The sequence below is a fragment of the Symphalangus syndactylus genome, chromosome 7, assembly GCF_028878055.3.
Source record: "Symphalangus syndactylus isolate Jambi chromosome 7, NHGRI_mSymSyn1-v2.1_pri, whole genome shotgun sequence".
NCBI classification, from domain to species: domain Eukaryota; kingdom Metazoa; phylum Chordata; class Mammalia; order Primates; family Hylobatidae; genus Symphalangus; species Symphalangus syndactylus.
Window position 1 is genome coordinate 1693186 of NC_072429.2, and position 144179 is coordinate 1837364.

A 144179-nucleotide genomic window follows, 5' to 3' on the forward strand; every position below is an offset into this window, starting at 1 on the left:
TGAATTTACAGATCAGAAATAAGTTTCACAGAATGCATCTGTGTAGTTTTTATTTGAAGATATTCTTTTTCCCAGTGTAGGCCTCTTAGCGCTTAGCATGTCCAATTGCAGTTTCTACAGAAAGAGTGTTTCAGAACGGCTCAATCAAAAGTAAGGTTCAACTCTGTTAGTTGAATGCACACAACAGAAAGAATTTTCACAGAATGCTACTGTGTAGTTTATATTTGAATATATTCCTTTTTCCACTATTACCTTCTTAGCGCTCCGAATGTCCACTTGCATTTTCTACAGAAAGAGTGTTCAGAACTGCGCAATCAAAAGTATGGTTTAACTCTGTTAGCTTAATGAACATATCAGAAATAAGTTTCACACAATGCTTCTGTGTAGTTTTTATTTGAAGATATTATTTTTCCCAATAGAGGCCTCTTAGCGCTCAGAATGTCCAATTGCAGTTTCTACAGAAAGACAGTTTCAGAAAGGCTCAATCAAAAGTAAGGTTCAACTCTGTTAGTTGAATGCACAGAACAGAAAGAAGTTTCATACAATGCTTCTGTGTAGTTTATATTTGAACATATTCTTTTTTCGACTATTACCCACTTAGCGCTACGAATGTCCAGTTGCATTTCCTACAGACAGAGTGTTTCAAAACTGCTCAATCAAAAGTATGGTTTAACTCTGTTAGCTGAATGCTCAGATCAGAAAGAAGTTTCACAGAATGATTCTGTGTAGTTTATATTTGGAGACATTCCTTTTTCCACTATTACCCTCTTAGCGCTCCCAATCTCCACTTGCATTTTCTACAGAATGAGTGTTTCAGAACGGCTCAATCAAAACTAAGGTTCAACTCTTTTAGTTGAACAAACAGAACAGAAAGAAGTTTCACACAATTCTTCTGTGTAGTTTTTATTTGTAGACATTCTTTTTCCCAATATAGGCCTCCTAGCGCTCAGAATGTCCAATTGCAGTTTCTACAGAAAGAGGGTTTCAGAACGGCTCAATCAAAAGTAAGGTTCAACTCTGTTAGTTGAATGCACAGAACAGAAAGAAGTTTCATACAATGCTTCTGTGTAGTTTATATTTGAACATATTCTTTTGTCCACTATTACCCACTTAGCGCTACGAATGTCCAGTTGCATTTTCTACAGACAGAGTGTTTCAAAACTGCTCAATCAAAAGTATGGTTTAACTCTGTTAGCTGAATGCTCAGATCAGAAAGAAGTTTCACAGAATGCTTCTGTGTAGTTTATATTTGAATATATTCCTTTTTCCACTACTACGCTCTTAGCGCTCCAAATGTCCAGTTGCATTTTCTACAGAAAGAGTGTTCAGATCTGCTCAATCAAAAGTATGGTTTAAATCTGTTAGCTGAATGCACAGATCAGAAAGAAGTTTCACCGAATGATTCTGTGTAGTTTATATTTGAAGACATTCCTTTTTCCACTATTACCCTCTTAGCGCTCCGAATCTCCACTTGCATTTTCTACAAAAAGAGTGTTTCATAACTGCTCAATCAAAAATATGTTTTATCTCTGTTAACTGAATTTACAGATCAGAAATAAGTTTCACAGAATGCATCTGTGTAGTTTTTATTTGAAGATATTCATTTTCCCAATGTTGGCCTCTTAGCGCTTAGCATGTCCAATTGCAGTTTCTACAGAAAGAGTGTTTCAGAACGGCTCAATCAAAAGTAAGGTTCAACTCTGTTAGTTGAATGCACAGAACAGAAAGAATTTTCACAGAATGCTACTGTGTAGTTTATATTTGAATATATTCCTTTTTCCACTATTACCCTCTTAGCGCTCCGAATGTCCACTTGCATTTTCTACAGAAAGAGTGTTCAGAACTGCGCAATCAAAATTATGGTTTAACTCTGTTAGCTTAATGAACATATCAGAAATAAGTTTCACACAATGCTTCTGTGTAGTTTTTATTTGAAGATATTATTTTTCCCAATAGAGGCCTCTTAGCGCTCAGAATGTCCAATTGCAGTTTCTACAGAAAGAGTGTTTCAGAAAGGCTCAATCAAAAGTAAGGTTCAACTCTGTGAGTTGAATGCACAGAACAGAAAGAAGTTTCATACAATGCTTCTGTGTAGTTTATATTTGAACATATTCTTTTTTCCACTATTACCCACTTAGCGCTACGAATGTCCAGTTGCATTTTCTACAGACAGAATGTTTCAAAACTGCTCAATGAAAAGTATGGTTTAACTCTGTTACCTGAATGCTCAGATCAGAAAGAAGTTTCACAGAATGCTTCTGTGTAGTTTATATTTGAATATATTCCTTTTTCCACTACTACGCTCTTAGCGCTCCAAATGTCCAGTTGCATTTTCTGCAGAAAGAGTGTTCAGATCTGCTCAATCAAAAGTATGGTTTAACTCTGTTAGCTGAATGCACAGATCAGAAAGAAGTTTCACAGAATGATTCTGTGTAGTTTATATTTGGAGACATTCCTTTTTCCACTATTACCCTCTTAGCGCTCCCAATCTCCACTTGCATTTTCTACAGAAAGAGTGTTTCAGAACGGCTCAATCAAATCTAAGGTTCAACTCTTTTAGTTGAACAAACAGAACAGAAAGAAGTTTCACACAATTCTTCTGTGTGGTTTTTATTTGTAGACATTCTTTTTCCCAATATAGGCCTCCTAGCGCTCAGAATGTCCAATTGCAGTTTCTACAGAAAGAGTGTTTCAGAACGGCTCAATCAAAAGTAAGGTTCAACTCTGTTAGTTGAATACACAGAACAGAAAGAAGTTTCATACAATGCTTCTGTGTAGTTTATATTTGAACATATTCTTTTGTCCACTATTACCTACTTAGCGCTACGTATGTCCAGTTGCATTTTCTACAGACAGAGTGTTTCAAAACTGCTCAATCAAAAGTATGGTTTAACTCTGTTAGCTGAATGCTCAGATCAGAAAGAAGTTTCACAGAATGCTTCTGTGTAGTTTATATTTGAATATATTCCTTTTTCCACTACTACGCTCTTAGCGCTCCAAATGTCCAGTTGCATTTTCTACAGAAAGAGTGTTCAGATCTGCTCAATCAAAAGTATGGTTTAACTCTGTTAGCTGAAAGCACAGATCAGAAAGAAGTTTCACCGAATGATTCTGTGTAGTTTATATTTGAAGATATTCCTTTTTCCACTATTACCCTCTTAGCGCTCCGAATCTCCACATGCAATTTCTACAAAAAGAGAGTTTCATAACTGCTCAATCAAAAATATGTTTTATCTCTGTTAACTGAATTTACAGATCAGAAATAAGTTTCACAGAATGCATCTGTGTAGTTTTTATTTGAAGATATTCTATTTCCCAATGTAGGCCTCTTAGCGCTTAGCATGTCCAATTGCAGTTTCTACAGAAAGAGTGTTTCAGAACGGCTCAATCAAAAGTAAGGTTCAACTCTGTTAGTTGAATGCACAGAACAGAAAGAATTTTCACAGAATGCTACTGTGTAGTTTATATTTGAATATATTCCTTTTTCCACTATTACCCTCTTAGCGCTCCGAATGTCCACTTGCATTTTCTACAGAAAGAGTGTTCAGAACTGCGCAATCAAAAGTATGGTTTAACTCTGTTAGCTTAATGAACATATCAGAAATAAGTTTCACACAATGCTTCTGTGTAGTTTTTATTTGAAGATATTATTTTTCCCAATTGAGGCCTCTTAGCGCTCAGAATGTCCAATTGCAGTTTCTACAGAAAGAGTGTTTCAGAAAGGCTCAATCAAAAGTAAGGTTCAACTCTGTTAGTTGAATGCACAGAACAGAAAGAAGTTTCATACAATGCTTCTGTGTAGTTTATATTTGAACATATTCTTTTTTCCACTATTACCCACTTAGCGCTACGAATGTCCAGTTGCATTTTCTACAGACAGAGTGTTTCAAAACTGCTCAATCAAAAGTATGGTTTAACTCTGTTAGCTGAATGCTCAGATGAGAAAGAAGTTTCACAGAATGATTCTGTGTAGTTTATATTTGAATATATTCCTTTTTCCACTACTACGCTCTTAGCGCTCCAAATGTCCAGTTGCATTTTCTACAGAAAGAGTGTTCAGATCTGCTCAATCAAAAGTATGGTTTAACTCTGTTAGCTGAATGCACAGATCAGAAAGAAGTTTCACAGAATGATTCTGTGTAGTTTATATTTGGAGACATTCCTTTTTCCACTATTACCCTCTTAGCGCTCCGAATCTCCACTTGCATTTTCTACAGAAAGAGTGTTTCAGAACGGCTCAATCAAAACTAAGGTTCAACTCATTTAGTTGAACAAACAGAACAGAAAGAAGTTTCACACAATTCTTCTGTGTAGTTTTTATTTGTAGACATTCTTTTTCCCAATATAGGCCTCCTAGCGCTCAGAATGTCCAATTGCAGTTTCTACAGAAAGAGTGTTTCAGAACGGCTCAATCAAAAGTAAGGTTCAACTCTGTTAGTTGAATGCACAGAACAGAAAGAAGTTTCATACAATGCTTCTGTGTAGTTTATATTTGAACATATTCTTTTGTCCACTATTACCCACTTAGCGCTACGAATGTCCAGTTGCATTTTCTACAGACAGAGTGTTTCAAAACTGCTCAATCAAAAGTATGGTTTAACTCTGTTAGCTGAATGCTCAGATCAGAAAGAAGTTTCACAGAATGCTTCTGTGTAGTTTATATTTGAATATATTCCTTTTTCCACTACTACGCTCTTAGCGCTCCAAATGTCCAGTTGCATTTTCTACAGAAAGAGTGTTCAGATCTGCACAATCAAAAGTATGGTTTAACTCTGTTAGCTGAATGCACAGATCAGAAAGAAGTTTCACCGAATGATTCTGTGTAGTTTATATTTGAAGACATTCCTTTTTCCACTATTACCCTCTTAGCGCTCCGAATCTCCACTTGCATTTTCTACAAAAAGAGTGTTTCATAACTGCTCAATCAAAAATATGTTTTATCTCTGTTAACTGAATTTACAGATCAGAAATAAGTTTCACAGAATGCATCTGTGTAGTTTTTATTTGAAGATATTCTTTTTCCCAATGTAGGCCTCTTAGCGCTTAGCATGTCCAATTGCAGTTTCTACAGAAAGAGTATTTCAGAACGGCTCAATCAAAAGTAAGGTTCAACTCTGTTAGTTGAATGCACAGAACAGAAAGAATTTTCACAGAATGCTACTGTGTAGTTTATATTTGAATATATTCCTTTTTCCACTATTACCTTCTTAGAGCTCCGAATGTCCACTTGCATTTTCTACAGAAAGAGTGTTTCAGAACGGCTCAATCAAATCTAAGGTTCAACTCTTTTAGTTGAACAAACAGAACAGAAAGAAGTTTCACACAATTCTTCTGTGTGGTTTTTATTTGTAGACATTCTTTTTCCCAATATAGGCCTCCTAGCGCTCAGAATGTCCAATTGCAGTTTCTACAGAAAGAGTGTTTCAGAACGGCTCAATCAAAAGTAAGGTTCAACTCTGTTAGTTGAATACACAGAACAGAAAGAAGTTTCATACAATGCTTCTGTGTAGTTTATATTTGAACATATTCTTTTGTCCACTATTACCTACTTAGCGCTACGTATGTCCAGTTGCATTTTCTACAGACAGAGTGTTTCAAAACTGCTCAATCAAAAGTATGGTTTAACTCTGTTAGCTGAATGCTCAGATCAGAAAGAAGTTTCACAGAATGCTTCTGTGTAGTTTATATTTGAATATATTCCTTTTTCCACTACTACGCTCTTAGCGCTCCAAATGTCCAGTTGCATTTTCTACAGAAAGAGTGTTCAGATCTGCTCAATCAAAAGTATGGTTTAACTCTGTTAGCTGAAAGCACAGATCAGAAAGAAGTTTCACCGAATGATTCTGTGTAGTTTATATTTGAAGATATTCCTTTTTCCACTATTACCCTCTTAGCGCTCCGAATCTCCACATGCAATTTCTACAAAAAGAGAGTTTCATAACTGCTCAATCAAAAATATGTTTTATCTCTGTTAACTGAATTTACAGATCAGAAATAAGTTTCACAGAATGCATCTGTGTAGTTTTTATTTGAAGATATTCTATTTCCCAATGTAGGCCTCTTAGCGCTTAGCATGTCCAATTGCAGTTTCTACAGAAAGAGTGTTTCAGAACGGCTCAATCAAAAGTAAGGTTCAACTCTGTTAGTTGAATGCACAGAACAGAAAGAATTTTCACAGAATGCTACTGTGTAGTTTATATTTGAATATATTCCTTTTTCCACTATTACCCTCTTAGCGCTCCGAATGTCCACTTGCATTTTCTACAGAAAGAGTGTTCAGAACTGCGCAATCAAAAGTATGGTTTAACTCTGTTAGCTTAATGAACATATCAGAAATAAGTTTCACACAATGCTTCTGTGTAGTTTTTATTTGAAGATATTATTTTTCCCAATTGAGGCCTCTTAGCGCTCAGAATGTCCAATTGCAGTTTCTACAGAAAGAGTGTTTCAGAAAGGCTCAATCAAAAGTAAGGTTCAACTCTGTTAGTTGAATGCACAGAACAGAAAGAAGTTTCATACAATGCTTCTGTGTAGTTTATATTTGAACATATTCTTTTTTCCACTATTACCCACTTAGCGCTACGAATGTCCAGTTGCATTTTCTACAGACAGAGTGTTTCAAAACTGCTCAATCAAAAGTATGGTTTAACTCTGTTAGCTGAATGCTCAGATGAGAAAGAAGTTTCACAGAATGATTCTGTGTAGTTTATATTTGAATATATTCCTTTTTCCACTACTACGCTCTTAGCGCTCCAAATGTCCAGTTGCATTTTCTACAGAAAGAGTGTTCAGATCTGCTCAATCAAAAGTATGGTTTAACTCTGTTAGCTGAATGCACAGATCAGAAAGAAGTTTCACAGAATGATTCTGTGTAGTTTATATTTGGAGACATTCCTTTTTCCACTATTACCCTCTTAGCGCTCCGAATCTCCACTTGCATTTTCTACAGAAAGAGTGTTTCAGAACGGCTCAATCAAAACTAAGGTTCAACTCATTTAGTTGAACAAACAGAACAGAAAGAAGTTTCACACAATTCTTCTGTGTAGTTTTTATTTGTAGACATTCTTTTTCCCAATATAGGCCTCCTAGCGCTCAGAATGTCCAATTGCAGTTTCTACAGAAAGAGTGTTTCAGAACGGCTCAATCAAAAGTAAGGTTCAACTCTGTTAGTTGAATGCACAGAACAGAAAGAAGTTTCATACAATGCTTCTGTGTAGTTTATATTTGAACATATTCTTTTGTCCACTATTACCCACTTAGCGCTACGAATGTCCAGTTGCATTTTCTACAGACAGAGTGTTTCAAAACTGCTCAATCAAAAGTATGGTTTAACTCTGTTAGCTGAATGCTCAGATCAGAAAGAAGTTTCACAGAATGCTTCTGTGTAGTTTATATTTGAATATATTCCTTTTTCCACTACTACGCTCTTAGCGCTCCAAATGTCCAGTTGCATTTTCTACAGAAAGAGTGTTCAGATCTGCACAATCAAAAGTATGGTTTAACTCTGTTAGCTGAATGCACAGATCAGAAAGAAGTTTCACCGAATGATTCTGTGTAGTTTATATTTGAAGACATTCCTTTTTCCACTATTACCCTCTTAGCGCTCCGAATCTCCACTTGCATTTTCTACAAAAAGAGTGTTTCATAACTGCTCAATCAAAAATATGTTTTATCTCTGTTAACTGAATTTACAGATCAGAAATAAGTTTCACAGAATGCATCTGTGTAGTTTTTATTTGAAGATATTCTTTTTCCCAATGTAGGCCTCTTAGCGCTTAGCATGTCCAATTGCAGTTTCTACAGAAAGAGTATTTCAGAACGGCTCAATCAAAAGTAAGGTTCAACTCTGTTAGTTGAATGCACAGAACAGAAAGAATTTTCACAGAATGCTACTGTGTAGTTTATATTTGAATATATTCCTTTTTCCACTATTACCTTCTTAGAGCTCCGAATGTCCACTTGCATTTTCTACAGAAAGAGTGTTCAGAACTGCGCAATCAAAAGTATGGTTTAACTCTGTTAGCTTAATGAACATATCAGAAATAAGTTTCACACAATGCTTCTGTGTAGTTTTTATTTGAAGATATTATTTTTCCCAATAGAGGCCTCTTAGTGCTCAGAATGTCCAATTGCAGTTTCTACAGAAAGAGAGTTTCAGAAAGGCTCAATCAAAAGTAAGGTTCAACTCTGTTAGTTGAATGCACAGAACAGAAAGAAGTTTCATACAATGCTTCTGTGTAGTTTATATTTGAACATATTCTTTTTTCCACTATTACCCACTTAGCGCTACGAATGTCCAGTTGCATTTTCTACAGACAGAGTGTTTCAAAACTGCTCAATCAAAAGTATGGTTTAATTCTGTTAGCTGAAAGCTCAGATCTGAAAGAAGTTTCACAGAATGCTTCTGTGTAGTTTATATTTGAATATATTCCTTTTTCCACTACTGCGCTCTTAGCGCACCAATTGTCCAGTTGCATTTCCGACAAAAAGAGTGTTCAGATCTGCTCAATCAAAAGTATGGTTTAACTCTGTTAGCTGAATGCACAGATCAGAAAGAAGTTTCACCGAATGATTCTGTGTAGTTTATATTTGAAGACATTCCTTTTTCCACTATTACCCTCTTAGCGCTCCGAATCTCTACTTGCATTTTCTACAAAAAGAGTGTTTCATAACTGCTCAACAAAAAATATGTTTTATCTCTGTTAACTGAATTTACAGATCAGAAATAAGTTTCACAGAATGCATCTGTGTAGTTTTTATTTGAAGATATTCTTTTTCCCAATGTAGGCCTCTTAGCGCTTAGCATGTCCAATTGCAGTTTCTACAGAAAGAGTGTTTCAGAACGGCTCAATCAAAAGTAAGGTTCAACTCTGTTAGTTGAATGCACAGAACAGAAAGTATTTTCACAGAATGCTACTGTGTAGTTTATATTTGAATATATTCCTTTTTCCACTATAACCCTCTTAGCGCTCCGAATGTCCACTTGCATTTTCTACAGAAAGAGTGTTCAGAACTGCGCAATCAAAATTATGGTTTAACTCTGTTAGCTTAATGAACATATCAGAAATAAGTTTCACACAATGCTTCTTTGTAGTTTTTATTTGAAGATATTATTTTTCCCAATAGAGGCCTCTTAGCGCTCAGAATGTCCAATTGCAGTTTCTACAGAAAGAGTGTTTCAGAAAGGCTCAATCAAAAGTAAGGTTCAACTCTGTGAGTTGAATGCACAGAACAGAAAGAAGTTTCATACAATGCTTCTGTGTAGTTTATATTTGAACATATTCTTTTTTCCACTATTAGCCACTTAGCGCTACGAATGTCCAGTTGCATTTTCTACAGACAGAGTGTTTCAAAACTGCTCAATCAAAAGTATGGTTTAACTCTGTTAGCTGAATGCTCAGATCAGAAAGAAGTTTCACAGAATGCTTCTGTGTAGTTTATATTTGAATATATTCCTTTTTCCACTACTACTCTCTTAGCGCTCCAAATGTCCAGTTGCATTTTCTACAGAAAGAGTGTTCAGATCTGCTCAATCAAAAGTATGGTTTAACTCTGTTAGCTGAATGCACAGATCAGAAAGAAGTTTCACCGAATGATTCTGTGTAGTTTATATTTGGAGACATTCCTTTTTCCACTATTACCCTCTTAGCGCTCCGAATCTCCGCTTGCATTTTCTACAGAAAGAGTGTTTCAGAACGGCTCAATCAAAACTAAGGTTCAACTCTTTTAGTTGAACAAACAGAACAGAAAGAAGTTCACACAATTCTTCTGTGTAGTTTTAATTTGTAGACATTCTTTTTCCCAATATAGGCCTCCTAGCGCTCAGAATGTCCAATTGCAGTTTCTACAGAAAGAGTGTTTCAGAACGGCTCAATCAAAAGTAAGGTTCAACTCTGTTAGCTGAATGCACAGAACAGAAAGAAGTTTCATACAATGCTTCTGTGTAGTTTATATTTGAACATATTCTTTTGTCCACTATTACCCACTTAGCGCTACGAATGTCCAGTTGCATTTTCTACAGACAGAGTGTTTCAAAACTGCTCAATCAAAAGTATGGTTTAAGTCTGTTAGCTGAATGCTCAGATCAGAAAGAAGTTTCACAGAATGCTTCTGTGTAGTTTATATTTGAATATATTCCTTTTTCCACTACTACGCTCTTAGCGCTCCAAATGTCCAGTTGCATTTTCTACAGAAAGAGTGTTCAGATCTGCTCAATCAAAAGTATGGTTTAACTCTGTTAGCTGAATGCACAGATCAGAAAGAAGTTTCACCGAATGATTCTGTGTAGTTTATATTTGAAGACATTCCTTTTTCCACTATTACCCTCTTAGCGCTCCGAATCTCCACTTGCATTTTCTACAAAAAGAGTGTTTCATAACTGCTCAATCAAAAATATGTTTTATCTCTGTTAACTGAATTTACAGATCAGAAATAAGTTTCACAGAATGCATCTGTGTAGTTTTTATTTGAAGATATTCTTTTTCCCAATGTAGGCCTCTTAGCGCTTAGCATGTCCAATTGCAGTTTCTACAGAAAGAGTATTTCAGAACGGCTCAATCAAAAGTAAGGTTCAACTCTGTTAGTTGAATGCACAGAACAGAAAGAATTTTCACAGAATGCTACTGTGTAGTTTATATTTGAATATATTCCTTTTTCCACTATTACCTTCTTAGCGCTCCGAATGTCCACTTGCATTTTCTACCGAAAGAGTGTTCAGAACTGCGCAATCAAAAGTATGGTTTAACTCTGTTAGCTTAATGAACATATCAGAAATAAGTTTCACACAATGCTTCTGTGTAGTTTTTATTTGAAGATATTATTTTTCCCAATAGAGGCCTCTTAGTGCTCAGAATGTCCAATTGCAGTTTCTACAGAAAGAGAGTTTCAGAAAGGCTCAATCAAAAGTAAGGTTCAACTCTGTTAGTTGAATGCACAGAACAGAAAGAAGTTTCATACAATGCTTCTGTGTAGTTTATATTTGAACATATTCTTTTTTCCACTCTTACCCACTTAGCGCTACGAATGTCCAGTTGCATTTTCTACAGACAGAGTGTTTCAAAACTGCTCAATCAAAAGTATGGTTTAACTCTGTTAGCTGAATGCTCAGATCTGAAAGAAGTTTCACAGAATGCTTCTGTGTAGTTTATATTTGAATATATTCCTTTTTCCACTACTGCGCTCTTAGCGCTCCAAATGTCCAGTTGCATTTCCTACAGAAAGAGTGTTCAGATCTGCTCAATCAAAAGTATGGTTTAACTCTGTTAGCTGAATGCACAGATCAGAAAGAAGTTTCACCGAATGATTCTGTGTAGTTTATATTTGAAGACATTCCTTTTTCCACTATTACCCTCTTAGCGCTCCGAATCTCCACTTGCATTTTCTACAAAAAGAGTGTTTCATAACTGCTCAATCAAAAATATGTTTTATCTCTGTTAACTGAATTTACAGATCAGAAATAAGTTTCACAGAATGCATCTGTGTATTTTTTATTTGAAGATATTCTTTTTCCCAATGTAGGCCTCTTAGCGCTTAGCATGTCCAATTGCAGTTTCTACAGAAAGAGTGTTTCAGAACGGCTCAATCAAAAGTAGGGTTCAACTCTGTTAGTTGAATGCACAGAACAGAAAGAATTTTCACAGAATGCTACTGTGTAGTTTATATTTGAATATATTCCTTTTTCCACTATAACCCTCTCAGCGCTCCGAATGTCCACTTGCATTTTCTACAGAAAGAGTGTTCAGAACTGCGCAATCAAAATTATGGTTTAACTCTGTTAGCTTAATGAACATATCAGAAATAAGTTTCACACAATGCTTCTGTGTATTTTTTATTTGTAGATATTATTTTTCCCAATACAGGCCTCTTAGCGCTCAGAATGTCCAATTGCAGTTTCTACAGAAAGAGTGTTTCAGAAAGGCTCAATCAAAAGTAAGGTTCAACTCTGTGAGTTGAATGCACAGAACAGAAAGAAGTTTCATACAATGCTTCTGTGTAGTTTATATTTGAACATATTCTTTTTTCCACTATTACCCACTTAGCGCTACGAATGTCCAGTTGCATTTTCTACAGACAGAATGTTTCAAAACTGCTCAATGAAAAGTATGGTTTAACTCTGTTAGCTGAATGCTCAGATCAGAAAGAAGTTTCACAGAATGCTTCTGTGTAGTTTATATTTGAATATATTCCTTTTTCCACTACTACGCTCTTAGCGCTCCAAATGTCCAGTTGCATTTTCTGCAGAAAGAGTGTTCAGATCTGCTCAATCAAAAGTATGTTTTAACTCTGTTAGCTGAATGCACAGATCAGAAAGAAGTTTCACAGAATGATTCTGTGTAGTTTATATATGGAGACATTCCTTTTTCCACTATTACCCTCTTAGCGCTCCCAATCTCCACTTGCATTTTCTACAGAAAGAGTGTTTCAGAACGGCTCAATCAAAACTAAGGTTCAACACTTTTAGTTGAACAAACAGAACAGAAAGAAGTTTCACACAATTCTTCTGTGTAGTTTTTATTTGTAGACATTCTTTTTCCCAATATAGGCCTCCTAGCGCTCAGAATGTCCAATTGCAGTTTCTACAGAAAGAGGGTTTCAGAACGGCTCAATCAAAAGTAAGGTTCAACTCTGTTAGTTGAATACACAGAACAGAAAGAAGTTTCATACAAAGCTTCTGTGTAGTTTATATTAGAACATATTCTTTTGTCCACTATTACCCACTTAGCGCTACGAATGTCCAGTTGCATTTTCTACAGACAGAGTGTTTCAAAACTGCTCAATCAAAAGTATGGTTTAACTCTGTTAGCTGAATGCTCAGATCAGAAAGAAGTTTCACAGAATGCTTCTGTGTAGTTTATATTTGAATATATTCCTTTTTCCACTACTACGCTCTTAGCGCTCCAAATGTCCAGTTGCATTTTCTACAGAAAGAGTGTTCAGATCTGCTCAATCAAAAGTATGGTTTAACTCTGTTAGCTGAAAGCACAGATCAGAAAGAAGTTTCACCGAATGATTCTGTGTAGTTTATATTTGAAGACATTCCTTTTTCCACTATTACCCTCTTAGCGCTCCGAATCTCCACTTGCAATTTCTACAAAAAGAGTGTTTCATAACTGCTCAATCAAAAATATGTTTTATCTCTGTTAACTGAATTTACAGATCAGAAATAAGTTTCACAGAATGCATCTGTGTAGTTTTTATTTGAAGATATTCTATTTCCCAATGTAGGCCTCTTAGCGCTTAGCATGTCCTATTGCAGTTTCTACAGAAAGAGTGTTTCAGAACGGCTCAATCAAAAGTAAGGTTCAACTCTGTTAGTTGAATGCACAGAACAGAAAGAATTTTCACAGAATGCTACTGTGTAGTTTATATTTGAATATATTCCTTTTTCCACTATTACCCTCTTAGCGCTCCGAATGTCCACTTGCATTTTCTACAGAAAGAGTGTTCAGAACTGCGCAATCAAAAGTATGGTTTAACTCTGTTAGCTTAATGAACATATCAGAAATAAGTTTCACACAATGCTTCTGTGTAGTTTTTATTTGAAGATATTATTTTTCCCAATTGAGGCCTCTTAGCGCTCAGAATGTCCAATTGCAGTTTCTACAGAAAGAGTGTTTCAGAAAGACTCAATCAAAAGTAAGGTTCAACTCTGTTAGTTGAATGCACAGAACAGAAAGAAGTTTCATACAATGCTTCTGTGTAGTTTATATTTGAACATATTCTTTTTTCCACTATTACCCACTTAGCGCTACGAATGTCCAGTTGCATTTTCTACAGACAGAGTGTTTCAAAACTGCTCAATCAAAAGTATGGTTTAACTCTGTTAGCTGAATGCTCAGATCAGAAAGAAGTTTCACAGAATGCTTCTGTGTAGTTTATATTTGAATATATTCCTTTTTCCACTACTACTCTCTTAGCGCTCCAAATGTCCAGTTGCATTTTCTACAGAAAGACTGTTCAGATCTGCTCAATCAAAAGTATGGTTTAACTCTGTTAGCTGAATGCACAGATCAGAAAGAAGTTTCACAGTATCATTCTGTGTAGTTTATATTTGGAGACATTCCTTTTTCCACTATTACCCTCTTAGCGCTCCCAATCTCCACTTGCATTTTCTACAGAAAGAGTGTTTCAGAACGGCTCAATCAAAACTAAGGTTCAACTCTTTTAGTTGAACAAACAGAACAGAAAGAAGTTTCACACAATTCTTCTGTGTAGTTTTTATTTGTAGACATTCTTTTTCCCAATATAGGCCTCCTAGCGCTCAGAATGTCCAATTGCAGTTTCTACAGAAAGAGGGTTTCAGAACGGCTCAATCAAAAGTAAGGTTCAACTCTGTTAGTTGAATACACAGAACAGAAAGAAGTTTCATACAATGCTTCTGTGTAGTTTATATTTGAACATATTCTTTTGTCCACTATTACCCACTTAGCGCTACGAATGTCCAGTTGCATTTTCTACAGACAGAGTGTTTCAAAACGGCTCAATCAAAAGTATGGTTTAACTCTGTTAGCTGAATGCTCAGATCAGAAAGAAGTTTCACAGAATGCTTCTGTGTAGTTTATATTTGAATATATTCCTTTTTCCACTACTACGCTCTTAGCGCTCCAAATGTCCAGTTGCATTTTCTACAGAAAGAGTGTTCAGATCTGCTCAATCAAAAGTATGGTTTAACTCTGTTAGCTGAAAGCACAGATCAGAAAGAAGTTTCACCGAATGATTCTGTGTAGTTTATATTTGAAGACAACCCTTTTTCCACTATTACCCTCTTAGCGCTCCGAATCTCCACTTGCAATTTCTACAAAAAGAGTGTTTCATAACTGCTCAATCAAAAATATGTTTTATCTCTGTTAACTGAATTTACAGATCAGAAATAAGTTTCACAGAATGCATCTGTGTAGTTTTTATTTGAAGATATTCTTTTTCCCAATGTAGGCCTCTTAGCGCTTAGCATGTCCAATTGCAGTTTCTACAGAAAGAGTGTTTCAGAACGGCTCAATCAAAAGTAAGGTTCAACTCTGTTAGTTGAATGCACAGAACAGAAAGAATTTTCACAGAATGCTACTGTGTAGTTTATATTTGAATATATTCATTTTTCCACTATTACCCTCTTAGCGCTCCGAATGTCCACTTGCATTTTCTACAGAAAGAGTGTTCAGAACTGCGCAATCAAAAGTATGGTTTAACTCTGTTAGCTTAATGAACATATCAGAAATAAGTTTCACACAATGCTTCTGTGTAGTTTTTATTTGAAGATATTATTTTTCCCAATTGAGGCCTCTTAGCGCTCAGAATGTCCAATTGCAGTTTCTACAGAAAGAGTGTTTCAGAAAGGCTCAATCAAAAGTAAGGTTCAACTCTGTTAGTTGAATGCACAGAACAGAAAGAAGTTTCATACAATGCTTCTGTGTAGTTTATATTTGAACTTATTCTTTCTTCCACTATTACCCACTTAGCGCTACGAATGTCCAGTTGCATTTTCTACAGACAGAGTGTTTCAAAACTGCTCAATCAAAAGTATGGTTTAACTCTGTTAGCTGAATGCTCAGATCAGAAAGAAGTTTCACAGAATTCTTCTGTGTAGTTTGTATTTGAATATATTCCTTTTTCCACTACTACTCTCTTAGCCCTCCAAATGTCCAGTTGCATTTTCTACAGAAAGAGTGTTCAGATCTGCTCAATCAAAAGTATGGTTTAACTCTGTTAGCTGAATGCACAGATCAGAAAGAAGTTTCACAGAATGATTCTGTGTAGTTTATATTTGGAGACATTCCTTTTTCCACTATGACCCTCTTAGCGCTCCGAGTCTCCACTTGCATTTTCTACAGAAAGAGTGTTTCAGAACGGCTCAATCAAAACTAAGGTTCAACTCTTTTAGTTGAACAAACAGAACAGAAAGATGTTTCACACAATTCTTCTGTGTAGTTTTTATTTGTAGACATTCTTTTTCCCAATATAGGCCTCTTAGCGCTCAGAATGTCCAATTGCAGTTTCTACAGAAAGAGTGTTTCAGAAAGGCTCAATCAAAAGTAAGGTTCAACTCTGTTAGTTGAATTCACAGAACAGAAAGGAGTTTCGTACAATGCTTCTGTGTAGTTTATATTTGAACATATTCTTTTTTCCACTATTACCCACTTAGCGCTACGAATGTCCAGTTGCATTTTCTACAGACAGAGTGTTTCAAAACTGCTCAATCAAAAGTATGGTTTAACTCTGTTAGCTGAATGCTCAGATAAGAAAGAAGTTTCACAGAATGCTTCTGTGTAGTTTATATTTGAATATATTCCTTTTTCCACTACTACGCTCTTAGCGCTCCAAATGTCCAGTTGCATTTTCTACAGAAAGAGTGTTCAGATCTGCTCAATCAAAAGTATGGTTTAACTCTGTTAGCTGAATGCACAGATCAGAAAGAAGTTTCACCGAATGATTCTGTGTAGTTTATATTTGAAGACATTCCTTTTTCCACTATTACCCTCTTAGCACTCCGAATCTCCACTTGCATTTTCTACAAAAAGAGTGTTTCATAACTGCTCAATCAAAAATATGTTTTATCTCTGTTAACTGAATTTACAGATCAGAAATAAGTTTCACAGAATGCATCTGTGTAGTTTTTATTTGAAGATATTCTTTTTCCCAATGTAGGCCTCTTAGCGCTTAGCATGTCCAATTGCAGTTTCTACAGAAAGAGTGTTTCAGAACGGCTCAATCAAAAGTAAGGTTCAACTCTGTTAGTTGAATGCACAGAACAGAAAGAATTTTCACAGAATGCTACTGTGTAGTTTATATTTGAATATATTCCTTTTTCCACTATTACCCTCTTAGCGCTCCGAATGTCCACTTGCATTTTCTACAGAAAGAGTGTTCAGAACTGCGCAATCAAAAGTATGGTTTAACTCTGTTAGCTTAATGAACATATCAGAAATATGTTTCACACAATGCTTCTGTGTATTTTTTATTTGAAGATATTATTTTTCCCAATAGAGGCCTCTTAGCGCTCAGAATGTCCAATTGCAGTTTCTACAGAAAGAGTGTTTCAGAAAGGCTCAATCAAAAGTAAGGTTCAACTCTGTTAGTTGAATGCACAGAACAGAAAGAAGTTTCATACAATGCTTCTGTGTAGTTTATATTTGAAAATATTCTTTTTTCCACTATTACCCACTTAGCGCTACGAATGTCCAGTTGCATTTTCTACAGACAGAGTGTTTCAAAACTGCTCAATCAAAAGTATGGTTTAACTCTGTTAGCTGAATGCTCAGATCAGAAAGAAGTTTCACAGAATGCTTCTGTGTAGTTTATATTTGAATATATTCCTTTTTCCACTACTACGCTCTTAGCGCTCCAAATGTCCAGTTGCATTTTCTGCAGAAAGAGTGTTCAGATCTGCTCAATCAAAAGTATGGTTTAACTCTGTTAGCTGAATGCACAGATCAGAAAGAAGTTTCACAGAATGATTCTGTGTAGTTTATATTTGGAGACATTCCTTTTTCCACTATTACCCTCTTAGCGCTCCCAATCTCCACTTGCATTTTCTACAGAAAGAGTGTTTCAGAACGGCTCAATCAAAACTAAGGTTCAACTCTTTTAGTTGAACAAACAGAACAGAAAGAAGTTTCACACAATTCTTCTGTGTAGTTTTTATTTGTAGACATTCTTTTTCCCAATATAGGCCTCCTAGCGCTCAGAATGTCCAATTGCAGTTTCTACAGAAAGAGTGTTTCAGAACGGCTCAATCAAAAGTAAGGTTCAACTCTGTTAGTTGAATACACAGAACAGAAAGAAGTTTCATACAATGCTTCTGTGTAGTTTATATTTGAACATATTCTTTTGTCCACTATTACCCACTTAGCGCTACGAATGTCCAGTTGCATTTTCTACATACAGAGAGTTTCAAAACTGCTCAATCAAAAGTATGGTTTAACTCTGTTAGCTGAATGCTCAGATCAGAAAGAAGTTTCACAGAATGCTTCTGTGTAGTTTATATTTGAATATATTCCTTTTTCCACTACTACGCTCTTAGCGCTCCAAATGTCCAGTTGCATTTTCTACAGAAAGAGTGTTCAGATCTGCTCAATCAAAAGTATGGTTTAACTCTGTTAGCTGAAAGCACAGATCAGAAAGAAGTTTCACCGAATGATTCTGTGTAGTTTATATTTGAAGACATCCCTTTTTCCACTATTACCCTCTTAGCGCTCCGAATCTCCACTTGTAATTTCTACAAACAGAGTGTTTCATAACTGCTCAATCAAAAATATGTTTTATCTCTGTTAACTGAATTTACAGATCAGAAATAAGTTTCACAGAATGCATCTGTGTAGTTTTTATTTGAAGATATTTTTTTCCCAATGTAGGCCTCTTAGCGCTTAGCATGTCCAATTGCAGTTTCTACAGAAAGAGTGTTTCAGAACGGCTCAATCAAAAGTAAGGTTCAACTCTGTTAGTTGAATGCACAGAACAGAAAGAATTTTCACAGAATGCTACTGTGTAGTTTATATTTGAATATATTCCTTTTTCCACTATTACCCTCTTAGCGCTCCGAATGTCCACTTGCATTTTCTACAGAAAGAGTGTTCAGAACTGCGCAATCAAAAGTATGGTTTAACTCTGTTAGCTTAATGAACATATCAGAAATAAGTTTCACACAATGCTTCTGTGTAGTTTTTATTTGAAGATATTATTTTTCCCAATTGAGGCCTCTTAGCGCTCAGAATGTCCAATTGCAGTTTCTACAGAAAGAGTGTTTCAGAAAGGCTCAATCAAAAGTAAGGTTCAACTCTGTTAGTCGAATGCACAGAACAGAAAGAAGTTTCATACAATGCTTCTGTGTAGTTTATATTTGAACATATTCTTTTTTCCACTATTACCCACTTAGCGCTACGAATGTCCAGTTGCATTTTCTACAGACAGAGTGTTTCAAAACTGCTCAATCAAAAGTATGGTTTAACTCTGTTAGCTGAATGCTCAGATCAGAAAGAAGTTTCACAGAATGCTTCTGTGTAGTTTATATTTGAATATATTCCTTTTTCCACTACTACTCTCTTAGCGCTCCAAATGTCCAGTTGCATTTTCTACAGAAAGAGTGCTCAGATCTGCTCAATCAAAAGTATGGTTTAACTCTGTTAGCTGAATGCACAGATCAGAAAGAAGTTTCACAGAATGATTCTGTGTAGTTTATATTTGGACACATTCCTTTTTCCACTATTACCCTCTTAGCGCTCCGAATCTCCACTTGCATTTTCTACAGAAAGAGTGTTTCAGAACGGCTCAATCAAAACTAAGGTTCAACTCTTTTAGTTGAACAAACAGAACAGAAAGATGTTTCACACAATTCTTCTGTGTAGTTTTTATTTGTAGACATTCTTTTTCCCTATATAGGCCTCTTAGCGCTCAGAATGTCCAATTGCAGTTTCTACAGAAAGAGTGTTTCAGAACGGCTCAATCAAAAGTAAGGTTCAACTCTGTTAGTTGAATGCACAGAACAGAAAGAAGTTTCATACAATGCTTCTGTGTAGTTTATATTTGAACATATTATTTTTTCCACTATTACCCACTTAGCGCTACGAATGTCCAGTTGCATTTTCTACAGACAGAGTGTTTCAAAACTGCTCAATCAAAATTATGGTTTAACTCTGTTAGCTGAATGCTCAGATAAGAAAGAAGTTTCACAGAATGCTTCTGTGTAGTTTATATTTGAATATATTCCTTTTTCCACTACTACGCTCTTAGCGCTCCAAATGTCCAGTTGCATTTTCTACAGAAAGAGTGTTCAGATCTGCTCAATCAAAAGTATGGTTTAACTCTGTTAGCTGAAAGCACAGATCAGAAAGAAGTTTCACCGAATGATTCTGTGTAGTTTATATTTGAAGACATTCCTTTTTCCACTATTACCCTCTTAGCGCTCCGAATCTCCACTTGCAATTTCTACAAAAAGAGTGTTTCATAACTGCTCAATCAAAAATATGTTTTATCTCTGTTAACTGAATTTACAGATCAGAAATAAGTTTCACAGAATGCATCTGTGTAGTTTTTATTTGAAGATATTCTATTTCCCAATGTAGGCCTCTTAGCGCTTAGCATGTCCTATTGCAGTTTCTACAGAAAGAGTGTTTCAGAACGGCTCAATCAAAAGTAAGGTTCAATTCTGTTAGTTGAATGCACAGAACAGAAAGAATTTTCACAGAATGCTACTGTGTAGTTTATATTTGAATATAGTCCTTTTTCCACTATTAACCTCTTAGCGCTCCGAATGTCCACTTGCATTTTCTACAGAAAGAGTGTTCAGAACTGCGCAATCAAAATATGGTTTAACTCTGTTAGCTTAATGAACATATCAGAAATAAGTTTCACACAATGCTTCTGTGTAGTTTTTATTTGAAGATATTATTTTTCCCAATTGAGGCCTCTTAGCGCTCAGAATGTCCAATTGCAGTTTCTACAGAAAGAGTGTTTCAGAAAGACTCAATCAAAAGTAAGGTTCAACTCTGTTAGTTGAATGCACAGAACAGAAAGAAGTTTCATACAATGCTTCTGTGTAGTTTATATTTGAACATATTCTTTTTTCCACTATTACCCACTTAGCGCTACGAATGTCCAGTTGCATTTTCTACAGACAGAGTGTTTCAAAACTGCTCAATCAAAAGTATGGTTTAACTCTGTTAGCTGAATGCTCAGATCAGAAAGAAGTTTCACAGAATGCTTCTGTGTAGTTTATATTTGAATATATTCCTTTTTCCACTACTACTCTCTTAGCGCTCCAAATGTCCAGTTGCATTTTCTACAGAAAGACTGTTCAGATCTGCTCAATCAAAAGTATGGTTTAACTCTGTTAGCTGAATGCACAGATCAGAAAGAAGTTTCACAGTATCATTCTGTGTAGTTTATATTTGGAGACATTCCTTTTTCCACTATTACCCTCTTAGCGCTCCCAATCTCCACTTGCATTTTCTACAGAAAGAGTGTTTCAGAACGGCTCAATCAAAACTAAGGTTCAACTCTTTTAGTTGAACAAACAGAACAGAAAGAAGTTTCACACAATTCTTCTGTGTAGTTTTTATTTGTAGACATTCTTTTTCCCAATATAGGCCTCCTAGCGCTCAGAATGTCCAATTGCAGTTTCTACAGAAAGAGGGTTTCAGAACGGCTCAATCAAAAGTAAGGTTCAACTCTGTTAGTTGAATACACAGAACAGAAAGAAGTTTCATACAATGCTTCTGTGTAGTTTATATTTGAACATATTCTTTTGTCCACTATTACCCACTTAGCGCTACGAATGTCCAGTTGCATTTTCTACAGACAGAGTGTTTCAAAACGGCTCAATCAAAAGTATGGTTTAACTCTGTTAGCTGAATGCTCAGATCAGAAAGAAGTTTCACAGAATGCTTCTGTGTAGTTTATATTTGAATATATTCCTTTTTCCACTACTACGCTCTTAGCGCTCCAAATGTCCAGTTGCATTTTCTACAGAAAGAGTGTTCAGATCTGCTCAATCAAAAGTATGGTTTAACTCTGTTAGCTGAAAGCACAGATCAGAAAGAAGTTTCACCGAATGATTCTGTGTAGTTTATATTTGAAGACAACACTTTTTCCACTATTACCCTCTTAGCGCTCCGAATCTCCACTTGCAATTTCTACAAAAAGAGTGTTTCATAACTGCTCAATCAAAAATATGTTTTATCTCTGTTAACTGAATTTACAGATCAGAAATAAGTTTCACAGAATGCATCTGTGTAGTTTTTATTTGAAGATATTCTTTTTCCCAATGTAGGCCTCTTAGCGCTTAGCATGTCCAATTGCAGTTTCTACAGAAAGATTGTTTCAGAACGGCTCAATCAAAAGTAAGGTTCAACTCTGTTAGTTGAATGCACAGAACAGAAAGAATTTTCACAGAATGCTACTGTGTAGTTTATATTTGAATATATTCCTTTTTCCACTATTACCCTCTTAGCGCTCCGAATGTCCACTTGCATTTTCTACAGAAAGAGTGTTCAGAACTGCGCAATCAAAAGTATGGTTTAACTCTGTTAGCTTAATGAACATATCAGAAATAAGTTTCACACAATGCTTCTGTGTAGTTTTTATTTGAAGATATTATTTTTCCCAATTGAGGCCTCTTAGCGCTCAGAATGTCCAATTGCAGTTTCTACAGAAAGAGTGTTTCAGAAAGGCTCAATCAAAAGTAAGGTTCAACTCTGTTAGTTGAATGCACAGAACAGAAAGAAGTTTCATACAATGCTTCTGTGTAGTTTATATTTGAACATATTCTTTTTTCCACTATTACCCACTTAGCGCTACGAATGTCCAGTTGCATTTTCTACAGACAGAGTGTTTCAAAACTGCTCAATCAAAAGTATGGTTTAACTCTGTTAGCTGAATGCTCAGATCAGAAAGAAGTTTCACAGAATGCTTCTGTGTAGTTTATATTTGAATATATTCCTTTTTCCACTACTACTCTCTTAGCGCTCCAAATGTCCAGTTGCATTTTCTACAGAAAGAGTGCTCAGATCTGCTCAATCAAAAGTATGGTTTAACTCTGTTAGCTGAATGCACAGATCAGAAAGAAGTTTCACAGAATGATTCTGTGTAGTTTATATTTGGACACATTCCTTTTTCCACTATTACCCTCTTAGCGCTCCGAATCTCCACTTGCATTTTCTACAGAAAGAGTGTTTCAGAACGGCTCAATCAAAACTAAGGTTCAACTCTTTTAGTTGAACAAACAGAACAGAAAGATGTTTCACACAATTCTTCTGTGTAGTTTTTATTTGTAGACATTCTTTTTCCCTATATAGGCCTCTTAGCGCTCAGAATGTCCAATTGCAGTTTCTACAGAAAGAGTGTTTCAGAACGGCTCAATCAAAAGTAAGGTTCAACTCTGTTAGTTGAATGCACAGAACAGAAAGAAGTTTCATACAATGCTTCTGTGTAGTTTATATTTGAACATATTATTTTTTCCACTATTACCCACTTAGCGCTACGAATGTCCAGTTGCATTTTCTACAGACAGAGTGTTTCAAAACTGCTCAATCAAAAGTATGGTTTAACTCTGTTAGCTGAATGCTCAGATAAGAAAGAAGTTTCACAGAATGCTTCTGTGTAGTTTATATTTGAATATATTCCTTTTTCCACTACTACGCTCTTAGCGCTCCAAATGTCCAGTTGCATTTTCTACAGAAAGAGTGTTCAGATCTGCTCAATCAAAAGTATGGTTTAACTCTGTTAGCTGAAAGCACAGATCAGAAAGAAGTTTCACCGAATGATTCTGTGTAGTTTATATTTGAAGACATTCCTTTTTCCACTATTACCCTCTTAGCGCTCCGAATCTCCACTTGCAATTTCTACAAAAAGAGTGTTTCATAACTGCTCAATCAAAAATATGTTTTATCTCTGTTAACTGAATTTACAGATCAGAAATAAGTTTCACAGAATGCATCTGTGTAGTTTTTATTTGAAGATATTCTATTTCCCAATGTAGGCCTCTTAGCGCTTAGCATGTCCTATTGCAGTTTCTACAGAAAGAGTGTTTCAGAACGGCTCAATCAAAAGTAAGGTTCAATTCTGTTAGTTGAATGCACAGAACAGAAAGAATTTTCACAGAATGCTACTGTGTAGTTTATATTTGAATATAGTCCTTTTTCCACTATTAACCTCTTAGCGCTCCGAATGTCCACTTGCATTTTTTACAGAAAGAGTGTTCAGAACTGCGCAATCAAAATATGGTTTAACTCTGTTAGCTTAATGAACATATCAGAAATAAGTTTCACACAATGCTTCTGTGTAGTTTTTATTTGAAGATATTATTTTTCCCAATTGAGGCCTCTTAGCGCTCAGAATGTCCAATTGCAGTTTCTACAGAAAGAGTGTTTCAGAAAGACTCAATCAAAAGTAAGGTTCAACTCTGTTAGTTGAATGCACAGAACAGAAAGAAGTTTCATACAATGCTTCTGTGTAGTTTATATTTGAACATATTCTTTTTTCCACTATTACCCACTTAGCGCTACGAATGTCCAGTTGCATTTTCTACAGACAGAGTGTTTCAAAACTGCTCAATCAAAAGTATGGTTTAACTCTGTTAGCTGAATGCTCAGATCAGAAAGAAGTTTCACAGAATGCTTCTGTGTAGTTTATATTTGAATATATTCCTTTTTCCACTACTACTCTCTTAGCGCTCCAAATGTCCAGTTGCATTTTCTACAGAAAGACTGTTCAGATCTGCTCAATCAAAAGTATGGTTTAACTCTGTTAGCTGAATGCACAGATCAGAAAGAAGTTTCACAGTATCATTCTGTGTAGTTTATATTTGGAGACATTCCTTTTTCCACTATTACCCTCTTAGCGCTCCCAATCTCCACTTGCATTTTCAACAGAAAGAGTGTTTCAGAACGGCTCAATCAAAACTAAGGTTCAACTCTTTTAGTTGAACAAACAGAACAGAAAGAAGTTTCACACAATTCTTCTGTGTAGTTTTTATTTGTAGACATTCTTTTTCCCAATATAGGCCTCCTAGCGCTCAGAATGTCCAATTGCAGTTTCTACAGAAAGAGGGTTTCAGAACGGCTCAATCAAAAGTAAGGTTCAACTCTGTTAGTTGAATACACAGAACAGAAAGAAGTTTCATACAATGCTTCTGTGTAGTTTATATTTGAACATATTCTTTTGTCCACTATTACCCACTTAGCGCTACGAATGTCCAGTTGCATTTTCTACAGACAGAGTGTTTCAAAACGGCTCAATCAAAAGTATGGTTTAACTCTGTTAGCTGAATGCTCAGATCAGAAAGAAGTTTCACAGAATGCTTCTGTGTAGTTTATATTTGAATATATTCCTTTTTCCACTACTACGCTCTTAGCGCTCCAAATGTCCAGTTGCATTTTCTACAGAAAGAGTGTTCAGATCTGCTCAATCAAAAGTATGGTTTAACTCTGTTAGCTGAAAGCACAGATCAGAAAGAAGTTTCACCGAATGATTCTGTGTAGTTTATATTTGAAGACAACCCTTTTTCCACTATTACCCTCTTAGCGCTCCGAATCTCCACTTGCAATTTCTACAAAAAGAGTGTTTCATAACTGCTCAATCAAAAATATGTTTTATCTCTGTTAACTGAATTTACAGATCAGAAATAAGTTTCACAGAATGCATCTGTGTAGTTTTTATTTGAAGATATTCTTTTTCCCAATGTAGGCCTCTTAGCGCTTAGCATGTCCAATTGCAGTTTCTACAGAAAGAGTGTTTCAGAACGGCTCAATCAAAAGTAAGGTTCAACTCTGTTAGTTGAATGCACAGAACAGAAAGAATTTTCACAGAATGCTACTGTGTAGTTTATATTTGAATATATTCCTTTTTCCACTATTACCCTCTTAGCGCTCCGAATGTCCACTTGCATTTTCTACAGAAAGAGTGTTCAGAACTGCGCAATCAAAAGTATGGTTTAACTCTGTTAGCTTAATGAACATATCAGAAATATGTTTCACACAATGCTTCTGTGTAGTTTTTATTTGAAGATATTATTTTTCCCAATAGAGGCCTCTTAGCGCTCAGAATGTCCAATTGCAGTTTCTACAGAAAGAGTGTTTCAGAAAGGCTCAATCAAAAGTAAGGTTCAACTCTGTTAGTTGAATGCACAGAACAGAAAGAAGTTTCATACAATGCTTCTGTGTAGTTTATATTTGAACATATTCTTTTTTCCACTATTACCCACTTAGCGCTACGAATGTCCAGTTGCATTTTCTACAGACAGAGTGTTTCAAAACTGCTCAATCAAAAGTATGGTTTAACTCTGTTAGCTGAATGCTCAGATCAGAAAGAAGTTTCACAGAATGCTTCTGTGTAGTTTATATTTGAATATATTCCTTTTTCCACTACTACGCTCTTAGCGCTCCAAATGTCCAGTTGCATTTTCTGCAGAAAGAGTGTTCAGATCTGCTCAATCAAAAGTATGGTTTAACTCTGTTAGCTGAATGCACAGATCAGAAAGAAGTTTCACAGAATGATTCTGTGTAGTTTATATTTGGAGACATTCCTTTTTCCACTATTACCCTCTTAGCGCTCCCAATCTCCACTTGCATTTTCTACAGAAAGAGTGTTTCAGAACGGCTCAATCAAAACTAAGGTTCAACTCTTTTAGTTGAACAAACAGAACAGAAAGACGTTTCACACAATTCTTCTGTGTAGTTTTTATTTGTAGACATTCTTTTTCCCAATATAGGCCTCCTAGCGCTCAGAATGTCCAATTGCAGTTTCTACAGAAAGAGTGTTTCAGAACGGCTCAATCAAAAGTAAGGTTCAACTCTGTTAGTTGAATACACAGAACAGAAAGAAGTTTCATACAATGCTTCTGTGTAGTTTATATTTGAACATATTCTTTTGTCCACTATTACCCACTTAGCGCTACGAATGTCCAGTTGCATTTTCTACATACAGAGAGTTTCAAAACTGCTCAATCAAAAGTATGGTTTAACTCTGTTAGCTGAATGCTCAGATCAGAAAGAAGTTTCACAGAATGCTTCTGTGTAGTTTATATTTGAATATATTCCTTTTTCCACTACTACGCTCTTAGCGCTCCAAATGTCCAGTTGCATTTTCTACAGAAAGAGTGTTCAGATCTGCTCAATCAAAAGTATGGTTTAACTCTGTTAGCTGAAAGCACAGATCAGAAAGAAGTTTCACCGAATGATTCTGTGTAGTTTATATTTGAAGACATCCCTTTTTCCACTATTACCCTCTTAGCGCTCCGAATCTCCACTTGCATTTTCTACAAAAAGAGTGTTTCATAACTGCTCAATCAAAAATATGTTTTATCTCTGTTAACTGAATTTACAGATCAGAAATAAGTTTCACAGAATGCATCTGTGTAGTTTTTATTTGAAGATATTTTTTTCCCAATGTAGGCCTCTTAGCGCTTAGCATGTCCAATTGCAGTTTCTACAGAAAGAGTGTTTCAGAACGGCTCAATCAAAAGTAAGGTTCAACTCTGTTAGTTGAATGCACAGAACAGAAAGAATTTTCACAGAATGCTACTGTGTAGTTTATATTTGAATATATTCCTTTTTCCACTATTACCCTCTTAGCGCTCCGAATGTCCACTTGCATTTTCTACAGAAAGAGTGTTCAGAACTGCGCAATCAAAAGTATGGTTTAACTCTGTTAGCTTAATGAACATATCAGAAATAAGTTTCACACAATGCTTCTGTGTAGTTTTTATTTGAAGATATTATTTTTCCCAATTGAGGCCTCTTAGCGCTCAGAATGTCCAATTGCAGTTTCTACAGAAAGAGTGTTTCAGAAAGGCTCAATCAAAAGTAAGGTTCAACTCTGTTAGTTGAATGCACAGAACAGAAAGAAGTTTCATACAATGCTTCTGTGTAGTTTATATTTGAACATATTCTTTTTTCCACTATTACCCACTTAGCGCTACGAATGTCCAGTTGCATTTTCTACAGACAGAGTGTTTCAAAACTGCTCAATCAAAAGTATGGTTTAACTCTGTTAGCTGAATGCTCAGATCAGAAAGAAGTTTCACAGAATGCTTCTGTGTAGTTTATATTTGAATATATTCCTTTTTCCACTACTACTCTCTTAGCGCTCCAAATGTCCAGTTGCATTTTCTACAGAAAGAGTGCTCAGATCTGCTCAATCAAAAGTATGGTTTAACTCTGTTAGCTGAATGCACAGATCAGAAAGAAGTTTCACAGAATGATTCTGTGTAGTTTATATTTGGACACATTCCTTTTTCCACTATTACCCTCTTAGCGCTCCGAATCTCCACTTGCATTTTCTACAGAAAGAGTGTTTCAGAACGGCTCAATCAAAACTAAGGTTCAACTCTTTTAGTTGAACAAACAGAACAGAAAGATGTTTCACACAATTCTTCTGTGTAGTTTTTATTTGTAGACATTCTTTTTCCCTATATAGGCCTCTTAGCGCTCAGAATGTCCAATTGCAGTTTCTACAGAAAGAGTGTTTCAGAACGGCTCAATCAAAAGTAAGGTTCAACTCTGTTAGTTGAATGCACAGAACAGAAAGAAGTTTCATACAATGCTTCTGTGTAGTTTATATTTGAACATATTATTTTTTCCACTATTACCCACTTAGCGCTACGAATGTCCAGTTGCATTTTCTACAGACAGAGTGTTTCAAAACTGCTCAATCAAAAGTATGGTTTAACTCTGTTAGCTGAATGCTCAGATAAGAAAGAAGTTTCACAGAATGCTTCTGTGTAGTTTATATTTGAATATATTCCTTTTTCCACTACTACGCTCTTAGCGCTCCAAATGTCCAGTTGCATTTTCTACAGAAAGAGTGTTCAGATCTGCTCAATCAAAAGTATGGTTTAACTCTGTTAGCTGAAAGCACAGATCAGAAAGAAGTTTCACCGAATGATTCTGTGTAGTTTATATTTGAAGACATTCCTTTTTCCACTATTACCCTCTTAGCGCTCCGAATCTCCACTTGCAATTTCTACAAAAAGAGTGTTTCATAACTGCTCAATCAAAAATATGTTTTATCTCTGTTAACTGAATTTACAGATCAGAAATAAGTTTCACAGAATGCATCTGTGTAGTTTTTATTTGAAGATATTCTATTTCCCAATGTAGGCCTCTTAGCGCTTAGCATGTCCTATTGCAGTTTCTACAGAAAGAGTGTTTCAGAACGGCTCAATCAAAAGTAAGGTTCAATTCTGTTAGTTGAATGCACAGAACAGAAAGAATTTTCACAGAATGCTACTGTGTAGTTTATATTTGAATATAGTCCTTTTTCCACTATTAACCTCTTAGCGCTCCGAATGTCCACTTGCATTTTCTACAGAAAGAGTGTTCAGAACTGCGCAATCAAAATATGGTTTAACTCTGTTAGCTTAATGAACATATCAGAAATAAGTTTCACACAATGCTTCTGTGTAGTTTTTATTTGAAGATATTATTTTTCCCAATTGAGGCCTCTTAGCGCTCAGAATGTCCAATTGCAGTTTCTACAGAAAGAGTGTTTCAGAAAGACTCAATCAAAAGTAAGGTTCAACTCTGTTAGTTGAATGCACAGAACAGAAAGAAGTTTCATACAATGCTTCTGTGTAGTTTATATTTGAACATATTCTTTTTTCCACTATTACCCACTTAGCGCTACGAATGTCCAGTTGCATTTTCTACAGACAGAGTGTTTCAAAACTGCTCAATCAAAAGTATGGTTTAACTCTGTTAGCTGAATGCTCAGATCAGAAAGAAGTTTCACAGAATGCTTCTGTGTAGTTTATATTTGAATATATTCCTTTTTCCACTACTACTCTCTTAGCGCTCCAAATGTCCAGTTGCATTTTCTACAGAAAGACTGTTCAGATCTGCTCAATCAAAAGTATGGTTTAACTCTGTTAGCTGAATGCACAGATCAGAAAGAAGTTTCACAGTATCATTCTGTGTAGTTTATATTTGGAGACATTCCTTTTTCCACTATTACCCTCTTAGCGCTCCCAATCTCCACTTGCATTTTCTACAGAAAGAGTGTTTCAGAACGGCTCAATCAAAACTAAGGTTCAACTCTTTTAGTTGAACAAACAGAACAGAAAGAAGTTTCACACAATTCTTCTGTGTAGTTTTTATTTGTAGACATTCTTTTTCCCAATATAGGCCTCCTAGCGCTCAGAATGTCCAATTGCAGTTTCTACAGAAAGAGGGTTTCAGAACGGCTCAATCAAAAGTAAGGTTCAACTCTGTTAGTTGAATACACAGAACAGAAAGAAGTTTCATACAATGCTTCTGTGTAGTTTATATTTGAACATATTCTTTTGTCCACTATTACCCACTTAGCGCTACGAATGTCCAGTTGCATTTTCTACAGACAGAGTGTTTCAAAACGGCTCAATCAAAAGTATGGTTTAACTCTGTTAGCTGAATGCTCAGATCAGAAAGAAGTTTCACAGAATGCTTCTGTGTAGTTTATATTTGAATATATTCCTTTTTCCACTACTACGCTCTTAGCGCTCCAAATGTCCAGTTGCATTTTCTACAGAAAGAGTGTTCAGATCTGCTCAATCAAAAGTATGGTTTAACTCTGTTAGCTGAAAGCACAGATCAGAAAGAAGTTTCACCGAATGATTCTGTGTAGTTTATATTTGAAGACAACCCTTTTTCCACTATTACCCTCTTAGCGCTCCGAATCTCCACTTGCAATTTCTACAAAAAGAGTGTTTCATAACTGCTCAATCAAAAATATGTTTTATCTCTGTTAACTGAATTTACAGATCAGAAATAAGTTTCACAGAATGCATCTGTGTAGTTTTTATTTGAAGATATTCTTTTTCCCAATGTAGGCCTCTTAGCGCTTAGCATGTCCAATTGCAGTTTCTACAGAAAGAGTGTTTCAGAACGGCTCAATCAAAAGTAAGGTTCAACTCTGTTAGTTGAATGCACAGAACAGAAAGAATTTTCACAGAATGCTACTGTGTAGTTTATATTTGAATATATTCCTTTTTCCACTATTACCCTCTTAGCGCTCCGAATGTCCACTTGCATTTTCTACAGAAAGAGTGTTCAGAACTGCGCAATCAAAAGTATGGTTTAACTCTGTTAGCTTAATGAACATATCAGAAATATGTTTCACACAATGCTTCTGTGTAGTTTTTATTTGAAGATATTATTTTTCCCAATAGAGGCCTCTTAGCGCTCAGAATGTCCAATTGCAGTTTCTACAGAAAGAGTGTTTCAGAAAGGCTCAATCAAAAGTAAGGTTCAACTCTGTTAGTTGAATGCACAGAACAGAAAGAAGTTTCATACAATGCTTCTGTGTAGTTTATATTTGAACATATTCTTTTTTCCACTATTACCCACTTAGCGCTACGAATGTCCAGTTGCATTTTCTACAGACAGAGTGTTTCAAAACTGCTCAATCAAAAGTATGGTTTAACTCTGTTAGCTGAATGCTCAGATCAGAAAGAAGTTTCACAGAATGCTTCTGTGTAGTTTATATTTGAATATATTCCTTTTTCCACTACTACGCTCTTAGCGCTCCAAATGTCCAGTTGCATTTTCTGCAGAAAGAGTGTTCAGATCTGCTCAATCAAAAGTATGGTTTAACTCTGTTAGCTGAATGCACAGATCAGAAAGAAGTTTCACAGAATGATTCTGTGTAGTTTATATTTGGAGACATTCCTTTTTCCACTATTACCCTCTTAGCGCTCCCAATCTCCACTTGCATTTTCTACAGAAAGAGTGTTTCAGAACGGCTCAATCAAAACTAAGGTTCAACTCTTTTAGTTGAACAAACAGAACAGAAAGACGTTTCACACAATTCTTCTGTGTAGTTTTTATTTGTAGACATTCTTTTTCCCAATATAGGCCTCCTAGCGCTCAGAATGTCCAATTGCAGTTTCTACAGAAAGAGTGTTTCAGAACGGCTCAATCAAAAGTAAGGTTCAACTCTGTTAGTTGAATACACAGAACAGAAAGAAGTTTCATACAATGCTTCTGTGTAGTTTATATTTGAACATATTCTTTTGTCCACTATTACCCACTTAGCGCTACGAATGTCCAGTTGCATTTTCTACATACAGAGAGTTTCAAAACTGCTCAATCAAAAGTATGGTTTAACTCTGTTAGCTGAATGCTCAGATCAGAAAGAAGTTTCACAGAATGCTTCTGTGTAGTTTATATTTGAATATATTCCTTTTTCCACTACTACGCTCTTAGCGCTCCAAATGTCCAGTTGCATTTTCTACAGAAAGAGTGTTCAGATCTGCTCAATCAAAAGTATGGTTTAACTCTGTTAGCTGAAAGCACAGATCAGAAAGAAGTTTCACCGAATGATTCTGTGTAGTTTATATTTGAAGACATCCCTTTTTCCACTATTACCCTCTTAGCGCTCCGAATCTCCACTTGCATTTTCTACAAAAAGAGTGTTTCATAACTGCTCAATCAAAAATATGTTTTATCTCTGTTAACTGAATTTACAGATCAGAAATAAGTTTCACAGAATGCATCTGTGTAGTTTTTATTTGAAGATATTTTTTTCCCAATGTAGGCCTCTTAGCGCTTAGCATGTCCAATTGCAGTTTCTACAGAAAGAGTGTTTCAGAACGGCTCAATCAAAAGTAAGGTTCAACTCTGTTAGTTGAATGCACAGAACAGAAAGAATTTTCACAGAATGCTACTGTGTAGTTTATATTTGAATATATTCCTTTTTCCACTATTACCCTCTTAGCGCTCCGAATGTCCACTTGCATTTTCTACAGAAAGAGTGTTCAGAACTGCGCAATCAAAAGTATGGTTTAACTCTGTTAGCTTAATGAACATATCAGAAATAAGTTTCACACAATGCTTCTGTGTAGTTTTTATTTGAAGATATTATTTTTCCCAATTGAGGCCTCTTAGCGCTCAGAATGTCCAATTGCAGTTTCTACAGAAAGAGTGTTTCAGAAAGGCTCAATCAAAAGTAAGGTTCAACTCTGTTAGTTGAATGCACAGAACAGAAAGAAGTTTCATACAATGCTTCTGTGTAGTTTATATTTGAACATATTCTTTTTTCCACTATTACCCACTTAGCGCTACGAATGTCCAGTTGCATTTTCTACAGACAGAGTGTTTCAAAACTGCTCAATCAAAAGTATGGTTTAACTCTGTTAGCTGAATGCTCAGATCAGAAAGAAGTTTCACAGAATGCTTCTGTGTAGTTTATATTTGAATATATTCCTTTTTCCACTACTACTCTCTTAGCGCTCCAAATGTCCAGTTGCATTTTCTACAGAAAGAGTGCTCAGATCTGCTCAATCAAAAGTATGGTTTAACTCTGTTAGCTGAATGCACAGATCAGAAAGAAGTTTCACAGAATGATTCTGTGTAGTTTATATTTGGACACATTCCTTTTTCCACTATTACCCTCTTAGCGCTCCGAATCTCCACTTGCATTTTCTACAGAAAGAGTGTTTCAGAACGGCTCAATCAAAACTAAGGTTCAACTCTTTTAGTTGAACAAACAGAACAGAAAGATGTTTCACACAATTCTTCTGTGTAGTTTTTATTTGTAGACATTCTTTTTCCCTATATAGGCCTCTTAGCGCTCAGAATGTCCAATTGCAGTTTCTACAGAAAGAGTGTTTCAGAACGGCTCAATCAAAAGTAAGGTTCAACTCTGTTAGTTGAATGCACAGAACAGAAAGAAGTTTCATACAATGCTTCTGTGTAGTTTATATTTGAACATATTATTTTTTCCACTATTACCCACTTAGCGCTACGAATGTCCAGTTGCATTTTCTACAGACAGAGTGTTTCAAAACTGCTCAATCAAAAGTATGGTTTAACTCTGTTAGCTGAATGCTCAGATAAGAAAGAAGTTTCACAGAATGCTTCTGTGTAGTTTATATTTGAATATATTCCTTTTTCCACTACTACGCTCTTAGCGCTCCAAATGTCCAGTTGCATTTTCTACAGAAAGAGTGTTCAGATCTGCTCAATCAAAAGTATGGTTTAATTCTGTTAGCTGAATGCACAGATCAGAAAGAAGTTTCACCGAATGATTCTGTGTAGTTTATATTTGAAGACATTCCTTTTTCCACTATTACCCTCTTAGCACTCCGAATATCCACTTGCATTTTCTACAAAAAGAGTGTTTCACAACTGCTCAATCAAAAATATGTTTTATCTCTGTTAACTGAATTTACAGATCAGAAATAAGTTTCACAGAATGCATCTGTGTAGTTTTTATTTGAAGATATTCTTTTTCCCAATGTAGGCCTCTTAGCGCTTAGCATGTCCAATTGCAGTTTCTACAGAAAGAGTGTTTCAGAACGGCTCAATCAAAAGTAAGGTTCAACTCTGTTAGTTGAATGCACAGAACAGAAAGAATTTTCACAGAATGCTACTGTGTAGTTTATATTTGAATATATTCCTTTTTCCACTATTACCCTCTTAGCGCTCCGAATGTCCACTTGCATTTTCTACAGAAAGAGTGTTCAGAACTGCGCAATCAAAAGTATGGTTTAACTCTGTTAGCTTAATGAACATATCAGAAATATGTTTCACACAATGCTTCTGTGTAGTTTTTATTTGAAGATATTATTTTTCCCAATAGAGGCCTCTTAGCGCTCAGAATGTCCAATTGCAGTTTCTACAGAAAGAGTGTTTCAGAAAGGCTCAATCAAAAGTAAGGTTCAACTCTGTTAGTTGAATGCACAGAACAGAAAGAAGTTTCATACAATGCTTCTGTGTAGTTTATATTTGAACATATTCTTTTTTCCACTATTACCCACTTAGCGCTACGAATGTCCAGTTGCATTTTCTACAGACAGAGTGTTTCAAAACTGCTCAATCAAAAGTATGGTTTAACTCTGTTAGCTGAATGCTCAGATCAGAAAGAAGTTTCACAGAATGCTTCTGTGTAGTTTATATTTGAATATATTCCTTTTTCCACTACTACGCTCTTAGCGCTCCAAATGTCCAGTTGCATTTTCTACAGAAAGAGTGTTCAGATCTGCTCAATCAAAAGTACGGTTTAACACTGTTAGCTGAATGCACAGATCAGAAAGAAGTTTCACCGAATGATTCTGTGTAGTTTATATTTGAAGACATTCCTTTTTCCACTATTACCCTCTTAGCACTCCGAATCTCCACTTGCATTTTCTACAAAAAGAATGTTTCATAACTGCTCAATCAAAAATATGTTTTATCTCTGTTAACTGAATTTACAGATCAGAAATAAGTTTCACAGAATGCATCTGTGTAGTTTTTATTTGAAGATATTCTTTTTCCCAATGTAGGCCTCTTAGCGCTTAGCATGTCCAATTGCAGTTTCTACAGAAAGAGTGTTTCAGAACGGCTCAATCAAAAGTAAGGTTCAACTCTGTTAGTTGAATGCACAGAACAGAAAGAATTTTCACAGAATGCTACTGTGTAGTTTATATTTGAATATATTCCTTTTTCCACTATTACCCTCTTAGCGCTCCGAATGTCCACTTGCATTTTCTACAGAAAGAGTGTTCAGAACTGCGCAATCAAAAGTATGGTTTAACTCTGTTAGCTTAATGAACATATCAGAAATAAGTTTCACACAATGCTTCTGTGTAGTTTTTATTTGAAGATATTATTTTTCCCAATAGAGGCCTCTTAGCGCTCAGAATGTCCAATTGCAGTTTCTACAGAAAGAGTGTTTCAGAAAGGCTCAATCAAAAGTAAGGTTCAACTCTGTTAGTTGAATGCACAGAACAGAAAGTAGTTTCATACAATGCTTCTGTGTAGTTTATATTTGAATATATTCTTTTTTCCACTATTACCCACTTAGGGCTACGAATGTCCAGTTGCATTTTCTACAGACAGAGTGTTTCAAAACTGCTCAATAAAAAGTATGGTTTAACTCTGTTAGCTGAATGCTCAGATCAGAAAGAAGTTTCACAGAATGCTTCTGTGTAGTTTATATTTGAATATATTCCTTTTTCCACTACTACTCTCTTAGCGCTCCAAATGTCCAGTTGCATTTTCTACAGAAAGAGTGTTCAGATCTGCTCAATCAAAAGTATGGTTTAACTCTGTTAGCTGAATGCACAGATCAGAAAGAAGTTTCACAGAATGATTCTGTGTAGTTTATATTTGGAGACATTCCTTTTTCCACTATTACCCTCTTACCGCTCCGAATCTCCACTTGCATTTTCTACAGAAAGAGTGTTTCATAACGGCTCAATCAAAACTAAGGTTCAACTCTTTTAGTTGAACAAACAGAACAGAAAGACGTTTCACACAATTCTTCTGTGTAGTTTTTATTTGTAGACATTCTTTTTCCCAATATAGGCCTCCTAGCGCTCAGAATGTCCAATTGCAGTTTCTACAGAAAGAGTGTTTCAGAACGGCTCAATCAAAAGTAAGGTTCAACTCTGTTAGTTGAATACACAGAACAGAAAGAAGTTTCATACAATGCTTCTGTGTAGTTTATATTTGAACATATTCTTTTGTCCACTATTACCCACTTAGCGCTACGAATGTCCAGTTGCATTTTCTACATACAGAGAGTTTCAAAACTGCTCAATCAAAAGTATGGTTTAACTCTGTTAGCTGAATGCTCAGATCAGAAAGAAGTTTCACAGAATGCTTCTGTGTAGTTTATATTTGAATATATTCCTTTTTCCACTACTACGCTCTTAGCGCTCCAAATGTCCAGTTGCATTTTCTACAGAAAGAGTGTTCAGATCTGCTCAATCAAAAGTATGGTTTAACTCTGTTAGCTGAAAGCACAGATCAGAAAGAAGTTTCAACGAATGATTCTGTGTAGTTTATATTTGAAGACATCCCTTTTTCCACTATTACCCTCTTAGCGCTCCGAATCTCCACTTGCATTTTCTACAAAAAGAGTGTTTCATAACTGCTCAATCAAAAATATGTTTTATCTCTGTTAACTGAATTTACAGATCAGAAATAAGTTTCACAGAATGCATCTGTGTAGTTTTTATTTGAAGATATTTTTTTCCCAATGTAGGCCTCTTAGCGCTTAGCATGTCCAATTGCAGTTTCTACAGAAAGAGTGTTTCAGAACGGCTCAATCAAAAGTAAGGTTCAACTCTGTTAGTTGAATGCACAGAACAGAAAGAATTTTCACAGAATGCTACTGTGTAGTTTATATTTGAATATATTCCTTTTTCCACTATTACCCTCTTAGCGCTCCGAATGTCCACTTGCATTTTCTACAGAAAGAGTGTTCAGAACTGCGCAATCAAAAGTATGGTTTAACTCTGTTAGCTTAATGAACATATCAGAAATAAGTTTCACACAATGCTTCTGTGTAGTTTTTATTTGAAGATATTATTTTTCCCAATTGAGGCCTCTTAGCGCTCAGAATGTCCAATTGCAGTTTCTACAGAAAGAGTGTTTCAGAAAGGCTCAATCAAAAGTAAGGTTCAACTCTGTTAGTTGAATGCACAGAACAGAAAGAAGTTTCATACAATGCTTCTGTGTAGTTTATATTTGAACATATTCTTTTTTCCACTATTACCCACTTAGCGCTACGAATGTCCAGTTGCATTTTCTACAGACAGAGTGTTTCAAAACTGCTCAATCAAAAGTATGGTTTAACTCTGTTAGCTGAATGCTCAGATCAGAAAGAAGTTTCACAGAATGCTTCTGTGTAGTTTATATTTGAATATATTCCTTTTTCCACTACTACTCTCTTAGCGCTCCAAATGTCCAGTTGCATTTTCTACAGAAAGAGTGCTCAGATCTGCTCAATCAAAAGTATGGTTTAACTCTGTTAGCTGAATGCACAGATCAGAAAGAAGTTTCACAGAATGATTCTGTGTAGTTTATATTTGGACACATTCCTTTTTCCACTATTACCCTCTTAGCGCTCCGAATCTCCACTTGCATTTTCTACAGAAAGAGTGTTTCAGAACGGCTCAATCAAAACTAAGGTTCAACTCTTTTAGTTGAAGAAACAGAACAGAAAGATGTTTCACACAATTCTTCTGTGTAGTTTTTATTTGTAGACATTCTTTTTCCCTATATAGGCCTCTTAGCGCTCAGAATGTCCAATTGCAGTTTCTACAGAAAGAGTGTTTCAGAACGGCTCAATCAAAAGTAAGGTTCAACTCTGTTAGTTGAATGCACAGAACAGAAAGAAGTTTCATACAATGCTTCTGTGTAGTTTATATTTGAACATATTATTTTTTCCACTATTACCCACTTAGCGCTACGAATGTCCAGTTGCATTTTCTACAGACAGAGTGTTTCAAAACTGCTCAATCAAAAGTATGGTTTAACTCTGTTAGCTGAATGCTCAGATAAGAAAGAAGTTTCACAGAATGCTTCTGTGTAGTTTATATTTGAATATATTCCTTTTTCCACTACTACGCTCTTAGCGCTCCAAATGTCCAGTTGCATTTTCTACAGAAAGAGTGTTCAGATCTGCTCAATCAAAAGTATGGTTTAATTCTGTTAGCTGAATGCACAGATCAGTAAGAAGTTTCACCGAATGATTCTGTGTAGTTTATATTTGAAGACATTCCTTTTTCCACTATTACCCTCTTAGCACTCCGAATATCCACTTGCATTTTCTACAAAAAGAGTGTTTCACAACTGCTCAATCAAAAATATGTTTTATCTCTGTTAACTGAATTTACAGATCAGAAATAAGTTTCACAGAATGCATCTGTGTAGTTTTTATTTTAAGATATTCTTTTTCCCAATGTAGGCCTCTTAGCGCTTAGCATGTCCAATTGCAGTTTCTACAGAAAGAGTGTTTCAGAACGGCTCAATCAAAAGTAAGGTTCAACTCTGTTAGTTGAATGCACAGAACAGAAAGAATTTTCACAGAATGCTACTGTGTAGTTTATATTTGAATATATTCCTTTTTCCACTATTACCCTCTTAGCGCTCCGAATGTCCACTTGCATTTTCTACAGAAAGAGTGTTCAGAACTGCGCAATCAAAAGTATGGTTTAACTCTGTTAGCTTAATGAACATATCAGAAATATGTTTCACACAATGCTTCTGTGTAGTTTTTATTTGAAGATATTATTTTTCCCAATAGAGGCCTCTTAGCGCTCAGAATGTCCAATTGCAGTTTCTACAGAAAGAGTGTTTCAGAAAGGCTCAATCAAAAGTAAGGTTCAACTCTGTTAGTTGAATGCACAGAACAGAAAGAAGTTTCATACAATGCTTCTGTGTAGTTTATATTTGAACATATTCTTTTTTCCACTATTACCCACTTAGCGCTACGAATGTCCAGTTGCATTTTCTACAGACAGAGTGTTTCAAAACTGCTCAATCAAAAGTATGGTTTAACTCTGTTAGCTGAATGCTCAGATCAGAAAGAAGTTTCACAGAATGCTTCTGTGTAGTTTATATTTGAATATATTCCTTTTTCCACTACTACGCTCTTAGCGCTCCAAATGTCCAGTTGCATTTTCTACAGAAAGAGTGTTCAGATCTGCTCAATCAAAAGTACGGTTTAACACTGTTAGCTGAATGCACAGATCAGAAAGAAGTTTCACAGAATGATTCTGTGTAGTTTATATTTGAAGACATTCCTTTTTCCACTATTACCCTCTTAGCACTCCGAATCTCCACTTGCATTTTCTACAAAAAGAGTGTTTCATAACTGCTCAATCAAAAATATGTTTTATCTCTGTTAACTGAATTTACAGATCAGAAATAAGTTTCACAGAATGCATCTGTGTAGTTTTTATTTGAAGATATTCTTTTTCCCAATGTAGGCCTCTTAGCGCTTAGCATGTCCAATTGCAGTTTCTACAGAAAGAGTGTTTCAGAACGGCTCAATCAAAAGTAAGGTTCAACTCTGTTAGTTGAATGCACAGAACAGAAAGAATTTTCACAGAATGCTACTGTGTAGTTTATATTTGAATATATTCCTTTTTCCACTATTACCCTCTTAGCGCTCCGAATGTCCACTTGCATTTTCTACAGAAAGAGTGTTCAGAACTGCGCAATCAAAAGTATGGTTTAACTCTGTTAGCTTAATGAACATATCAGAAATAAGTTTCACACAATGCTTCTGTGTAGTTTTTATTTGAAGATATTATTTTTCCCAATAGAGGCCTCTTAGCGCTCAGAATGTCCAATTGCAGTTTCTACAGAAAGAGTGTTTCAGAAAGGCTCAATCAAAAGTAAGGTTCAACTCTGTTAGTTGAATGCACAGAACAGAAAGTAGTTTCATACAATGCTTCTGTGTAGTTTATATTTGAATATATTCTTTTTTCCACTATTACCCACTTAGCGCTACGAATGTCCAGTTGCATTTTCTACAGACAGAGTGTTTCAAAACTGCTCAATAAAAAGTATGGTTTAACTCTGTTAGCTGAATGCTCAGATCAGAAAGAAGTTTCACAGAATGCTTCTGTGTAGTTTATATTTGAATATATTCCTTTTTCCACTACTACTCTCTTAGCGCTCCAAATGTCCAGTTGCATTTTCTACAGAAAGAGTGTTCAGATCTGCTCAATCAAAAGTATGGTTTAACTCTGTTAGCTGAATGCACAGATCAGAAAGAAGTTTCACAGAATGATTCTGTGTAGTTTATATTTGGAGACATTCCTTTTTCCACTATTACCCTCTTAGCGCTCCGAATCTCCACTTGCATTTTCTACAGAAAGAGTGTTTCAGAACGGCTCAATCAAAACTAAGGTTCAACTCTTTTAGTTGAACAAACAGAACAGAAAGAAGTTTCACACAATTCTTCTGTGTAGTTTTTATTTGTAGACATTCTTTTTCCCAATATAGGCCTCCTAGCGCTCAGAATGTCCAATTGCAGTTTCTACAGAAAGAGTGTTTCAGAACGGCTCAATCAAAAGTAAGGTTCAACTCTGTTAGTTGAATGCACAGAACAGAAAGAAGTTTCATACAATGCTTCTGTGTAGTTTATATTTGAACATATTCTTTTTTCCACTATTACCCACTTAGCGCTACGAATGTGCAGTTGCATTTTCTACAGACAGAGTGTTTCAAAACTGCTCAATCAAAAGTATGGTTTAACTCTGTTAGCTGAATGCTCAGATCAGATAGAAGTTTCACAGAATGCTTCTGTGTAGTTTATATTTGAATATATCCCTTTTTCCACTACTACGCTCTTAGCGCTCCAAATGTCCAGTTGCATTTTCTACAGAAAGAGTGTTCAGATCTGCTCAATCAAAAGTATGGTTTAACTCTGTTAGCTGAATGCACAGATCAGAAAGAAGTTTCACCGGATGATTCTGTGTAGGTTATATTTGAAGACATTCCTTTTTCCACTATTACCCTCTTAGCGCTCCGAATCTCCACTTGCATTTTCTACAAAAAGTGTGTTTCATAACTGCTCAATCAAAAATATGTTTTATCTCTGTTAACTGAATTTACAGATCAGAAATAAGTTTCACAGAATGCATCTGTGTAGTTTTTATTTGAAGATATTCTTTTTCCCAATGTAGGCCTCTTAGCGCTTAGCATGTCCAATTGCAGTTTCTACAGAAAGAGTGTTTCAGAACGGCTCAATCAAAAGTAAGGTTCAACTCTGTTAGTTGAATGCACAGAACAGAAAGAATTTTCACAGAATGCTACTGTGTAGTTTATATTTGAATATATTCCTTTTTCCACTATTACCCTCTTAGCGCTCCGAATGTCCACTTGCATTATCTACAGAAAGAGTGTTCAGAACTGCGCAATCAAAAGTATGGTTTAACTCTGTTAGCTTAATGAACTTATCAGAAATAAGTTTCACACAATGCTTCTGTGTAGTTTTTATTTGAGGATATTATTTTTCCCAATAGAGGCCTCTTAGCGCTCAGAATGTCCAATTGCAGTTTCTACAGAAAGAGTGTTTCAGAACGGCTCAATCAAAAGTAAGGTTCAACTCTGTTAGTTGAATGCACAGAACAGAAAGTAGTTTCATACAATGCTTCTGTGTAGTTTATATTTGAACATATTATTTTTTCCACTATTACCCACTTAGCGCTACGAATGTCCAGTTGCATTTTCTACAGACAGAGTTTTTCAAAACTGCTCAATCAAAAGTATGGTTTAACTCTGTTAGCTGAATGCTCAGATCAGAAAGAAGTTTCACAGAATGCTTCTGTGTAGTTTATATTTGAATATATTCCTTTTTCCACTACTACGCTCTTAGCTCTCCAAATGTCCAGTTGCATTTTCTACAGAAAGAGTGTTCAGATCTGCTCAATCAAAAGTATGGTTTAACTCTGTTAGCTGAATGCACAGATCAGAAAGAAGTTTCACCGAATGATTCTGTGTAGTTTATATTTGAAGACATTCCTTTTTCCACTATTACCCTCTTAGCGCTCCGAATCTCCACTTGCATTTTCTACAGAAAGAGTGTTTCATAACTGCTCAATCAAAAATATGTTTTATCTCTGTTAACTGAATTTACAGATCAGAAATAAGTTTCACAGAATGCATCTGTGTAGTTTTTATTTGAAGATATTCTTTTTCCCAATGTAGGCCTCTTAGCGCTTAGCATGTCCAATTGCAGTTTCTACAGAAAGAGTGTTTCAGAACGGCTCAATCAAAAGTAAGGTTCAACTCTGTTAGCTGAATGCACAGAACAGAAAGAATTTTCACAGAATGCTACTGTGTAGTTTATATTTGAATATATACCTTTTTCCACTATTACCCTCTTAGCGCTCCGAATGTCCACTTGCATTTTCTACAGAAAGAGTGTTCAGAACTGCGCAATCAAAAGTATGGTTTAACTCTGTTAGCTTAATGAACATATCAGAAATATGTTTCACACAATGCTTCTGTGTAGTTTTTATTTGAAGATATTATTTTTCCCAATAGAGGCCTCTTAGCGCTCAGAATGTCCAATTGCAATTTCTACAGAAAGAGTGTTTCAGAAAGGCTCAATCAAAAGTAAGGTTCAACTCTGTTAGTTGAATGCACAGAACAGAAAGAAGTTTCATACAATGCTTCTGTGTAGTTTATATTTGAATATATTCTTTTTTCCACTATTACCCACTTAGCGCTTCGAATGTCCAGTTGCATTTTCTACAGACAGAGTGTTTCAAAACTGCTCAATCAAAAGTATGGTTTAACTCTGTTAGCTGAATGCTCAGATCAGAAAGAAGTTTCACAGAATGCTTCTGTGTAGTTTATATTTGAATATATTCCTTTTTCCACTACTACGCTCTTAGCGCTCCAAATGTCCAGTTGCATTTTCTACAGAAAGAGTGTCCAGATCTGCTCAATCAAAAGTACGGTTTAACACTGTTAGCTGAATGCACAGATCAGAAAGAAGTTTCACCGAATGATTCTGTGTAGTTTATATTTGAAGACATTCCTTTTTCCACTATTACCCTCTTAGCGCTCCGAATCTCCACTTGCATTTTCTACAAAAAGAGTGTTTCATAACTGCTCAATCAAAAATATGTTTTATCTCTGTTAACTGAATTTACAGATCAGAAATAAGTTTCACAGAATGCATCTGTGTAGTTTTTATTTGAAGATATTCTTTTTCCCAATGTAGGCCTCTTAGCGCTTAGCATGTCCAATTGCAGTTTCTACAGAAAGAGTGTTTCAGAACGGCTCAATCAAAAGTAAGGTTCAACTCTGTTAGTTGAATGCACAGAACAGAAAGAATTTTCACAGAATGCTACTGTGTAGTTTATATTTGAATATATTCCTTTTTCCACTATTACCCTCTTAGCGCTCCGAATGTCCACTTGCATTTTCTACAGAAAGAGTGTTCAGAACTGCGCAATCAAAAGTATGGTTTAACTCTGTTAGCTTAATGAACATATCAGAAATAAGTTTCACACAATGCTTCTGTGTAGTTTTTATTTGAAGATATTATTTTTCCCAATAGAGGCCTCTTAGCGCTCAGAATGTCCAATTGCAGTTTCTACAGAAAGAGTGTTTCAGAAAGGCTCAATCAAAAGTAAGGTTCAACTCTGTTAGTTGAATGCACAGAACAGAAAGAAGTTTCATACAATGCTTCTGTGTAGTTTATATTTGAACATATTCTTTATTCCACTATTACCCACTTAGCGCTACGAATGTCCAGTTGCATTTTCTACAGACAGAGTTTTTCAAAACTGCTCAATCAAAAGTATGGTTTAACTCTGTTAGCTGAATGCTCAGATCAGAAAGAAGTTTCACAGAATGCTTCTGTGTAGTTTATATTTGAATATATTCCTTTTTCCACTACTACGCTCTTAGCGCTCCAAATGTCCAGTTGCATTTTCTACAGAAAGAGTGTTCAGATCTGCTCAATCAAAAGTATGGTTTAACTCTGTTAGCTGAATGCACAGATCAGAAAGAAGTTTCACCGAATGATTCTGTGTAGTTTATATTTGAAGACATTCCTTTTTCCACTATTACCCTCTTAGCGCTCCGAATCTCCACTTGCATTTTCTACAGAAAGAGTGTTTCATAACTGCTCAATCAAAAATATGTTTTATCTCTGTTAACTGAATTTACAGATCAGAAATAAGTTTCACAGAATGCATCTGTGTAGTTTTTATTTGAAGATATTCTTTTTCCCAATGTAGGCCTCTTAGCGCTTAGCATGTCCAATTGCAGTTTCTACAGAAAGAGTGTTTCAGAACGGCTCAATCAAAAGTAAGGTTCAACTCTGTTAGCTGAATGCACAGAACAGAAAGAATTTTCACAGAATGCTACTGTGTAGTTTATATTTGAATATATACCTTTTTCCACTATTACCCTCTTAGCGCTCCGAATGTCCACTTGCATTTTCTACAGAAAGAGTGTTCAGAACTGCGCAATCAAAAGTATGGTTTAACTCTGTTAGCTTAATGAACATATCAGAAATATGTTTCACACAATGCTTCTGTGTAGTTTTTATTTGAAGATATTATTTTTCCCAATAGAGGCCTCTTAGCGCTCAGAATGTCCAATTGCAATTTCTACAGAAAGAGTGTTTCAGAAAGGCTCAATCAAAAGTAAGGTTCAACTCTGTTAGTTGAATGCACAGAACAGAAAGAAGTTTCATACAATGCTTCTGTGTAGTTTATATTTGAATATATTCTTTTTTCCACTATTACCCACTTAGCGCTTCGAATGTCCAGTTGCATTTTCTACAGACAGAGTGTTTCAAAACTGCTCAATCAAAAGTATGGTTTAACTCTGTTAGCTGAATGCTCAGATCAGAAAGAAGTTTCACAGAATGCTTCTGTGTAGTTTATATTTGAATATATTCCTTTTTCCACTACTACGCTCTTAGCGCTCCAAATGTCCAGTTGCATTTTCTACAGAAAGAGTGTTCAGATCTGCTCAATCAAAAGTACGGTTTAACACTGTTAGCTGAATGCACAGATCAGAAAGAAGTTTCACCGAATGATTCTGTGTAGTTTATATTTGAAGACATTCCTTTTTCCACTATTACCCTCTTAGCACTCCGAATCTCCACTTGCATTTTCTACAAAAAGAGTGTTTCATAACTGCTCAATCAAAAATATGTTTTATCTCTGTTAACTGAATTTACAGATCAGAAATAAGTTTCACAGAATGCATCTGTGTAGTTTTTATTTGAAGATATTCTTTTTCCCAATGTAGGCCTCTTAGCGCTTAGCATGTCCAATTGCAGTTTCTACGGAAAGAGTTTTTCAGAACGGCTCAATCAAAAGTAAGGTTCAACTCTGTTAGTTGAATGCACAGAACAGTAAGAATTTTCACAGAATGCTACTGTGTAGTTTATATTTGAATATATTCCTTTTTCCACTATTACCCTCTTAGCGCTCCGAATGTCCACTTGCATTTTCTACAGAAAGAGTGTTCAGAACTGCGCAATCAAAAGTATGGTTTAACTCTGTTAGCTTAATGAACATATCAGAAATAAGTTTCACACAATGCTTCTGTGTAGTTTTTATTTGAAGATATTATTTTTCCCAATAGAGGCCTCTTAGCGCTCAGAATGTCCAATTGCAGTTTCTACAGAAAGAGTGTTTCAGAAAGGCTCAAACAAAAGTAAGGTTCAACTCTGTTAGTTGAATGCACAGAACAGAAAGAAGTTTCATACAATGCTTCTGTGTAGTTTATATTTGAACATATTCTTTATTCCACTATTACCCACTTAGCGCTACGAATGTCCAGTTGCATTTTCTACAGACAGAGTTTTTCAAAACTGCTCAATCAAAAGTATGGTTTAACTCTGTTAGCTGAATGCTCAGATCAGAAAGAAGTTTCACAGAATGCTTCTGTGTAGTTTATATTTGAATATATTCCTTTTTCCACTACTACGCTCTTAGCTCTCCAAATGTCCAGTTGCATTTTCTACAGAAAGAGTGTTCAGATCTGCTCAATCAAAAGTATGGTTTAACTCTGTTAGCTGAATGCACAGATCAGAAAGAAGTTTCACCGAATGATTCTGTGTAGTTTATATTTGAAGACATTCCTTTTTCCACTATTACCCTCTTAGCGCTCCGAATCTCCACTTGCATTTTCTACAGAAAGAGTGTTTCATAACTGCTCAATCAAAAATATGTTTTATCTCTGTTAACTGAATTTACAGATCAGAAATAAGTTTCACAGAATGCATCTGTGTAGTTTTTATTTGAAGATATTCTTTTTCCCAATGTAGGCCTCTTAGCGCTTAGCATGTCCAATTGCAGTTTCTACAGAAAGAGTGTTTCAGAACGGCTCAATCAAAAGTAAGGTTCAACTCTGTTAGCTGAATGCACAGAACAGAAAGAATTTTCACAGAATGCTACTGTGTAGTTTATATTTGAATATATACCTTTTTCCACTATTACCATCTTAGCGCTCCGAATGTCCACTTGCATTTTCTACAGAAAGAGTGTTCAGAACTGCGCAATCAAAAGTATGGTTTAACTCTGTTAGCTTAATGAACATATCAGAAATATGTTTCACACAATGCTTCTGTGTAGTTTTTATTTGAAGATATTATTTTTCCCAATAGAGGCCTCTTAGCGCTCAGAATGTCCAATTGCAGTTTCTACAGAAAGAGTGTTTCAGAAAGGCTCAATCAAAAGTAAGGTTCAACTCTGTTAGTTGAATGCACAGAACAGAAAGAAGTTTCATACAATGCTTCTGTGTAGTTTATATTTGAACATATTCTTTTTTCCACTATTACCCACTTAGCGCTACGAATGTCCAGTTGCATTTTCTACAGACAGAGTGTTTCAAAACTGCTCAATCAAAAGTATGGTTTAACTCTGTTAGCTGAATGCTCAGATCAGAAAGAAGTTTCACAGAATGCTTCTGTGTAGTTTATATTTGAATATATTCCTTTTTCCACTACTACGCTCTTAGCGCTCCAAATGTCCAGTTGCATTTTCTACAGAAAGAGTGTTCAGATCTGCTCAATCAAAAGTACGGTTTAACACTGTTAGCTGAATGCACAGATCAGAAAGAAGTTTCACAGAATGATTCTGTGTAGTTTATATTTGAAGACATTCCTTTTTCCACTATTACCCTCTTAGCACTCCGAATCTCCACTTGCATTTTCTACAAAAAGAGTGTTTCATAACTGCTCAATCAAAAATATGTTTTATCTCTGTTAACTGAATTTACAGATCAGAAATAAGTTTCACAGAATGCATCTGTGTAGTTTTTATTTGAAGATATTCTTTTTCCCAATGTAGGCCTCTTAGCGCTTAGCATGTCCAATTGCAGTTTCTACAGAAAGAGTGTTTCAGAACGGCTCAATCAAAAGTAAGGTTCAACTCTGTTAGTTGAATGCACAGAACAGAAAGAATTTTCACAGAATGCTACTGTGTAGTTTATATTTGAATATATTCCTTTTTCCACTATTACCCTCTTAGCGCTCCGAATGTCCACTTGCATTTTCTACAGAAAGAGTGTTCAGAACTGCGCAATCAAAAGTATGGTTTAACTCTGTTAGCTTAATGAACATATCAGAAATAAGTTTCACACAATGCTTCTGTGTAGTTTTTATTTGAAGATATTATTTTTCCCAATAGAGGCCTCTTAGCGCTCAGAATGTCCAATTGCAGTTTCTACAGAAAGAGTGTTTCAGAAAGGCTCAATCAAAAGTAAGGTTCAACTCTGTTAGTTGAATGCACAGAACAGAAAGTAGTTTCATACAATGCTTCTGTGTAGTTTATATTTGAATATATTCTTTTTTCCACTATTACCCACTTAGCGCTACGAATGTCCAGTTGCATTTTCTACAGACAGAGTGTTTCAAAACTGCTCAATAAAAAGTATGGTTTAACTCTGTTAGCTGAATGCTCAGATCAGAAAGAAGTTTCACAGAATGCTTCTGTGTAGTTTATATTTGAATATATTCCTTTTTCCACTACTACTCTCTTAGCGCTCCAAATGTCCAGTTGCATTTTCTACAGAAAGAGTGTTCAGATCTGCTCAATCAAAAGTATGGTTTAACTCTGTTAGCTGAATGCACAGATCAGAAAGAAGTTTCACAGAATGATTCTGTGTAGTTTATATTTGGAGACATTCCTTTTTCCACTATTACCCTCTTAGCGCTCCGAATCTCCACTTGCATTTTCTACAGAAAGAGTGTTTCAGAACGGCTCAATCAAAACTAAGGTTCAACTCTTTTAGTTGAACAAACAGAACAGAAAGAAGTTTCACACAATTCTTCTGTGTAGTTTTTATTTGTAGACATTCTTTTTCCCAATATAGGCCTCCTAGCGCTCAGAATGTCCAATTGCAGTTTCTACAGAAAGAGTGTTTCAGAACGGCTCAATCAAAAGTAAGGTTCAACTCTGTTAGTTGAATGCACAGAACAGAAAGAAGTTTCATACAATGCTTCTGTGTAGTTTATATTTGAACATATTCTTTTTTCCACTATTACCCACTTAGCGCTACGAATGTGCAGTTGCATTTTCTACAGACAGAGTGTTTCAAAACTGCTCAATCAAAAGTATGGTTTAACTCTGTTAGCTGAATGCTCAGATCAGATAGAAGTTTCACAGAATGCTTCTGTGTAGTTTATATTTGAATATATCCCTTTTTCCACTACTACGCTCTTAGCGCTCCAAATGTCCAGTTGCATTTTCTACAGAAAGAGTGTTCAGATCTGCTCAATCAAAAGTATGGTTTAACTCTGTTAGCTGAATGCACAGATCAGAAAGAAGTTTCACCGGATGATTCTGTGTAGGTTATATTTGAAGACATTCCTTTTTCCACTATTACCCTCTTAGCGCTCCGAATCTCCACTTGCATTTTCTACAAAAAGTGTGTTTCATAACTGCTCAATCAAAAATATGTTTTATCTCTGTTAACTGAATTTACAGATCAGAAATAAGTTTCACAGAATGCATCTGTGTAGTTTTTATTTGAAGATATTCTTTTTCCCAATGTAGGCCTCTTAGCGCTTAGCATGTCCAATTGCAGTTTCTACAGAAAGAGTGTTTCAGAACGGCTCAATCAAAAGTAAGGTTCAACTCTGTTAGTTGAATGCACAGAACAGAAAGAATTTTCACAGAATGCTACTGTGTAGTTTATATTTGAATATATTCCTTTTTCCACTATTACCCTCTTAGCGCTCCGAATGTCCACTTGCATTATCTACAGAAAGAGTGTTCAGAACTGCGCAATCAAAAGTATGGTTTAACTCTGTTAGCTTAATGAACTTATCAGAAATAAGTTTCACACAATGCTTCTGTGTAGTTTTTATTTGAGGATATTATTTTTCCCAATAGAGGCCTCTTAGCGCTCAGAATGTCCAATTGCAGTTTCTACAGAAAGAGTGTTTCAGAACGGCTCAATCAAAAGTAAGGTTCAACTCTGTTAGTTGAATGCACAGAACAGAAAGTAGTTTCATACAATGCTTCTGTGTAGTTTATATTTGAACATATTATTTTTTCCACTATTACCCACTTAGCGCTACGAATGTCCAGTTGCATTTTCTACAGACAGAGTGTTTCAAAACTGCTCAATCAAAAGTATGGTTTAACTCTGTTAGCTGAATGCTCAGATCAGAAAGAAGTTTCACAGAATGCTTCTGTGTAGTTTATATTTGAATATATTCCTTTTTCCACTACTACGCTCTTAGCGCTCCAAATGTCCAGTTGCATTTTCTACAGAAAGAGTGTTCAGATCTGCTCAATCAAATGTATGGTTTAACTCTGTTAGCTGAATGCACAGATCAGAAAGAAGTTTCACCGAATGATTCTGTGTAGTTTATATTTGAAGACATTCCTTTTTCCACTATTACCCTCTTAGCGCTCCGAATCTCCACTTGCATTTTCTACAGAAAGAGTGTTTCATAACTGCTCAATCAAAAATATGTTTTATCTCTGTTAACTGAATTTACAGATCAGAAATAAGTTTCACAGAATGCATCTGTGTAGTTTTTATTTGAAGATATTCTTTTTCCCAATGTAGGCCTCTTAGCGCTTAGCATGTCCAATTGCAGTTTCTACAGAAAGAGTGTTTCAGAACGGCTCAATCAAAAGTAAGGTTCAACTCTGTTAGCTGAATGCACAGAACAGAAAGAATTTTCACAGAATGCTACTGTGTAGTTTATATTTGAATATATACCTTTTTCCACTATTACCCTCTTAGCGCTCCGAATGTCCACTTGCATTTTCTACAGAAAGAGTGTTCAGAACTGCGCAATCAAAAGTATGGTTTAACTCTGTTAGCTTAATGAACATATCAGAAATATGTTTCACACAATGCTTCTGTGTAGTTTTTATTTGAAGATATTATTTTTCCCAATAGAGGCCTCTTAGCGCTCAGAATGTCCAATTGCAATTTCTACAGAAAGAGTGTTTCAGAAAGGCTCAATCAAAAGTAAGGTTCAACTCTGTTAGTTGAATGCACAGAACAGAAAGAAGTTTCATACAATGCTTCTGTGTAGTTTATATTTGAATATATTCTTTTTTCCACTATTACCCACTTAGCGCTTCGAATGTCCAGTTGCATTTTCTACAGACAGAGTGTTTCAAAACTGCTCAATCAAAAGTATGGTTTAACTCTGTTAGCTGAATGCTCAGATCAGAAAGAAGTTTCACAGAATGCTTCTGTGTAGTTTATATTTGAATATATTCCTTTTTCCACTACTACGCTCTTAGCGCTCCAAATGTCCAGTTGCATTTTCTACAGAAAGAGTGTTCAGATCTGCTCAATCAAAAGTACGGTTTAACACTGTTAGCTGAATGCACAGATCAGAAAGAAGTTTCACCGAATGATTCTGTGTAGTTTATATTTGAAGACATTCCTTTTTCCACTATTACCCTCTTAGCACTCCGAATCTCCACTTGCATTTTCTACAAAAAGAGTGTTTCATAACTGCTCAATCAAAAATATGTTTTATCTCTGTTAACTGAATTTACAGATCAGAAATAAGTTTCACAGAATGCATCTGTGTAGTTTTTATTTGAAGATATTCTTTTTCCCAATGTAGGCCTCTTAGCGCTTAGCATGTCCAATTGCAGTTTCTACGGAAAGAGTTTTTCAGAACGGCTCAATCAAAAGTAAGGTTCAACTCTGTTAGTTGAATGCACAGAACAGTAAGAATTTTCACAGAATGCTACTGTGTAGTTTATATTTGAATATATTCCTTTTTCCACTATTACCCTCTTAGCGCTCCGAATGTCCACTTGCATTTTCTACAGAAAGAGTGTTCAGAACTGCGCAATCAAAAGTATGGTTTAACTCTGTTAGCTTAATGAACATATCAGAAATAAGTTTCACACAATGCTTCTGTGTAGTTTTTATTTGAAGATATTATTTTTCCCAATAGAGGCCTCTTAGCGCTCAGAATGTCCAATTGCAGTTTCTACAGAAAGAGTGTTTCAGAAAGGCTCAAACAAAAGTAAGGTTCAACTCTGTTAGTTGAATGCACAGAACAGAAAGAAGTTTCATACAATGCTTCTGTGTAGTTTATATTTGAACATATTCTTTATTCCACTATTACCCACTTAGCGCTACGAATGTCCAGTTGCATTTTCTACAGACAGAGTTTTTCAAAACTGCTCAATCAAAAGTATGGTTTAACTCTGTTAGCTGAATGCTCAGATCAGAAAGAAGTTTCACAGAATGCTTCTGTGTAGTTTATATTTGAATATATTCCTTTTTCCACTACTACGCTCTTAGCTCTCCAAATGTCCAGTTGCATTTTCTACAGAAAGAGTGTTCAGATCTGCTCAATCAAAAGTATGGTTTAACTCTGTTAGCTGAATGCACAGATCAGAAAGAAGTTTCACCGAATGATTCTGTGTAGTTTATATTTGAAGACATTCCTTTTTCCACTATTACCCTCTTAGCGCTCCGAATCTCCACTTGCATTTTCTACAGAAAGAGTGTTTCATAACTGCTCAATCAAAAATATGTTTTATCTCTGTTAACTGAATTTACAGATCAGAAATAAGTTTCACAGAATGCATCTGTGTAGTTTTTATTTGAAGATATTCTTTTTCCCAATGTAGGCCTCTTAGCGCTTAGCATGTCCAATTGCAGTTTCTACAGAAAGAGTGTTTCAGAACGGCTCAATCAAAAGTAAGGTTCAACTCTGTTAGCTGAATGCACAGAACAGAAAGAATTTTCACAGAATGCTACTGTGTAGTTTATATTTGAATATATACCTTTTTCCACTATTACCCTCTTAGCGCTCCGAATGTCCACTTGCATTTTCTACAGAAAGAGTGTTCAGAACTGCGCAATCAAAAGTATGGTTTAACTCTGTTAGCTTAATGAACATATCAGAAATATGTTTCACACAATGCTTCTGTGTAGTTTTTATTTGAAGATATTATTTTTCCCAATAGAGGCCTCTTAGCGCTCAGAATGTCCAATTGCAATTTCTACAGAAAGAGTGTTTCAGAAAGGCTCAATCAAAAGTAAGGTTCAACTCTGTTAGTTGAATGCACAGAACAGAAAGAAGTTTCATACAATGCTTCTGTGTAGTTTATATTTGAATATATTCTTTTTTCCACTATTACCCACTTAGCGCTTCGAATGTCCAGTTGCATTTTCTACAGACAGAGTGTTTCAAAACTGCTCAATCAAAAGTATGGTTTAACTCTGTTAGCTGAATGCTCAGATCAGAAAGAAGTTTCACAGAATGCTTCTGTGTAGTTTATATTTGAATATATTCCTTTTTCCACTACTACGCTCTTAGCGCTCCAAATGTCCAGTTGCATTTTCTACAGAAAGAGTGTCCAGATCTGCTCAATCAAAAGTACGGTTTAACACTGTTAGCTGAATGCACAGATCAGAAAGAAGTTTCACCGAATGATTCTGTGTAGTTTATATTTGAAGACATTCCTTTTTCCACTATTACCCTCTTAGCACTCCGAATCTCCACTTGCATTTTCTACAAAAAGAGTGTTTCATAACTGCTCAATCAAAAATATGTTTTATCTCTGTTAACTGAATTTACAGATCAGAAATAAGTTTCACAGAATGCATCTGTGTAGTTTTTATTTGAAGATATTCTTTTTCCCAATGTAGGCCTCTTAGCGCTTAGCATGTCCAATTGCAGTTTCTACAGAAAGAGTGTTTCAGAACGGCTCAATCAAAAGTAAGGTTCAACTCTGTTAGTTGAATGCACAGAACAGAAAGAATTTTCACAGAATGCTACTGTGTAGTTTATATTTGAATATATTCCTTTTTCCACTATTACCCTCTTAGCGCTCCGAATGTCCACTTGCATTTTCTACAGAAAGAGTGTTCAGAACTGCGCAATCAAAAGTATGGTTTAACTCTGTTAGCTTAATGAACATATCAGAAATAAGTTTCACACAATGCTTCTGTGTAGTTTTTATTTGAAGATATTATTTTTCCCAATAGAGGCCTCTTAGCGCTCAGAATGTCCAATTGCAGTTTCTACAGAAAGAGTGTTTCAGAAAGGCTCAATCAAAAGTAAGGTTCAACTCTGTTAGTTGAATGCACAGAACAGAAAGTAGTTTCATACAATGCTTCTGTGTAGTTTATATTTGAACATATTCTTTTTTCCACTATTACCCACATAGCGCTACGAATGTCCAGTTGCATTTTCTACAGACAGAGTGTTTCAAAACTGCTCAATCAAAAGTATGGTTTAACTCTGTTAGCTGAATGCTCAGATCAGAAAGAAGTTTCACAGAATGCTTCTGTGTAGTTTATATTTGAATATATTACTTTTTCCACTACTACTCTCTTAGCGCTCCAAATGTCCAGTTGCATTTTCTACAGAAAGAGTGTTCAGATCTGCTCAATCAAAAGTATGGTTTAACTCTGTTAGCTGAATGCACAGATCAGAAAGAAGTTTCACAGAATGATTCTGTGTAGTTTATATTTGGAGACATTCCTTTTTCCACTATTACCCTCTTAGCGCTCCGAATCTCCACTTGCATTTTCTACAGAAAGAGTGTTTCAGAACGGCTCAATCAAAACTAAGGTTCAACTCTTTTAGTTGAACAAACGGAACAGAAAGAAGTTTCACACAATTCTTCTGTGTAGTTTTTATTTGTAGACATTCTTTTTCCCAATATAGGCCTCCTAGCGCTCAGAATGTCCAATTGCAGTTTCTACAGAAAGAGTGTTTCAGAACGGCTCAATCAAAAGTAAGGTTCAACTCTGTTAGTTGAATGCACAGAACAGAAAGAAGTTTCATACAATGCTTCTGTGTAGTTTATATTTGAACATATTCTTTTGTCCACTATTACCCACTTAGCGCTACGAATGTCCAGTTGCATTTTCTACAGACAGAGTGTTTCAAAACTGCTCAATCAAAAGTATGGTTTAACTCTGTTAGCTGAATGCTCAGATCAGAAAGAAGTTTCACAGAATGCTTCTGTGTAGTTTATATTTGAATATATTCCTTTTTCCACTACTACGCTCTTAGCGCTCCAAACGTCCAGTTGCATTTTCTACAGAAAGAGTGTTCAGATCTGCTCAATCAAAAGTATGGTTTAACTCTGTTAGCTGAATGCACAGATCAGAAAGAAGTTTCACCGAATGATTCTGTGTAGTTTATATTTGAAGACATTCCTTTTTCCACTATTACCCTCTTAGCGCTCCGAATCTCCACTTGCATTTTCTACAAAAAGAGTGTTTCATAACTGCTCAATCAAAAATATGTTTTATCTCTGTTAACTGAATTTACAGATCAGAAATAAGTTTCACAGAATGCATCTGTGTAGTTTTTATTTGAAGATATTCTTTTTCCCAATGTAGGCCTCTTAGCGCTTAGCATGTCCAATTGCAGTTTCTACAGAAAGAGTGTTTCAGAACGGCTCAATCAAAAGTAAGGTTCAACTCTGTTAGTTGAATGCACAGAACAGAAAGAATTTTCACAGAATGCTACTGTGTAGTTTATATTTGAATATATTCCTTTTTCCACTATTACCCTCTTAGCGCTCCGAATGTCCACTTGCATTTTCTACAGAAAGAGTGTTCAGAACTGCGCAATCAAAAGTATGGTTTAACTCTGTTAGCTTAATGAACATATCAGAAATAAGTTTCACACAATGCTTCTGTGTAGTTTTTATTTGAAGATATTATTTTTCCCAATAGAGGCCTCTTAGCGCTCAGAATGTCCAATTGCAGTTTCTACAGAAAGAGTGTTTCAGAAAGGCTCAATCAAAAGTAAGGTTCAACTCTGTTAGTTGAATGCACAGAACAGTAAGAAGTTTCATACAATGCTTCTGTGTAGTTTATATTTGAACATATTCTTTTTTCCACTATTACCCACTTAGCGCTACGAATGTCCAGTTGCATTTTCTACAGACAGAGTGTTTCAAAACTGCTCAATCAAAAGTATGGTTTAACTCTGTTAGCTGAATGCTCAGATCAGAAAGAAGTTTCACAGAATGCTTCTGTGTAGTTTATATTTGAATATATTCCTTTTTCCACTACTACTCTCTTAGCGCTCCAAATGTCCAGTTGCATTTTCTACAGAAAGAGTGTTCAGATCTGCTCAATCAAAAGTATGGTTTAACTCTGTTAGCTGAATGCACAGATCAGAAAGAAGTTTCACAGAATGATTCTGTGTAGTTTATATTTGGAGACATTCCTTTTTCCACTATTACCCTCTTAGCGCTCCGAATCTCCACTTGCATTTTCTACAGAAAGAGTGTTTCAGAACGGCTCAATCAAAACTAAGGTTCAACTCTTTTAGTTGAACAAACAGAACAGAAAGAAGTTTCACACAATTCTTCTGTGTAGTTTTTATTTGTAGACATTCTTTTTCCCAATATAGGCCTCCTAGCGCTCAGAATGTCCAATTGCAGTTTCTACAGAAAGAGTGTTTCAGAACGGCTCAATCAAAAGTAAGGTTCAACTCTGTTAGTTGAATGCACAGAACAGAAAGAAGTTTCATACAATGCTTCTGTGTAGTTTATATTTGAACATATTCTTTTGTCCACTATTACCCACTTAGCGCTACGAATGTCCAGTTGCATTTTCTACAGACAGAGTGTTTCAAAACTGCTCAATCAAAAGTATGGTTTAACTCTGTTAGCTGAATGCTCAGATCAGAAAGAAGTTTCACAGAATGCTTCTGTGTAGTTTATATTTGAATATATTCCTTTTTCCACTACTACGCTCTTAGCGCTCCAAACGTCCAGTTGCATTTTCTACAGAAAGAGTGTTCAGATCTGCTCAATCAAAAGTATGGTTTAACTCTGTTAGCTGAATGCACAGATCAGAAAGAAGTTTCACCGAATGATTCTGTGTAGTTTATATTTGAAGACATTCCTTTTTCCACTATTACCCTCTTAGCGCTCCGAATCTCCACTTGCATTTTCTACAAAAAGAGTGTTTCATAACTGCTCAATCAAAAATATGTTTTATCTCTGTTAACTGAATTTACAGATCAGAAATAAGTTTCACAGAATGCATCTGTGTAGTTTTTATTTGAAGATATTCTTTTTCCCAATGTAGGCCTCTTAGCGCTTAGCATGTCCAATTGCAGTTTCTACAGAAAGAGTGTTTCAGAACGGCTCAATCAAAAGTAAGGTTGAACTCTGTTAGTTGAATGCACAGAACAGAAAGAATTTTCACAGAATGCTACTGTGTAGTTTATATTTGAATATATTCCTTTTTCCACTATTACCCTCTTAGCGCTCCGAATGTCCACTTGCATTTTCTACAGAAAGAGTGTTCAGAACTGCGCAATCAAAAGTATGGTTTAACTCTGTTAGCTTAATGAACATATCAGAAATAAGTTTCACACAATGCTTCTGTGTAGTTTTTATTTGAAGATATTATTTTTCCCAATAGAGGCCTCTTAGCGCTCAGAATGTCCAATTGCAGTTTCTACAGAAAGAGTGTTTCAGAAAGGCTCAATCAAAAGTAAGGTTCAACTCTGTTAGTTGAATGCACAGAACAGAAAGAAGTTTCATACAATGCTTCTGTGTAGTTTATATTTGAACATATTCTTTATTCCACTATTACCCACTTAGCGCTACGAATGTCCAGTTGCATTTTCTACAGACAGAGTTTTTCAAAACTGCTCAATCAAAAGTATGGTTTAACTCTGTTAGCTGAATGCTCAGATCAGAAAGAAGTTTCACAGAATGCTTCTGTGTAGTTTATATTTGAATATATTCCTTTTTCCACTACTACGCTCTTAGCGCTCCAAATGTCCAGTTGCATTTTCTACAGAAAGAGTGTTCAGATCTGCTCAATCAAAAGTATGGTTTAACTCTGTTAGCTGAATGCACAGATCAGAAAGAAGTTTCACCGAATGATTCTGTGTAGTTTATATTTGAAGACATTCCTTTTTCAACTATTACCCTCTTAGCGCTCCGAATCTCCACTTGCATTTTCTACAAAAAGAGTGTTTCATAACTGCTCAATCAAAAATATGTTTTATCTCTGTTAACTGAATTTACAGATCAGAAATAAGTTTCACAGAATGCATCTGTGTAGTTTTTATTTGAAGATATTCTTTTTCCCAATGTAGGCCTCTTAGCGCTTAGCATGTCCAATTGCAGTTTCTACAGAAAGAGTGTTTCAGAATGGCTCAATCAAAAGTAAGGTTCAACTCTGTTAGCTGAATGCACAGAACAGAAAGAATTTTCACAGAATGCTACTGTGTAGTTTATATTTGAATATATACCTTTTTCCACTATTACCCTCTTAGCGCTCCGAATGTCCACTTGCATTTTCTACAGAAAGAGTGTTCAGAACTGCGCAATCAAAAGTATGGTTTAACTCTGTTAGCTTAATGAACATATCAGAAATATGTTTCACACAATGCTTCTGTGTAGTTTTTATTTGAAGATATTATTTTTCCCAATAGAGGCCTCTTAGCGCTCAGAATGTCCAATTGCAGTTTCTACAGAAAGAGTGTTTCAGAAAGGCTCAATCAAAAGTAAGGTTCAACTCTGTTAGTTGAATGCAAAAAACAGAAAGAAGTTTCATACAATGCTTCTGTGTAGTTTATATTTGAATATATTATTTTTTCCACTATTACCCACTTAGCGCTACGAATGTCCAGTTGCATTTTCTACAGACAGAGTGTTTCAAAACTGCTCAATCAAAAGTATGGTTTAACTCTTTTAGCTGAATGCTCAGATCAGAAAGAAGTTTCACAGAATGCTTCTGTGTAGTTTATATTTGAATATATTCCTTTTTCCACTACTACGCTCTTAGCGGTCCAAATGTCCAGTTGAATTTTCTACAGAAAGAGTGTTCAGATCTGCTCAATCAAAAGTACGGTTTAACACTGTTAGCTGAATGCACAGATCAGAAAGAAGTTTCACCGAATGATTCTGTGTAGTTTATATTTGAAGACATTCCTTTTTCCACTATTACCCTCTTAGCACTCCGAATCTCCACTTGCATTTTCTACAAAAAGAGTGTTTCATAACTGCTCAATCAAAAATATGTTTTATCTCTGTTAACTGAATTTACAGATCAGAAATAAGTTTCACAGAATGCATCTGTGTAGTTTTTATTTGAAGATATTCTTTTTCCCAATGTAGGCCTCTTAGCGCTTAGCATGTCCAATTGCAGTTTCTACAGAAAGAGTGTTTCTGAAAGGCTCAATCAAAAGTAAGGTTCAACTCTGTTAGTTGAATGCACAGAACAGAAAGAATTTTCACAGAATGCTACTGTGTAGTTTATATTTGAATATATTCCTTTTTCCACTATTACCCTCTTAGCGCTCCGAATGTCCACTTGCATTTTCTACAGAAAGAGTGTTCAGAACTGCGCAATCAAAAGTATGGTTTAACTCTGTTAGCTTAATGAACATATCAGAAATAAGTTTCACACAATGCTTCTGTGTAGTTTTTATTTGAAGATATTATTTTTCCCAATAGAGGCCTCTTAGCGCTCAGAATGTCGAATTGCAGTTTCTACAGAAAGAGTGTTTCAGAAAGGCTCAATCAAAAGTAAGGTTCAACTCTGTTAGTTGAATGCACAGAACAGATAGAAGTTTCATACAATGCTTCTGTGTAGTTTATATTTGAACATATTCTTTTTTCCACTATTACCCACTTAGCGCTACGAATGTCCAGTTGCATTTTCTACAGACAGAGTGTTTCAAAACTGCTCAATCAAAAGTATGGTTTAACTCTGTTAGCTGAATGCTCAGATCAGAAAGAAGTTTCACAGAATGCTTCTGTGTAGTTTATATTTGAATATATTCCTTTTTCCACTACTACTCTCTTAGCGCTCCAAATGTCCAGTTGCATTTTCTACAGAAAGAGTGTTCAGATCTGCTCAACCAAAAGTATGGTTTAACTCTGTTAGCTGAATGCACAGATCAGAAAGAAGTTTCACAGAATGATTCTGTGTAGTTTATATTTGGAGACATTCCTTTTTCCACTATTACCCTCTTAGCGCTCCGAATCTCCACTTGCATTTTCTACAGAAAGAGTGTTTCAGAACGGCTCAATCAAAACTAAGGTTCAACTCTTTTAGTTGAACAAACAGAACAGAAAGAAGTTTCACACAATTCTTCTGTGTAGTTTTTATTTGTAGACATTCTTTTTCCCAATATAGGCCTCCTAGCGCTCAGAATGTCCAATTGCAGTTTCTACAGAAAGAGTGTTTCAGAACGGCTCAATCAAAAGTAAGGTTCAACTCTGTTAGTTGAATGCACAGAACAGAAAGAAGTTTCATACAATGCTTCTGTGTAGTTTATATTTGAACATATTCTTTTGTCCACTATTACCCACTTAGCGCTACGAATGTCCAGTTGCATTTTCTACAGACAGAGTGTTTCAAAACTGCTCAATCAAAAGTATGGTTTAACTCTGTTAGCTGAATGCTCAGATCAGAAAGAAGTTTCACAGAATGCTTCTGTGTAGTTTATATTTGAATATATTACTTTTTCCACTACTACGCTCTTAGCGCTCCAAACGTCCAGTTGCATTTTCTACAGAAAGAGTGTTCACATCTGCTCAATCAAAAGTATGGTTTAACTCTGTTAGCTGAATGCACAGATCAGAAAGAAGTTTCACCGAATGATTCTGTGTAGTTTATATTTGAAGACATTCCTTTTTCCACTATTACCCTCTTAGCACTCTGAATCTCCACTTGCATTTTCTACAAAAAGAGTGTTTCATAACTGCACAATCAAAAATATGTTTTATCTCTGTTAACTGAATTTACAGATCAGAAATAAGATTCACAGAATGCATCTGTGTAGTTTTTATTTGAAGATATTCTTTTTCCCAATGTAGGCCTCTTAGCGCTTAGCATGTCCACTTGCAGTTTCTACAGAAAGAGTGTTTCAGAACGGCTCAATCAAAAGTAAGGTTCAAGTCTGTTAGTTGAATGCACAGAACAGAAAGTATTTTCACAGAATGCTACTGTGTAGTTTATATTTGAATATATTCCTTTTTCCACTATTACCCTCTTAGCGCTCCGAATGTCCACTTGCATTTTCTACAGAAAGAGTGTTCAGAACTGCGCAATGAAAAGTATGGTTTAACTCTGTTAGCTTAATGAACATATCAGAAATAAGTTTCACACAATTCTTCCGTGTAGTTTTTATTTGAAGATATTATTTTTCCCAATAGAGGCCTCTTAGCGCTCAGAATGTCCAATTGCAGTTTCTACAGAAAGAGTGTTTCAGAAAGGCTCAATCAAAAGTAAGGTTCAACTCTGTTAGTTGAATGCACAGAACAGAAAGAAGTTTCATACAATGCTTCTGTGTAGTTTATATTTGAACATATTCTTTTTTCCACTATTACCCACTTAGCGCTACGAATGTCCAGTTGCATTTTCTACAGACAGAGTGTTTCAAAACTGCTCAATCAAAAGTATGGTTTAAATCTGTTAGCTGAATGCTCAGATCAGAAAGAAGTTTCACAGAATGCTTCTGTGTAGTTTATATTTGAATATATTCCTTTTTCCACTACTACTCTCTTAGCGCTCCAAATGTCCACTTGCATTTTCTACAGAAAGAGTGTTCAGATCTGCTCAATCCAAAGTATGGTTTAACTCTGTTAGCTGAATACACAGATCAGAAAGAAGTTTCACAGAATGATTCTGTGTAGTTTATATTTGGTGACATTCCTTTTTCCACTATTACCCTCTTAGCGCTCCGAATCTCCACTTGCATTTTCCACAGAAAGAGTGTTTCAGAACGGCTCAATCAAAACTAAGGTTCAACTCTTTTAGTTGAACAAAGAGAACAGAAAGAAGTTTCACACGATTCTTCTGTGTAGTTTTTATTTGTAGACATTCTTTTTCCCAATATAGGCCTCTTAGCGCTCAGAATGTCCAATTGCAGTTTCTACAGAAAGAGTGTTTCAGAACGGCTCAATCAAAAGTAAGGTTCAACTCCGTTAGTTGAATGCACAGAACAGAAAGAAGTTTCATACAATGCTTCTGTGTAGTTTATATTTGAACATATTCTTTTTTTCACTATTACCCACTTAGCGCTACGAATGTCAAGTTGCATTTTCTACAGACAGAGTGTTTCAAAACTGCTCAATCAAAAGTATGGTTTAACTCTGTTAGCTGAATGCTCAGATCAGAAAGAAGTTTCACAGAATGCTTCTGTGTAGTTTATATTTGAATATATTCCTTTTTCCACTACTACGCTCTTAGCGCTCCAAATGTCCAGTTGCGTTTTCTACAGAAAGAGTGTTCAGATCTGCTCAATCAAAAATATGGTTTAACTCTGTTAGCTGAATGCGCAGATCAGAAAGAAGTTTCACCGAATGATTCTGTGTAGTTTATATTTGAAGACATTCCTTTTTCCACTATTACCCTCTTAGCGCTCCGAATCTCCTCTTGCATTTTCTACAAAAAGAGTGTTTCATATCTGCTCAATCAAAAATATGTTTTATCTCTGTTAACTGAATTTACAGATCAGAAATAAGTTTCACAGAATGCATCTGTGTAGTTTTTATTTGAAGATATTCTTTTTCCCAATGTAGGCCTCTTAGCGCTTAGCATGTCCAATTGCAGTTTCTACAGAAAGAGTGTTTCAGAACGGCTCAATCAAAAGTAAGGTTCAACTCTGTTAGTTGAATGCACAGAACAGAAAGAATTTTCACAGAATGCTACTGTGTAGTTTATATTTGAATATATTCCTTTTTCCACTATTACCCTCTTAGCGCTCCGAATGTCCACTTGCATTTTCTACAGAAAGAGTGTTCAGAACTGCGCAATCAAAAGTATGGTTTAACTCTGTTAGCTTAATGAACATATCAGAAATAAGTTTCACACAATGCTTCTGTGTAGTTTTTATTTGAAGATATTATTTTTCCCAATAGAGGCCTCTTAGCGCTCAGAATGTCGAATTGCAGTTTCTACAGAAAGAGTGTTTCAGAAAGGCTCAATCAAAAGTAAGGTTCAACTCTGTTAGTTGAATGCACAGAACAGATAGAAGTTTCATACAATGCTTCTGTGTAGTTTATATTTGAACATATTCTTTTTTCCACTATTACCCACTTAGCGCTACGAATGTCCAGTTGCATTTTCTACAGACAGAGTGTTTCAAAACTGCTCAATCAAAAGTATGGTTTAACTCTGTTAGCTGAATGCTCAGATCAGAAAGAAGTTTCACAGAATGCTTCTGTGTAGTTTATATTTGAATATATTCCTTTTTCCACTACTACTCTCTTAGCGCTCCAAATGTCCAGTTGCATTTTCTACAGAAAGAGTGTTCAGATCTGCTCAACCAAAAGTATGGTTTAACTCTGTTAGCTGAATGCACAGATCAGAAAGAAGTTTCACAGAATGATTCTGTGTAGTTTATATTTGGAGACATTCCTTTTTCCACTATTACCCTCTTAGCGCTCCGAATCTCCACTTGCATTTTCTACAGAAAGAGTGTTTCAGAACGGCTCAATCAAAACTAAGGTTCAACTCTTTTAGTTGAACAAACAGAACAGAAAGAAGTTTCACACAATTCTTCTGTGTAGTTTTTATTTGTAGACATTCTTTTTCCCAATATAGGCCTCCTAGCGCTCAGAATGTCCAATTGCAGTTTCTACAGAAAGAGTGTTTCAGAACGGCTCAATCAAAAGTAAGGTTCAACTCTGTTAGTTGAATGCACAGAACAGAAAGAAGTTTCATACAATGCTTCTGTGTAGTTTATATTTGAACATATTCTTTTGTCCACTATTACCCACTTAGCGCTACGAATGTCCAGTTGCATTTTCTACAGACAGAGTGTTTCAAAACTGCTCAATCAAAAGTATGGTTTAACTCTGTTAGCTGAATGCTCAGATCAGAAAGAAGTTTCACAGAATGCTTCTGTGTAGTTTATATTTGAATATATTACTTTTTCCACTACTACGCTCTTAGCGCTCCAAACGTCCAGTTGCATTTTCTACAGAAAGAGTGTTCACATCTGCTCAATCAAAAGTATGGTTTAACTCTGTTAGCTGAATGCACAGATCAGAAAGAAGTTTCACCGAATGATTCTGTGTAGTTTATATTTGAAGACATTCCTTTTTCCACTATTACCCTCTTAGCACTCTGAATCTCCACTTGCATTTTCTACAAAAAGAGTGTTTCATAACTGCACAATCAAAAATATGTTTTATCTCTGTTAACTGAATTTACAGATCAGAAATAAGATTCACAGAATGCATCTGTGTAGTTTTTATTTGAAGATATTCTTTTTCCCAATGTAGGCCTCTTAGCGCTTAGCATGTCCACTTGCAGTTTCTACAGAAAGAGTGTTTCAGAACGGCTCAATCAAAAGTAAGGTTCAAGTCTGTTAGTTGAATGCACAGAACAGAAAGTATTTTCACAGAATGCTACTGTGTAGTTTATATTTGAATATATTCCTTTTTCCACTATTACCCTCTTAGCGCTCCGAATGTCCACTTGCATTTTCTACAGAAAGAGTGTTCAGAACTGCGCAATGAAAAGTATGGTTTAACTCTGTTAGCTTAATGAACATATCAGAAATAAGTTTCACACAATTCTTCCGTGTAGTTTTTATTTGAAGATATTATTTTTCCCAATAGAGGCCTCTTAGCGCTCAGAATGTCCAATTGCAGTTTCTACAGAAAGAGTGTTTCAGAAAGGCTCAATCAAAAGTAAGGTTCAACTCTGTTAGTTGAATGCACAGAACAGAAAGAAGTTTCATACAATGCTTCTGTGTAGTTTATATTTGAACATATTCTTTTTTCCACTATTACCCACTTAGCGCTACGAATGTCCAGTTGCATTTTCTACAGACAGAGTGTTTCAAAACTGCTCAATCAAAAGTATGGTTTAAATCTGTTAGCTGAATGCTCAGATCAGAAAGAAGTTTCACAGAATGCTTCTGTGTAGTTTATATTTGAATATATTCCTTTTTCCACTACTACTCTCTTAGCGCTCCAAATGTCCACTTGCATTTTCTACAGAAAGAGTGTTCAGATCTGCTCAATCCAAAGTATGGTTTAACTCTGTTAGCTGAATACACAGATCAGAAAGAAGTTTCACAGAATGATTCTGTGTAGTTTATATTTGGTGACATTCCTTTTTCCACTATTACCCTCTTAGCGCTCCGAATCTCCACTTGCATTTTCCACAGAAAGAGTGTTTCAGAACGGCTCAATCAAAACTAAGGTTCAACTCTTTTAGTTGAACAAAGAGAACAGAAAGAAGTTTCACACGATTCTTCTGTGTAGTTTTTATTTGTAGACATTCTTTTTCCCAATATAGGCCTCTTAGCGCTCAGAATGTCCAATTGCAGTTTCTACAGAAAGAGTGTTTCAGAACGGCTCAATCAAAAGTAAGGTTCAACTCCGTTAGTTGAATGCACAGAACAGAAAGAAGTTTCATACAATGCTTCTGTGTAGTTTATATTTGAACATATTCTTTTTTTCACTATTACCCACTTAGCGCTACGAATGTCAAGTTGCATTTTCTACAGACAGAGTGTTTCAAAACTGCTCAATCAAAAGTATGGTTTAACTCTGTTAGCTGAATGCTCAGATCAGAAAGAAGTTTCACAGAATGCTTCTGTGTAGTTTATATTTGAATATATTCCTTTTTCCACTACTACGCTCTTAGCGCTCCAAATGTCCAGTTGCATTTTCTACAGAAAGAGTGTTCAGATCTGCTCAATCAAAAATATGGTTTAACTCTGTTAGCTGAATGCGCAGATCAGAAAGAAGTTTCACCGAATGATTCTGTGTAGTTTATATTTGAAGACATTCCTTTTTCCACTATTACCCTCTTAGCGCTCCGAATCTCCTCTTGCATTTTCTACAAAAAGAGTGTTTCATATCTGCTCAATCAAAAATATGTTTTATCTCTGTTAACTGAATTTACAGATCAGAAATAAGTTTCACAGAATGCATCTGTGTAGTTTTTATTTGAAGATATTCTTTTTCCCAATGTAGGCCTCTTAGCGCTTAGCATGTCCAATTGCAGTTTCTACAGAAAGAGTTTTTCAGAACGGCTCAATCAAAAGTAAGGTTCAACTCTGTTAGTTGAATGCACAGAACAGAAAGAATTTTCACAGAATGCTACTGTGTAGTTTATATTTGAATATATTCCGTTTTCCACTATTACCCTCTTAGCGCTCCGAATGTCCACTTGCATTTTCTACAGAAAGAGTGTTCAGAACTGCGCAATCAAAAGTATGGTTTAACTCTGTTAGCTTAATGAACATATCAGAAATAAGTTTCACACAATGCTTCTGTGTAGTTTTTATTTGAAGATATTATTTTTCCCGATATAGGCCTCTTAGCGCTCAGAATGTCCAATTGCAGTTTCTACAGAAAGAGTGTTTCAGAAAGGCTCAATCAAAAGTAAGGTTCAACTCTGTTAGTTGAATGCACAGAACAGAAAGAAGTTTCATACAATGCTTCTGTGTAGTTTATAATTGAACATATTCTTTTTTCCACTATTACCCACTTAGCGCTACGAATGTCCAGTTGCATTTTCTACAGACAGAGTGTTTCAAAACTGCTCAATCAAAAGTATGGTTTAACTCTGTTAGCTGAATGCTCAGATCAGAAAGAAGTTTCACAGAATGCTTCTGTGTAGTTTATATTTGAATATATTCCTTTTTCCACTACTACTCTCTTAGCGCTCCAAATGTCCACTTGCATTTTCTACAGAAAGAGTGTTCAGATCTGCTCAATCCAAAGTATGGTTTAACTCTGTTAGCTGAATACACAGATCAGAAAGAAGTTTCACAGAATGATTCTGTGTAGTTTATATTTGGTGACATTCCTTTTTCCACTATTACCCTCTTAGCGCTCCGAATCTCCACTTGCATTTTCCACAGAAAGAGTGTTTCAGAACGGCTCAATCAAAACTAAGGTTCAACTCTTTTAGTTGAACAAAGAGAACAGAAAGAAGTTTCACACGATTCTTCTGTGTAGTTTTTATTTGTAGACATTCTTTTTCCCAATATAGGCCTCTTAGCGCTCAGAATGTCCAATTGCAGTTTCTACAGAAAGAGTGTTTCAGAACGGCTCAATCAAAAGTAAGGTTCAACTCCGTTAGTTGAATGCACAGAACAGAAAGAAGTTTCATACAATGCTTCTGTGTAGTTTATATTTGAACATATTCTTTTTTTCACTATTACCCACTTAGCGCTACGAATGTCAAGTTGCATTTTCTACAGACAGAGTGTTTCAAAACTGCTCAATCAAAAGTATGGTTTAACTCTGTTAGCTGAATGCTCAGATCAGAAAGAAGTTTCACAGAATGCTTCTGTGTAGTTTATATTTGAATATATTCCTTTTTCCACTACTACGCTCTTAGCGCTCCAAATGTCCAGTTGCGTTTTCTACAGAAAGAGTGTTCAGATCTGCTCAATCAAAAATATGGTTTAACTCTGTTAGCTGAATGCGCAGATCAGAAAGAAGTTTCACCGAATGATTCTGTGTAGTTTATATTTGAAGACATTCCTTTTTCCACTATTACCCTCTTAGCGCTCCGAATCTCCTCTTGCATTTTCTACAAAAAGAGTGTTTCATATCTGCTCAATCAAAAATATGTTTTATCTCTGTTAACTGAATTTACAGATCAGAAATAAGTTTCACAGAATGCATCTGTGTAGTTTTTATTTGAAGATATTCTTTTTCCCAATGTAGGCCTCTTAGCGCTTAGCATGTCCAATTGCAGTTTCTACAGAAAGAGTTTTTCAGAACGGCTCAATCAAAAGTAAGGTTCAACTCTGTTAGTTGAATGCACAGAACAGAAAGAATTTTCACAGAATGCTACTGTGTAGTTTATATTTGAATATATTCCGTTTTCCACTATTACCCTCTTAGCGCTCCGAATGTCCACTTGCATTTTCTACAGAAAGAGTGTTCAGAACTGCGCAATCAAAAGTATGGTTTAACTCTGTTAGCTTAATGAACATATCAGAAATAAGTTTCACACAATGCTTCTGTGTAGTTTTTATTTGAAGATATTATTTTTCCCGATATAGGCCTCTTAGCGCTCAGAATGTCCAATTGCAGTTTCTACAGAAAGAGTGTTTCAGAAAGGCTCAATCAAAGGTAAGGTTCAACTCTGTTAGTTGAATGCACAGAACAGAAAGAAGTTTCATACAATGCTTCTGTGTAGTTTATAATTGAACATATTCTTTTTTCCACTATTACCCACTTAGCGCTACGAATGTCCAGTTGCATTTTCTACAGACAGAGTGTTTCAAAACTGCTCAATCAAAAGTATGGTTTAACTCTGTTAGCTGAATGCTCAGATCAGAAAGAAGTTTCACAGAATGCTTCTGTGTAGTTTATATTTGAATATATTCCTTTTTCCACTACTACTCTCTTAGCGCTCCAAATGTCCAGTTGCATTTTCTACAGAAAGAGTGTTCAGATCTGCTCAATCAAAAATATGGTTTAACTCTGTTAGCTGAATGCACAGATCAGAAAGAAGTTTCACAGAATGATTCTGTGTAGTTTATATTTGGAGATATTCCTTTTTCCACTATAACCCTCTTAGCGCTCCGAATCTCCACTTGCATTTTCTACAGAAAGAGTGTTTCAGAACGGCTCAATCAAAACTAAGGTTCAACTGTTTTAGTTGAACAAACAGAACAGAAAGAAGTTTCACACAATTCTTCTGTGTAGTTTTTATTTGTAGACATTCTTTTTCCCAATATAGGCCTCTTAGCGCTCAGAATGTCCAATTGCAGTTTCTACAGAAAGAGTGTTTCAGAACGGCTCAATCAAAAGTAAGGTTCAACTCCGTTAGTTGAATGCACAGAACAGAAAGAAGTTTCATACAATGCTTCTGTGTAGTTTATATTTGAACATATTCTTTTTTCCACTATTACCCACTTAGCGCTACGAATGTCCAGTTGCATTTTCTACAGACAGAGTGTTTCAAAACTGCTCAATCAAAATTATGGTTTAACTCTGTTAGCTGAATGCTCAGATCAGAAAGAAGTTTCACAGAATGCTTCTGTGTAGTTTATATTTGAATATATTCCTTTTTCCACTACTACGCTCTTAGCGCTCCAAATGTCCAGTTGCGTTTTCTACAGAAAGAGTGTTCAGATCTGCTCAATCAAAAATATGGTTTAACTCTGTTAGCTGAATGCACAGATCAGAAAGAAGTTTCACCGAATGATTCTGTGTAGTTTATATTTGAAGACATTCCTTTTTCCACTATTACCCTCTTAGCGCTCCGAATCTCCACTTGCATTTTCTACAGAAAGAGTGTTTCATAACTGCTCAATCAAAAATATGTTTTATCTCTGTTAACTGAATTTACAGATCAGAAATAAGTTTCACAGAATGCATCTGTGTAGTTTTTATTTGAAGATATTCTTTTTCCCAATGTAGGCCTCTTAGCGCTTAGCATGTCCAATTGCAGTTTCTACAGAAAGAGTGTTTCAGAACGGCTCAATCAAAAGTAAGGTTCAACTCTGTTAGCTGAATGCACAGAACAGAAAGAATTTTCACAGAATGCTACTGTGTAGTTTATATTTGAATATATACCTTTTTCCACTATTACCCTCTTAGCGCTCCGAATGTCCACTTGCATTTTCTACAGAAAGAGTGTTCAGAACTGCGCAATCAAAAGTATGGTTTAACTCTGTTAGCTTAATGAACATATCAGAAATATGTTTCACACAATGCTTCTGTGTAGTTTTTATTTGAAGATATTATTTTTCCCAATAGAGGCCTCTTAGCGCTCAGAATGTCCAATTGCAGTTTCTACAGAAAGAGTGTTTCAGAAAGGCTCAATCAAAAGTAAGGTTCAACTCTGTTAGTTGAATGCACAGAACAGAAAGAAGTTTCATACAATGCTTCTGTGTAGTTTATATTTGAACATATTCTTTTTTCCACTATTACCCACTTAGCGCTACGAATGTCCAGTTGCATTTTCTACAGACAGAGTGTTTCAAAACTGCTCAATCAAAAGTATGGTTTAACTCTGTTAGCTGAATGCTCAGATCAGAAAGAAGTTTCACAGAATGCTTCTGTGTAGTTTATATTTGAATATATTCCTTTTTCCACTACTACGCTCTTAGCGCTCCAAATGTCCAGTTGCATTTTCTACAGAAAGAGTGTTCAGATCTGCTCAATCAAAAGTACGGTTTAACACTGTTAGCTGAATGCACAGATCAGAAAGAAGTTTCACAGAATGATTCTGTGTAGTTTATATTTGAAGACATTCCTTTTTCCACTATTACCCTCTTAGCACTCCGAATCTCCACTTGCATTTTCTACAAAAAGAGTGTTTCATAACTGCTCAATCAAAAATATGTTTTATCTCTGTTAACTGAATTTACAGATCAGAAATAAGTTTCACAGAATGCATCTGTGTAGTTTTTATTTGAAGATATTCTTTTTCCCAATGTAGGCCTCTTAGCGCTTAGCATGTCCAATTGCAGTTTCTACAGAAAGAGTGTTTCAGAACGGCTCAATCAAAAGTAAGGTTCAACTCTGTTAGTTGAATGCACAGAACAGAAAGAATTTTCACAGAATGCTACTGTGTAGTTTATATTTGAATATATTCCTTTTTCCACTATTACCCTCTTAGCGCTCCGAATGTCCACTTGCATTTTCTACAGAAAGAGTGTTCAGAACTGCGCAATCAAAAGTATGGTTTAACTCTGTTAGCTTAATGAACATATCAGAAATAAGTTTCACACAATGCTTCTGTGTAGTTTTTATTTGAAGATATTATTTTTCCCAATAGAGGCCTCTTAGCGCTCAGAATGTCCAATTGCAGTTTCTACAGAAAGAGTGTTTCAGAAAGGCTCAATCAAAAGTAAGGTTCAACTCTGTTAGTTGAATGCACAGAACAGAAAGTAGTTTCATACAATGCTTCTGTGTAGTTTATATTTGAATATATTCTTTTTTCCACTATTACCCACTTAGCGCTACGAATGTCCAGTTGCATTTTCTACAGACAGAGTGTTTCAAAACTGCTCAATAAAAAGTATGGTTTAACTCTGTTAGCTGAATGCTCAGATCAGAAAGAAGTTTCACAGAATGCTTCTGTGTAGTTTATATTTGAATATATTCCTTTTTCCACTACTACTCTCTTAGCGCTCCAAATGTCCAGTTGCATTTTCTACAGAAAGAGTGTTCAGATCTGCTCAATCAAAAGTATGGTTTACCTCTGTTAGCTGAATGCACAGATCAGAAAGAAGTTTCACAGAATGATTCTGTGTAGTTTATATTTGGAGACATTCCTTTTTCCACTATTACCCTCTTAGCGCTCCGAATCTCCACTTGCATTTTCTACAGAAAGAGTGTTTCAGAACGGCTCAATCAAAACTAAGGTTCAACTCTTTTAGTTGAACAAACAGAACAGAAAGAAGTTTCACACAATTCTTCTGTGTAGTTTTTATTTGTAGACATTCTTTTTCCCAATATAGGCCTCCTAGCGCTCAGAATGTCCAATTGCAGTTTCTACAGAAAGAGTGTTTCAGAACGGCTCAATCAAAAGTAAGGTTCAACTCTGTTAGTTGAATGCACAGAACAGAAAGAAGTTTCATACAATGCTTCTGTGTAGTTTATATTTGAACATATTCTTTTTTCCACTATTACCCACTTAGCGCTACGAATGTGCAGTTGCATTTTCTACAGACAGAGTGTTTCAAAACTGCTCAATCAAAAGTATGGTTTAACTCTGTTAGCTGAATGCTCAGATCAGATAGAAGTTTCACAGAATGCTTCTGTGTAGTTTATATTTGAATATATCCCTTTTTCCACTACTACGCTCTTAGCGCTCCAAATGTCCAGTTGCATTTTCTACAGAAAGAGTGTTCAGATCTGCTCAATCAAAAGTATGGTTTAACTCTGTTAGCTGAATGCACAGATCAGAAAGAAGTTTCACCGGATGATTCTGTGTAGGTTATATTTGAAGACATTCCTTTTTCCACTATTACCCTCTTAGCGCTCCGAATCTCCACTTGCATTTTCTACAAAAAGTGTGTTTCATAACTGCTCAATCAAAAATATGTTTTATCTCTGTTAACTGAATTTACAGATCAGAAATAAGTTTCACAGAATGCATCTGTGTAGTTTTTATTTGAAGATATTCTTTTTCCCAATGTAGGCCTCTTAGCGCTTAGCATGTCCAATTGCAGTTTCTACAGAAAGAGTGTTTCAGAACGGCTCAATCAAAAGTAAGGTTCAACTCTGTTAGTTGAATGCACAGAACAGAAAGAATTTTCACAGAATGCTACTGTGTAGTTTATATTTGAATATATTCCTTTTTCCACTATTACCCTCTTAGCGCTCCGAATGTCCACTTGCATTATCTACAGAAAGAGTGTTCAGAACTGCGCAATCAAAAGTATGGTTTAACTCTGTTAGCTTAATGAACTTATCAGAAATAAGTTTCACACAATGCTTCTGTGTAGTTTTTATTTGAGGATATTATTTTTCCCAATAGAGGCCTCTTAGCGCTCAGAATGTCCAATTGCAGTTTCTACAGAAAGAGTGTTTCAGAACGGCTCAATCAAAAGTAAGGTTCAACTCTGTTAGTTGAATGCACAGAACAGAAAGTAGTTTCATACAATGCTTCTGTGTAGTTTATATTTGAACATATTATTTTTTCCACTATTACCCACTTAGCGCTACGAATGTCCAGTTGCATTTTCTACAGACAGAGTGTTTCAAAACTGCTCAATCAAAAGTATGGTTTAACTCTGTTAGCTGAATGCTCAGATCAGAAAGAAGTTTCACAGAATGCTTCTGTGTAGTTTATATTTGAATATATTCCTTTTTCCACTACTACGCTCTTAGCGCTCCAAATGTCCAGTTGCATTTTCTACAGAAAGAGTGTTCAGATCTGCTCAATCAAATGTATGGTTTAACTCTGTTAGCTGAATGCACAGATCAGAAAGAAGTTTCACCGAATGATTCTGTGTAGTTTATATTTGAAGACATTCCTTTTTCCACTATTACCCTCTTAGCGCTCCGAATCTCCACTTGCATTTTCTACAAAAAGAGTGTTTCATAACTGCTCAATCAAAAATATGTTTTATCTCTGTTAACTGAATTTACAGATCAGAAATAAGTTTCACAGAATGCATCTGTGTAGTTTTTATTTGAAGATATTCTTTTTCCCAATGTAGGCCTCTTAGCGCTTAGCATGTCCAATTGCAGTTTCTACAGAAAGAGTTTTTCAGAACGGCTCAATCAAAAGTAAGGTTCAACTCTGTTAGTTGAATGCACAGAACAGTAAGAATTTTCACAGAATGCTACTGTGTAGTTTATATTTGAATATATTCCTTTTTCCACTATTACCCTCTTAGCGCTCCGAATGTCCACTTGCATTTTCTACAGAAAGAGTGTTCAGAACTGCGCAATCAAAAGTATGGTTTAACTCTGTTAGCTTAATGAACATATCAGAAATAAGTTTCACACAATGCTTCTGTGTAGTTTTTATTTGAAGATATTATTTTTCCCAATAGAGGCCTCTTAGCGCTCAGAATGTCCAATTGCAGTTTCTACAGAAAGAGTGTTTCAGAAAGGCTCAATCAAAAGTAAGGTTCAACTCTGTTAGTTGAATGCACAGAACAGAAAGAAGTTTCATACAATGCTTCTGTGTAGTTTATATTTGAACATATTCTTTATTCCACTATTACCCACTTAGCGCTACGAATGTCCAGTTGCATTTTCTACAGACAGAGTTTTTCAAAACTGCTCAATCAAAAGTATGGTTTAACTCTGTTAGCTGAATGCTCAGATCAGAAAGAAGTTTCACAGAATGCTTCTGTGTAGTTTATATTTGAATATATTCCTTTTTCCACTACTACGCTCTTAGCGCTCCAAATGTCCAGTTGCATTTTCTACAGAAAGAGTGTTCAGATCTGCTCAATCAAAAGTATGGTTTAACTCTGTTAGCTGAATGCACAGATCAGAAAGAAGTTTCACCGAATGATTCTGTGTAGTTTATATTTGAAGACATTCCTTTTTCCACTATTACCCTCTTAGCGCTCCGAATCTCCACTTGCATTTTCTACAGAAAGAGTGTTTCATAACTGCTCAATCAAAAATATGTTTTATCTCTGTTAACTGAATTTACAGATCAGAAATAAGTTTCACAGAATGCATCTGTGTAGTTTTTATTTGAAGATATTCTTTTTCCCAATGTAGGCCTCTTAGCGCTTAGCATGTCCAATTGCAGTTTCTACAGAAAGAGTGTTTCAGAACGGCTCAATCAAAAGTAAGGTTCAACTCTGTTAGCTGAATGCACAGAACAGAAAGAATTTTCACAGAATGCTACTGTGTAGTTTATATTTGAATATATACCTTTTTCCACTATTACCCTCTTAGCGCTCCGAATGTCCACTTGCATTTTCTACAGAAAGAGTGTTCAGAACTGCGCAATCAAAAGTATGGTTTAACTCTGTTAGCTTAATGAACATATCAGAAATATGTTTCACACAATGCTTCTGTGTAGTTTTTATTTGAAGATATTATTTTTCCCAATAGAGGCCTCTTAGCGCTCAGAATGTCCAATTGCAATTTCTACAGAAAGAGTGTTTCAGAAAGGCTCAATCAAAAGTAAGGTTCAACTCTGTTAGTTGAATGCACAGAACAGAAAGAAGTTTCATACAATGCTTCTGTGTAGTTTATATTTGAATATATTCTTTTTTCCACTATTACCCACTTAGCGCTTCGAATGTCCAGTTGCATTTTCTACAGACAGAGTGTTTCAAAACTGCTCAATCAAAAGTATGGTTTAACTCTGTTAGCTGAATGCTCAGATCAGAAAGAAGTTTCACAGAATGCTTCTGTGTAGTTTATATTTGAATATATTCCTTTTTCCACTACTACGCTCTTAGCGCTCCAAATGTCCAGTTGCATTTTCTACAGAAAGAGTGTTCAGATCTGCTCAATCAAAAGTACGGTTTAACACTGTTAGCTGAATGCACAGATCAGAAAGAAGTTTCACCGAATGATTCTGTGTAGTTTATATTTGAAGACATTCCTTTTTCCACTATTACCCTCTTAGCACTCCGAATCTCCACTTGCATTTTCTACAAAAAGAGTGTTTCATAACTGCTCAATCAAAAATATGTTTTATCTCTGTTAACTGAATTTACAGATCAGAAATAAGTTTCACAGAATGCATCTGTGTAGTTTTTATTTGAAGATATTCTTTTTCCCAATGTAGGCCTCTTAGCGCTTAGCATGTCCAATTGCAGTTTCTACGGAAAGAGTTTTTCAGAACGGCTCAATCAAAAGTAAGGTTCAACTCTGTTAGTTGAATGCACAGAACAGTAAGAATTTTCACAGAATGCTACTGTGTAGTTTATATTTGAATATATTCCTTTTTCCACTATTACCCTCTTAGCGCTCCGAATGTCCACTTGCATTTTCTACAGAAAGAGTGTTCAGAACTGCGCAATCAAAAGTATGGTTTAACTCTGTTAGCTTAATGAACATATCAGAAATAAGTTTCACACAATGCTTCTGTGTAGTTTTTATTTGAAGATATTATTTTTCCCAATAGAGGCCTCTTAGCGCTCAGAATGTCCAATTGCAGTTTCTACAGAAAGAGTGTTTCAGAAAGGCTCAAACAAAAGTAAGGTTCAACTCTGTTAGTTGAATGCACAGAACAGAAAGAAGTTTCATACAATGCTTCTGTGTAGTTTATATTTGAACATATTCTTTATTCCACTATTACCCACTTAGCGCTACGAATGTCCAGTTGCATTTTCTACAGACAGAGTTTTTCAAAACTGCTCAATCAAAAGTATGGTTTAACTCTGTTAGCTGAATGCTCAGATCAGAAAGAAGTTTCACAGAATGCTTCTGTGTAGTTTATATTTGAATATATTCCTTTTTCCACTACTACGCTCTTAGCTCTCCAAATGTCCAGTTGCATTTTCTACAGAAAGAGTGTTCAGATCTGCTCAATCAAAAGTATGGTTTAACTCTGTTAGCTGAATGCACAGATCAGAAAGAAGTTTCACCGAATGATTCTGTGTAGTTTATATTTGAAGACATTCCTTTTTCCACTATTACCCTCTTAGCGCTCCGAATCTCCACTTGCATTTTCTACAGAAAGAGTGTTTCATAACTGCTCAATCAAAAATATGTTTTATCTCTGTTAACTGAATTTACAGATCAGAAATAAGTTTCACAGAATGCATCTGTGTAGTTTTTATTTGAAGATATTCTTTTTCCCAATGTAGGCCTCTTAGCGCTTAGCATGTCCAATTGCAGTTTCTACAGAAAGAGTGTTTCAGAACGGCTCAATCAAAAGTAAGGTTCAACTCTGTTAGCTGAATGCACAGAACAGAAAGAATTTTCACAGAATGCTACTGTGTAGTTTATATTTGAATATATACCTTTTTCCACTATTACCCTCTTAGCGCTCCGAATGTCCACTTGCATTTTCTACAGAAAGAGTGTTCAGAACTGCGCAATCAAAAGTATGGTTTAACTCTGTTAGCTTAATGAACATATCAGAAATATGTTTCACACAATGCTTCTGTGTAGTTTTTATTTGAAGATATTATTTTTCCCAATAGAGGCCTCTTAGCGCTCAGAATGTCCAATTGCAATTTCTACAGAAAGAGTGTTTCAGAAAGGCTCAATCAAAAGTAAGGTTCAACTCTGTTAGTTGAATGCACAGAACAGAAAGAAGTTTCATACAATGCTTCTGTGTAGTTTATATTTGAATATATTCTTTTTTCCACTATTACCCACTTAGCGCTTCGAATGTCCAGTTGCATTTTCTACAGACAGAGTGTTTCAAAACTGCTCAATCAAAAGTATGGTTTAACTCTGTTAGCTGAATGCTCAGATCAGAAAGAAGTTTCACAGAATGCTTCTGTGTAGTTTATATTTGAATATATTCCTTTTTCCACTACTACGCTCTTAGCGCTCCAAATGTCCAGTTGCATTTTCTACAGAAAGAGTGTCCAGATCTGCTCAATCAAAAGTACGGTTTAACACTGTTAGCTGAATGCACAGATCAGAAAGAAGTTTCACCGAATGATTCTGTGTAGTTTATATTTGAAGACATTCCTTTTTCCACTATTACCCTCTTAGCACTCCGAATCTCCACTTGCATTTTCTACAAAAAGAGTGTTTCATAACTGCTCAATCAAAAATATGTTTTATCTCTGTTAACTGAATTTACAGATCAGAAATAAGTTTCACAGAATGCATCTGTGTAGTTTTTATTTGAAGATATTCTTTTTCCCAATGTAGGCCTCTTAGCGCTTAGCATGTCCAATTGCAGTTTCTACAGAAAGAGTGTTTCAGAACGGCTCAATCAAAAGTAAGGTTCAACTCTGTTAGTTGAATGCACAGAACAGAAAGAATTTTCACAGAATGCTACTGTGTAGTTTATATTTGAATATATTCCTTTTTCCACTATTACCCTCTTAGCGCTCCGAATGTCCACTTGCATTTTCTACAGAAAGAGTGTTCAGAACTGCGCAATCAAAAGTATGGTTTAACTCTGTTAGCTTAATGAACATATCAGAAATAAGTTTCACACAATGCTTCTGTGTAGTTTTTATTTGAAGATATTATTTTTCCCAATAGAGGCCTCTTAGCGCTCAGAATGTCCAATTGCAGTTTCTACAGAAAGAGTGTTTCAGAAAGGCTCAATCAAAAGTAAGGTTCAACTCTGTTAGTTGAATGCACAGAACAGAAAGTAGTTTCATACAATGCTTCTGTGTAGTTTATATTTGAACATATTCTTTTTTCCACTATTACCCACATAGCGCTACGAATGTCCAGTTGCATTTTCTACAGACAGAGTGTTTCAAAACTGCTCAATCAAAAGTATGGTTTAACTCTGTTAGCTGAATGCTCAGATCAGAAAGAAGTTTCACAGAATGCTTCTGTGTAGTTTATATTTGAATATATTCCTTTTTCCACTACTACTCTCTTAGCGCTCCAAATGTCCAGTTGCATTTTCTACAGAAAGAGTGTTCAGATCTGCACAATCAAAAGTATGGTTTAACTCTGTTAGCTGAATGCACAGATCAGAAAGAAGTTTCACAGAATGATTCTGTGTAGTTTATATTTGGAGACATTCCTTTTTCCACTATTACCCTCTTAGCGCTCCGAATCTCCACTTGCATTTTCTACAGAAAGAGTGTTTCAGAACGGCTCAATCAAAACTAAGGTTCAACTCTTTTAGTTGAACAAACGGAACAGAAAGAAGTTTCACACAATTCTTCTGTGTAGTTTTTATTTGTAGACATTCTTTTTCCCAATATAGGCCTCCTAGCGCTCAGAATGTCCAATTGCAGTTTCTACAGAAAGAGTGTTTCAGAACGGCTCAATCAAAAGTAAGGTTCAACTCTGTTAGTTGAATGCACAGAACAGAAAGAAGTTTCATACAATGCTTCTGTGTAGTTTATATTTGAACATATTCTTTTGTCCACTATTACCCACTTAGCGCTACGAATGTCCAGTTGCATTTTCTACAGACAGAGTGTTTCAAAACTGCTCAATCAAAAGTATGGTTTAACTCTGTTAGCTGAATGCTCAGATCAGAAAGAAGTTTCACAGAATGCTTCTGTGTAGTTTATATTTGAATATATTCCTTTTTCCACTACTACGCTCTTAGCGCTCCAAACGTCCAGTTGCATTTTCTACAGAAAGAGTGTTCAGATCTGCTCAATCAAAAGTATGGTTTAACTCTGTTAGCTGAATGCACAGATCAGAAAGAAGTTTCACCGAATGATTCTGTGTAGTTTATATTTGAAGACATTCCTTTTTCCACTATTACCCTCTTAGCGCTCCGAATCTCCACTTGCATTTTCTACAAAAAGAGTGTTTCATAACTGCTCAATCAAAAATATGTTTTATCTCTGTTAACTGAATTTACAGATCAGAAATAAGTTTCACAGAATGCATCTGTGTAGTTTTTATTTGAAGATATTCTTTTTCCCAATGTAGGCCTCTTAGCGCTTAGCATGTCCAATTGCAGTTTCTACAGAAAGAGTGTTTCAGAACGGCTCAATCAAAAGTAAGGTTCAACTCTGTTAGTTGAATGCACAGAACAGAAAGAATTTTCACAGAATGCTACTGTGTAGTTTATATTTGAATATATTCCTTTTTCCACTATTACCCTCTTAGCGCTCCGAATGTCCACTTGCATTTTCTACAGAAAGAGTGTTCAGAACTGCGCAATCAAAAGTATGGTTTAACTCTGTTAGCTTAATGAACATATCAGAAATAAGTTTCACACAATGCTTCTGTGTAGTTTTTATTTGAAGATATTATTTTTCCCAATAGAGGCCTCTTAGCGCTCAGAATGTCCAATTGCAGTTTCTACAGAAAGAGTGTTTCAGAAAGGCTCAATCAAAAGTAAGGTTCAACTCTGTTAGTTGAATGCACAGAACAGTAAGAAGTTTCATACAATGCTTCTGTGTAGTTTATATTTGAACATATTCTTTTTTCCACTATTACCCACTTAGCGCTACGAATGTCCAGTTGCATTTTCTACAGACAGAGTGTTTCAAAACTGCTCAATCAAAAGTATGGTTTAACTCTGTTAGCTGAATGCTCAGATCAGAAAGAAGTTTCACAGAATGCTTCTGTGTAGTTTATATTTGAATATATTCCTTTTTCCACTACTACTCTCTTAGCGCTCCAAATGTCCAGTTGCATTTTCTACAGAAAGAGTGTTCAGATCTGCTCAATCAAAAGTATGGTTTAACTCTGTTAGCTGAATGCACAGATCAGAAAGAAGTTTCACAGAATGATTCTGTGTAGTTTATATTTGGAGACATTCCTTTTTCCACTATTACCCTCTTAGCGCTCCGAATCTCCACTTGCATTTTCTACAGAAAGAGTGTTTCAGAACGGCTCAATCAAAACTAAGGTTCAACTCTTTTAGTTGAACAAACAGAACAGAAAGAAGTTTCACACAATTCTTCTGTGTAGTTTTTATTTGTAGACATTCTTTTTCCCAATATAGGCCTCCTAGCGCTCAGAATGTCCAATTGCAGTTTCTACAGAAAGAGTGTTTCAGAACGGCTCAATCAAAAGTAAGGTTCAACTCTGTTAGTTGAATGCACAGAACAGAAAGAAGTTTCATACAATGCTTCTGTGTAGTTTATATTTGAACATATTCTTTTGTCCACTATTACCCACTTAGCGCTACGAATGTCCAGTTGCATTTTCTACAGACAGAGTGTTTCAAAACTGCTCAATCAAAAGTATGGTTTAACTCTGTTAGCTGAATGCTCAGATCAGAAAGAAGTTTCACAGAATGCTTCTGTGTAGTTTATATTTGAATATATTCCTTTTTCCACTACTACGCTCTTAGCGCTCCAAACGTCCAGTTGCATTTTCTACAGAAAGAGTGTTCAGATCTGCTCAATCAAAAGTATGGTTTAACTCTGTTAGCTGAATGCACAGATCAGAAAGAAGTTTCACCGAATGATTCTGTGTAGTTTATATTTGAAGACATTCCTTTTTCCACTATTACCCTCTTAGCGCTCCGAATCTCCACTTGCATTTTCTACAAAAAGAGTGTTTCATAACTGCTCAATCAAAAATATGTTTTATCTCTGTTAACTGAATTTACAGATCAGAAATAAGTTTCACAGAATGCATCTGTGTAGTTTTTATTTGAAGATATTCTTTTTCCCAATGTAGGCCTCTTAGCGCTTAGCATGTCCAATTGCAGTTTCTACAGAAAGAGTGTTTCAGAACGGCTCAATCAAAAGTAAGGTTGAACTCTGTTAGTTGAATGCACAGAACAGAAAGAATTTTCACAGAATGCTACTGTGTAGTTTATATTTGAATATATTCCTTTTTCCACTATTACCCTCTTAGCGCTCCGAATGTCCACTTGCATTTTCTACAGAAAGAGTGTTCAGAACTGCGCAATCAAAAGTATGGTTTAACTCTGTTAGCTTAATGAACATATCAGAAATAAGTTTCACACAATGCTTCTGTGTAGTTTTTATTTGAAGATATTATTTTTCCCAATAGAGGCCTCTTAGCGCTCAGAATGTCCAATTGCAGTTTCTACAGAAAGAGTGTTTCAGAAAGGCTCAATCAAAAGTAAGGTTCAACTCTGTTAGTTGAATGCACAGAACAGAAAGAAGTTTCATACAATGCTTCTGTGTAGTTTATATTTGAACATATTCTTTATTCCACTATTACCCACTTAGCGCTACGAATGTCCAGTTGCATTTTCTACAGACAGAGTTTTTCAAAACTGCTCAATCAAAAGTATGGTTTAACTCTGTTAGCTGAATGCTCAGATCAGAAAGAAGTTTCACAGAATGCTTCTGTGTAGTTTATATTTGAATATATTCCTTTTTCCACTACTACGCTCTTAGCGCTCCAAATGTCCAGTTGCATTTTCTACAGAAAGAGTGTTCAGATCTGCTCAATCAAAAGTATGGTTTAACTCTGTTAGCTGAATGCACAGATCAGAAAGAAGTTTCACCGAATGATTCTGTGTAGTTTATATTTGAAGACATTCCTTTTTCAACTATTACCCTCTTAGCGCTCCGAATCTCCACTTGCATTTTCTACAAAAAGAGTGTTTCATAACTGCTCAATCAAAAATATGTTTTATCTCTGTTAACTGAATTTACAGATCAGAAATAAGTTTCACAGAATGCATCTGTGTAGTTTTTATTTGAAGATATTCTTTTTCCCAATGTAGGCCTCTTAGCGCTTAGCATGTCCAATTGCAGTTTCTACAGAAAGAGTGTTTCAGAATGGCTCAATCAAAAGTAAGGTTCAACTCTGTTAGCTGAATGCACAGAACAGAAAGAATTTTCACAGAATGCTACTGTGTAGTTTATATTTGAATATATACCTTTTTCCACTATTACCCTCTTAGCGCTCCGAATGTCCACTTGCATTTTCTACAGAAAGAGTGTTCAGAACTGCGCAATCAAAAGTATGGTTTAACTCTGTTAGCTTAATGAACATATCAGAAATATGTTTCACACAATGCTTCTGTGTAGTTTTTATTTGAAGATATTATTTTTCCCAATAGAGGCCTCTTAGCGCTCAGAATGTCCAATTGCAGTTTCTACAGAAAGAGTGTTTCAGAAAGGCTCAATCAAAAGTAAGGTTCAACTCTGTTAGTTGAATGCAAAAAACAGAAAGAAGTTTCATACAATGCTTCTGTGTAGTTTATATTTGAATATATTATTTTTTCCACTATTACCCACTTAGCGCTACGAATGTCCAGTTGCATTTTCTACAGACAGAGTGTTTCAAAACTGCTCAATCAAAAGTATGGTTTAACTCTTTTAGCTGAATGCTCAGATCAGAAAGAAGTTTCACAGAATGCTTCTGTGTAGTTTATATTTGAATATATTCCTTTTTCCACTACTACGCTCTTAGCGGTCCAAATGTCCAGTTGAATTTTCTACAGAAAGAGTGTTCAGATCTGCTCAATCAAAAGTACGGTTTAACACTGTTAGCTGAATGCACAGATCAGAAAGAAGTTTCACCGAATGATTCTGTGTAGTTTATATTTGAAGACATTCCTTTTTCCACTATTACCCTCTTAGCACTCCGAATCTCCACTTGCATTTTCTACAAAAAGAGTGTTTCATAACTGCTCAATCAAAAATATGTTTTATCTCTGTTAACTGAATTTACAGATCAGAAATAAGTTTCACAGAATGCATCTGTGTAGTTTTTATTTGAAGATATTCTTTTTCCCAATGTAGGCCTCTTAGCGCTTAGCATGTCCAATTGCAGTTTCTACAGAAAGAGTGTTTCTGAAAGGCTCAATCAAAAGTAAGGTTCAACTCTGTTAGTTGAATGCACAGAACAGAAAGAATTTTCACAGAATGCTACTGTGTAGTTTATATTTGAATATATTCCTTTTTCCACTATTACCCTCTTAGCGCTCCGAATGTCCACTTGCATTTTCTACAGAAAGAGTGTTCAGAACTGCGCAATCAAAAGTATGGTTTAACTCTGTTAGCTTAATGAACATATCAGAAATAAGTTTCACACAATGCTTCTGTGTAGTTTTTATTTGAAGATATTATTTTTCCCAATAGAGGCCTCTTAGCGCTCAGAATGTCGAATTGCAGTTTCTACAGAAAGAGTGTTTCAGAAAGGCTCAATCAAAAGTAAGGTTCAACTCTGTTAGTTGAATGCACAGAACAGATAGAAGTTTCATACAATGCTTCTGTGTAGTTTATATTTGAACATATTCTTTTTTCCACTATTACCCACTTAGCGCTACGAATGTCCAGTTGCATTTTCTACAGACAGAGTGTTTCAAAACTGCTCAATCAAAAGTATGGTTTAACTCTGTTAGCTGAATGCTCAGATCAGAAAGAAGTTTCACAGAATGCTTCTGTGTAGTTTATATTTGAATATATTCCTTTTTCCACTACTACTCTCTTAGCGCTCCAAATGTCCAGTTGCATTTTCTACAGAAAGAGTGTTCAGATCTGCTCAAACAAAAGTGTGGTTTAACCCTTTTAGCTGAATGCACAGATCAGAAAGAAGTTACACAGAATGATTCTATGTAGTTTATATTTGGAGACATTCCTTTTCCACTATTACCCTCTTAGCGCTCCGAATCTCCACTTGCATTTTCTACAGAAAGAGTGTTTCAGAACGGCTCAATCAAAACTAAGGTTCAACTCTTTTAGTTGAACAAACAGAACAGAAAGAAGTTTCACACAATTCTTCTGTGTAGTTTTTATTTGTAGACATTCTTTTTCCCAATATAGGCCTCCTAGCGCTCAGAATGTCCAATTGCAGTTTCTACAGAAAGAGTGTTTCAGAACGGCTCAATCAAAAGTAAGGTTCAACTCTGTTAGTTGAATGCACAGAACAGAAAGAAGTTTCATACAATGCTTCTGTGTAGTTTATATTTGAACATATTCTTTTGTCCACTATTACCCACTTAGCGCTACGAATGTCCAGTTGCATTTTCTACAGACAGAGTGTTTCAAAACTGCTCAATCAAAAGTATGGTTTAACTCTGTTAGCTGAATGCTCAGATCAGAAAGAAGTTTCACAGAATGCTTCTGTGTAGTTTATATTTGAATATATTACTTTTTCCACTACTACGCTCTTAGCGCTCCAAACGTCCAGTTGCATTTTCTACAGAAAGAGTGTTCACATCTGCTCAATCAAAAGTATGGTTTAACTCTGTTAGCTGAATGCACAGATCAGAAAGAAGTTTCACCGAATGATTCTGTGTAGTTTATATTTGAAGACATTCCTTTTTCCACTATTACCCTCTTAGCACTCTGAATCTCCACTTGCATTTTCTACAAAAAGAGTGTTTCATAACTGCACAATCAAAAATATGTTTTATCTCTGTTAACTGAATTTACAGATCAGAAATAAGATTCACAGAATGCATCTGTGTAGTTTTTATTTGAAGATATTCTTTTTCCCAATGTAGGCCTCTTAGCGCTTAGCATGTCCACTTGCAGTTTCTACAGAAAGAGTGTTTCAGAACGGCTCAATCAAAAGTAAGGTTCAAGTCTGTTAGTTGAATGCACAGAACAGAAAGTATTTTCACAGAATGCTACTGTGTAGTTTATATTTGAATATATTCCTTTTTCCACTATTACCCTCTTAGCGCTCCGAATGTCCACTTGCATTTTCTACAGAAAGAGTGTTCAGAACTGCGCAATGAAAAGTATGGTTTAACTCTGTTAGCTTAATGAACATATCAGAAATAAGTTTCACACAATTCTTCCGTGTAGTTTTTATTTGAAGATATTATTTTTCCCAATAGAGGCCTCTTAGCGCTCAGAATGTCCAATTGCAGTTTCTACAGAAAGAGTGTTTCAGAAAGGCTCAATCAAAAGTAAGGTTCAACTCTGTTAGTTGAATGCACAGAACAGAAAGAAGTTTCATACAATGCTTCTGTGTAGTTTATATTTGAACATATTCTTTTTTCCACTATTACCCACTTAGCGCTACGAATGTCCAGTTGCATTTTCTACAGACAGAGTGTTTCAAAACTGCTCAATCAAAAGTATGGTTTAAATCTGTTAGCTGAATGCTCAGATCAGAAAGAAGTTTCACAGAATGCTTCTGTGTAGTTTATATTTGAATATATTCCTTTTTCCACTACTACTCTCTTAGCGCTCCAAATGTCCACTTGCATTTTCTACAGAAAGAGTGTTCAGATCTGCTCAATCCAAAGTATGGTTTAACTCTGTTAGCTGAATACACAGATCAGAAAGAAGTTTCACAGAATGATTCTGTGTAGTTTATATTTGGTGACATTCCTTTTTCCACTATTACCCTCTTAGCGCTCCGAATCTCCACTTGCATTTTCCACAGAAAGAGTGTTTCAGAACGGCTCAATCAAAACTAAGGTTCAACTCTTTTAGTTGAACAAAGAGAACAGAAAGAAGTTTCACACGATTCTTCTGTGTAGTTTTTATTTGTAGACATTCTTTTTCCCAATATAGGCCTCTTAGCGCTCAGAATGTCCAATTGCAGTTTCTACAGAAAGAGTGTTTCAGAACGGCTCAATCAAAAGTAAGGTTCAACTCCGTTAGTTGAATGCACAGAACAGAAAGAAGTTTCATACAATGCTTCTGTGTAGTTTATATTTGAACATATTCTTTTTTTCACTATTACCCACTTAGCGCTACGAATGTCAAGTTGCATTTTCTACAGACAGAGTGTTTCAAAACTGCTCAATCAAAAGTATGGTTTAACTCTGTTAGCTGAATGCTCAGATCAGAAAGAAGTTTCACAGAATGCTTCTGTGTAGTTTATATTTGAATATATTCCTTTTTCCACTACTACGCTCTTAGCGCTCCAAATGTCCAGTTGCGTTTTCTACAGAAAGAGTGTTCAGATCTGCTCAATCAAAAATATGGTTTAACTCTGTTAGCTGAATGCGCAGATCAGAAAGAAGTTTCACCGAATGATTCTGTGTAGTTTATATTTGAAGACATTCCTTTTTCCACTATTACCCTCTTAGCGCTCCGAATCTCCTCTTGCATTTTCTACAAAAAGAGTGTTTCATATCTGCTCAATCAAAAATATGTTTTATCTCTGTTAACTGAATTTACAGATCAGAAATAAGTTTCACAGAATGCATCTGTGTAGTTTTTATTTGAAGATATTCTTTTTCCCAATGTAGGCCTCTTAGCGCTTAGCATGTCCAATTGCAGTTTCTACAGAAAGAGTGTTTCAGAACGGCTCAATCAAAAGTAAGGTTCAACTCTGTTAGTTGAATGCACAGAACAGAAAGAATTTTCACAGAATGCTACTGTGTAGTTTATATTTGAATATATTCCTTTTTCCACTATTACCCTCTTAGCGCTCCGAATGTCCACTTGCATTTTCTACAGAAAGAGTGTTCAGAACTGCGCAATCAAAAGTATGGTTTAACTCTGTTAGCTTAATGAACATATCAGAAATAAGTTTCACACAATGCTTCTGTGTAGTTTTTATTTGAAGATATTATTTTTCCCAATAGAGGCCTCTTAGCGCTCAGAATGTCGAATTGCAGTTTCTACAGAAAGAGTGTTTCAGAAAGGCTCAATCAAAAGTAAGGTTCAACTCTGTTAGTTGAATGCACAGAACAGATAGAAGTTTCATACAATGCTTCTGTGTAGTTTATATTTGAACATATTCTTTTTTCCACTATTACCCACTTAGCGCTACGAATGTCCAGTTGCATTTTCTACAGACAGAGTGTTTCAAAACTGCTCAATCAAAAGTATGGTTTAACTCTGTTAGCTGAATGCTCAGATCAGAAAGAAGTTTCACAGAATGCTTCTGTGTAGTTTATATTTGAATATATTCCTTTTTCCACTACTACTCTCTTAGCGCTCCAAATGTCCAGTTGCATTTTCTACAGAAAGAGTGTTCAGATCTGCTCAACCAAAAGTATGGTTTAACTCTGTTAGCTGAATGCACAGATCAGAAAGAAGTTTCACAGAATGATTCTGTGTAGTTTATATTTGGAGACATTCCTTTTTCCACTATTACCCTCTTAGCGCTCCGAATCTCCACTTGCATTTTCTACAGAAAGAGTGTTTCAGAACGGCTCAATCAAAACTAAGGTTCAACTCTTTTAGTTGAACAAACAGAACAGAAAGAAGTTTCACACAATTCTTCTGTGTAGTTTTTATTTGTAGACATTCTTTTTCCCAATATAGGCCTCCTAGCGCTCAGAATGTCCAATTGCAGTTTCTACAGAAAGAGTGTTTCAGAACGGCTCAATCAAAAGTAAGGTTCAACTCTGTTAGTTGAATGCACAGAACAGAAAGAAGTTTCATACAATGCTTCTGTGTAGTTTATATTTGAACATATTCTTTTGTCCACTATTACCCACTTAGCGCTACGAATGTCCAGTTGCATTTTCTACAGACAGAGTGTTTCAAAACTGCTCAATCAAAAGTATGGTTTAACTCTGTTAGCTGAATGCTCAGATCAGAAAGAAGTTTCACAGAATGCTTCTGTGTAGTTTATATTTGAATATATTACTTTTTCCACTACTACGCTCTTAGCGCTCCAAACGTCCAGTTGCATTTTCTACAGAAAGAGTGTTCACATCTGCTCAATCAAAAGTATGGTTTAACTCTGTTAGCTGAATGCACAGATCAGAAAGAAGTTTCACCGAATGATTCTGTGTAGTTTATATTTGAAGACATTCCTTTTTCCACTATTACCCTCTTAGCACTCTGAATCTCCACTTGCATTTTCTACAAAAAGAGTGTTTCATAACTGCACAATCAAAAATATGTTTTATCTCTGTTAACTGAATTTACAGATCAGAAATAAGATTCACAGAATGCATCTGTGTAGTTTTTATTTGAAGATATTCTTTTTCCCAATGTAGGCCTCTTAGCGCTTAGCATGTCCACTTGCAGTTTCTACAGAAAGAGTGTTTCAGAACGGCTCAATCAAAAGTAAGGTTCAAGTCTGTTAGTTGAATGCACAGAACAGAAAGTATTTTCACAGAATGCTACTGTGTAGTTTATATTTGAATATATTCCTTTTTCCACTATTACCCTCTTAGCGCTCCGAATGTCCACTTGCATTTTCTACAGAAAGAGTGTTCAGAACTGCGCAATGAAAAGTATGGTTTAACTCTGTTAGCTTAATGAACATATCAGAAATAAGTTTCACACAATTCTTCCGTGTAGTTTTTATTTGAAGATATTATTTTTCCCAATAGAGGCCTCTTAGCGCTCAGAATGTCCAATTGCAGTTTCTACAGAAAGAGTGTTTCAGAAAGGCTCAATCAAAAGTAAGGTTCAACTCTGTTAGTTGAATGCACAGAACAGAAAGAAGTTTCATACAATGCTTCTGTGTAGTTTATATTTGAACATATTCTTTTTTCCACTATTACCCACTTAGCGCTACGAATGTCCAGTTGCATTTTCTACAGACAGAGTGTTTCAAAACTGCTCAATCAAAAGTATGGTTTAAATCTGTTAGCTGAATGCTCAGATCAGAAAGAAGTTTCACAGAATGCTTCTGTGTAGTTTATATTTGAATATATTCCTTTTTCCACTACTACTCTCTTAGCGCTCCAAATGTCCACTTGCATTTTCTACAGAAAGAGTGTTCAGATCTGCTCAATCCAAAGTATGGTTTAACTCTGTTAGCTGAATACACAGATCAGAAAGAAGTTTCACAGAATGATTCTGTGTAGTTTATATTTGGTGACATTCCTTTTTCCACTATTACCCTCTTAGCGCTCCGAATCTCCACTTGCATTTTCCACAGAAAGAGTGTTTCAGAACGGCTCAATCAAAACTAAGGTTCAACTCTTTTAGTTGAACAAAGAGAACAGAAAGAAGTTTCACACGATTCTTCTGTGTAGTTTTTATTTGTAGACATTCTTTTTCCCAATATAGGCCTCTTAGCGCTCAGAATGTCCAATTGCAGTTTCTACAGAAAGAGTGTTTCAGAACGGCTCAATCAAAAGTAAGGTTCAACTCCGTTAGTTGAATGCACAGAACAGAAAGAAGTTTCATACAATGCTTCTGTGTAGTTTATATTTGAACATATTCTTTTTTTCACTATTACCCACTTAGCGCTACGAATGTCAAGTTGCATTTTCTACAGACAGAGTGTTTCAAAACTGCTCAATCAAAAGTATGGTTTAACTCTGTTAGCTGAATGCTCAGATCAGAAAGAAGTTTCACAGAATGCTTCTGTGTAGTTTATATTTGAATATATTCCTTTTTCCACTACTACGCTCTTAGCGCTCCAAATGTCCAGTTGCATTTTCTACAGAAAGAGTGTTCAGATCTGCTCAATCAAAAATATGGTTTAACTCTGTTAGCTGAATGCGCAGATCAGAAAGAAGTTTCACCGAATGATTCTGTGTAGTTTATATTTGAAGACATTCCTTTTTCCACTATTACCCTCTTAGCGCTCCGAATCTCCTCTTGCATTTTCTACAAAAAGAGTGTTTCATATCTGCTCAATCAAAAATATGTTTTATCTCTGTTAACTGAATTTACAGATCAGAAATAAGTTTCACAGAATGCATCTGTGTAGTTTTTATTTGAAGATATTCTTTTTCCCAATGTAGGCCTCTTAGCGCTTAGCATGTCCAATTGCAGTTTCTACAGAAAGAGTTTTTCAGAACGGCTCAATCAAAAGTAAGGTTCAACTCTGTTAGTTGAATGCACAGAACAGAAAGAATTTTCACAGAATGCTACTGTGTAGTTTATATTTGAATATATTCCGTTTTCCACTATTACCCTCTTAGCGCTCCGAATGTCCACTTGCATTTTCTACAGAAAGAGTGTTCAGAACTGCGCAATCAAAAGTATGGTTTAACTCTGTTAGCTTAATGAACATATCAGAAATAAGTTTCACACAATGCTTCTGTGTAGTTTTTATTTGAAGATATTATTTTTCCCGATATAGGCCTCTTAGCGCTCAGAATGTCCAATTGCAGTTTCTACAGAAAGAGTGTTTCAGAAAGGCTCAATCAAAGGTAAGGTTCAACTCTGTTAGTTGAATGCACAGAACAGAAAGAAGTTTCATACAATGCTTCTGTGTAGTTTATAATTGAACATATTCTTTTTTCCACTATTACCCACTTAGCGCTACGAATGTCCAGTTGCATTTTCTACAGACAGAGTGTTTCAAAACTGCTCAATCAAAAGTATGGTTTAACTCTGTTAGCTGAATGCTCAGATCAGAAAGAAGTTTCACAGAATGCTTCTGTGTAGTTTATATTTGAATATATTCCTTTTTCCACTACTACTCTCTTAGCGCTCCAAATGTCCACTTGCATTTTCTACAGAAAGAGTGTTCAGATCTGCTCAATCCAAAGTATGGTTTAACTCTGTTAGCTGAATACACAGATCAGAAAGAAGTTTCACAGAATGATTCTGTGTAGTTTATATTTGGTGACATTCCTTTTTCCACTATTACCCTCTTAGCGCTCCGAATCTCCACTTGCATTTTCCACAGAAAGAGTGTTTCAGAACGGCTCAATCAAAACTAAGGTTCAACTCTTTTAGTTGAACAAAGAGAACAGAAAGAAGTTTCACACGATTCTTCTGTGTAGTTTTTATTTGTAGACATTCTTTTTCCCAATATAGGCCTCTTAGCGCTCAGAATGTCCAATTGCAGTTTCTACAGAAAGAGTGTTTCAGAACGGCTCAATCAAAAGTAAGGTTCAACTCCGTTAGTTGAATGCACAGAACAGAAAGAAGTTTCATACAATGCTTCTGTGTAGTTTATATTTGAACATATTCTTTTTTTCACTATTACCCACTTAGCGCTACGAATGTCAAGTTGCATTTTCTACAGACAGAGTGTTTCAAAACTGCTCAATCAAAAGTATGGTTTAACTCTGTTAGCTGAATGCTCAGATCAGAAAGAAGTTTCACAGAATGCTTCTGTGTAGTTTATATTTGAATATATTCCTTTTTCCACTACTACGCTCTTAGCGCTCCAAATGTCCAGTTGCGTTTTCTACAGAAAGAGTGTTCAGATCTGCTCAATCAAAAATATGGTTTAACTCTGTTAGCTGAATGCGCAGATCAGAAAGAAGTTTCACCGAATGATTCTGTGTAGTTTATATTTGAAGACATTCCTTTTTCCACTATTACCCTCTTAGCGCTCCGAATCTCCTCTTGCATTTTCTACAAAAAGAGTGTTTCATATCTGCTCAATCAAAAATATGTTTTATCTCTGTTAACTGAATTTACAGATCAGAAATAAGTTTCACAGAATGCATCTGTGTAGTTTTTATTTGAAGATATTCTTTTTCCCAATGTAGGCCTCTTAGCGCTTAGCATGTCCAATTGCAGTTTCTACAGAAAGAGTTTTTCAGAACGGCTCAATCAAAAGTAAGGTTCAACTCTGTTAGTTGAATGCACAGAACAGAAAGAATTTTCACAGAATGCTACTGTGTAGTTTATATTTGAATATATTCCGTTTTCCACTATTACCCTCTTAGCGCTCCGAATGTCCACTTGCATTTTCTACAGAAAGAGTGTTCAGAACTGCGCAATCAAAAGTATGGTTTAACTCTGTTAGCTTAATGAACATATCAGAAATAAGTTTCACACAATGCTTCTGTGTAGTTTTTATTTGAAGATATTATTTTTCCCGATATAGGCCTCTTAGCGCTCAGAATGTCCAATTGCAGTTTCTACAGAAAGAGTGTTTCAGAAAGGCTCAATCAAAGGTAAGGTTCAACTCTGTTAGTTGAATGCACAGAACAGAAAGAAGTTTCATACAATGCTTCTGTGTAGTTTATAATTGAACATATTCTTTTTTCCACTATTACCCACTTAGCGCTACGAATGTCCAGTTGCATTTTCTACAGACAGAGTGTTTCAAAACTGCTCAATCAAAAGTATGGTTTAACTCTGTTAGCTGAATGCTCAGATCAGAAAGAAGTTTCACAGAATGCTTCTGTGTAGTTTATATTTGAATATATTCCTTTTTCCACTACTACTCTCTTAGCGCTCCAAATGTCCAGTTGCATTTTCTACAGAAAGAGTGTTCAGATCTGCTCAATCAAAAATATGGTTTAACTCTGTTAGCTGAATGCACAGATCAGAAAGAAGTTTCACAGAATGATTCTGTGTAGTTTATATTTGGAGATATTCCTTTTTCCACTATAACCCTCTTAGCGCTCCGAATCTCCACTTGCATTTTCTACAGAAAGAGTGTTTCAGAACGGCTCAATCAAAACTAAGGTTCAACTGTTTTAGTTGAACAAACAGAACAGAAAGAAGTTTCACACAATTCTTCTGTGTAGTTTTTATTTGTAGACATTCTTTTTCCCAATATAGGCCTCTTAGCGCTCAGAATGTCCAATTGCAGTTTCTACAGAAAGAGTGTTTCAGAACGGCTCAATCAAAAGTAAGGTTCAACTCCGTTAGTTGAATGCACAGAACAGAAAGAAGTTTCATACAATGCTTCTGTGTAGTTTATATTTGAACATATTCTTTTTTCCACTATTACCCACTTAGCGCTACGAATGTCCAGTTGCATTTTCTACAGACAGAGTGTTTCAAAACTGCTCAATCAAAATTATGGTTTAACTCTGTTAGCTGAATGCTCAGATCAGAAAGAAGTTTCACAGAATGCTTCTGTGTAGTTTATATTTGAATATATTCCTTTTTCCACTACTACGCTCTTAGCGCTCCAAATGTCCAGTTGCGTTTTCTACAGAAAGAGTGTTCAGATCTGCTCAATCAAAAATATGGTTTAACTCTGTTAGCTGAATGCACAGATCAGAAAGAAGTTTCACCGAATGATTCTGTGTAGTTTATATTTGAAGACATTCCTTTTTCCACTATTACCCTCTTAGCGCTCCGAATCTCCTCTTGCATTTTCTACAAAAAGAGTGTTTCATAACTGCTCAATCAAAAATATGTTTTATCTCTGTTAACTGAATTTACAGATCAGAAATAAGTTTCACAGAATGCATCTGTGTAGTTTTTATTTGAAGATATTCTTTTTCCCAATGTAGGCCTCTTAGCGCTTAGCATGTCCAATTGCAGTTTCTACAGAAAGAGTTTTTCAGAACGGCTCAATCAAAAGTAAGGTTCAACTCTGTTAGTTGAATGCACAGAACAGAAAGAATTTTCACAGAATGCTACTGTGTAGTTTATATTTGAATATATTCCTGTTTCCACTATTACCCTCTTAGCGCTCCGAATGTCCACTTGCATTTTCTACAGAAAGAGTGTTCAGAACTGCGCAATCAAAAGTATGGTTTAACTCTGTTAGCTTAATGAACATATTAGAAATAAGTTTCACACAATGCTTCTGTGTAGTTTTTATTTGAAGATATTATTTTTCCCAATATAGGCCTCTTAGCGCTCAGAATGTCCAATTGCAGTTTCTACAGAAAGAGTGTTTCAGAAAGGCTCAATCAAAAGTAAGGTTCAACTCTGTTAGTTGAATTCACAGAACAGAAAGTAGTTTCATACAATGCTTCTGTGTAGTTTATAATTGAACATATTCTTTTTTCCACTATTACCCACTTAGCGCTACGAATGTCCAGTTGCATTTTCTACAGACAGAGTGTTTCAAAACTGCTCAATCAAAAGTATGGTTTAACTCTGTTAGCTGAATGCTCAGATCAGAAAGAAGTTTCACAGAATGCTTCTGTGTAGTTTATATTTGAATATATTCCTTTTTCCACTACTACTCACTTAGCGCTCCAAATGTCCAGTTGCATTTTCTACAGAAAGAGTGTTCAGATCTGCTCAATCAAAAATATGGTTTAACTCTGTTAGCTGAATGCACAGATCAGAAAGAAGTTTCACAGAATGATTCTGTGTAGTTTATATTTGGAGACATTCCTTTTTCCACTATAATCCTCTTAGCGCTCCGAATCTCCACTTGCATTTTCTACAGAAAGAGTGTTTCAGAACGGCTCAATCAAAACTAAGGTTCAACTCTTTTAGTTGAACAAACAGAACAGAAAGAAGTTTCACACAATTCTTCTGTGTAGTTTTTATTTGTAGACATTCTTTTTCCCAATATAGGTCTCTTAGCCCTCAGAATGTCCAATTGCAGTTTCTACAGAAAGAGTGTTTCAGAACGGCTCAATCAAAAGTAAGGTTCAAATCTGTTAGTTGAATGCACAGAACAGAAAGAAGTTTCATACAATGCTTCTGTGTAGTTTATATTTGAACATATTCTTTTTTCCACTATTACCCACTTAGCGCTACGAATGTCCTGTTGCATTTTCTACAGACAGAGTGTTTCAAAACTGCTCAATCAAAGTATGGTTTAACTCTGTTAGCTGAATGATCAGATCAGAAAGAAGTTTCACAGAATGCTTCTGTGTAGTTTATATTTGAATATATTCCTTTTTCCACTACTACGCTCTTAGCGCTCCAAATGTCCAGTTGCATTTTCTACAGAAAGAGTGTTCAGATCTGCTCAATCAAAAGTATGGTTTAACTCTGTTAGCTCAATGCACAGATCAGAAAGAAGTTTCACCGTATGATTCTGTGTAGTTTATATTTGAAGACATTCCTTTTTCCACTATTACCCTCTTAGCGCTCCGAATCTCCACTTGCATTTTCTACAAAAAGAGTGTTTCATAACTGCTCAATCAAAAATATGTTTTATCTCTGTTAACTGAATTTACAGATCAGAAATAAGTTTCACAGAATGCATCTGTTTAGTTTTTATTTGAAGATATTTTTTTCCCAATGTAGGCCTCTTAGCGCTTAGCATGTCCAATTGCATTTTCTACAGAAAGAGTGTTTCAGAAGGGCTCAATCAAAAGTAAGGTTCAACTCTGTTAGTTGAATGCACAGAACAGAAAGAATTTTCACAGAATGCTACTGTGTAGTTTATATTTGAATATATTCCTTTTTCCACTATTACCCTCTTAGCGCTCGGAATGTCCACTGGCATTTTCTACAGAAAGAGTGTTCAGAACTGCGCAATCAAAAGTATGGTTTAACTCTGTTAACTTAATGAACATATCAGAAATAAGTTTCACACAATGCTTCTGTGTAGTTTTTATTTGAAGATATTATTTTTCCCAATAGAGGCCTCTTAGCGCTCAGAATGTCCAATTGCAGTTTCTACAGAAAGAGTGTTTCAGAAAGGCTCAATCAAAAGTAAGGTTCAACTCTGTTAGTTGAATGCACAGAACAGAAAGAAGTTTCATACAATGCTTCTGTGTAGTTTATATTTGAACATATTCTTTTTTCCACTATTACCCACTTAGCGCTACGAATGTCCAGTTGCATTTTCTACAGACAGAGTGTTTCAAAACTGCTCAATCAAAAGTATGGTTTAACTCTGTTAGCTGAATGCTCAGATCAGAAAGAAGTTTCACAGAATGCTTCTGTGTAGTTTATATTTGAATATATTCCTTTTTCCACTACTACTCTCTTAGCGCTCCAAATGTCCAGTTGCATTTTCTACAGAAAGAGTGTTCAGATCTGCTCAATCAAAAATATGGTTTAACTCTGTTAGCTGAATGCACAGATCAGAAAGAAGTTTCACAGAATGATTCTGTGTAGTTTATATTTGGAGATATTCCTTTTTCCACTATAACCCTCTTAGCGCTCCGAATCTCCACTTGCATTTTCTACAGAAAGAGTGTTTCAGAACGGCTCAATCAAAACTAAGGTTCAACTCTTTTAGTTGAACAAACAGAACAGAAAGAAGTTTCACACAATTCTTCTGTGTAGTTTTTATTTGTAGACATTCTTTTTCCCAATATAGGCCTCTTAGCGCTCAGAATGTCCAATTGCAGTTTCTACAGAAAGAGTGTTTCAGAACGGCTCAATCAAAAGTAAGGTTCAACTCCGTTAGTTGAATGCACAGAACAGAAAGAAGTTTCATACAATGCTTCTGTGTAGTTTATATTTGAACATATTCTTTTTTCCACTATTACCCACTTAGCGCTACGAATGTCCAGTTGCATTTTCTACAGACAGAGTGTTTCAAAACTGCTCAATCAAAAGTATGGTTTAACTCTGTTAGCTGAATGCTCAGATCAGAAAGAAGTTTCACAGAATGCTTCTGTGTAGTTTATATTTGAATATATTCCTTTTTCCACTACTACGCTCTTAGCGCTCCAAATGTCCAGTTGCGTTTTCTACAGAAAGAGTGTTCAGATCTGCTCAATCAAAAATATGGTTTAACTCTGTTAGCTGAATGCACAGATCAGAAAGAAGTTTCACCGAATGATTCTGTGTAGTTTATATTTGAAGACATTCCTTTTTCCACTATTACCCTCTTAGCGCTCCGAATCTCCTCTTGCATTTTCTACAAAAAGAGTGTTTCATAACTGCTCAATCAAAAATATGTTTTATCTCTGTTAACTGAATTTACAGATCAGAAATAAGTTTCACAGAATGCATCTGTGTAGTTTTTATTTGAAGATATTCTTTTTCCCAATATAGGCCTCTTAGCGCTTAGCATGTCCAATTGCAGTTTCTACAGAAAGAGTTTTTCAGAACGGCTCAATCAAAAGTAAGGTTCAACTCTGTTAGTTGAATGCAGAGAACAGAAAGAATTTTCACAGAATGCTACTGTGTAGTTTATATTTGAATATATTCCTGTTTCCACTATTACCCTCTTAGCGCTCCGAATGTCCACTTGCATTTTCTACAGAAAGAGTGTTCAGAACTGCGCAATCAAAAGTATGGTTTAACTCTGTTAGCTTAATGAACATATTAGAAATAAGTTTCACACAATGCTTCTGTGTAGTTTTTATTTGAAGATATTATTTTTCCCAATATAGGCCTCTTAGCGCTCAGAATGTCCAATTGCAGTTTCTACAGAAAGAGTGTTTCAGAAAGGCTCAATCAAAAGTAAGGTTCAACTCTGTTAGTTGAATTCACAGAACAGAAAGTAGTTTCATACAATGCTTCTGTGTAGTTTATAATTGAACATATTCTTTTTTCCACTATTACCCACTTAGCGCTACGAATGTCCAGTTGCATTTTCTACAGACAGAGTGTTTCAAAACTGCTCAATCAAAAGTATGGTTTAACTCTGTTAGCTGAATGCTCAGATCAGAAAGAAGTTTCACAGAATGCTTCTGTGTAGTTTATATTTGAATATATTCCTTTTTCCACTACTACTCTCTTAGCGCTCCAAATGTCCAGTTGCATTTTCTACAGAAAGAGTGTTCAGATCTGCTCAATCAAAAATATGGTTTAACTCTGTTAGCTGAATGCACAGATCAGAAAGAAGTTTCACAGAATGATTCTGTGTAGTTTATATTTGGAGACATTCCTTTTTCCACTATAATCCTCTTAGCGCTCCGAATCTCCACTTGCATTTTCTACAGAAAGAGTGTTTCAGAACGGCTCAATCAAAACTAAGGTTCAACTCTTTTAGTTGAACAAACAGAACAGAAAGAAGTTTCACACAATTCTTCTGTGTAGTTTTTATTTGTAGACATTCTTTTTCCCAATATAGGTCTCTTAGCCCTCAGAATGTCCAATTGCAGTTTCTACAGAAAGAGTGTTTCAGAACGGCTCAATCAAAAGTAAGGTTCAAATCTGTTAGTTGAATGCACAGAACAGAAAGAAGTTTCATACAATGCTTCTGTGTAGTTTATATTTGAACATATTCTTTTTTCCACTATTACCCACTTAGCGCTACGAATGTCCTGTTGCATTTTCTACAGACAGAGTGTTTCAAAACTGCTCAATCAAAGTATGGTTTAACTCTGTTAGCTGAATGATCAGATCAGAAAGAAGTTTCACAGAATGCTTCTGTGTAGTTTATATTTGAATATATTCCTTTTTCCACTACTACGCTCTTAGCGCTCCAAATGTCCAGTTGCATTTTCTACAGAAAGAGTGTTCAGATCTGCTCAATCAAAAGTATGGTTTAACTCTGTTAGCTCAATGCACAGATCAGAAAGAAGTTTCACCGTATGATTCTGTGTAGTTTATATTTGAAGACATTCCTTTTTCCACTATTACCCTCTTAGCGCTCCGAATCTCCACTTGCATTTTCTACAAAAAGAGTGTTTCATAACTGCTCAATCAAAAATATGTTTTATCTCTGTTAACTGAATTTACAGATCAGAAATAAGTTTCACAGAATGCATCTGTTTAGTTTTTATTTGAAGATATTTTTTTCCCAATGTAGGCCTCTTAGCGCTTAGCATGTCCAATTGCATTTTCTACAGAAAGAGTGTTTCAGAAGGGCTCAATCAAAAGTAAGGTTCAACTCTGTTAGTTGAATGCACAGAACAGAAAGAATTTTCACAGAATGCTACTGTGTAGTTTATATTTGAATATATTCCTTTTTCCACTATTACCCTCTTAGCGCTCGGAATGTCCACTGGCATTTTCTACAGAAAGAGTGTTCAGAACTGCGCAATCAAAAGTATGGTTTAACTCTGTTAACTTAATGAACATATCAGAAATAAGTTTCACACAATGCTTCTGTGTAGTTTTTATTTGAAGATATTATTTTTCCCAATAGAGGCCTCTTAGCGCTCAGAATGTCCAATTGCAGTTTCTACAGAAAGAGTGTTTCAGAAAGGCTCAATCAAAAGTAAGGTTCAACTCTGTTAGTTGAATGCACAGAACAGAAAGAAGTTTCATACAATGCTTCTGTGTAGTTTATATTTGAACATATTCTTTTTTCCACTATTACCCACTTAGCGCTACGAATGTCCAGTTGCATTTTCTACAGACAGAGTGTTTCAAAACTGCTCAATCAAAAGTATGGTTTAACTCTGTTAGCTGAATGCTCAGATCAGAAAGAAGTTTCACAGAATGCTTCTGTGTAGTTTATATTTGAATATATTCCTTTTTCCACTACTACTCTCTTAGCGCTCCAAATGTCCAGTTGCATTTTCTACAGAAAGAGTGTTCAGATCTGCTCAATCAAAAATATGTTTTAACTCTGTTAGCTGAATGCACAGATCAGAAAGAAGTTTCACAGAATGATTCTGTGTAGTTTATATTTGGAGATATTCCTTTTTCCACTATAACCCTCTTAGCGCTCCGAATCTCCACTTGCATTTTCTACAGAAAGAGTGTTTCAGAACGGCTCAATCAAAACTAAGGTTCAACTCTTTTAGTTGAACAAACAGAACAGAAAGAAGTTTCACACAATTCTTCTGTGTAGTTTTTATTTGTAGACATTCTTTTTCCCAATATAGGCCTCTTAGCGCTCAGAATGTCCAATTGCAGTTTCTACAGAAAGAGTGTTTCAGAACGGCTCAATCAAAAGTAAGGTTCAACTCCGTTAGTTGAATGCACAGAACAGAAAGAAGTTTCATACAATGCTTCTGTGTAGTTTATATTTGAACATATTCTTTTTTCCACTATTACCCACTTAGCGCTACGAATGTCCAGTTGCATTTTCTACAGACAGAGTGTTTCAAAACTGCTCAATCAAAAGTATGGTTTAACTCTGTTAGCTGAATGCTCAGATCAGAAAGAAGTTTCACAGAATGCTTCTGTGTAGTTTATATTTGAATATATTCCTTTTTCCACTACTACGCTCTTAGCGCTCCAAATGTCCAGTTGCGTTTTCTACAGAAAGAGTGTTCAGATCTGCTCAATCAAAAATATGGTTTAACTCTGTTAGCTGAATGCACAGATCAGAAAGAAGTTTCACCGAATGATTCTGTGTAGTTTATATTTGAAGACATTCCTTTTTCCACTATTACCCTCTTAGCGCTCCGAATCTCCTCTTGCATTTTCTACAAAAAGAGTGTTTCATAACTGCTCAATCAAAAATATGTTTTATCTCTGTTAACTGAATTTACAGATCAGAAATAAGTTTCACAGAATGCATCTGTGTAGTTTTTATTTGAAGATATTCTTTTTCCCAATATAGGCCTCTTAGCGCTTAGCATGTCCAATTGCAGTTTCTACAGAAAGAGTTTTTCAGAACGGCTCAATCAAAAGTAAGGTTCAACTCTGTTAGTTGAATGCACAGAACAGAAAGAATTTTCACAGAATGCTACTGTGTAGTTTATATTTGAATATATTCCTGTTTCCACTATTACCCTCTTAGCGCTCCGAATGTCCACTTGCATTTTCTACAGAAAGAGTGTTCAGAACTGCGCAATCAAAAGTATGGTTTAACTCTGTTAGCTTAATGAACATATTAGAAATAAGTTTCACACAATGCTTCTGTGTAGTTTTTATTTGAAGATATTATTTTTCCCAATATAGGCCTCTTAGCGCTCAGAATGTCCAATTGCAGTTTCTACAGAAAGAGTGTTTCAGAAAGGCTCAATCAAATGTAAGGTTCAACTCTGTTAGTTGAATTCACAGAACAGAAAGTAGTTTCATACAATGCTTCTGTGTAGTTTATAATTGAACATATTCTTTTTTCCACTATTACCCACTTAGCGCTACGAATGTCCAGTTGCATTTTCTACAGACAGAGTGTTTCAAAACTGCTCAATCAAAAGTATGGTTTAATTCTGTTAGCTGAATGCTCAGATCAGAAAGAAGTTTCACAGAATGCTTCTGTGTAGTTTATATTTGAATATATTCCTTTTTCCACTACTACTCTCTTAGCGCTCCAAATGTCCAGTTGCATTTTCTACAGAAAGAGTGTTCAGATCTGCTCAATCAAAAATATGGTTTAACTCTGTTAGCTGAATGCACAGATCAGAAAGAAGTTTCACAGAATGATTCTGTGTAGTTTATATTTGGAGACATTCCTTTTTCCACTATAATCCTCTTAGCGCTCCGAATCTCCACTTGCATTTTCTACAGAAAGAGTGTTTCAGAACGGCTCAATCAAAACTAAGGTTCAACTCTTTTAGTTGAACAAACAGAACAGAAAGAAGTTTCACACAATTCTTCTGTGTAGTTTTTATTTGTAGACATTCTTTTTCCCAATATAGGTCTCTTAGCCCTCAGAATGTCCAATTGCAGTTTCTACAGAAAGAGTGTTTCAGAACGGCTCAATCAAAAGTAAGGTTCAAATCTGTTAGTTGAATGCACAGAACAGAAAGAAGTTTCATACAATGCTTCTGTGTAGTTTATATTTGAACATATTCTTTTTTCCACTATTACCCACTTAGCGCTACGAATGTCCTGTTGCATTTTCTACAGACAGAGTGTTTCAAAACTGCTCAATCAAAGTATGGTTTAACTCTGTTAGCTGAATGATCAGATCAGAAAGAAGTTTCACAGAATGCTTCTGTGTAGTTTATATTTGAATATATTCCTTTTTCCACTACTACGCTCTTAGCGCTCCAAATGTCCAGTTGCATTTTCTACAGAAAGAGTGTTCAGATCTGCTCAATCAAAAGTATGGTTTAACTCTGTTAGCTCAATGCACAGATCAGAAAGAAGTTTCACCGTATGATTCTGTGTAGTTTATATTTGAAGACATTCCTTTTTCCACTATTACCCTCTTAGCGCTCCGAATCTCCACTTGCATTTTCTACAAAAAGAGTGTTTCATAACTGCTCAATCAAAAATATGTTTTATCTCTGTTAACTGAATTTACAGATCAGAAATAAGTTTCACAGAATGCATCTGTTTAGTTTTTATTTGAAGATATTTTTTTCCCAATGTAGGCCTCTTAGCGCTTAGCATGTCCAATTGCATTTTCTACAGAAAGAGTGTTTCAGAAGGGCTCAATCAAAAGTAAGGTTCAACTCTGTTAGTTGAATGCACAGAACAGAAAGAATTTTCACAGAATGCTACTGTGTAGTTTATATTTGAATATATTCCTTTTTCCACTATTACCCTCTTAGCGCTCCGAATGTCCACTTGCATTTTCTACAGAAAGAGTGTTCAGAACTGCGCAATCAAAAGTATGGTTTAACTCTGTTAGCTTAATGAACATATCAGAAATAAGTTTCACACAATGCTTCTGTGTAGTTTTTATTTGAAGATATTATTTTTCCCAATATAGGCCTCTTAGCGCTCAGAATGTCCAATTGCAGTTTCTGCAGAAAGAGTGTTTCAGAAAGGCTCAATCAAAAGTAAGGTTCAACTCTGTTAGTTGAATGCACAGAACAGAAAGAAGTTTCATACAATGCTTCTGTGTAGTTTATATTTGAACATATTCTTTTTTCCACTATTACCCACTTAGTGCTACGAATGTCCAGTTGCATTTTCTACAGACAGAGTGTTTCAAAACTGCTCAATCAAAAGTATGGTTTAACTCTGTTAGATGAATGCTCAGATCAGAAAGAAGTTTCACAGAATGCTTCTGTGTAGTTTATATTTGAATATATTCCTTTTTCCACTACTACTCTCTTAGCGCTCCAATTGTCCAGTTGCATTTTCTACAGAAAGTGTGTTCAGATCTGCTGAATCAAAAGTATGGTTTAACTCTGTTAGCTGAATGCACAGATCAGAAAGAAGTTTCACAGAATGATTCTGTGTAGTTTATATTTGAAGACATTCCTTTTTCCACTATTACCCTCTTAGCGCTCTGAATCTCCACTTGCATTTTCTACAGAAAGAGTGTTTCAGAATGGCTCAATCAAAACAAAGGTTCAAATCTTTTAGTTGAACAAACAGAACAGAAAGAAGTTTCACACAATTCTTCGGTGTAGTTTTTATTTGTAGACATTCTTTTTCCCAATATAGGCCTCTTAGCACTCAGAATGTCCAATTGCAGTTTCTACAGAAAGAGTGTTTCAGAACGGCTCAATCAAAAGTAAGGTTCAACTCTGTTAGTTGAATGCACAGAACAGAAAGAAGTTTCATACAATGCTTCTGTGTAGTTTATATTTGAACATATTCTTTTCTCCACAATTACCCACTTAGCGCTACGAATGTTCAGTTGCATTTTCTACAGACAGAGTGTTTCAAAACTGCTCAATCAAAAGAATGGTTTAACTCTGTTAGCTGAATGCTCAGATCAGAAAGAAGTTTCACAGAATGCTTCTGTGTAGTTTATATTTGAATATATTCCTTTTTCCACTACTACTCTCTTAGCGCTCCAAATGTCCAGTTGCATTTTCTACAGAAAGAGTGTTCAGATCTGCTCAATCAAAAGTATGGTTTAACTCTGTTAGCTGAATGCACAGATCAGAAAGAAGTTTCACCGAATGATTCTGTGTAGTTTATATTTGAAGACATTCCTTTTTCCACTATTACCCTCTTAGCGCTCCGAATCTCCTCTTGCATTTTCTACAAAAAGAGTGTTTCATAACTGCTCAATCAAAAATATGTTTTATCTCTGTTAACTGAATTTACAGATCAGAAATAAGTTTCACAGAATGCATCTGTGTAGTTTTTATTTGAAGATATTCTTTTTCCCAATGTAGGCCTCTTATCGCTTAGCATGTCCAATTGCAGTTTCTACAGAAAGAGTTTTTCAGAACGGCTCAATCAAAAGTAAGGTTCAACTCTGTTAGTTGAATGCACAGAACAGAAAGAATTTTCACAGAATGCTACTGTGTAGTTTATATTTGAATATATTCCTGTTTCCACTATTACCCTCTTAGCGCTCCGAATGTCCACTTGCATTTTCTACAGAAAGAGTGTTCAGAACTGCGCAATCAAAAGTATGGTTTATCTCTGTTAGCTTAATGAACATATCAGAAATATGTTTCACACAATGCTTCTGTGTAGTTTTTATTTGAAGATATTATTTTTCCCAATATAGGCCTCTTAGCGCTCAGAATGTCCAATTGCAGTTTCTACAGAAAGAGTGTTTCAGAAAGGCTCAATCAAAAGTAAGGTTCAACTCTGTTAGTTGAATGCACAGAACAGAAAGTAGTTTCATACAATGCTTCTGTGTAGTTTATAATTGAACATATTCTTTTTTCCACTATTACCCACTTAGCGCTACGAATGTCCAGTTGCATTTTCTACAGACAGAGTGTTTCAAAACTGCTCAATCAAAAGTATGGTTTAACTCCGTTAGCTGAATGCTCAGATCAGAAAGAAGTTTCACAGAATGCTTCTGTGTAGTTTATATTTGAATATATTCCTTTTTCCACTACTACTCTCTTAGCGCTCCAAATGTCCAGTTGCATTTTCTACAGAAAGAGTGTTCAGATCTGCTCAATCAAAAATATGGTTTAACTCTGTTAGCTGAATGCACAGATCAGAAAGAAGTTTCACAGAATGATTCTGTGTAGTTTATATTTGGAGACATTCCTTTTTCCACTATAATCCTCTTAGCGCTCCGAATCTCCACTTGCATTTTCTACAGAAAGAGTGTTTCAGAACGGCTCAATCAAAACTAAGGTTCAACTCTTTTAGTTGAACAAACAGAACAGAAAGAAGTTTCACACAATTCTTCTGTGTAGTTTTTATTTGTAGACATTCTTTTTCCCAATATAGGTCTCTTAGCCCTCAGAATGTCCAATTGCAGTTTCTACAGAAAGAGTGTTTCAGAACGGCTCAATCAAAAGTAAGGTTCAACTCTGTTAGTTGAATGCACAGAACAGAAAGAAGTTTCATACAATGCTTCTGTGTAGTTTATATTTGAAAATATTCTTTTTTCCACTATTACCCACTTAGCGCTACGAATGTCCTGTTGCATTTTCTACAGACAGAGTGTTTCAAAACTGCTCAATCTAAAGTATGGTTAACTCTGTTAGCTGAATGATCAGATCAGAAAGAAGTTTCACAGAATGCTTCTGTGTAGTTTATATTTGAATATATTCCTTTTTCCACTACTACGCTCTTAGCGCTCCAAATGTCCAGTTGCATTTTCTACAGAAAGAGTGTTCAGATCTGCTCAATCAAAAGTATGGTTTAACTCTGTTAGCTGAATGCACAGATCAGAGAGAAGTTTCACCGAATGATTCTGTGTAGTTTATATTTGAAGACATTCCTTTTTCCACTCTTACCCTCTTAGCGCTCCGAATCTCCACTAGCATTTTCTACAAAAGAGTTTTTCATAACTGCTCAATCAAAAATATGTTTTACCTCTGTTTACTGAATTTACAGATCAGAAATAAGTTTCACAGAATGCATCTGTGTAGTTTTTATTTGAAGATATTCTTTTTCCCAATGTAGGCCTCTTAGCGCTTCGCATGTCCATTTGCAGTTTCTACAGAAAGAGTGTTTCAGAACGGCTCAATCAAAAGTAAGGTTCAACTCTGTTAGTTGAATGCACAGAACAGAAAGAATTTTCACAGAATGCTACTGTGTAGTTTATATTTGAATATATTCCTTTTTCCACTATTACCCTCTTAGCGCTCCGAATGTCCACTTGATTTTCTACAGAAAGAGTGTTCAGAACTGCGCAATCAAAAGTATGGTTTAACTCTGTTATCTTAATGAACATATCAGAAATAAGTTTCACACAATGCTTCTGTGTAGTTTTTATTTGAAGATATTATTTTTTCCAATAGAGGCCTCTTAGCGCTCAGAATGTCCAATTGCAGTTTCTGCAGAAAGAGTGTTTCAGAAAGGCTCAATCAAAAGTAAGGTTCAACTCTGTTAGTTGAATGCACAGAACAGAAAGAAGTTTCATACAATGCTTCTGTGTAGTTTATATTTGAACATATTCTTTTTTCCACTATTACCCACTTAGCGCTACGAATGTCCAGTTGCATTTTCTACAGACAGAGTGTTTCAAAACTGCTCAATCAAAAGTATGGTTTAACTCTGTTAGATGAATGCTCAGATCAGAAAGAAGTTTCACAGAATGCTTCTGTGTAGTTTATATTTGAATATATTCCTTTTTCCACTACTACTCTCTTAGCGCTCCAATTGTCCAGTTGCATTTTCTACAGAAAGTGTGTTCAGATCTCCTGAATCAAAAGTATGGTTTAACTCTGTTAGCTGAATGCACAGATCAGAAAAAGTTTCACAGAATGATTCTGTGTAGTTTATATTTGGCGACATTCCTTTTTCCACTATTAACCTCTTAGCGCTCCGAATCTCCACTTGCTTTTTCTACAGAAAGAGTGTTTGAGAACGGCTCAATCAAAACTAAGGTTCAACTCTTTTAGTTGAACAAACAGAACAGAAAGAAGTTTCACACAATTCTTCTGTGTAGTTTTTATTTGTAGACATTCTTTTTCCCAATATAGGCCTCTTAGCGCTCAGAATGTCCAATTGCAGTTTCTACAGAAAGAGTGTTTCAGAACGGCTCAATCAAAAGTAAGGTTCAACTCTGTTAGTTGAATGCACAGAACAGAAAGAAGTTTCATACAATGCTTCTGTGTAGTTTATATTTGTACATATTCTTTTTTCCACTATTACCCACTTAGCGCTACGAATGTACAGTTGCATTTTCTACAGACAGAGTGTTTCAAAACTGCTCAATCAAAAGTATGGTTTAACTCTGTTAGCTGAATGCTCAGATCAGAAAGAAGTTTCACAGAATGCTTCTGTGTAGTTTATATTTGAATATATTCCTTTTTCCACTACTACGCTCTTAGCGCTCCAAATGTCCAGTTGCATTTTCTACAGAAAGAGTGTTCAGATCTGCTCAATCAAAAGTATGGTTTAACTCTGTTAGCTGAATGCACAGATCAGAAAGAAGTTTCAGCGAATGATTCTGTGTAGTTTATATTTGAAGACATTCCTTTTTCCACAATTACCCTCTTAGCGCTCCGAATCTCCACTTGCATTTTCTACAAAAAGAGTGTTTCATAACTGCTCAATCAAAAATATGTTTTATCTCTGTTAACTGAATTTACAGATCAGAAATAAGTTTCACAGAATGCATCTGTGTAGTTTTTATTTGAAGATATTCTTTTTCCCAATGTAGGCCTCTTAGCGCTTAGCATGTCCAATTGCAGTTTCTACAGAAAGAGTGTTTCAGAACGGCTCAATCAAAAGTAAGGTTCAAATCTGTTAGTTGAATGCACAGAACAGAAAGAATTTTCACAGAATGCTACTGTGTAGTTTATATTTGAATATATTCCTTTTTCCAATATTACCCTCTTAGCGCTCCGAATGTCCACTTGCATTTTCTACAGAAAGAGTGTTCAGAACTGCGCAATCAAAAGTATGGTTTAACTCTGTTAGCTTAATGAACATATCAGAAATAAGTTTCACACAATGCTTCTGTGTAGTTTTTATTTGAAGATATTATTTTTCCCAATAGAGGCCTCTTAGCGCTCAGAATGTCCAATTGCAGTTTCTACAGAAAGAGTGTCTCAGAACGGCTCAATCAAAAGTAAGGTTCAACTCTGTTAGTTGAATGCACAGAACAGAAAGAAGTTTCATACAATGCTTCTGTGTAGTTTATATTTGAACATATTCTTTTTTCCACTATTACCCACTTAGCGCTACGAATGTTAGGTTGCATTTTCTACATACAGAGTGTTTCAAAACTGCTCAATCAAAAGTATGGTTTAACTCTGTTAGCTGAATGCTCAGATCAGAAAGAAGTTTCACAGAATGCTTCTGTGTAGTTTATATTTGAATATATTCCTTTTTCCACTACTACTCTCTTAGCGCTCCAAATGTCCAGTTGCATTTTCTACAGAAAGAGTGTTCAGATCTGCTCAATCAAAAGTATGGTTTAACTCTGTTAGCTGAATGCACAGATCAGAAAGAAGTTTCACAAAATGATTCTGTGTAGTTTATATTTGGAGACATTTCTTTTTCCACTATTACCCTCTTAGCGCTCCGAATCTCCACTTGCATTTTCTACAGAAAGAGTGTTTCAGAACGGCTCAATCAAAACTAAGGTTCAACTCTTTTAGTTGAACAAACAGAACAGAAAGGAGTTTCACACAATTCTTCTGTGTAGTTTTTATTTGTACACATCCTTTTTCCCAATATAGGCCTCTTAGCGCTCAGAATGTCCAATTGCAGTTTCTACAGAAAGAGTGTTTCAGAACGGCTAAATCAAAAGTAAGGTTCAACTCTGTTAGTTGAATGCACAGAACAGAAAGAAGTTTCATACAATGCTTCTGTGTAGTTTATATTTGTACATATTCTTTTTTCCACTATTACCCACTTAGCGCTACGAATGTCCAGTTGCATTTTCTACAGACAGAGTGTTTCAAAACTGCTCAATCAAAAGTATGGTTTAACTCTGTTAGCTGAATGCTCAGATCAGAAAGAAGTTTCACAGAATGCTTCTGTGTAGTTTATATTTGAATATATTCCTTTTTCCACTACTACGCTCTTAGCGCTCCAAATGTCCAGTTGCATTTTCTACAGAAAGAGTGTTCAGATCTGCTCAATCAAAAGTATGGTTTAACTCTGTTAGCTGAATGCACAGATCAGAAAGAAGTTTCAGCGAATGATTCTGTGTAGTTTATATTTGAAGACATTCCTTTTTCCACTATTACCCTCTTAGCGCTCCGAATCTCCACTTGCATTTTCTACAAAAAGAGTGTTTCATAACTGCTCAATCAAAAATATGTTTTATCTCTGTTAACTGAATTTACAGATCAGAAATAAGTTTCACAGAATGCATCTGTGTAATTTTTATTTGAAGATATTCTTTTTCCCAATGTAGGCCTCTTAGCGCTTAGCATGTCCAATTGCAGTTTCTACAGAAAGTGTGTTTCAGAACGGCTCAATCAAAAGTAAGGTTCAACTCTGTTAGTTGAATGCACAGAACAGAAAGAATTTTCACAGAATGCTACTGTGTAGTTTATATTTGAATATATTCCTTTTTCCACTATTACCCTCTTAGCGCTCCGAATGTCCACTTGCATTTTCTACAGAAAGAGTGTTCAGAACTGCGCAATCAAAAGTATGGTTTAACTCTGTTAGCTTAATGAACATATCAGAAATAAGTTTCAAACAATGCTTCTCTGTAGTTTTTATTTGAAGATATTATTTTTCCCAATAGAGGCCTCTTAGCGCTCAGAATGTCCAATTGCAGTTTCTACAGAAAGAGTGTTTCAGAACGGCTCAATCAAAAGTAAGGTTCAACTCTGTTAGTTGAATGCACAGAACAGAAAGAAGTTTCATACAATGCTTCTGTGTAGTTTATATTTGAACATATTCTTTTTTCCACTATTACCCACTTAGCGCTACGAATGTCCAGTTGCATTTTCTACAGACAGAGTGTTTCAAAACTGCTCAATCAAAAGTATGGTTTAACTCTGTTAGCGGAATGCTCAGATCAGAAAGAAGTTTCACAGAATGCTTCTGTGTAGTTTATATTTGAATATATTCCTTTTTCCACTACTACTCTCTTAGCGCTCCAAATGTCCAGTTGCATTTTCTACTGAAAGAGTGTTCAGTTCTGCTCAATCAAAAGTATGGTTTAACTCTGTTAGCTGAATGCACAGATCAGAAAGAAGTTTCACAGAATGATTCTGTGTAGTTTATATTTGGAGACATTCCTTTTTCCACTATTACCCTCTTAGCGCTCGGAATCTCCACTTGCATTTTCTACAGAAAGAGTGTTTCAGAACGGCTCAATCAAAACTAAGGTTCAACTCTTTTAGTTGAACAAACAGAACAGAAAGAAGTTTCACACAATTCTTCTGTGTAGTTTTTATTTGTAGACATTCTTTTTCCCAATATAGGCCTCTTAGCGCTCAGAATGTCCAATTGCAGTTTCTACAGAAAGAGTGTTTCAGAACGGCTCAATCAAAAGTAAGGTTCAACTCTGTTAGTTGAATGCACAGAACAGAAAGAAGTTTCATACAATGCTTCTGTGTAGTTTATATTTGTACATATTCTTTTTTCCACTATTACCCACTTAGCGCTACGAATGTCCAGTTGCATTTTCTACAGACAGAGTGTTTCAAAACTGCTCAATCAAAAGTATGGTTTAACTCTGTTAGCTGAATGCTCAGATCAGAAAGAAGTTTCACAGAATGCTTCTGTGTAGTTTATATTTGAATATATTCCTTTTTCCACTACTACGCTCTTAGCGCTCCAAATGTCCAGTTGCATTTTCTACAGAAAGAGTGTTCAGATCTGCTCAATCAAAAGTATGGTTTAACTCTGTTAGCTGAATGCACAGATCAGAAAGAAGTTTCAGCGAATGATTCTGTGTAGTTTATATTTGAAGACATTCCTTTTTCCACTATTACCCACTTAGCGCTCCGAATCTCCACTTGCATTTTCTACAAAAAGAGTGTTTCATAACTGCTCAATCAAAAATATGTTTTATCTCTGTTAACTGAATTTACAGATCAGAAATAAGTTTCACAGAATGCATCTGTGTAGTTTTTATTTGAAGATATTCTTTTTCCCAATGTAGGTCTCTTAGCTCTTAGCATGTCCAATTGCAGTTTCTACAGAAAGAGTGTTTCAGAACGGCTCAATCAAAAGTAAGGTTCAACTCTGTTAGTTGAATGCACAGAACAGAAAGAATTTTCACAGAATGCTACTGTGTAGTTTATATTTGAATATATTCCTTTTTCCACTATTACCCTCTTAGCGCTCCGAATGTCCACTTGCATTTTCTACAGAAAGAGTGTTCAGAACTGCGCAATCAAAAGTATGGTTTAACTCTGTTAGCTTAATGAACATATCAGAAATAAGTTTCACACAATGCTTCTGTGTAGTTTTTATTTGAAGATATTATTTTTCCCAATAGAGGCCTCTTAGCGCTCAGAATATCCAATTGCAGTTTCTACAGAAAGAGTGTTTCAGAACGGCTCAATCAAAAGTGAGGTTCAATTCTGTTAGTTGAATGCACAGAACAGAAAGAAGTTTCATACAATGCTTCTGTGTAGTTTATATTTGAACATATTCTTTTTTCCACTATTACCCACTTAGCGTTACGAATGTCCAGTTGCATTTTATACAGACAGAGTGTTTCAAAACTGCTCAATCAAAAGTATGGTTTAACTCTGTTAGCTGAATGCTCAGATCAGAAAGAAGTTTCACAGAATGCTTCTGTGTAGTTTATATTTGAATATATTCCTTTTTCCACTACTACCCTCTTAGCGCTCCAAATGTCCAGTTGCATTTTCTACAGAAAGAGTGTTCAGATCTGCTCAATCAAAAGTATGGTTTAACTCTGTTAGCTGAATGCACAGATCAGAAAGAAGTTTCACCGAATGATTCTGTGTAGTTTATATTTGAAGACATTCCTTTTTCCACTATTACCCTCTTAGCGCTCCAAATCTCCACTTGCATTTTCTACAAAAAGTGTGTTTCATAACTGCTCAATCAAAAATATGTTTTATCTCTGTTAACTGAATTTCCAGATCAGAAATAAGTTTCACAGAATGCATCTGTGTAGTTTTTATTTGAAGATATTCTTTTTCCCAATGTAGGCCTCTTAGCGCTTAGCATGTCCAATTGCTGTTTCTACAGAAAGAGTGTTTCAGAAGGGCTCAATCAAAAGTAAGGTTCAACTCTGTTAGTTGAATGCACAGAACAGAAAGAATTTTCACAGAATGCTACTGTGTAGTTTATATTTGAATATATTCCTTTTTCCACTATTACCCTCTTAGCGCTCCGAATGTCCACTTGCATTTTCTACAGAAAGAGTGTTCAGAACTGCGCAATAAAAAGTATGGTTTAACTCTGTTAGCTTAATGAACATATCAGAAATAAGCTTCACACAATGCTTCTGTGTAGTTTTTATTTGAAGATATTATTTTTCCCAATAGAGGACTCTTAGCGCTCAGAATGTCCAATTGCAGTTTCTACAGAAAGAGTGTTTCAGAAAGGCTCAATCAAAAGTAAGGTTCAACTCTGTTAGTTGAATGCACAGAACAGAAAGAAGTTTCATACAATGCTTCTGTGTAGTTTATATTTGAACATATTCTTTTTTCCACTATTACCCACTTAGCGCTACGAATGTCCAGTTGCATTTCCTACAGACAGAGTGTTTCAAAACTGCTCAATCAAAAGTATGGTTTAACTATGTTAGCTGAATGCTCAGATCAGAAAGAAGTTTCACAGAATGCTTCTGTGTAGTTTATATTTGAATATATTCTTTTTCCACTACTACGCTCTTAGCGCTCCAAATGTCCAGTTGCATTTTCTACAGAAAGAGTGTTCAGATCTGCTCAATCAAAAGTATGGTTTAACTCTGTTAGCTGAATGCACAGATCAGAAAGAAGTTTCACCGAATGATTCTGTGTAGTTTATATTTGAAGACATTCCTTTTTCCACTATTACCCTCTTAGCGCTCCGAATCACATCTTGCATTTTCTACAAAGATTGTTTCATAACTGCTCAATCAAAAATATGTTTTATCTCTGTTAACTGAATTTACAGATCAGAAATAAGTTTCACAGAATGCATCTGTGTAGTTTTTATTTGAAGATATTCTTTTTCCCAATGTAGGCCTCTCAGCGCTTAGCATGTCCAATTGCAGTTTCTACAGAAAGAGTGTTTCAGAACGGCTCAATCAAAAGTAAGGTTCAACTCTGTTAGTTGAATGCACAGAACAGAAAGAATTTTCACAGAATGCTACTGTGTAGTTTATATTTGAATATATTCCTTTTTCCACTATTACCCTCTTAGCGCTCCGAATGTCCACTTGCATTTTCTACAGAAAGAATGTTCAGAACTGCGCAATCAAAAGTATGGTTTAACTCTGTTAGCTTAATGAACATATCAGAAATAAGTTTCACACAATGCTTCTGTGTAGTTTTTATTTGAAGATATTATTTTTCCCAATAGAGGCCTCTTAGCGCTCAGAATGTCCAATTGCAGTTTCTACAGAAAGAGTGTTTCAGAAAGGCTCAATCAAAAGTAAGGTTCAACTCTGTTAGTTGAATGCACAGAACAGAAAGAAGTTTCATACAATGCTTCTGTGTAGTTTATATTTGAACATATTCTTTTTTCCACTATTACCCACTTATTGCTACGAATGTGCAGTTGCATTTTCTACAGACAGAGTGTTTCAAAACTGCTCAATCAAAAGTATGGTTTAACTCTGTTAGCTGAATGCTCAGATCGGAAAGAAGTTTCACAGAATGCTTCTGTGTAGTTTATATTTGAATATATTTCTTTTTCCACTACTATTCTCTTAGCGCTCCAAATGTCCAGTTGCATTTTCTACAGAAAGAGTGTTCAGATCTGCTCAATCAAAAGTATGGTTTAAGTCTGTTAGCTGAATGCACAGATCAGAAAGAAGTTTCACAGAATGATTCTGTGTAGTTTATATTTGGAGACATTCCTTTTTCCACTATTACCCTCTTAGCGCTCCGAATCTCCACTTGCATTTTCTACAGAAAGAGTGTTTCAGAACGGCTCAATCAAAGCTAAGGTTCAACTCTTTTAGTTGAACAAACAGAACAGAAAGAAGTTTCACACAATTCTTCTGTGTAGTTTTTATTTGTAGACATTCATTTTCCCAATATAGGCCTCCTAGCGCTCAGAATGTCCAATTGCAGTTTCTACAGAAAGAGTGTTTCAGAACGGCTCAATCAAAAGTAAGGTTCAACTCTGTTAGTTGAATGCACAGAACAGAAAGAAGTTTCATACAATGCTTCTGTGTAGTTTATATTTGAACATATTCTTTTTTCCACTATTACCCACTTAGCCCTACGAATGTCCAGTTGCATTTTCTACAGACAGAGTGTTTCAAAACTGCTCAATCAAAAGTATGGTTTAACTCTGTTAGCTGAATGCTCAGATCAGAAAGAAGTTTCACAGAATGCTTCTGTGTAGTTTATATTTGAATATATTACTTTTTCCACTACTACGCTCTTAGCGCTCCAAATGTCCAGTTGCATTTTCTACAGAAAGAGTGTTCAGATCTGCTCAATCAAAAGTATGGTTTAACTCTGTTAGCTGAATGCACAGATCAGTAAGAAGTTTCACCGAATGATTCTGTGTAGTTTATATTTGAAGACATTCCTTTTTCCACTATTACCCTCTTAGCGCTCCAAATCTCCACTTGCATTTTCTACAAAAAGAGTGTTTCATAACTGCTCAATCAAAAATATGTTTTATCTCTGTTAACTGAATTTACAGATCAGAAATAAGTTTCACAGAATGCATCTGTGTAGTTTTTATTTGAAGATATTCTTTTTCCCAATGTAGGCCTCTTAGCGCTTAGCATGTCCAATTGCAGTTTCTACAGAAAGAGTGTTTCAGAACGGCTCAATCAAAAGTAAGGTTCAACTCTGTTAGTTGAATGCACAGAAGAGAAAGAGTTTTCACAGAATGCTACTGTGTAGTTTATATTTCAATATATTCCTTTTTCCACTATTACCCTCTTAGCGCTCCGAATCTCCACTTGCATTTTCTACAGAAAGAGTGTTCAGAACTGCGCAATCAAAAGTATGGTTTAACTCTGTTAGCTTAATGAACATATCAGAAATAAGTTTCACACAATGCTTCTGTGTAGTTTTTATTTGAAGATATTATTTTTCCCAATAGAGGCCTCTTAGCGCTCAGAATGTCCAATTGCAGTTTGTACAGAAAGAGTGTTTCAGAAAGGCTCAATCAAAAGTAAGGTTCAACTCTGTTAGTTGAATGCACAGAACAGAAAGAAGTTTCATACAATGCTTCTGTGTAGTTTATATTTGAACATATTCTTTTTTCCACTATTACCCACTTAGCGCTACGAATGTCCAGTTGCATTTTCTACAGACAGAGTGTTTCAAAACTGCTCAATCAAAAGTATGGTTTAACTCTGTTAGTTGAATGCTCAGATCGGAAAGAAGTTTCACAGAATGCTTCTGTGAAGTTTATATTTGAATATATTCCTTTTTCCAGTACTACTCTCTTAGCGCTCCAAATGTCCAGTTGCATTTTCTACAGAAAGAGTGTTCAGATCTGCTCAATTAAAAGTATGGTTTAACTCTGTTACCTGAATGCACAGATCAGAAAGAAGTTTCACAGAATGATTCTGTGTAGTTTATATTTGGAGACATTCCTTTTTCCACTATTACCCTCTTAGCGCTCCGAATCTCCACTTGCATTTTCTACAGAAAGAGTGTTTCAGAACGGCTCAATCAAAGCTAAGGTTCAACTCTTTTAGTTGAACAAACAGAACAGAAAGATGTTTCACACAATTCTTCTGTGTAGTTTTTATTTGTAGACATTCTTTTTCCCAATATAGGCCTCTTAGCGCTCAGAATGTCCAATTTCAGTTTCTACAGAAACAGTGTTTCAGAACGGCTCAATCAAAAGTAAGGTTCAACTCTGTTAGTTGAATGCACAGAACAGAAAGAAGTTTCATAAAATGCTTCTGTGTAGTTTATATTTGAACATATTCTTTTTTCCACTATTACCCACTTAGCGCTACGAATGTCCAGTTGCATTTTCTACAGACAGCGTGTTTCAAAACTGCTCAATCAAAAGTATGGTTTAACTCTGTTAGCTGAATGCTCAGATCAGAAAGAAGTTTCACAGAATGCTTCTGTGTAGTTTATATTTGAATATATTCCTTTTTCCACTACTACGCTCTTAGCGCTCCAAATGTCCAGTTGCATTTTCTACAGAAAGAGTGTTCAGATCTGCTCAATCAAAAGTATGGTTTAACTCTGTTAGCTGAATGCACAGATCAGAAAGAAGTTTCACCGAATGATTCTGTGTAGTTGATATTTGAAGACATTCCTTTTTCCACTATTACCCTCTTAGCGCTCCGAATCTCCACTTGCATTTTCTACAAAAAGAGTGTTTCATAACTGCTCAATCAAAAATATGTTTTATCTCTGTTAACTGAATTTACAGATCAGAAATAAGTTTCACAGAATGCATCTGTGTAGTTTTTATTTGAAGATATTCTTTTTCCCAATGAAGGCCTCTTAGCGCTTAGCATGTCCAATAGCAGTTTCTACAGAAAGAGTGTTTCAGAACGGCTCAATCAAAAGTAAGGTTCGACTCTGTTAGTTGAATGCACAGAACAGAAAGAATTTTCACAGAATGCTACTGTGTAGTTTATATTTGAATATATTCCTTTTTCCACTATTACCCTCTTAGCGCTCCGAATGTCCACTTGCATTTTCCACAGAAAGTGTGTTCAGAACTGCGCAATCAAAAGTATGGTTTAACTCTGTTAGCTTAATGAACATATCAGAAATAAGTTTCACACAATGCTTCTGTGTAGTTTTTATTTGAAGATATTATTTTTCCCAATAGAGGCCTCTTAGCGCTCAGAATGTCCAATTGCAGTTTCTACAGAAAGAGTGTTTCAGAAAGGCTCAATCAAAAGTAAGGTTCAACTCTGTTATTTGAATGCACAGAACAGAAAGAAGTTTCATACAATGATTCTGTGTAGTTTATATTTGAACATACTATTTTTTCCACTATTACCCACTTAGCGCTACGAATGTCCCGTTGCATTTTCTACAGACAGAGTGTTTCAAAACTGCTCAATCAAAAGTATGGTTTAACTCTGTTAGCTGAATGCTCAGATCGGAAAGAAGTTTCACAGAATGCTTCTGTGTAGTTTATATTTGAATATATTCCTTTTTCCACTACTACTCTCTTAGCGCTCCAAATGTCCAGTTGCATTTTCTACAGAAAGAGTGTTCAGATCTGCTCAATCAAAAGTATGGTTTAACTCTGTTAGCTGAATGCACAGATCAGAAAGAAGTTTCACAGAATGATTCTGTGTAGTTTATATTTGGAGACATTCCTTTTTCCACTATGACCCTCTTAGCGCTCCGAATCTCCACTTGCATTTTCTACATAAAGAGTGTTTCAGAACGGCTCAATCAAAGCTAAGGTTCAAATCTTTTAGTTGAACAAACAGAACAGAAAGAAGTTTCACACAATTCTTCTGTGTAGTTTTTATTTGTAGACATTCTTTTTCCCAATATAGGCCTCTTAGCGCTCAGAATGTCCAATTTCAGTTTCTACAGAAAGAGTGTTTCAGAACGGCTCAATCAAAAGTAAGGTTGAACTCTGTTAGTTGAATGCACAGAACAGAAAGAAGTTTCATACAATGCTTCTGTGTAGTTTATATTTGAACATATTCTTTTTTCCACTATTACCCACTTAGCGCTACGAATGTCCAGTTGCATTTTCTACAGACAGCGTGTTTCAAAACTGCTCAATCAAAAGTATGCTTTAACTCTGTTAGCTGAATGCTCAGATCAGAAATAAGTTTCACAGAATGCTTCTGTGTAGTTTATATTTGAATATATTCCTTTTTCCACTACTACGCTCTTAGCGCTCCAAATGTCCAGTTGCATTTTCTACAGAAAGAGTGTTCAGATCTGCTCAATCAAAACTATGGTTAAACTCTGTTAGCTGAATGCACAGATCAGAAAGAAGTTTCACCGAATGATTCTGTGTAGTTTATATTTGAAGACATTCCTTTTTCCAATATTACCCTCTTAGCGCTCCGAATCTCCACTTGCATTTTCTACAAAAAGAGTGTTTCATAACTGCTCAATCAAAAATATGTTTTATCTCTGTTAACTGAATTTACAGATCAGAAATAAGTTTCACAGAATGCATCTGTGTAGTTTTTATTTGAAGATATTCTTTTTCCCAATGTAGGCCTCTTAGCGCTTAGCATGTCCAATTGCAGTTTCTACAGAAAGAGTGTTTCAGAACGGCTCAATCAAAAGTAAGGTTCAACTCTGTTAGTTGAATGCACAGAACAGAAAGTATTTTCACAGAATGCTACTGTGTAGTTTATATTTGAATACATTCCTTTTTCCACTATTACCCACTTAGCGCTCCGAATCTCCACTTGCATTTTCTACAGAAAGAGTGTTCAGAACTGCGCAATCAAAAGGATGGTTTAACTCTGTTAGCTTAATGAACATATCAGAAATAAGTTTCACACAATGCTTCTGTGTAGTTTTTATTTGAAGATATTATTTTTCCCAATTGAGGCCTCTTAGCGCTCAGAATGTCCAATTGCACTTTCTACAGAAAGAGTGTTTCAGAAAGGCTCAATCAAAAGTAAGGTTCAACTCTGTTAGTTGAATGCACAGAACAGAAAGAAGTTTCATACAATGCTTCTGTGTAGTTTATATTTGAACATATTCTTTTTTCCACTATTACCCACTTAGCGCTACGAATGTCCAGTTGCATTTTCTACAGACAGAGTGTTTCAAAACTGCTCAATCAAAAGTATGGTTTAATTCTGTTAGCTGAATGCTCAGATCTGAAAGAAGTTTCACAGAATGCTTCTGTGTAGTTTATATTTGAATATATTCCTTTTTCCACTACTACTCTCTTAGCGCTCCAAATGTCCAGTTGCATTTTCTACAGAAAGAGTGTTCAGATCTGCTCAATCAAAAGTATGGTTTATCTCTGTTAGCTGAATGCACAGATCAGAAAGAAGTTTCACAGAATGATTCTGTGTAGTTTATATTTGGAGACATTCCTTTTTCCACTATGACCCTCTTAGCGCTCCGAATCTCCACTTGCATTTTCTACAGAAAGAGTGTTTCAGAACGGCTCAATCAAAGCTAAGGTTCAACTCTTTTAGTTGAACAAACAGAACAGAAAGAAGTTTCACACAATTCTTCTGTGTAGTATTTATTTGTAGATATTCTTTTTCCCAATATAGTCCTCCTAGCGCTCAGAATGTCCAATTGCAGTTTCTACAGAAAGAGTGTTTCAGAACGGCTCAATCAAAAGTAAGGTTGAACTCTGTTAGTTGAATGCACAGAACAGAAAGAAGTTTCATACAATGCTTCTGTGTAGTTTATATTTGAACATATTCTTTTTTCCACTATTACCCACTTAGCGCTACGAATGTCCAGTTCCATTTTCTACAGACAGAGTGTTTCAAAACTGCTCAATCAAAAGTACGGTTTAACTCTGTTAGCTGAATGCTCATATAAGAAAGAAATTTCACAGAATGCTTCTGTGTAGTTTATATTTGAATATATTCCTTTTTCCACTACTACGCTCTTAGCGCTCAAAATGTCCAGTTGCATTTTCTACAGAAAGAGTGTTCAGGTCTGCTCAATCAAAAGTATGGTTTAACTCTGTTAGCTGAATGCACAGATCAGAAAGAAGTTTCACCGAATGATTCTGTGTAGTTTATATTTGGAGACATTCCTTTTTCCACTATTACCATCTTAGCGCTCCGAATCTCCACTTGCAATTTCTACAAAAAGAGTGTTTCATAACTACTCAATCAAAAATATGTTTTATCTCTGTTAACTGAATTTACAGATCAGAAATAAGTTTCACAGAATGCATCTGTGTAGTTTTTATTTGAAGATATTCTTTTTCCCAATGTAGGCCTCTTAGCGCTTAGCATGTCCAATTGCAGTTTCTACAGAAAGAGTGTTTCAGAACGGCTCAATCAAAAGTAAGGTTCAACTCTGTTAGTTGAATGCACAGAACAGAAAGTATTTTCACAGAATGCTACTGTGTAGTTTATATTTGAATACATTCCTTTTTCCACTATTACCCACTTAGCGCTCCGAATCTCCACTTGCATTTTCTACAGAAAGAGTGTTCAGAACTGCGCAATCAAAAGGATGGTTTAACTCTGTTAGCTTAATGAACATATCAGAAATAAGTTTCACACAATGCTTCTGTGTAGTTTTTATTTGAAGATATTATTTTTCCCAATTGAGGCCTCTTAGCGCTCAGAATGTCCAATTGCACTTTCTACAGAAAGAGTGTTTCAGAAAGGCTCAATCAAAAGTAAGGTTCAACTCTGTTAGTTGAATGCACAGAACAGAAAGAAGTTTCATACAATGCTTCTGTGTAGTTTATATTTGAACATATTCTTTTTTCCACTATTACCCACTTAGCGCTACGAATGTCCAGTTGCATTTTCTACAGACAGAGTGTTTCAAAACTGCTCAATCAAAAGTATGGTTTAATTCTGTTAGCTGAATGCTCAGATCTGAAAGAAGTTTCACAGAATGCTTCTGTGTAGTTTATATTTGAATATATTCCTTTTTCCACTACTACTCTCTTAGCGCTCCAAATGTCCAGTTGCATTTTCTACAGAAAGAGTGTTCAGATCTGCTCAATCAAAAGTATGGTTTATCTCTGTTAGCTGAATGCACAGATCAGAAAGAAGTTTCACAGAATGATTCTGTGTAGTTTATATTTGGAGACATTCCTTTTTCCACTATGACCCTCTTAGCGCTCCGAATCTCCACTTGCATTTTCTACAGAAAGAGTGTTTCAGAACGGCTCAATCAAAGCTAAGGTTCAACTCTTTTAGTTGAACAAACAGAACAGAAAGAAGTTTCACACAATTCTTCTGTGTAGTATTTATTTGTAGATATTCTTTTTCCCAATATAGTCCTCCTAGCGCTCAGAATGTCCAATTGCAGTTTCTACAGAAAGAGTGTTTCAGAACGGCTCAATCAAAAGTAAGGTTCAACTCTGTTAGTTGAATGCACAGAACAGAAAGAAGTTTCATACAATGCTTCTGTGTAGTTTATATTTGAACATATTCTTTTTTCCACTATTACCCACTTAGCGCTACGAATGTCCAGTTCCATTTTCTACAGACAGAGTGTTTCAAAACTGCTCAATCAAAAGTACGGTTTAACTCTGTTAGCTGAATGCTCATATAAGAAAGAAATTTCACAGAATGCTTCTGTGTAGTTTATATTTGAATATATTCCTTTTTCCACTACTACGCTCTTAGCGCTCAAAATGTCCAGTTGCATTTTCTACAGAAAGAGTGTTCAGGTCTGCTCAATCAAAAGTATGGTTTAACTCTGTTAGCTGAATGCACAGATCAGAAAGAAGTTTCACCGAATGATTCTGTGTAGTTTATATTTGGAGACATTCCTTTTTCCACTATTACCATCTTAGCGCTCCGAATCTCCACTTGCAATTTCTACAAAAAGAGTGTTTCATAACTACTCAATCAAAAATATGTTTTATCTCTGTTAACTGAATTTACAGATCAGAAATAAGTTTCACAGAATGCATCTGTGTAGTTTTTATTTGAAGATATTCTTTTTCCCAATGTAGGCCTCTTAGCGCTTAGCATGTCCAATTGCAGTTTCTACAGAAAGAGTGTTTCAGAACGGCTCAATCAAAAGTAAGGTTCAACTGTGTTAGTTGAATGCACAGAACAGAAAGTATTTTCACAGAATGCTACTATGTAGTTTATATTTGAATATATTCCTTTTTCCACTATTACCCACTTAGCGCTCCGAATCTCCACTTGCATTTTCTACAGAAAGAGTGTTCAGAACTGCGCAATCAAAAGGATGGTTTAACTCTGTTAGCTTAATGAATATATCAGAAATAAGTTTCACACAATGCTTCTGTGTAGTTTTTATTTGAAGATATTATTTTTCCCAATTGAGGCCTCTTAGCGCTCAGAATGTCCAATTGCACTTTCTACAGAAAGAGTGTTTCAGAAAGGCTCAATCAAAAGTAAGGTTCAACTCTGTTATTTGAATGCACAGAACAGAAAGAAGTTTCATACAATGCTTCTGTGTAGTTTATGTTTGAACATATTCTTTTTTCCACTATTACCCACTTAGCGCTACGAATGTCCAGTTGCATTTTCTACAGACAGAGTGTTTCAAAACTGCTCAATCAAAAGTATGGTATAATTCTGTTAGCTGAATGCTCAGATCGGAAAGAAGTTTCACAGAATGCTTCTGTGTAGTTTATATTTGAATATATTCCTTTTTCCACTACTACTCTCTTAGCGCTCCAAATGTCCAGTTGCATTTTCTACAGAAAGAGTGTTCAGATCTGCTCAATCAAAAGTATGGTTTAACTCTGTTAGCTGAATGCACAGATCAGAAATAAGTTTCACAGAATGACTCTGTGTAGTTTATATTTGGAGACATTCCTTTTTCCACTATTACCCTCTTAGCGCTCCGAATCTCCACTTGCATTTTCTACAGAAAGAGTGTTTCAGAACGGCTCAATCAAAGCTAAGGTTCAACTCTTTTAGTTGAACAAACAGAACAGAAAGAAGTTTCACACAATTCTTCTGTGTAGTTTTTATTTGTAGACATTCTTTTTCCCAATATAGGCCTCCTAGCGCTCAGAATGTCCAATTGCAGTTTCTACAGAAAGAGTGTTTCAGAACGGCTCAATCAAAAGTAAGGTTCAACTCTGTTAGTTGAATGCACAGAACAGAAAGGAGTTTCATACAATGCTTCTGTGTAGTTTATATTTGAACATATTCTTTTTTCCACTATTACCCACTTAGCGCTACGAATGTCCAGTTGCATTTTCTACAGACAGAGTGTTTCAAAACTGCTCAATCAAAAGTATGGTTTAACTCTGTTAGCTGAATGCTCATATCAGAAAGAAGTTTTACAGAATGCTTCTGTGTAGTTTATATTTGAATATATTCCTTTTTCCACTACTACGCTCTTAGCGCTCCAAATGTCCAGTTGCATTTTCTACAGAAAGAGTGTTCAGGTCTGCTCAATCAAAAGTATGGTTTAACTCTGTTAGCTGAATGCACAGATCAGAAAGAAGTTTCACCGAATGATTCTGTGTAGTTTATATTTTAATATATTCCTTTTTTAATCTACTACTCTCCTAGCGCTCCAAATGTCCAGTTGCATTTTCTACAGAAAGGGTGTTCAGATCTGCTCAATCAAAAGTATGTTTTAACACTGTTAGCTGAATGCACAGATCAGAAAGAAGTTTCACAGAATGATTCTGTGTAGTTTATATTTGGAGACATTCCTTTTTCCACTATTACCCTCTTAGCGCTCCGAATCTCCACTTGCATTTTCTACAGAAAGAGTGTTTCAGAACGGGTCAATCAAAACTAAGGTTCAACTATCTTAGTTGAACAAACAGAACAGAAAGAAGTTTCACACAATTCTTCTGTGTAGTTTTTATTTGTAGACATTCTTTTTCCCAGTATAGGCCTCTTTGCGCTCAGAATGTCCAATTGCAGTTTCTACAGAAAGAGTGTTTCAGAACGGCTCAATCAAAAGTAAGGTTCAACTCTGTTAGTTGAATGCACAGAACAGAAAGAAGTTTCATACAATGCTTCTGTGTAGTTTATATTTGAACATATTCTTTTTTCCACTATTACCCACTTAGCTCTACGAATGTCCAGTTGCATTTTCTACAGACAGAGTGTTTCAAAACTGCTCAATCAAAAGTATGGTTTAACTCTGTTAGCTGAATGCTCAGATCAGAAAGAAGTTTCACAGAATGCTTCTGTGTAGTTTATATTTGAATATATTCCTTTTTCCACTACTACGCTCTTAGCGCTCCAAATGTCCAGTTGCATTTTCTACAGAAAGAGCGTTCAGATCTGCTCAATCAAAAGTATGGTTTAACTCTGTTAGCTGAATGCACAGATCAGAAAGAAGTTTCACCGAATGATTCTGTGTAGTTTACATTTGAAGACATTCCTTTTTCCACTATTACCCTCTTAGCACTCCGAATCTCCACTTGCATTTTCTACAAAAAGAGTGTTTCATAACTGCTCAATCAAAAATATGTTTTATCTCTGTTAACTGAATTTACAGATCAGAAATAAGTTTCACAGAATGCATCTGTGTAGTTTTTATTTGAAGATATTCTTTTTCCCAATGTAGGCCTCTTAGCGCTTAGCATGTCCAATTGCAGTTTCTACAGAAAGAGTGTTTCAGAACGGCTCAATCAAAAGTAAGGTTCAACTCTGTTAGTTGAATGCACAGAACAGAGAGAATTTTCACAGAATGCTACTGTGTAGTTTATATTTGAATATATTCCTTTTTCCACTATTACCCTCTTAGCGCTCCGAATGTCCACTTGCATTTTCTACAGAAAGAGTGTTCAGTACTGCGCAATCAAAAGTATGGTTTAACTCTGTTAGCTTAATGAACTTATCAGAAATAAGTTTCACACAATGCTTCTGTGTAGTTTTTATTTGAAGATATTATTTTTCCCAATAGAGGCCTCTTAGCGCTCAGAATGTCCACTTGCAGTTTCTACAGAAAGAGTGTTTCAGAAAGGCTCAATCAAAAGTAAGGTTCAACTCTGTTAGTTGAATGCACAGAACAGAAAGAAGTTTCATACAATGCTTCTGTGTAGTTTATATTTGAACATATTCTTTTTTCCACTATTATCCACTTAGCGCTACGAATGTCCAGTTGCATTTTCTACAGACAGAGTGTTTCAAAACTGCTCAATCAAAAGTATGGTTTAACTCTGTTAGCTGAATGCTCAGATCAGAAAGAAGTTTCACAGAATGCTTCTGTGTAGTTTATATTTGAATATATTCCTTTTTCCACTACTACTCTCTTAGCGCTCCAAATGTCCAGTTGCATTTTCTACAGAAAGAGTGTTCAGATCTTCTCAATCAAAAGTATGGTTTAACTCTGTTAGCTGAATGCACAGATCAGAAAGAAGTTTCACAGAATGATTCTGTGTAGTTTATATTTGGAAACATTCCTTTTTCCACTATTACCCTCTTAGCGCTCCGAATCTCCACTTGCATTTTCTACAGAAAGAGTGTTTCTGAACGGCTCAATCAAAACTAAGGTTCAACTCTTTTAGTTGAACAAACAGAACAGAAAGAAGTTTTACACAATTCTTCTGTGTAGTTTTTATTTGCAGACAATCTTTTTCCCAATATAGGCCTCTTAGCGCTCAGAATATCCAATTGCAGTTTCTACAGAAAGAGTGTTTCAGAACGGCTCAATCATAAGTAAGGTTCAACTCTGTTAGTTGAATGCACAGAACAGAAAGAAGTTTCATACAATGCTTCTGTGTAGTTTATATTTGAACATATTTTTTTTTCCACTATTACCCACTTAGCGCTACGAATGTCCAGTTGCATTTTCTACAGACAGAGTGTTTCAAAACTGCTCAATCAAAAGTATGGTTTAACTCTGTTAGCTGAATGCTCAGATCAGGAAAAAGATTCACAGAATGCTTCTGTGTAGTTTATATTTGAATATATTCCTTTTTCCACTACTACGCTCTTAGCGCTCCAAATGTCCAGTTGCATTTTCTACAGAAAGAGTGTTCAGATCTGCTCAATCAAAAGTATGGTTTAACTCTGTTAGCTGAATGCACAGATCAGAAAGAAGTTTCACCGAATGCTTCTGTGTAGTTTATATTTGAAGACATTCCTTTTTCCACTAGTACCCTCTTAGAGCTCCGAATCTCCACTTGCATTTTCTACAAAAAGTGTGTTTCATAACTGCTCAATCAAAAATATGTTTTATCTTTGTTAACTGATTTTACAGATCAGAAATAAGTTTCACAGAATGCATCTGTGTAGTTTTTATTTGAAGATATTCTTTTTCCCAATGTAGGCCTCTTAGCGCTTAGCATGTCCAATTGCAGTTTCTTCAGAAAGTGTGTTTCAGAACGGCTCAATCAAAAGTAAGGTTCAACTCTGTTAGTTGAATGCACAGAACAGAAAGAATTTTCACAGAATGCTACTGTGTAGTTTATATTTGAATATATTCCTTTTTCCACTATTACCCTCTTAGCGCTCCGAATGTCCACTTGCATTTTCTACAGAAAGAGTGTTCAGAACTGCGCAATCAAAAGTATGGTTTAACTCTGTTAGCTTAATGAACATATCAGAAATAAGTTTCACACAATGCTTCTGTGTAGTTTTTATTTGAAGATATTATTTTTCCCAATAGAGGCCTCTTAGCGCTCAGAATGTCCAATTGCAGTTTCTACAGAAAGAGTGTTTCAGAAAGGCTCAATCAAAAGTAAGGTTCAACTCTGTTAGTTGAATGCACAGAACAGAAAGAAGTTTCACACAATGCTTCTGTGTAGTTTATATTTGAACATATTCTTTTTTCCACTATTACCCACTTAGCGCTACGAATGTCCAGTTGCATTTTCTACAGACAGAGTGTTTCAAAACTGCTCAATCAAAAGTATGGTTTAACTCTGTTAGCTGAATGCTCCAATCAGAAAGAAGTTTCACAGAATGCTTCTGTGTAGTTTATATTTGAATATATTCCTTTTTCCTCTACTACGCTCTTAGCGCTCCAAATGTCCAGTTGCATTTTCTACAGAAAGAGTGTTCAGATCTGCTCAATCAAAAGTATGGTTTAACTCTGTTAGCTGAATGCACAGATCAGAAAGAAGTTTCACCAAATGATTCTGTGTAGTTTATATTTGAAGACATTCCTTTTTCCACTATTAACCTCTTAGCGCTCCGAATCTCCACTTGCATTTTCTACAAAAAGAGTGTTTCATAACTGCTCAATCAAAAATATGTTTTATCTCTGTTAACTGAATTTACAGATCAGAAATAAGTTTCACAGAATGCATCTGTGTAGTTTTTATTTGAAGATATTCTTTTTCCCAATGTAGGCCTCTTAGCGCTTAGCATGTCCAATTGCAGTTTCTACAGAAAGAGTGTTTCAGAACGGCTCAATCAAAAGTAAGGTTCAACTCTGTTAGTTGAATGCACAGAACAGAAAGAATTTTCACAGAATGCTACTGTGTAGTTTATATTTGAATATATTCCTTTTTCCACTATTACCCTCTTAGCGCTCCGAATGTCCACTTGCATTTTCTACAGAAAGAGTGTTCAGAACTGCGCAATCAAAAGTATGGTTTAACTCTGTTAGCTTAATGAACATATCAGAAATAAGTTTCACACAATGCTTCTGTGTAGTTTTTTTTGAAGATATTATTTTTCCAATAGAGGCCTCTTAGCGCTCAGAATGTCCATTTGCAGTTTCTACAGAAAGAGTGTTTCAGAAAGGCTCAATCAAAAGTAAGGTTCAACTCTGTTAGTTGAATGCACAGAACAGAAAGAAGTTTCATACAATGCTTCTGTGTAGTTTATATTTGAACATATTCTTTTTTCCACTATTACCCACTTAGCGCTACGAATGTCCAGTTGCATTTTCTACAGACAGAGTGTTTCAAAACTGCTCAATCAAAAGTATGGTTTAACTCTGTTAGCTGAATGCTCAGATCAGAAAGAAGTTTCACAGAATGCTTCTGTGCAGTTTATATTTGAATATATTCCTTTTTCCACTACTACTCTCTTAGCGATCCAAATGTCCAGTTGCATTTTCTACAGAAAGAGTGTTCAGATCTGCTCAATCAAAAGTATGGTTTAACTCTGTTAGCTGAATGCACAGATCAGAAAGAAGTTTCACAGAATGATTCTGTGTAGTTTATATTTGGAAACATTCCTTTTTCCACTATTACCCTCTTAGCGCTCCGAATTTCCACTTGCATTTTCTACAGAAAGAGTGTTTCAGAACGGCTCAATCAAAACTAAGGTTCAACTCTTTTAGTTGAACAAACAGAACAGAAAGAAGTTTTACACAATTCTTCTGTGTAGTTTTTATTTGCAGACAATCTTTTTCCCAATATAGGCCTCTTAGCGCTCAGAATGTCCAATTGCAGTTTCTACAGAAAGAGTGTTTCAGAACGGCTCAATCATAAGTAAGGTTCAAATCTGTTAGTTGAATGCACAGAACAGAAAGAAGTTTCATACAATGCTTCTGTGTAGTTTATATTTGAACATATTCTTTTTTCCACTATTACCCACTTAGCGCTACGAATGTCCAGTTGCATTTTCTACAGACAGAGTGTTTCAAAACTGCTCAATCAAAAGTATGGTTTAACTCTGTTAGCTGAATGCTCAGATCAGGAAGAAGTTTCACAGAATGCTTCTGTGTAGTTTATATTTGAATATATTCCTTTTTCCACTACTACGCTCTTAGCGCTCCAAATGTCCAGTTGCATTTTCTACAGAAAGAGTGTTCAGATCTGCTCAATCAAAAGTATGGTTTAACTCTGTTAGCTGAATGCACAGATCAGAAAGAAGTTTCACCGAATGCTTCTGTGTAGTTTATATTTGAAGACATTCCTTTTTCCACTAGTACCCTCTTAGAGCTCCGAATCTCCACTTGCATTTTCTACAAAAAGTGTGTTTCATAACTGCTCAATCAAAAATATGTTTTATCTCTGTTAACTGATTTTACAGATCAGAAATAAGTTTCACAGAATGCATCTGTGTAGTTTTTATTTGAAGATATTCTTTTTCCCAATGTGGGCCTCTTAGCGCTTGGCATGTCCAATTGCAGTTTCTACAGAAAGTGTGTTTCAGAACGGCTCAATCAAAAGTAAGGTTCAACTCTGTTAGTTGAATGCACAGAACAGAAAGTATTTTCACAGAATGCTACTGTGTAGTTTATATTTGAATATATTCCTTTTTCCACTATTACCCTCTTAGCGCTCCGAATGTCCACTTGCATTTTCTACAGAAAGTGTGTTCAGAACTGCGCAATCAAAAGTATGGTTTAACTCTGTTAGCTTAATGAACATATCAGAAATAAGTTTCACACAATGCTTCTGTGTAGTTTTTATTTGAAGATATTATTTTTCCCAATAGAGGCCTCTTAGCGCTCAGAATGTCCAATTGCAGTTTCTACAGAAAGAGTGTTTCAGAAAGGCTCAATCAAAAGTAAGGTTCAACTCTGTTAGTTGAATGCACAGAACAGAAAGAAGTTTCATACAATGCTTCTGTGTAGTTTATATTTGAACATATTCTTTTTTCCACTATTACCCACTTAGCGCTACGAATGTCCAGTTGCATTTTCTACAGACAGAGTGTTTCAAAACTGCTCAATCAAAAGTATGGTTTAACTCTGTTAGCTGAATGCTCCGATCAGAAAGAAGTTTCACAGAATGCTTCTGTGTAGTTTATATTTGAATATATTCCTTTTTCCTCTACTACGCTCTTAGCGCTCCAAATGTCCAGTTGCATTTTCTACAGAAAGAGTGTTCAGATCTGCTCAATCAAAAGAATGGTTTAACTCTGTTAGCTGAATGCACAGATCAGAAAGAAGTTTCACCAAATGATTCTGTGTAGTTTATATTTGAAGACATTCCTTTTTCCACTATTACCCTCTTAGCGCTCCGAATCTCCACTTGCATTTTCTACAAAAAGAGTGTTTCATAACTGCTCAATCAAAAATATGTTTTATCTCTGTTAACTGAATTTACAGATCAGAAATAAGTTTCACAGAATGCATCTGTGTAGTTTTTATTTGAAGATATTCTTTTTCCCAATGTAGGCCTCTTAGCGCTTAGCATATCCAATTGCAGTTTCTACAGAAAGAGTGTTTCAGAACGGCTCAATCAAAAGTAAGGTTCAACTCTGTTAGTTGAATGCACAGAACAGAAAGAATTTTCACAGAATGCTACTGTGTAGTTTATATTTGAATATATTCCTTTTTCCACTATTACCCTCTTAGCGCTCCGAATGTCCACTTGCATTTTCTACAGAAAGAGTGTTCAGAACTGCGCAATCAAAAGTATGGTTTAACTCTGTTAGCTTAATGAACATATCAGAAATAAGTTTCACACAATGCTTCTGTGTAGTTTTTTTTGAAGATATTATTTTTCCAATAGAGGCCTCTTAGCGCTCAGAATGTCCATTTGCAGTTTCTACAGAAAGAGTGTTTCAGAAAGGCTCAATCAAAAGTAAGGTTCAACTCTGTTAGTTGAATGCACAGAACAGAAAGAAGTTTCATACAATGCTTCTGTGTAGTTTATATTTGAACATATTCTTTTTTCCACTATTACCCACTTAGCTCTACGAATGTCCAGTTGCATTTTCTACAGACAGAGTGTTTCAAAACTGCTCAATCAAAAGTATGGTTTAACTCTGTTAGCTGAATGCTCAGATCAGAAAGAAGTTTCACAGAATGCTTCTGTGTAGTTTATATTTGAATATATTCCTTTTTCCACTACTACTCTCTTAGCGCTCCAAATGTCCAGTTGCATTTTCTACAGAAAGAGTGTTCAGATCTGCTCAATCAAAAGTATGGTTTAACTCTGTTAGCTGAATGCACAGATCAGAAAGAAGTTTCACACAATGATTCTGTGTAGTTTATATTTGGAAACATTCCTTTTTCCACTATTACCCTCTTATCGCTCCGAATCTCCACTTGCATTTTCTACAGAAAGTGTGTTTCAGAACGGCTCAATCAAAACTAAGGTTCAACTCTTTTAGTTGAACAAACAGAACAGAAAGAAGTTTTACACAATTCTTCTGTGTAGTTTTTATTTGCAGACAATCTTTTTCCCAATATAGGCCTCTTAGCGCTCAGAATGTCCAATTGCAGTTTCTACAGAAAGAGTGTTTCAGAAAGGCTCAATCAAAAGTAAGGATCAACTCTGTTAGTTGAATGCACAGAACAGAAAGAAGTTTCATACAATGCTTCTGTGTAGTTTATATTTGAACATATTCTTTTTTCCACTATTACCCACTTAGCGCTACGAATGTCCAGTTGCATTTTCTACAGACAGAGTGTTTCAAAACTGCTCAATCAAAAGTATGGTTTAACTCTGTTAGCTGAATGCTCAGATCAGAAAGAAGTTTCACAGAATGCTTCTGTGTAGTTTATATTTGAATATATTCCTTTTTCCACTACTACGCTCTTAGCGCTCCAAATGTCCAGTTGCATTTTCTACAGAAAGAGTGTTCAGATCTGCTCAATCAAAAGTATGGTTTAACTCTGTTAGCTGAATGCACAGATCAGAAAGAAGTTTCACCGAATGCTTCTGTGTAGTTTATATTTGAAGACATTCCTTTTTCCACTAGTACCCTCTTATCGCTCCGAATCTCCACTTGCATTTTCTACAAAAAGAGTGTTTCATAACTGCTCAATCAAAAATATGTTTTATCTCTGTTAACTGAATTTACAGATCAGAAATAAGTTTCACAGAATGCATCTGTGTAGTTTTTATTTGAAGATATTCTTTTTCCCAATGTAGGCCTCTTAGCGCTTAGCATGTCCAATTGCAGTTTCTACAGAAAGAGTGTTTCAGAACGGCTCAATCAAAAGTAAGGTTCAACTCTGTTAGTTGAATGCACAGAACAGAAAGAATTTTCACAGAATGCTACTGTGTAGTTTATATTTGAATATATTCCTTTTTCCACTATTACCTTCTTAGCGCTCCGAATGTCCACTTGCATTTTCTACAGAAAGAGTGTTCAGAACTGCGCAATCAAAAGTATGGTTTAACTCTGTTAGCTTAATGAACATATCAGAAATAAGTTTCACACAATGCTTCTGTGTAGTTTTTATTTGAAGATATTATTTTTCCCAATAGAGGCCTCTTAGCGCTCAGAATGTCCAATTGCAGTTTCTACAGAAAGAGTGTTTCAGAACGGCTCAATCAAAAGTAAGGTTCAACTCTGTTAGTTGAATGCACTGAACAGAAAGAAGTTTCATACAATGCTTCTGTGTAGTTTATATTTGAACATATTCTTTTTTCCACTATTACCCACTTAGTGCTACGAATGTCCCGTTGCATTTTCTACAGACAGAGTGTTTCAAAACTGCTCAATCAAAAGTATGGTTTAACTCTGTTAGCTGAATGCACAGATCAGAAAGAAGTTTCACAGAATGATTCTGTGTAGTTTATATTTGGAAACATTCCTTTTTCCACTATTACCCTCTTAGCGCTCCGAATCTCCACTTGCATTTTCTACAGAAAGAGTGTTTCAGAACGGCTCAATCAAAACTAAGGTTCAACTCTTTTAGTTGAACAAACAGAACAGAAAGAAGTTTTACACAATTCTTCTGTGTAGTTTTTATTTGCAGACAATCTTTTTCCCAATATAGGCCTCTTAGAGCTCAGAATGTCCAATTGCAGTTTCTACAGAAAGAGTGTTTCAGAACGGCTCAATCATAAGTAAGGTTCAACTCTGTAAGTTGAATGCACAGAACAGAAAGAAGTTTCATACAATGCTTCTGTGTAGTTTATATTTGAACATATTATTTTTTCCACTATTACCCACTTAGCGCTACGAATGTCCAGTTGCATTTTCTACAGACAGAGTGTTTCAAAACTGCTCAATCAAAAGTATGGTTTAACTCTGTTAGCTGAATGCTCAGATCAGGAAGAAGTTTCACAGAATGCTTCTGTGTAGTTTATATTTGAATATATTCCTTTTTCCACTACTACGCTCTTAGCGCTCAAAATGTCCAGTTGCATTTTCTACAGAAAGAGTGTTCAGATCTGCTCAATCAAAAGTATGGTTTAACTCTGTTAGCTGAATGCACAGATCAGAAAGAAGTTTCACCGAATGCTTCTGTGTAGTTTATATTTGTAGACATTCCTTTTTCCACTAGTACCCTCTTAGAGCTCCGAATCTCCACTTGCATTTTCTACAAAAAGAGGGTTTCATAACTGCTCAATCAAAAATATGTTTTATCTCTGTTAACTGATTTTACAGATCAGAAATAAGTTTCACAGAATGCATCTGTGTAGTTTTTATTTGAAGATATTCTTTTTCCCAATGTAGGCCTCTTAGCGCTTAGCATGTCCAATTGCAGTTTCTACAGAAAGTGTGTTTCAGAACGGCTCAATCAAAAGTAACGTTCAACTCTGTCAGTTGAATGCACAGAACAGAAAGAATTTTCACAGAATGCTACTGTGTAGTTTATATTTGAATATATTCCTTTTTCCACTATTACCCTCTTAGCGCTCCGAATGTCCACTTGCATTTTCTACAGAAAGAGTGTTCAGAACTGCGCAATCAAAAGTATGGTTTAACTCTGTTAGCTTAATGAACATATCAGAAATAAGTTTCACACAATGCTTCTGTGTAGTTTTTATTTGAAGATATTATTTTTCCCAATAGAGGCCTCTTAGCGCTCAGAATGTCCAATTGCAGTTTCTACAGAAAGAGTGTTTCAGAAAGGCTCAATCAAAAGTAAGGTTCAACTCTGTTAGTTGAATGCACAGAACAGAAAGAAGTTTCATACAATGCTTCTGTGTAGTTTATATTTGAACATATTCTTTTTTCCACTATTACCCACTTAGCGCTACGAATGTCCAGTTGCATTTTCCACAGACAGAGTGTTTCAAAACTGCTCAATCAAAAGTATGGTTTAACTCTGTTAGCTGAATGCTCAGATCAGAAAGAAGTTTCACAGAATGCTTCTGTGTAGTTTATATTTGAATATATTCCTTTTTCCACTACTATGCTCTTAGCGCTCCAAATGTCCAGTTGCATTTTCTACAGAAAGAGTGTTCAGATCTGCTCAATCAAAAGTATGGTTTAACTCTGTTAGCTGAATGCACAGATCAGAAAGAAGTTTCACCGAATGATTCTGTGTAGTTTATATTTGAAGACATTCCTTTTTCCACTAGTACCCTCTTAGCGCTCCGAATCTCCACTTGCATTTTCTACAAAAAGAGTGTTTCATAACTGCTCAATCAAAAATATGTTTTATCTCTGTTAACTGAATTTACAGATCAGAAATAAGTTTCACAGAATGCATCTGTGTAGTTTTTATTTGAAGATATTCTTTTTCCCAATGTAGGCCTCTTAGCGCTTAGCATTTCCAATTGCAGTTTCTACAGAAAGAGTGTTTCAGAACGGCTCAATCAAAAGTAAGGTTCAACTCTGTTAGTTGAATGCACAGAACAGAAAGTATTTTCACAGAATGCTACTGTGTAGTTTATATTTGAATATATTCCTTTTTCCACTATTACCCTCTTAGCGCTCCGAATGTCCACTTGCATTTTCTACAGAAAGAGTGTTCAGAACTGCGCAATCAAAAGTATGGTTTAACTCTGTTAGCTTAATGAACATATCAGAAATAAGTTTCACACAATGCTTCTGTGTAGTTTTTTTTGAAGATATTATTTTTCCAATAGAGGCCTCTTAGCGCTCAGAATGTCCATTTGCAGTTTCTACAGAAAGAGTGTTTCAGAAAGGCTCAATCAAAAGTAAGGTTCAACTCTGTTAGTTGAATGCACAGAACAGAAAGAAGTTTCATACAATGCTTCTGTGTAGTTTATATTTGAACATATTCTTTTTTCCACTATTACCCACTTAGCTCTACGAATGTCCAGTTGCATTTTCTACAGACAGAGTGTTTCAAAACTGCTCAATCAAAAGTATGGTTTAACTCTGTTAGCTGAATGCTCAGATCAGAAAGAAGTTTCACAGAATGCTTCTGTGTAGTTTATATTTGAATATATTCCTTTTTCCACTACTACTCTCTTAGCGCTCCAAATGTCCAGTTGCATTTTCTACAGAAAGAGTGTTCAGATCTGCTCAATCAAAAGTATGGTTTAACTCTGTTAGCTGAATGCACAGATCAGAAAGAAGTTTCACACAATGATTCTGTGTAGTTTATATTTGGAAACATTCCTTTTTCCACTATTACCCTCTTATCGCTCCGAATCTCCACTTGCATTTTCTACAGAAAGAGTGTTTCAGAACGGCTCAATCAAAACTAAGGTTCAACTCTTTTAGTTGAACAAACAGAACAGAAAGAAGTTTTACACAATTCTTCTGTGTAGTTTTTATTTGCAGACAATCTTTTTCCCAATATAGGCCTCTTAGCGCTCAGAATGTCCAATTGCAGTTTCTACAGAAAGAGTGTTTCAGAACGGCTCAATCATAAGTAAGGTTCAACTCTGTGAGTTGAATGCACAGAACAGAAAGAAGTTTCATACAAAGCTTCTGTGTAGTTTATATTTGAACATATTCTTTTTTCCACTATTACCCACTTAGCGCTACGAATGTCCAGTTGCATTTTCTACAGACAGAGTGTTTCAAAACTGCTCAATCAAAAGTATGGTTTAACTCTGTTAGCTGAATGCTCAGATCAGGAAGAAGTTTCACAGAATGCTTCTGTGTAGTTTATATTTGAATATATTCCTTTTTCCACTACTACGCTCTTAGCGCTCCAAATGTCCAGTTGCATTTTCTACAGAAAGAGTGTTCAGATCTGCTCAATCAAAAGTATGGTTTAACACTGTTAGCTGAATGCACAGATCAGAAAGAAGTTTCACCGAATGCTTCTCTGTAGTTTATATTTGAAGACATTCCTTTTTCCACTAGTACCCTCTTAGAGCTCCGAATCTCCACTTGCATTTTCTACAAAAAGTGTGTTTCATAACTGCTCAATCAAAAATATGTTTTATCTCTGTTAACTGATTTTACAGATCAGAAATAAGTTTCACAGAATGCATCTGTGTAGTTTTTATTTGAAGATATTCTTTTTCCCAATGTAGGCCTCTTAGCGCTTAGCATGTCCAATTGCAGTTTCTACAGAAAGTGTGTTTCAGAACGGCTCAATCAAAAGTAAGGTTCAACTCTGTTAGTTGAATGCACAGAACAGAAAGTATTTTCACAGAATGCTACTGTGTAGTTTATATTTGAATATATTCCTTTTTCCACTATTACCCTCTTAGCGCTCCGAATGTCCACTTGCATTTTCTACAGAAAGAGTGTTCAGAACTGCGCAATCAAAAGTATGGTTTAACTCTGTTAGCTTAATGAATATATCAGAAATAAGTTTCACACAATGCTTCTGTGTAGTTTTTATTTGAAGATATTATTTTTCCAAATAGAGGACTCTTAGCGCTCAGAATGTCCAATTGCAGTTTCTACAGAAAGAGTGTTTCAGAAAGGCTCAATCAAAACTAAGGTTCAACTCTGTTAGTTGAATGCACAGAACAGAAAGAAGTTTCATACAATGCTTCTGTGTAGTTTATATTTGAACATATTCTTTTTTCCACTATTACCCACTTAGCGCTACGAATGTCCAGTTGCATTTTCCACAGACAGAGTGTTTCAAAACCGCTAAATCAAAAGTATGGTTTAACTCTGTCAGCTGAATGCTCAGATCAGAAAGAAGTTTCACAGAATTCTTCTGTGTAGTTTATATGTGAATATATTCCTTTTTCCACTACTATGCTCTTAGCGCTCCAAATGTCCAGTTGCATTTTCTACAGAAAGAGTGTTCAGATCTGCTCAATCAAAAGTATGGTTTAACTCTGTTAGCTGAATGTACAGATCAGAAAGAAGTTTCACCGAATGATTCTGTGTAGTTTATATTTGAAGACATTCCTTTTTCCACTAGTACCCTCTTAGCGCTCCGAATCTCCACTTGCATTTTCTACAAAAAGAGTGTTTCATAACTGCTCAATCAAAAATATGTTTTATCTCTGTTAACTGAATTTACAGATCAGAAATAAGTTTCACAGAATGCATCTGTGTAGTTTTTATTTGAAGACATTCTTTTTCCCAATGTAGGCCTCTTAGCGCTTAGCATGTCCAATTGCAGTTTCTACAGAAAGAGTGTTTCAGAACGGCTCAATCAAAAGTAAGGTTCAACTCTGTTAGTTGAATGCACAGAACAGACAGTATTTTCACAGAATGCTACTGTGTAGTTTATATTTGAATATATTCCTTTTTCAACTATTACCCTCTTAGCGCTCCGAATGTCCACTTGCAATTTCTACAGAAAGAGTGTTCAGAACTGCGCAATCAAAAGTATGGTTTAACTCTGTTAGCTTAATGAACATATCAGAAATAAGTTTCACACAATCCTTCTGTGTAGTTTTTATTTGAAGATATTATTTTTCCCAATAGAGGCCTCTTAGCGCTCAGAATGTCCAATTGCAGTTTCTACAGAAAGAGTGTTTCAGAAAGGCTCAATCAAATGTAAGGATCAACTCTGTTAGTTGAATGCACAGAACAGAAAGAAGTTTCATACAATGCTTCTGTGTAGTTTATATTTGAACATATTCTTTTTTCCACTATTACCCACTTAGCGCTACGAATGTCCAGTTGCATTTTCTACAGACAGAGTGTTTCAAAACTGCTCAATCAAAAGTATGGTTTAACTCTGTTAGCTGAATGCTCAGATCAGAAAGAAGTTTCACAGAATGCTTCTGTGTAGTTTATATTTGAATATATTCCTTTTTCCACTACTACGCTCTTAGCGCTCCAAATGTCCAGTTGCATTTTCTACAGAAAGAGTGTTCAGATCTGCTCAATCAAAAGTATGGTTTAACTCTGTTAGCTGAATGCACAGATCAGAAAGAAGTTTCACCGAATGATTCTGTGTAGTTTATATTTGAAGACATTCCTTTTTCCACTATTACCCTCTTAGCGCTCCGAATCTCCACTTGCATTTTCTACAAAAAGAGTGTTTCATAACTGCTCAATCAAAAATATGTTTTATCTCTGTTAACTGAATTTACAGATCAGAAATAAGTTTCACAGAATGCACCTGTGTAGTTTTTATTTGAAGATATTCTTTTTCCCAATGTAGGCCTCTTAGCGCTTAGCATGTCCAATTGCAGTTTCTACAGAAAGAGTGTTTCAGAACGGCTCAATCAAAAGTAGGGTTCAACTCTGTTAGTTGAATGCACAGAACAGAAAGAATTTTCACAGAATGCTACTGTGTAGTTTATATTTGAATATATTCCTTTTTCCACTATTACCTTCTTAGCGCTCCGAATGTCCACTTGCATTTTCTACAGAAAGAGTGTTCAGAACTGCGCAATCAAAAGTATGGTTTAACTCTGTTAGCTTAATGAACATATCAGAAATAAGTTTCACACAATGCTTCTGTGTAGTTTTTATTTGAAGATATTATTTTTCCCAATAGAGGCCTCTTAACGCTCAGAATGTCCAATTGCAGTTTCTACAGAAAGAGTGTTTCAGAACGGCTCAATCAAAAGTAAGGTTCAACTCTGTTAGTTGAATGCACTGAACAGAAAGAAGTTTCATACAATGCTTCTGTGTAGTTTATATTTGAACATATTCTTTTTTCCACTATTACCCACTTAGCTCTACGAATGTCCAGTTGCATTTTCTACAGACAGAGTGTTTCAAAACTGCTCAATCAAAAGTATGGTTTAACTCTGTTAGCTGAATGCTCAGATCAGAAAGAAGTTTCACAGAATGCTTCTGTGTAGTTTATATTTGAATATATTCCTTTTTCCACTACTACTCTCTTAGCGCTCCAAATGTCCAGTTGCATTTTCTACAGAAAGAGTGTTCAGATCTGCTCAATCAAAAGTATGGTTTAACTCTGTTAGCTGAATGCACAGATCAGAAAGAAGTTTCACACAATGATTCTGTGTAGTTTATATTTGGAAACATTCCTTTTTCCACTATTACCCTCTTATCGCTCCGAATCTCCACTTGCATTTTCTACAGAAAGAGTGTTTCAGAACGGCTCAATCAAAACTAAGGTTCAACTCTTTTAGTTGAACAAACAGAACAGAAAGAAGTTTTACACAATTCTTCTGTGTAGTTTTTATTTGCAGACAATCTTTTTCCCAATATAGGCCTCTTAGCGCTCAGAATGTCCAATTGCAGTTTCTACAGAAAGAGTGTTTCAGAACGGCTCAATCATAAGTAAGGTTCAACTCTGTGAGTTGAATGCACAGAACAGAAAGAAGTTTCATACAAAGCTTCTGTGTAGTTTATATTTGAACATATTCTTTTTTCCACTATTACCCACTTAGCGCTACGAATGTCCAGTTGCATTTTCTACAGACAGAGTGTTTCAAAACTGCTCAATCAAAAGTATGGTTTAACTCTGTTAGCTGAATGCTCAGATCAGGAAGAAGTTTCACAGAATGCTTCTGTGTAGTTTATATTTGAATATATTCCTTTTTCCACTACTACGCTCTTAGCGCTCCAAATGTCCAGTTGCATTTTCTACAGAAAGAGTGTTCAGATCTGCTCAATCAAAAGTATGGTTTAACACTGTTAGCTGAATGCACAGATCAGAAAGAAGTTTCACCGAATGCTTCTCTGTAGTTTATATTTGAAGACATTCCTTTTTCCACTAGTACCCTCTTAGAGCTCCGAATCTCCACTTGCATTTTCTACAAAAAGTGTGTTTCATAACTGCTCAATCAAAAATATGTTTTATCTCTGTTAACTGATTTTACAGATCAGAAATAAGTTTCACAGAATGCATCTGTGTAGTTTTTATTTGAAGATATTCTTTTTCCCAATGTAGGCCTCTTAGCGCTTAGCATGTCCAATTGCAGTTTCTACAGAAAGTGTGTTTCAGAACGGCTCAATCAAAAGTAAGGTTCAACTCTGTTAGTTGAATGCACAGAACAGAAAGAATTTTCACAGAATGCTACTGTGTAGTTTATATTTGAATATATTCCTTTTTCCACTATTACCCTCTTAGCGCTCCGAATGTCCACTTGCATTTTCTACAGAAAGAGTGTTCAGAACTGCGCAATCAAAAGTATGGTTTAACTCTGTTAGCTTAATGAATATATCAGAAATAAGTTTCACACAATGCTTCTGTGTAGTTTTTATTTGAAGATATTATTTTTCCAAATAGAGGACTCTTAGCGCTCAGAATGTCCAATTGCAGTTTCTACAGAAAGAGTGTTTCAGAAAGGCTCAATCAAAACTAAGGTTCAACTCTGTTAGTTGAATGCACAGAACAGAAAGAAGTTTCATACAATGCTTCTGTGTAGTTTATATTTGAACATATTCTTTTTTCCACTATTACCCACTTAGCGCTACGAATGTCCAGTTGCATTTTCCACAGACAGAGTGTTTCAAAACTGCTAAATCAAAAGTATGGTTTAACTCTGTCAGCTGAATGCTCAGATCAGAAAGAAGTTTCACAGAATTCTTCTGTGTAGTTTATATTTGAATATATTCCTTTTTCCACTAATACTCTCTTAGCGCTCCAAATGTCCACTTGCATTTTCTACAGAAAGAGTGTTGAGATCTGCTCAATCAAAAGTGTGGTTTAACTCTGTTAGCTGAATGCACATATCAGAAAGAAGTTTCACATAATGATTCTGTGTAGTTTATATTTGGAGACATTCCTTTTTCCACTATTACCCTCTTAGCGCTCCGAATCTCCACTTGCATTTTCTACAGAAAGAGTGTTTCAGAACGGCTCAATCAAAACTAAGGTTCAACTCTTTTAGTTGAACAAACAGAACAGAAAGAAGTTTCACACAATTCTTCTGTGTAGTTTTTATTTGTAGACATTCTTTTTCCCAATATAGGCCTCTTAGCGCTCAGAATGTCCAATTGCAGTTTCTACAGAAAGAGTGTTTCAGAACGGCTCAATCAAAAGTAAGGTTCAACTCTGTTAGTTGAATGCACAGAACAGAAAGAAGTTTCATACAATGGTTCTGTGTAGTTTATATTGGAACATATTCTTTTTTCCACTATAACCCACTTAGCGCTACGAATGTCCAGTTGCATTTTCTACAGACAGAGTGTTTCAAAACTGCTCAATCAAAAGTATGGTTTAACTCTGTTAGCTGAATGCTCAGATCAGAAAGAAGTTTCACAGAATGCTTCTGTGTAGTTTATATTTGAATATATTCCTTTTTCCACTACTACGCTCTTAGCGCTCCAAATGTCCAGTTGCATTTTCTACAGAAAGAGTGTTCAGATCTGCTCAATCAAAAGTATGGTTTAACTCTGTTAGCTGAATGCACAGATCAGAAAGAAGTTTCACCGAATGATTCTGTGTAGTTTATATTTGAAGACATTCCTTTTTCCACTATTACCCTCTTAGCGCTCCGAATCTCCACTTGCATTTTCTACAAAAAGAGTGTTTCATAACTGCTCAATCAAAAATATGTTTTATCTCTGTTAACTGAATTTACAGATCAGAAATAAGTTTCACAGAATGCATCTGTGTAGTTTTTATTTGAAGATATTCTTTTTCCCAATGTAGGCCTCTTAGCGTTTAGCATGTCCAATTGCAGTTTCTACAGAAAGAGTGTTTCAGAACGGCTCAATCAAAAGTAAGGTTCAACTCTGTTAGTTGAATGCACAGAACAGAAAGAATTTTCACAGAATGCTACTGTGTAGTTTATATTTGAATATAATCCTTTTTCCACTATTACCCTCTTAGCGCTCCGAATGTCCACTTGCATTTTCTACAGAAAGAGTGTTCAGAACTGCGCAATCAAAAGTATGGTTTAACTCTGTTAGCTTAATGAACATATCAGAAATAAGTTTCACACAATGCTTCTGTGTAGTTTTTATTTGAAGATATTATTTTTCCCAATATAGGCCTCTTAGCGCTCAGAATGTCCAATTGCAGTTTCTACAGAAAGAGTGTTTCAGAACGGCTCAATCAAAATTAAGGTTCAACTCTGTTAGTTGAATGCACAGAACAGAAAGAAGTTTCATACAATGCTTCTGTGTAGTTTATATTTGAACATATTCTTTTTTCCACTATTACCCACTTAGCGCTACGAATGTCCAGTTGCATTTTCTACAGACAGAGTGTTTCAAAACTGCTCAATCAAAAGTATGGTTTAACTCTGTTAGCTGAATGCTCAGATCAGAAAGAAGTTTCACAGAATGCTTCTGTGTAGTTTATATTTGTATATATTCCTTTTTCCACTACTACTCTCTTAGCGCTCCAAATGTCCAGTTGCATTTTCTACAGAAAGAGTGTTCAGATCTGCTCAATCAAAAGTATGTTTTAACTCTGTTAGCTGAATGCACAGATCAGAAAGAAGTTTCACAGAATGATTCTGTGTAGTTTATATTTGGAGACATTCCTTTTTCCACTATTACCCTCTTAGCGCTCCGAATCTCCACTTGCATTTTCTACAGAAAGAGTGTTTCAGAACGGCTCAATCAAAACTAAGGTTCAACTCTTTTAGTTGAACAAACAGAACAGAAAGAAGTTTCACACAATTCTTCTGTGTAGTTTTTATTTGTAGACATTCTTTTTCCCAATATAGGCCTCTTAGCGCTAAGAATGTCCAATTGCAGTTTCTACAGAAAGAGTGTTTCAGAACGGCTCAATCAAAAGTAAGGTTCAACTCTGTTAGTTGAATGCACAGAACAGAAAGAAGTTTCATACAATGCTTCTGTGAAGTTTATATTTGAACATATTCTTTTTTCCACTATTACCCACTTAGCGCTACGAATGTCCAGTTGCATTTTCTACAGACAGAGTGTTTCAAAACTGCTCCATCAAAAGTATGGTTTAACTCTGTTAGCTGAATGCTCAGATCAGAAAGAAGTTTCACAGAATGCTTCTGTGTAGTTTATATTTGAATATATTCCTTTTTCCACTACTACTCTCTTAGCGCTCCAAAGGTCCAGTTGCATTTTCTACAGAAAGAGTGTTCAGATCTGCTCAATCAAAAGTATGGTTTAACTCTGTTAGCTGAATGCACAGATCAGAAAGAAGTTTCACCGAATTATTCTGTGTAGTTTATATTTGAAGACATTCCTTTTTCCACTATTACCCTCTTAGCGCTCCGAATCCCTACTTGCATTTTCTACAAAAAGAGTGTTTCATAACTGCTCAATCAAAAATATGTTTTATCTCTGTTAACTGAATTTACAGATCAGAAATAAGTTTCACAGAATGCATCTGTGTAGTTTTTATTTGAAGATATTCTTTTTCCCAATGTAGGCCTCTTAGCGCTTAGCATGTCCAATTGCAGTTTCTACAGAAAGAGTGTTTCAGAACGGCTCAATCAAAAGTAAGGTTCAACTCTGTTAGTTGAATGCACAGAACAGAAAGAATTTTCACAGAATGCTACTGTGTAGTTTATATTTGAATATATTCCTTTTTCCACTATTACCCTCTTAGCGCTCCGAATGTCCACTTGCATTTTCTACAGAAAGAGTGTTCAGAACTGCGCAATCAAAAGTATGGTTTAACTCTGTTAGCTTAATGAACATATCAGAAATAAGTTTCACACAATGCTTCTGTGTAGTTTTTATTTGAAGATATTATTTTTCCCAATATAGGCCTCTTAGCTCTCAGAATGTCCAATTGCAGTTTCTACAGAAAGAGTGTTTCAGAAAGGCTCAATCAAAAGTAAAGTTCAACTCTGTTAGTTGAATGCACAGAACAGAGAGAAGTTTCATACAATGCTTCTGTGTAGTTTATATTTGAACATATTCTTTTTTCCACTATTACCCACTTAGCGCTACGAATGTCCAGTTGCATTTTCTACAGACAGAGTGTTTCAAAACTGCTCAATCAAAAGTATGGTTTAACTCTGTTAGCTGAATGCTCAGATCAGAAAGAAGTTTCACAGAATGCTTCTGTGTAGTTTATATTTGTATATATTCCTTTTTCCACTACTACTCTCTTAGCGCTCCAAATGTCCAGTTGCATTTTCTACAGAAAGAGTGTTCAGATCTGCTCAATCAAAAGTATGGTTTAACTCTGTTAGCTGAATGCACAGATCAGAAAGAAGTTTCACAGAATGATTCTGTGTAGTTTATATTTGGAGACATTCCTTTTTCCACTATTACCCTCTTAGCGCTCCGAATCTCCACTTGCATTTTCTACAGAAAGAGTGTTTCAGAACGGCTCAATCAAAACTAAGGTTCAACTCTTTTAGTTGAACAAACAGAACAGAAAGAAGTTTCACACAATTCTTCTGTGTAGTTTTTATTTGTAGACATTCTTTTTCCCAATATAGGCCTCTTAGCGCTAAGAATGTCCACTTGCAGTTTCTACAGAAAGAGTGTTTCAGAACGGCTCAATCAAAAGTAAGGTTCAACTCTGTTAGTTGAATGCACAGAACAGAAAGAAGTTTCATACAATGCTTCTGTGTAGTTTATATTTGAACATATTCTTTTTTCCACTATTACCCACTTAGCGCTACGAATGTCCAGTTGCATTTTCTACAGACAGAGTGTTTCAAAACTGCTCCATCAAAAGTATGGTTTAACTCTGTTAGCTGAATGCTCAGATCAGAAAGAAGTTTCACAGAATGCTTCTGTGTAGTTTATATTTGAATATATTCCTTTTTCCACTACTACGCTCTTAGCGCTCCAAATGTCCAGTTTCATTTTCTACAGAAAGAGTGTTCAGATCTGCTCAATCAAAAGTATGGTTTAACTCTGTTAGCTGAATGCACAGATCAGAAAGAAGTTTCACCGAATTATTCTGTGTAGTTTATATTTGAAGACATTCCTTTTTCCACTATTACCCTCTTAGCGCTCCGAATCCCCACTTGCATTTTCTACAAAAAGAGTGTTTCATAACTGCTCAATCAAAAATATGTTTTATCTCTGTTAACTGAATTTACAGATCAGAAATAAGTTTCACAGAATGCATCTGTGTAGTTTTTATTTGAAGATATTCTTTTTCCCAATGTAGGCCTCTTAGCGCTTAGCATGTCCAATTGCAGTTTCTACAGAAAGAGTGTTTCAGAACGGCTCAATCAAAAGTAAGGTTCAACTCTGTTAGTTGAATGCACAGAACAGAAAGAATTTTCACAGAATGCTACTGTGTAGTTTATATTTGAATATATTCCTTTTTCCACTATTACCCTCTTAGCGCTCCGAATGTCCACTTGCATTTTCTACAGAAAGAGTGTTCAGAACTGCGCAATCAAAAGTATGGTTTAACTCTGTTAGCTTAATGAACATATCAGAAATAAGTTTCACACAATGCTTCTGTGTAGTTTTTATTTGAAGATATTATTTTTCCCAATATAGGCCTCTTAGCTCTTAGAATGTCCAATTGCAGTTTCTACAGAAAGAGTGTTTCAGAAAGGCTCAATCAAAAGTAAGGTTCAACTCTGTTAGTTGAATGCACAGAACAGAGAGAAATTTCATACAATGCTTCTGTGTAGTTTATATTTGAACATATTCTTTTTTCCACTATTACCCACTTAGCGCTACGAATGTCCAGTTGCATTTTCTACAGACAGAGTGTTTCAAAACTGCTCAATCAAAAGTATGGTTTAACTCTGTTAGCGGAATGCTCAGATCAGAAAGAAGTTTCACAGAATGCTTCTGTGTAGTTTATATTTGAATATATTCCTTTTTCCACTAATACTCTCTTAGCGCTCCAAATGTCCACTTGCATTTTCTACAGAAAGAGTGTTGAGATCTGCTCAATCAAAAGTGTGGTTTAACTCTGTTAGCTGAATGCACATATCAGAAAGAAGTTTCACATAATGATTCTGTGTAGTTTATATTTGGAGACATTCCTTTTTCCACTATTACCCTCTTAGCGCTCCGAATCTCCACTTGCATTTTCTACAGAAAGAGTGTTTCAGAACGGCTCAGTCAAAACTAAGGTTCAACTCTTTTAGTTGAACAAACAGAACAGAAAGAAGTTTCACACAATTCTTCTGTGTAGTTTTTATTTGTAGACATTCTTTTTCCCAATATAGGCCTCTTAGCGCTCAGAATGTCCAATTGCAGTTTCTACAGAAAGAGTGTTTCAGAACGGCTCAATCAAAAGTAAGGTTCAACTCTGTTAGTTGAATGCACAGAACAGAAAGAAGTTTCATACAATGGTTCTGTGTAGTTTATATTGGAACATATTCTTTTTTCCACTATAACCCACTTAGCGCTACGAATGTCCAGTTGCATTTTCTACAGACAGAGTGTTTCAAAACTGCTCAATCAAAAGTATGGTTTAACTCTGCTAGCTGAATGCTCAGATCAGAAAGAAGTTTCACAGAATGCTTCTGTGTAGTTTATATTTGAATATATTCCTTTTTCCACTACTACGCTCTTAGCGCTCCAAATGTCCAGTTGCATTTTCTACAGAAAGAGTGTTCAGATCTGCTCAATCAAAAGTATGGTTTAACTCTGTTAGCTGAATGCACAGATCAGAAAGAAGTTTCACCGAATGATTCTGTGTAGTTTATATTTGAAGACATTCCTTTTTCCACTATTACCCTCTTAGCGCTCCGAATCTCCACTTGCATTTTCTACAAAAAGAGTGTTTCATAACTGC